The sequence below is a fragment of the Astyanax mexicanus genome, chromosome 1 (genome assembly GCF_023375975.1).
Source record: "Astyanax mexicanus isolate ESR-SI-001 chromosome 1, AstMex3_surface, whole genome shotgun sequence".
In the NCBI taxonomy this organism is placed as follows: domain Eukaryota; kingdom Metazoa; phylum Chordata; class Actinopteri; order Characiformes; family Acestrorhamphidae; genus Astyanax; species Astyanax mexicanus.
The window spans coordinates 109,365,158-109,506,209 of record NC_064408.1 but is presented as its reverse complement, the minus strand read 5'-3'; the positions used below and the strand labels follow the sequence as shown (position 1 = coordinate 109,506,209).

The following is a 141,052-nucleotide window of genomic DNA, read 5'->3' as shown; positions in this document are numbered from 1 at the left end:
ATCTAGCTTCTCTTACTCCAGTTTAAACAATGGCTGAATGACAGGCTGTAGCATTATTTTAATAAATGAAGGAAAAGCAGTAACTATTGTTTAGCATCTCCAGGAACTCCTTTAAGAAAAAAAAATATTTCAGGTGACTCTACCTCATGAAGACACTGAGATTAAAATACCAAGAGTATGCAGATCTGTTCTCAAAGCTAAATGTGCTATTTAGTAGAATCTAAAGTATAAAATATATTCTGTTTTTTGTTTCTGTATAGGTTTAATGCCTTCAGTAATAAATTTACAATGTACAAGATCATAAAAAAGACATTGAACGAGAAGAGGTGTCTCTAAACTTATGACTGCTACTGTTAATAATACCAACATACAGCTCTAGAAAAAAATAAGAGATCACTTAAACACTTTAATATTACCAAATTGAAAACCTCTGGAATTTAAATCAAGAAGAAGATGGATGCTCACAAGCCATCAAACCAAGCTGAACGGCTTGAATTTTTGCACCAGGAGTGGCATAAAGTTATCCAAAAGCAGTGTGTAAGACTGATGGAGGAGTAAATGCCAAAATGTATGAAACTGTGACTAAAAAGCAGGGTTATTCAACTTGTACTTGTTTTGTTTTTTGCATCTTTTTTTGTTATTTCAGCCATTTCTCATTTCTACTAATAAATCCTGTAAATGACAATATTTTTCTTTGGGATTTGGGAGCAATGTTGTCAGTATTTTATAGAATAAAACAACAGTGTTCATTTTACTCAAATATATACCTATCAGAGAAACTGATTTAGAAACTGATATGGTCTCTTATTTTTTTGTTAGAGCTTTATGTTAATCAGGTCACACTGGATGGTTAGGCCTTCTCAGTTTTTTTCTCGCTTTCTCGTTACAATAAACGGTGAGCCAGAGCGAGGAGTGTCCGTACACTGTGTCCGCGGGGACGCGCACAGGTGCGCGTGCCCGAGCACAGCAGTCAGGGCGCTGCCTCCCTTGAGTCAATAAAAATACACCCCCGCGTTCCTGGAGATAAGCACGACCAGCAGCAACAACAGCAGCAGCATGACCTGCGTTACTCAGCCCAGCGAAACGAGTCCTTCCTTTATGTTGAAACAGCTACCAGCAAGGAATGTGTTTTCCCAGCTTTACTGGCTTATTTGATGGCTTAGGAGACAGTCATCAGCACGAATGTTGAGGGCAAGTATTATAGATAGTTTCTATGTGTTATTTGTTTGTTTGTTTTAGCTAAAAATACGTTTTTGTGTTAAACATATAACATTGTGCAACTGACCAGTTTACGTTTATGTGGTGTTTAGACATGGCTTAATAGCGCCTCTGTAGGTCAGATGTGCTACTGCAGCACTACTAATGCTAAATCAGTGTTTCCTAAACTTTTACATGTCATGCCCCCTCTGGAGGAAGAACCTTATAAAAAAGCTCACACACTAATAATTCATTGGATCACCTTTATGTTTGTATTGTTTTGATAAGCTTCTGCAATGTCACAAGATTTATTTAATCCAGTGTTGCATCAATTTTAACCAAGATCTTGCAGCATTGATGATGGTAGAGTCTGACCGCTGCACAAAACCTTCTCCAGCACATCCCAAAGATTCTCAATGAGGTTAAGGTCTGGACTCTATGGTGAACAATTCATGTGTGAAAATGATGATCTCATGCTCCCTAAACCAATCTTCCACAATTCCGAGCCATGAATCCTGGCATTGTCATCTTGGAATATGTCCGTGTCATCAGGGAAGAAAAAAATACATTGATGGAATAACCTGGTCTATATTCAGTATATTCAGGTAGTCAGCTGACCTCATTCTTTCAGTAGATACTGTTGCTGAACCTAGACCTGACCAACTGCAGAATCAACCCCACATCATTTACTTCCAGGTAGTGATTTTTTTTATCTGCCCACAAAATGACAAGCAATGAAGTGTCAAGTAATGAAGTACAAATACTTTGTTACCTTACTTTTCAGACGGCTTTTTCACGTCTACTCCTTACATTTTAAAAAATAGCCTTGTTACTCCTATTTCATTTCAGCTTGTTTTCATTGAGATAAAACTTTCCATCTAGATAGAGTGTATCTGATTGTGGTTGGATGTAGAGAAGTATAAACATAACCATACTGACCCCCTATTGGTTTGTATACGATCCATCACACCTCCACATCATGTCAGTTCATATTTCAGCAAGAACGTAGCAAATGTATGTAGTCTAGTATGAAGATGATCTGTGGCGGAGACTCAGCTTCTTTAATATATTTGCATTGTATTAAAATATATTCATTTTCAATGAGTACATATGCAGCTGAACCAGGGAGACATCCCAAATTTAACAACATTAACATTTTAGTATAACATTATGGTCATTATGGCTTTTATAAAATGTGTTTTGGGGAGGGGGGGATAGTGCACTATAGGCTCCTGTGGCGCAACCTAAGCTTTTGTCCTTAATGGCTTTTTTTTGGCTTACATTACTTTTACTTTCGTACTTTAAGTAGTTTTAAAAGCAGTACTTTTACACTTTTGCTGGAATAAAATACAGAAGTATTTTTAAACCCTACTGTCTATACTTCTACGTGAGTAATGAAAGTAAATACTTTTGACACCTTTGCTTATCTCCTACAAAAAAATCGAGCTTCAAAACATTAATTCCAAATGACTAATTAATTAATGGTCACAATAATTTTATGTTGTCTCTATATGAATTTTTAACAGCAGTTTTAGCCAGCAGTTGAAAAATATATGCATTCATCATGTTCATTAATGTCATGACAATGTTGGACATTTAGTGATTTCTTTGTTCTGTTCTTTTTCTGGGACAGAATGATTCTACAACTTATAGCGGTAAAAAAACTAAGACATTGCATCAGGTTGTATAATGTATTAGACGTTGTGTCAGATGTATCAAGTGTGTTCCAAGTGGTTGCTAGGTGTTTAGTATGATCAGTATTTAAGTTTTTTTCTGGTTCTTTATAGTTTTAAAAAGCAGAGTTTGAAATAATATAACTACAAAACTATATAACTAGAAAAGTGCACAAGGAAACTTCTAAGTGTTACTGTGTGGTTGTTGTGGTAATAGGTTGGTTGATGTTGCTATTTGTAAATAAATTAAATTTCACTGCTAGTTGTACTGTGCAAGACTATGTAAAAAACGATGTCAAAGTGTACTTTCAGTTTGGATTTACATCACTGTGGACTAAGCGGCTGCTGTCCAAAATGGAAACCTCTGCTCCACAATCAACATCTTGAGACATGTTTAATATTCATGTGAGACAACATATGTCTTGTTTTGTTACTTGGAGTAAAGGTGAGGCATTTAAATGCAGGAGCACTGTTTCAGCTGTTAAGCATGGGGGTGGGTGCATCATGTTCTGGGGCTGCTTTTCTGCCAGTAAAACGGGTACATTGCAAAAACTGGATGGAATAATGATGTAGGTGGACTTCCTGCAAAAGAATTAGCCAGAAATTAAAAATGCGTACAAAATTGGATGTTCAGTACAGTGACCCCAAACACATATCAGAAGTGATTGTGGAATTGCTAAAGCAAATTCAGTTAAATTTAGCTAAATATGAGGCCAACGCTTAAAGGGTGGGTTTTTGCCTATAAAACAACTAATGTAATTGAATTTAGTTGTTTAATACCAATAATGAGTTGACTTTAGAAAATCCCACAAACATATGTATATAAGTCTTTTTTTAATGAATGTTGCTATGCAGTATTGCCAGAGCATGATAATTATACATAAACCCCCATCCACAACTGTATGTAGGCCAATGAGGCCAATGGGGCTGTGTAAGTGAGGAGCACTCAATATGGTTAATGGAAAAAAGGGAGGGGCCAAATGACTATGCTTGTATTTTATGTAACACTGATTGGCTGCACAGTCATCCAATGAAAAGACATAGTGTAATTTGATAGATTTTAATGCGAGTGGATGAGTATGTGTGAGTCAGTATAACCCGGTATCGTCTTTCTGATTTAGACACAAATCTGTGCTGACTGTACTTTAACCTCCAGTCAAATATAGACTCTTGTCACCTTGTATCTCACTCTCTCTCTGGCATGGGGACAGATTTGAGTAACAGGTTTCTTGGAAGGTGTAAATAGGGTGTCGTAAGGGTTATATGGGCCAAGTATCCATCATACTGCAGGTACGGTACATTCAAAAAAATGTGTGGTCATTGATTAGTGAACAACTTTTATTTATATTATGTCATATAATAGTGTTAAATGGTCTCGACCTTAAGACCAGTCTTATAACCATAAAAGGGTGGTCTCAGTCTCATCTCAACCTCTTTGGAATTGCTAATGTCTCGGTCTCGGGTGCTTAAAAATGTTTGTAATATCATTAAATAGGTGAATGTACTTTTACCACATGATCCATTGTACAACCCTGAATCAGAAAAGTTGTAACAGTTAGGAAAATGTAAATAAAATAAAAATGCATTAACTACATTTAAATATTTACTTAAAATTTAATTTATTTGCAGACAATATAACCGTGAGATATGTTATGTTTTTTTTTAAACTTCATTTTATTTATTAATAAATATCCATTCCTGCAATATGGGCAGTTTGCAACTACTGACATGACTATAAAGTGACTATAAAAAGTGACTATAAAAAGATTATTTTAGAGACACAGAGTTTCTCAAATCAAATATCGGCACCAAAAACTGTCTACTTTCTAAACTTACAGGAAATTACACAAAAAAATTGTGAAGACTTTGGATATCCCACCATCTACAGTACATTATATCATCAAAAGATAATCTGGGGAAATGTGCAAGGAACAAAGCTAACAGTCACTATTGGATGCTGGTGATCCTTGGCACTGCATTAAAACAGGCTGTACTGATTCTGATTCTGTAATGGAAATTACTGCATGGGCTCAGGAACACTTCCAGAAACCTTTGTAACTATTGGCACAACATTAGCAAAGTCACCGTTGTTTACTGTCTTGATTAGCAGGCGAAATTACCCAAGATACTACATGTTTTGTCTGGTGTACTTTCCAAGAAATAGGATACCATATGGTGAAATATGAACATATCTCAATGTGCTGAAATCCAGAAATGAAAGTTAAAGCTGTATCATGCAAAGATGAAACCATATCTCCATATGATCCTGTGCTCAGATTAATCAAATGCAGCACTGCAGCGCTTCTGGATAATGTTGACAAATGACTTCTTTGTATGATGCATCTTTAACTTGCATTATACAGCAAATGTTGTAGGATGAATTGTGTTCACACACAATAATTTCTGGATGTTTTTTTTTTTTTTTTTTACAAAATACTTGGTTTTGACATGAACTTGACTACTAACAGTCTTGGTTTTGACTCTTATGTAATGACAAATGCATAACAGTCACCCCCCTCCCTTGCACTTGTTGATTACAGGACGCATGTCAACAGCAGGATTTCCTTATTTAAAAGGATGAAAATTACTGTAAACTGCTGGTCCTACCTAAATTACTTTACCTAATGTTTGTCCCTATTTAGCACTGGTTGTCTGTTTTATGCAGGCTACAGGCATGTTTCAACACATTCCATATCTGCACTTATGTTTGCTTATATTTATATGTGTGTATTTGTGTATGTTTACCAATAAAACTTTATTGGTCATCAAGTTCTTCACAGAAACCATGTGTGTCTGAATGCATGTAACAGAAGGTGAGTCTGTGTGTTTATATATGTGTGTGTTTTTCTGCAAACACTTTTTAACGTGTGTAAAAATATGGGGTTGTTGTTTTTGCATTTGTTTCAATATTCCTAACATATTCTTTACTGGAGACAGGACTGTAGGCAGCCCAGTCCAGTACCCGGACCCTCTTCTCCAATAGTCATGCCTTTATAATATGTGCATCATGTGGTTTAGCATTGTCTTGTTGAAGCATGCAGAGATGTCCCTTAAAAGTCTAGGAGGCAGAATATGTTGCTCCAAGATCTTAATGTAAGTTTATGTACATCACGATGTGTATTACCACAACCCCATACTGTGACAGAACTAGAGCTTAGATTGGGCAAACCTGACATTTTTTTAGTAAGTAGAGCGTTAAAACTGAGCTATTTAAAAACATTTTCATGTTGTTTTAATAAGCAAAATCTGTTCAGAATTATGTTAATTAACATTAATTAACTACTTGAGCCCACCTGACCCGGCCCAAGGAAATTGGTGGGAAATCTTGGCCCGTGGCTCCTTTTCACGAGCAAGAAGTCATGGGATAGCAGTAAGTAACATGTTCATAAGGTGTTTCCTTGGGTACACCCACATCTGGTTGTAAGGTGATCTTGTGAGTAAGGTTAAGCACTGGTCAGCATCCTCATGGCTAGGCAACGTGACTTATTGGTGTCGAAGCGAGGTCTGATAGTAGTTGAAGCACGGTCCTCAATACACAGTGGCATATGTGTACCAGGAATATGTCATAGAAGGCATTACCACCCACAGTGCCGTCGGGGGAAACAACAAATCAACTATGGCAGAAATGACATCCACATTCGATGCAGGAGATCCCAGACGCATATTCTGTGATTTCCAGAGCAAAAAGTTAAAACACATCCTCATGTTGTTCTTGTACTATGTGATTTACATGTTATACTTTTTTTCATACCTTTAATAATGTTTTATTTCTATGTATTTTTTTTTCAACTTTAATTGTGAACAAACCTATCATGCCACTTTGTATTGTTGTGTAATCTTGTCGTGCCATTAAGGCAGTGTATCCCTTTAAGCCTACATGATATTGAAGCTTAGTTTAGTGGATTAAATGCTTTAAAGTCATTTGATGATTTATGTGAAAATTCTGACCACAGTGTCTGACCTTATCTCTTCGTGGTGGTGTTTTGGAATTGGCAAGAAGTGACTCAGTGGCAGTGAGTAGTTTGTAAGTCTGATTTAGGCTGATTTATGTCCTGTAAGGCTACTGGTCTGGACCTGTTCCCATTCACTCCTTGTGGTGCCAAACTATGCCCCACCTGAAAGTGGAGGGCTGGTGGTTATCACCTTCTTGCTCGAGGGAAACCACCTCAGAGCCATGCCGTATAATATGATCGTGTCCTGGATACTTTCTGTGATACTGGGGGTACATGTGTCAGAGTGCTCTTAAACAGGCCTGAGAGAGAGGGGACTCGGCTATTCATTCTTGGCGATGGCCATGAAACTGAGAAGCTAAAAGCTTGCCATAGTCTTGAGCAATACACCATAATGCCTCAGCGTGAACAGCAAATGAAAAAGGGAGCTGAAAGTGCACCCCTACCTTAGCTGTTAAAGGTCTAGAATATCATCTGTGTGTTTGCACTTCACCGTCAGGCAGTGCAGATTAAATCCAAGTGCCTCCTTGGGAGCCCTCCAGGCACTAACAATCCCATTCTATCCATGCCGCTTGCTCTGCCTGAAAAAACGAACTCAAAGGCATCAGAAAGCCCCTTCACGTAATCCCTGCAAGCTGGGGTAGCTTCTGGGGTCTCAAGATCATGGCGGGAAAACAGAGTTGGGGTGACCAATGGTTTACAAGACAAAGACAGTCATCCCATGCGCTACAAAAGTCCTATATCTAAAATATAAGTAAGTTGCAGCCATACAGAAAGCATCACGCTCTAGGGAAAAAGGAAGAGCCAGAACCTGTATATGGTGATTAATTGGAACTTGCTTGATGTTGATGTGCAAATCAGCCATCATACACCGCAATGACGTGGAGGAGTGCTAAGCCTTTTTTTAGATCTAGATCGCCAGTTTGAACCCCAAAACATGCTGCTTACCATAAGCAAACGAAGTCTGACACAGTAAAATTGATGTGTGTGTGCGTGTGCACATGTGTGCTTATTTAAGTAAGAGCAATAAGAGCAGTAATTCAGAGTTAAAATGCAATTTAAATAGTCTGTCACATTTTCTAAAATACAGCCATTACAGGACTAAGAGAACCATCTTCCACCATTATGTGTTAGAACCTTCACTGTTACCTAAATTGTTAATTGTCTCCCAGAGGTGGACAGTTTTTAAAATAATTTTTCCATTTTCTCCAATTTACGCAGCCAATTACCCAACCCACACATTAGAACTCCCCATATCGCTTCTGATACCTCAACACCAGGAGGGTGAAGACTAGCAAATGCCTCCTCTGATACATGTAAAGTCAATCACCACCTCTTTTCAAACTGCTGCTAATGCAGCATTGCCGAGTAGCATCATAGCGTGCTCAGAGGAAAGCGCAGCAACTCAGTTCTGATACATCAGCTCACAGACGCCCTGGGCTGCAGACATCACCCTTAAAGGGGTTGTGGGGAGAGAGCACCATCTATCCACCCAGAGAGAGCAAGACTCCGCTAACCAATGGCAAGCTACATGAACAGGATTCGAACTGGCAATGAGCAGGACAATTTTGATGAGAAACCTTTGTTTACTGTACATAAAACCGGTGTGATATACATGTTGGTGTGCCTTATAAGCGCAATAATACAAGCAGATCTCAATAAGTCATACTGGTGACACAGTTTAATGACTAGTCTAAACAAATCCAGTCAAAGTACAGTATATCCAGATACTGTCCAAATTCAAAATGCATGATTATGTCATATGTAAACAGACCTTTATAGCCACTATTGGCAGCATCACAGAAAAAAAAGTTTTTAGGTAACAAGCAGTACTGCTCAGCTTCTATATTAAGGTGCAGAAGTCAACAGGGAATTCCACAGAGGTGAAGTTTGGTGTTGCATCCAACACTAGTGAAGTAGGGGCACCCATTTTTGTTTTTATTGCAGTGGCCAGACATATGCTGCCTCTCATGACAGGGACTCCAACGGGCATTTTTAAGCAGGACAATGCTCGTCCACACACAGAAGGAGTTTACCAAGAATGTTGCTGCCAGACTGTAATACTTCCTTGACTCTTCCAATCGACAGAATAATAGGACCAGCTGGGACGCCAGCTTCAGCAACCTACAATTTTGCAGGGTCTACAGACCCAGCTTGAACATCTTTGGGTAAATGTGCAACGGGATTCTGTACGGAACCTGTTTACCTCCATGCTCCACTGTGTCTCATCTTGTATCCATATCATCTTGTATAGAGGTGCCTAACAGGGTAGTAGAGCATGTCCTCTAATATTGTAATCACTTACATATACCATCACATTACATTCAAACATAGACATATATATAATGTCTATGGGGTGGAGCTTCTTTGAGCCTGGATAACGGTGTAAAAAATGATTAATCGGGGCAAATTATGCCCAGTGTCACCCAGTCTGAAGTGTGTTTGGACAAACTGTTAAAATTTCAAAATCTTGGAACGCTGTGGGAAAGTGGAGGTGTGCTATTCATCAGAGGTAAATACTTTTTATGTCATGTTTTACTACAGGTGTTTTACTGCAGGTGTTTTGCATTCAGATTCATACACATTTCCTATGGAAATACAGAAACTTCAAATGTCGAGACAGGTCTTAGCTCAACACCACTGATTGCAATACTACAGAAAGTGTGTTTTAGTGTGGTCTTGCACATAGTTTATTCTGGTACAATCTTTGGGACAGCCTGTCCCGATTTAGACTGACCCTCACTATGTTCTGTACTTCCTCTATTAGTCATTAGAACCAAAAATAACCAAAGATGAAGTAATAAGTTACTACACCTCCTGTAGTACCACTTGCAGTTCCGCCTGAGATCCCAGGGCCTTTGGGAAGGTGGTGAGGACAGCAGAACTCCCAATATTACAGGAAAGGCTGGAGTTTTTGAACACTATGCTCACTCACTGTCTGTTTTATTAGAGACTTCTGTCTAGCACATTGTAGATAGGAAGTCAAAGACAGTAGTTTTGAATCTGTTGTTGAACAGTTTATCTTGGTCATCTTCTAGTCCTTTATCAGTGCTCACAGGAAGCTGCCCACAGGACACAGGACTGCTAGTGAACTATTCTCAGTCCAGCAGTGACACCTAGGTATTTAAAAACTGTAAAATTCTAAAACCCTAAAAGAGCACTGTTGTGTCTAATCTATTTGTAATTGGAATAATTTACAATCACTAGAGCTTAGATTCTCTGCCCGAACCCAACCTGAGGCCAAGATTTACCACCATTTTCTTTGGGTCGGTTTCAGGCTCTGTTTTTTAACGCTATTTTTATTTTATATAAAGTTATGGCATGATAATCACAATATAGTAAAGTATAAAATCAAACTGCGCATATGTGAGCTCCTCTGCTTGTCCACACATAGCCTTATTGCCTATGTTTAAAAATAAAAAAATGTTTGTTCAAAAAGTGTTTTATTTTCTTAGAAATTGTTATTTATATTAGAGCAGACAGGGAGATCGGTTCTTAATAAATATTTTTCTTAGTTTATGCTTCTTCAGTGTCGCAATGTTAATTAACATTATTTTGAGCAGATTTTGCTCATTCAAACAAAATTGTCTTGTTTAAATTGGACTCAGGCATCGATTTAAGCTCTAACACTAACACAGCAACTAACAATGCAGTGCTGAAATTACCCCCCACCCAAAGAATAGTAACTCTGCCGTGGTCCTGTGGGGTCCTGACTATTGAAGAACAGTGTGAAAGGAGTATGTAGAGAAATAGAAGAACTACGGTCTGTAATTATAGAACTACAAAGTGCTCCTATATGGGTGGTGGAGCTGAAAAAATGGATAATAGAAAAAAAAATGGACAAGCAAGCTTCATTTTGGAATAAGGTGCTGTGGACTGGTGAAACTAAAATTGAGATATTTAAAGGGCAATACGCATGGTGGAAAAAGAACACAGCATTCCAAGACAAACACTTGCTACCCACAGTAAAATTTGGTGGTTGTTCCATCATGCTTTGGGGATATATGATCAGTGCAGGTACTGGGAATCTTGTTAAAGTTGAGGGTTACATGATTACAATCAATATCAGCAGATACTTGAGAACAATGTTTAAGAATCAGTAAGAAAGTTAAAATTGCGCCGGGGCTGGATACTTCAAGATGACAAAGACCCTAAACACTGCTCAAAATCTACTAAAGCATTCATGCAGAGGAACAAGTACAACGTTCTGGAATGATCATTTCAGTCCCCAGACCTGAATATTATTGATAATCTGTGGTGTGATTTAAAGCGGGCTGTTCATGATCAGAAACCATTAAGCCTGACTGAATTGGAGATGTTTTGTAAAGAAGAATTAACCAAAATACCTTCAACTGGAAGACAGACTCTCATTGGAAGCTACAGGACACATTTAGAGGCTGTTATTTCTGCAAAAGGAGGATCTAATAAATATTAATATAATATTTATGTTAAGGTGCCCAAATTTGTACACCTGCCTAATTTTGTTTAAAGAATAATCACTGCACGCTTTCTGTAAATCCTATAAATTTAATAAAATTTCACTTCTCAAATATCACTGTGTTCGTCTGCTATATGATATATGTAACTGAAATTGCTGATCCAACCAACCAATGATTTCTAAATGAAAATCATGAAAACTTTTTCATGCCACTGTATCTATATTCTGTCTATACTTGTTCATGTTTTGATTTTCTGTATACTCTGTAACTCTGTATCCATGCAAAATCAATAAAAGAAAAAGAAAAATGTGACTAATTTAAGTTAATTTATTTTTACTTTTTATTTACTTTTTATGCACTCATAAACCAAAGGGAATGTCTTTTAAATTTTTGGTTATATTCTGCATAATATAGTGGAGTAAAAAGTAAAATATTTGACTTTAAAATGTAGTTAAGGTAAAAATTTCACCCAAAACTTAAGTTACAACTTGACTTACAAAAAGCTACTTAACCCTTTCAGACCTGAATTATGTGCCAGAGTTGAAAAAATATGAATAATAATAATGCTGTTTTCTGTCTGCAATGCACACAAAAGACTAAAATCTATATTAGCTTTAAATCCAATGAACTAAAATACCATAAGGAACTTTTTTATGTCTATCAGATTTGAAGCCTGTGCTTAACTTACTTTTTATTTTTACTTTGATATTGACCTTTAGGCCATCCCTAAACACTAACATAAACATAAACAAGTGTTTTAAATTCGCCTACATATAATTAGAAAAATGAGCACTATTAATTTGCCTCTTTGGCTCTATTGCTGTTTTTTCCAGTGCAGTGGGCGGGGCTGAGCTTTTGTGTCATTGACTTATAAACTTTTTATTTGGCTTGCTTGATTAACCCTCCTATTATGTTCATTTGTCAGGAACAGCAATGGTGTTCCGGAGTTAATTTGACCCGGTGCATATTTAATTATCCAAAAGATGTCTAAAACCCAAAAAATCCTTGCAAGCAGTGTAAATAATTTTTACTAACTCCATTACTAATTATTCTATCAATATTTAGTGCAATAGTGTTCCTTACTTCTAACAGGTAATGGTTCAATTAGGATAATTCACTCCTTACTTTAAAATGTCCAACTTTTTTTAATGTTTCATTACATTATTACTTTTAAAAGACCAACATATAAAACTGTAGTTTTACATAGCATTGCAATTTTGTTTTAGCTATTGTTTTTGCAGGGGGTGGTTGCAAATCTGTGAGATGAACCATTTTCATATTATACTATGTTGATCACACTAATTTAGGCAAGCAAAAGATGTTTCATACTGAAAACAACTACTTTTAACTATTTTTCTAAGATCTTCAAACTTTAAAACGGGTCAAACTTTACCCGGAACATAGCAGGAGGGCTAAAAACAGGTCTTAATAAGTGTTTTGGAATTTGAAAAAATAAGAAAATACATGATGTCTATTGTAATGGACGCAGGGCCTGAAAAGGTTCAGTTCAGTCACAAACTGTAGTAAAACATTTACTTGCTTTAGTTGTTGTATTCTGTTTTTCCTCACTTCCCTCACTTCAGGGGTACTCAGTTCTCTGTATGAGTGGCTGTGTGAGAGTTAGAGCAGCGCAGGGGGTATATGAGGGGGGTATCAGTGGGGTAGAAGGGGGGTATCAGGCCTATGGAGGAGCTGAGGTGGGCAAGTATGCGGTATCTAGGCGACAGGCGTGATGTCATGGGTCCTCGGAAGGACCACGTGCTCTGCAGAAAATAGCCGGTCACGGCCTCCCCCCAACCAGAACTGACCGGTGCAGCGCGAGCCTCACACCCACCCATTTACCCCTCACTCAGTCACTCAGTTACTTATACTCAGTCAGTCAGTTTAGAACAGTCTGTGCTGAGATTAAACATGGTGAAGAACAGGCGGGGGCCCGTGACTTACGCTAAAATGAAGGGGATAGTGTCCTACTTCGCTGGTAAGTAAATATAAAATCATATGTAAATTCTTTTTTTTATTGTAACTGGGACAATTCGTATTCAACCTTTTTATGACTCAGTTTTGTTCATGATAAAAAAAATATTTATGACGAAAAATAAAATATTTTCTTGTTTGAATGAATTTACAGCTTTAATTAAAGAGAAGAAGTTTGGATCTACAGACCTGCTGCAGAAGTTTGGGACCAGTCATCCAGTCTATGAGCAGTGAGTTTCAGCTGAATGGCCATTTTCCGTCGACACTGCTAAATGTGTCTTTAACTCTTAATTTTTAAATGTGAATTCAATGACTTAAAAAATTTTAAGCACTAAGCTATATAAACTTTAAATATTTAAATATAAAAACATATAAAAAAAACATATTGTTTTTTTTTTTGTAATTATCTAATTTTTTGTTGATAATTTGAACACATAAACTGTCCCTTACACTTTGTCAAATGTTTTTCAAAATACCTATAGAAATCCTCCAAATTGTCCTGAAATAATATCTTTTTACATTGCATTGAATTTCATTGAAAGTTCTAAAGTTGCTGTTTTAAAGATACTTGTTTTTCATTGGATTGTGACTAAATATGGTAAAAATGAGTAAATATGTTTGTGAATATATGTGTTTTTTTAATCATATATCACTTACTATCTCAGCTTCTCCATAAGCCTTAATATCTGTGAGCCCATGCAATGGTATACCTCTCAGAGTTACACATAGGTCTGAGAATAGGGGTCCTCTGTACCATTCTAGGTCAAGGAAATTAGGACAAGGCAATTATAAAACAGACTAAATTGATAATATCTACTAAAGTTAAAGGGTTATTTGGCATTAGCACAACAAAGTCAGGACAATAATTGGCTATGTCAGAAAGTGATATCCAGTAAAAGTTTTTTTGTATAATTAAGTGTATGGGTAACTGTTTTTTAAAGATGTAACTACACAAAATTCTATCACATTAAATTACTAATCAAAAATGTTAAACATTTCATCATCTATAGAATGTGAGTATGGAAGCATGCCTTTACCCTAACAGGCCGTTTGAGGTCAGACATTCCTCTTCAGGTAACCTTACCTGGTTAGGAATATAGCTGGGCATTGCTTTATAGATTAAAATCCAAAGTAATGATCCAATTGTTGGTTAAAGCATTTAATTTCTGGAGGGAGTTACTTAGACTTGTGCATTAACTTACACTAGTTTAAACATACTGGGTTTCTTGATTACCCTAATGGTATCTCTGCACGTCTGCCTCTCTTTCTCTCTCTCAGTTCCAGTATGGACTCTGAGTGTTTTCTGAGGCCAGAGGGCAGTGTCTGTGACGAGGCCGGAGCAGCTGCTGTAAGTGAGCTCATAAGATCTGCTCAGCAAGTATGTAATGCAAGTCTGAATGGCAAGTGTGAATAAAAAGGGCTGTAGTTGAACTTTTAGGGTATAGTTACATTTAGTACTGTTTAGTGAGTGTGTGGTGTCCTGTTGCACACTCTGAGCTCTGCTAACATTGTCTATTCTTTTTCTAATAGCTGTGTTTCACCAATTCAGCACAGGAGCTGGAAAGGGGGCGGTAAGTAGGACATACAGACATATTTAGGCTACACGTACTGCATATAGCAGGCCCACTAGGTCAAACAAACACAAAGGCCAAAAGACAGACCAACAGACTGTTATATATTTGTTTCTGTGTTAACAGGGCTTCAGCAGCGGATTTCGATTACTTGAAGGTGATTGGGACAGGCAGTTTTGGAAAGGTAAAATCTTCCTTTGTGCCATTATTCAGTATAGTTTAGTATGTGAAATTAAGTATATGCATATTATTGTTTTATGGCAATTCTTAAGAAAACCATTTGGATTTCAGCTAAATCTATAACTCAATATAGTTCAGCCAAATGTTTTTTTGTAACTCACATTTTTTTATTTTTGAAACTCATTCTTTTCAACAATACATATTGATTTGAGTCTCAAAAAACATTAGCACATGTACAAAACATTAGTCCTCCCTCTCAATTTGTTTATGGTTAGTTCTCACCTGCAGGTTAAAACTCCCCCATAACATAGGGGGAGGCCTTCCTATTCTCAGACACCTGACCATGGAAGGTCATGGTGTTGACAGGATTCAAGCTCAGGATTTATATTTATATTTATTTGCACCAATAAAAACAATAAACACAAAATGGAAATAGCAATAAACAAAATAGTGCAGGTAGAGCCAAAAACCTAACATGGGCTTAAAAAATGTCTCTACCTAAATAATATCAAAATCTATTATAACAAATATAACATCAAAACAAACAAACAAAACAAAAAAAAATATCACAATTTAAACATGTAACAAAAAAAAAATATATATTCACAATACATTCATCAGATGATCTTTTAAACATCTTTTATAATGTTTTACAGATGTACATTTTTTTGCCAAATGATTAAAATTATTCCACAGTTTTGTCCCCCTATATCTGATTGAATACTGACCTCTACAAGAAAGAAATTTAGGAAGATGGAGATCTAAAGAATGACGGGTTGAATACTTATGTATTTCTGCATTTGTAATAAAATAATTTATAAATTGTTCTGGGAAATTTTCCTGATTCGAATAAATTTTAAAAATAAAGATACATATTTGGAATATATTAATATTATAAATAGAGAGAATTTGAAGTTTCTGAAATAAAGGAGCAGATGAAGTATTTAGATGTGATCGTGTTGCAATACGGACAAATCGTTTCTGAAGAACCAGAATTTTACTAAGACTAGTAGAATATGTACTCCCCCAAACTATATTACAATATGAAAGATATGGATAAATAAGACTATAATAAAGAGTAAGAAGACATTTTGTGTTAACCAGATAACTAACCCTCCTTATTATACCAATAGATTTATTTATTTTTCTACTAACCCAGTCTATTTGCTCTTTCCAACTTAAGTTTTCATCAATAATGATTCCCAAAAACTTAGAACTTGACACTTTAGGCAATGCCATAGATTCAATTGTAATTTTTGATAAGCTTTTAGAATACATTTTTCGTCCACTAAAAATTATATAATTTGACTTTTTTATATTTAAAACAAGTTTATTTAATTTAAACCAGGTTACATAAGCAGCTAAACCAGTATTTGCATCCTTAATCAATGTATCAAAATTTGAATGGCTATTTATTAGAGTTACATCATCTGCAAACATTATTGGGGAAAAATATGAAACATTAGACAAGTCATTAATATAAATAAGAAATAACAATGGTCCTAGAATAGAACCCTGTGGGACACCACAAAGCAATTCAGCTCTACTAGAATAACAACCATTTACACAAACAAACTGCCTTCTATCTGAGATATAGCTTTTTAAAAGATTATATGTAGTATCCTGAAAACCATATTTATGTAACTTTTCTAATAATATATGATGATTAACTGATGATTAACTGTATCAAATGACAGGATCTACTGTCTTCTGACAAGCAGGCAGTTAACATTGAGATATTTGCTCTTTAGAGCTGTGAAACCATTTACATTTCTGTGAAAGATAAATTTACTCAGAACTGTGTTCGTCTGTAGTGTAATTCCAAAGATCTTGACCGGCCCTACAGTCTAACTGCTGCTCATACAATGAGAGGAGATCATAAGTTCAAATAAAGCAAGGCCTTAGTGCTTCATTGCTATAAACCACTGACAAATGTGAGTTAGGAGAACTTTTGAATAAAACTAAGTTGAGTTACCTTAAAATATACTTTTAACAAAGCTGAAATTGACCAGTTTTGCAGTTAGTGATTATGCTTATGCTATCTGTCTCCACCCATGCTCAGGTCCTACTGGCCAAGCACAGGGACAACAATAGGTACTATGCAGTCAAAGTTTTACAGAAGCACATCGTCTTTAGAAAAAAAGCGGTGAGTATTTTTTGCATTCTGTATCTGTAGTGTGTTGCAGATGGCTGTGTGTATTCGTGTGTTCTGACTGTATTGTATTTAATAGGAAGAACACATTATGTGTGAACGGAGTGTGTTACTGAAGACTGTCAATCATCCATTCCTGGTGAGACTTCACTTCAGCTTTCAGACCAAAGAAAGGCTGTACCTAGTGATGGACTACGCTGGTGGTGGAGAGGTATGTGCACACACTGTTTATGAAAGGACACACATATTTGTTGAAAGCAGATGTTGATGCATTATATTACATTGCCAATGTGTGTGTGTGCATCTGTGTTGGCAGCTCTTCTACCACTTGCAGAGAGAGCGTGCATTTCTGGAGCCTAGAGCCAGATTCTATGCTGCGGAAATTGCCAGTGCTCTTGGATACCTGCATTCTCTGCATATTGTCTACAGGTACACACACACAGCCAGTACGAACAATGTGGATATATGCATAATGAATGAATTAAACAGATATTCAAACAGCTTTGTCGTGCTTGTACTTACCTTACACAGGGACCTTAAACCAGAGAACATCTTGCTGGATAATGAAGGCCATGTAGTCCTAACAGACTTTGGCTTGTGTAAAGAGGGCATAGCCGGACGTGCAACCACCAGAACCTTTTGTGGAACCCCTGAATATCTGGCCCCTGAGGTTCTCCAGCAGCGGGAGTATGATCGGACCGTGGACTGGTGGGGGCTGGGAGCCGTGCTGCATGAAATGCTGTATGGTCTGGTGAGTGAACCCACCTGAAACATAATAGGGCAGTTTCATGAAGAGGGATCTAGACTACTCATAAACTACATTTTTTACTTTCAATGGAAAATCTCAGTTCAAATGCACTGCAGTGCTTGAAATAGACCTAATCCATTTTTGTAAATTTGTCCTATTATTGCTTAAAGAAAAATGAGTATGAGCATATTACTAGGCCCTGTATTTATAAAGTAATTGTAAGACGGAGAATAATGTGAGCTAAGATCCCCACTCCGACTGTTAGATGCTTTATAATTATGAGACCTGGGCACCTCAGCAAAAATCAAGTTTCGCAACTTTCCATAAGTACTCATCAACCAAGACATTAGATTTCTGCTGTTTTCTCTTCAGTATTGCACTGGTGGAGGGAAAATGTAGTTAACATGTAATGGACATTTTCCATCAGTTTAGTATTAACTACATGCTTCATTACACTAAAGTATTACCTTTGAGCTAACTGAGGTATATGGTCTCTGACACTCTGTAACAAACTGTGTTATTTGTCTTCAAACTAACAGTAGCTCTTTTTGAAATTAAATCAAATTTCTTTAAATAGCATACATTGAATGGCCCCACTCCTGCCCCATTACTGAACAGGCAGTTAGTGTTCTCCTCCAAGTGTGTACAGCTGTCCAGTGATGTGTTACTGGTAGTTCCAAAATAAGCAGTGGCTGGCTTCATGTAACCTTCACCCTTCTGGTACTGATGACATTGAGTGATGGGGTAGTCCTAGCATTCCTTCCTCATGGAAATTAGAATGAGTTTAAAATGGGTGAAAACTGGGTTTAAACAAATATAAAACACGTTCTTAAAGTAATAATGGGATTATTTACACATAAAGAGGTTATTACTAACAGTTAGACATCAAACATGTATTGGCTGTTCACTTGTGAAAATTGTGACTTTGCACATTTTTAATATGGCTACATAGCTTTAAGATCAAACTAAAAAAGAAACTCGGCTAGTAAAATAAAGGACTAATGGACTTCTCTTTCTCTGTCTTTTCTTAGCCACCTTTCTACAGTGCTGACCGCATGTTGATGTTAAGCAACATCATGTTTCAGCCGCTGGTTCTTAAGGATGGAGTTTCCAAAGCTGGAAGAGACCTTCTCAAGAGGCTGCTGAACAGAGACAGAGCTAAGAGACTTGGAGCAAAACATGATGTGGTAAATTTGTGAACATTCCCACGAGCACTGAACAATATATGCACTTCAAATTTAATAAAATGTTATTTGATTAGTTAAACAACTTATTTTCTGCTTGTTGTGAAAAACAGAAAAGATTATATTCATCCAATATAATTTATTTTACTTCAACATTGGGGACACAGAGTGCATTATTCATTATTTAATTATTTAATATGATACATTTATTTTCAATATCATGCAGCCCTAAGACACAGATACACCGGACGAATTTATGAGCTAAATTACATTTCCCTTTGACCCTTTTTTTAGGCAGAGCTGCAGCATCACTCATTCTTCTCATCTATCCAGTGGGATGACCTTGTGGCAAAGAAACTCCGGCCTCCCTTCATCCCCTTACTGGTGAGTTTAATGAGAACTTTACATAAATCTGCAAACTGGCAGCTTCTTATTTATACAATGCCTAACATCCTGATTTCCTCATTACATCTCATTCCTGGAGCTATATAATAAAAAACATATAAAACTACTTGAGGCCATTCCTCTGTGTTTTCATAACTAGATACTGCCAGATTATTTCTTTTTAGCCTTAAATCTGTAGTTTTTCACCATCCAGCACTAAAGCAATTGCGCAAGTAGTTACTTTTAATGATGTTTGGCTTTCACAAGGACAGATTGTACACTACATATACACACATGTGGCTGTAAACAGGGTGTTTACATTTTGGCAGAGTGCAGTATTCACAGTCATTTATAATGATAGGTGTGTAGCGTGTGGAGTCATGTAAACTATTTTTATTGGAAGCTCGTGGAAGTATGTTCGTGTTTGAACAAGCCAATGTTGTTGAATAATTTAACATGCAGAGTCCTATATGTTTATTATAGTGGTATTAATATGTATGCAAAATGTATGAATTATACAACAAAAAAAAATCAGGATTTTCATGGGCCCCTCTTCCTACGCCCATGGGTAGTCTGGTCCACTGTTCCCCCACTACCACGCCCATGCGTCCAAGCCTAGCATTTCTGCTATATTCTGCGTCATTATACGCTGTACAAGCATGCCAAGTAGAAGGGGGTTCCTGCATAACTCACTCATAACTTTAACATCTGACATTATCTAACCTGTGAACCTAATCTCCATTTCGTTTACAGTCTGGCCCTGATGACCTGACAAACATTGACCCTGCCTTCACAAATCTTCCTGTACCACCGTCACTGGGTGTATCTGAGGAGGCCGGGACAACGTTCCCTGGTTTCAGTTACATGAGTTAAATGTCTCTTCACTGACCACGCAGACCAGTGGACGCTGAGCTGAGACACTTTAAACCCTACAAACAAACCAGCAGACATTTCACCAGAATGTGAAGCAAATCTTACTGTACTGAAAGTGCCTAATGGAATGTGATGATTGTTCCTCAGATTGGATATTGATTCTCATGTTTGAATGTTTATTTAAACACACATTTACTGAGTTTTTTATTTATTTTATTATTTTTGGACCACTGTGCTTGCACACCAGTACTGTTTTCACTGTCTTCCTAGTACTTCTTAGATCAATCCAACATTTATAACAGTTTGATTTGTACTTTATATTCTTTATACTTTCGTATTTTTCATGTTTCAACGAGGAAAAATAATGCAAAAGGATGTTAACTATAAAATGTAATTGCATATATATGATATGTAAGTGTACGTTTGGTTTAGAGGGTATATTACAGTGTTAGAATATACATGAAAAAGTAAAGCAGTGATAACATGCTGGATGTAAATTGATTGAAGATAATTATATTACCTTAAGTTTTTTAAATCTTGAAGATGTATTTTTTTTTTGCCTGTATCACAAACAGAACTTTTGTTTTATAATATTTGTAAGAGTTTCCGTTTACACAATTGATTATATAATGTATTGTCTGTAATTTGTTTTTAAATATAATTTGATGTCACAAAGTTCTAATTTCTAAAATGATCTTCTTAAAATCCTAGATAAATACTGCTTTTTAGAGTTAAATGTATGTTGGGGTGTGGCTGTTAGGGGCCCAGCCACTATGAGTGGGCATAGGAGATTAAGTGTTCAGCTCAGGTAACAGGACATGAGTAAATAACATATTTGTCAAAGTTTGATGCACCTTAAAGAGCAAATATTGTTGATCTCTTAACCCTGATTGTTACTGAGTAATGTACATTTAAATGATTAGCTACTGTTCCATGCTTTTTATTCGTGTGCAGAACCTACCTATCTGTGTGTACCTGCATTTTACCACTTAGCAGAAAAAAATGCATACTGAATATGCTGCTGTAATTTTCATATTATACAAATGCTGAATTAGACCAGGGTTGGGGAACAGGGGCTAGATGTCAAACACAGTTCAAGCGGGTAAATCTCCAAGGTGTAGCAATCTAACTCTCCAGGACCAGAGTTCCCCACTCATGGATTAGACTTTTTGGCCTTCAGGCCCTCCTCAGAAGTTCATATTTACATCAAGGCCCTTGTAAGCAGGATGTGATTTGTATTGAAGTTTGGTTCACTCTGGGAAAAATGGGTTTTTGTTTACTTTATTCTGTCACTAAAGATTGGTTTAGATTTTTATTTTTCATTACTGCAACACAATAAAGAGCAGATGATAAACATTTTAAATTGGTAATGATTTTGATTTGTCTACATAGAAACATTACATATCATGCTCATTAGGGGTGGGCAATATTATATCGTATACAATATATTGTGACACAGGAATATCATGATATTAAAAATCCATATTGTTATAATAGAGATGTTCTGTCTTAAAAGTAGTCTATTATTTACTGTGAAGCTTTAGGTGTATTTATTGTATATTTGTTTTAGTTTGCAGTTTATATGCATGCACTAAATATTCTGCAATATTTTTTGCTGCATTATATTATTTTATGATATATTATTTATTTTGCCACATTATGATTATGCTGTTATACTAATATACTACATTCCTGAAATGAATTAATTATTTTTGTTTTCCTATATCTTCAAGTATATCGTTATCGCAAAAATACCCTGAAATATTGTGATATTATTTTAGAACCATATCGCACACCCCTAATGCTCATATACTAAGCTTTTATGACATCCTAGTGGAAATCCATAATATTTTGTCAGTCACTCTTCGCATCTTTAATGCACTATAGAAATAAATTCAAATTGAATCAAATTTAAAGAATATGTATCAGTACTTGACCCTACATTAACTAACCCTAAGTAATTAAAACTACTGGTATCATCCATCAGAAAAGTAGAAGAGTGGTGTGGTGTTGTTGACCACTGAACCAAACCCATGTGCTAGTTATGAACGATGCCTGAAGTCTGGGAATCGACTCCTTGAATCAATGCATTTGAGCATCGACAATCAAAAGCTTTTAACTCGGCTAAAGACTGACACGTTCTTTCACAACAAATATGAGTTATCTGACAACTCAGAAAACAAAGAGAAATGTATAAGAAACGTGTCTTACCAGTGCTGAAACTTCTATCCACATAAAGCTGCTGAACGGAGGTGGATAGGACAGTTTGACTAACTAGACCCTGTTCAGTTTATCTGACTGCGCTGTAGTTAGATAGCAAGGTAGCTCCACACTTGCTTTGCTAGCTATCTAACTAAATTCAGAGGTTAACTATTAAACGTGTTTATATCTAATGTTTAGGGGTTTCCATTAGAAAATGGATAGTAGAGCTCCAATAAATACATTCTCCTGATTTAATATTATTATTTTTTTACGTTTTATTTATTACAGTTCGAATAAAATAATATAATAATAATATAATATAATATAATTATAAATTATATTTTGTTTGTAGAACTTACCTTAACCATTTCAGACCCCGCATTTATTGCAAAAGACATTGTGTATTTTATTCTTTTTTGTATATTCCTTAACTTCACATAGATTAAGACCTATTATTAATCAGAATAGATTTTTATTAGCCAAACCGCAGATTAGCCCCGCCCACTGCACTCGAAAAAAAAAAATCTGCACACCCAAGTAAAGCATAGTTGCTATCATCTCAGATAATGTGGGAGAGAAAACACCTTTTACCATCATGTTATAGGTTTTTTACTGGTTAGAAATACTGAACGTACTGAATACTAAAACTAAAATACTAAAAATAAAATAATTATATTATGTTATTACGATAACAGTATTAAATAAATTAATCCACTGCAATAAACAGACAAATTACAAATTTTATGTTTGATTTTTATCTATTAATTTATTAATTAATGTATTATTGTATTTTCAGTTATAATGTTCCAGGTACCAGGCACGTAACTTTCTAACTATAAAAAAGAAACATATCCTTAACAATAAATAAATACATTCAGGCAGAAATACTGTACTTTTCATTATCCAGAGTAACATTATTCTCTATTGTTTTATTATTATTATTTTTTATGATTCAAGAAACCAGTGCAATCGACTCTTGGAATCGACTCCCACGAGTCATCCATATTTGTGCGCTCACGGCGCCATCTAGTGGTGGAGCAATGGAACCACGCTTTGCTCCATCTTCACTACATACCGACTGCAGCTGTCAAATCCGTAAAAAACGCCACTGCGTTTGCGCACACTTCCTTCTGCCGATTGCGTAAAATCCATAAAATCCAGTTTAACGTTTCGTAATAAATGTAACAAGGCAAACTTTGAAGATATGATGTGTTAATGCTGTGTTAATGGCGCAGTGAGGGCCTTGTTTACCTTGTTCGTCTTTAGTGAAAAGCTAAACACGTGATGAGTTACAGGAAACACCAAATCAGCGGATTCCCCTACCCAGCCGCAAACAACTCATTGTTTACTACGAAATCCTCAAATTACAGAACTCTGTAATATATTTTTACTAGAAGAAATTCTAATTTCAGATATTCGCCATGAAATTAGTATAATCAGATATCTGTACAGACATTCTGACAAGTCACATTACCAAAACCACATATCATTAATGTCATTCTGACTACCCTGCTAAAAAAAAAATCCAGCTGGTCACCCAGAGAATACATACCCTGTGCTGGTCAAGAGCTAGTTAACAAGCTATCCTACCAGCACAGGGTATGTCTTTCTGGGTGACCAGCTGGTCTTGAGCTGATTTTTTTTAGAAGGGCAGTCATATGCTACTATTGATTTACATGGAATTTACCTCTCTGTTTTCTCTCTTATCTAAGTGCAGCTATAACAGCTCCAACTCTTCTGGGAAGGCTTTCCACAAGGTTTAGGAGTGTATTTATTGGAATTTTGCACCATTCTTCCATAAGCACATTTGTTGATCAGATACTGATGTTGGAAGAGAAGGCCTGGCTCACAGTCTCTGCTGTAATTCATCCAAAAATTCTCTATCTGGATGAGGTCAGGCAAAGATCTTCCGCACTAAACTCACTCATCCACGTCTCTATGGACCATGCATTGTGCACTGGTACGCAGTCATGTGGGGACAGAAAGGGGATGTTGTGTCCCCAAATTGTTCCTGCAAATGTATTGGTATAATGAAGCAATCAGAGTTATTTTCACTGGAACAAAGGAGCCGAGACAAACTCCTAAAAAACAACCTAATACCATAATCCCTCCTCCACCAAAGTTTACACTTGGCACAATGTTTCATTCTTCTGGCAACTGCCAAACCTAGATGTGTCCACTCGACAGATTGCCAGACAGAGAAGCATCATTCTTTTCTTCAGAATCTTTAAAGTACTGCATCTTTTGCATTATGTTTGTTATGAAAACCCATTTCATGAAGCTCTCTGTGCTTTACTGGTTTTGAGCTAATCAGAAGACCACATGAAGTTTGGGTGTCTGTAGCGATTGAAACTTTGTGGTTGAGTCGCTGTCATTCCCAGTCGATTCCACTTTGTTATAATAGCACTGACAGTTGACTCTGGAATATTTAGGCATCTTATCGCGGTACCACGCTGGAATTTACCAAGCTATTGAGAGCAACTCATTCTTTAGTAGAATGAATAATGTTTGTAGAAGCAGTCTGTGTGCCTAGATGTTTGTACCTGGACAGACAGTTCAGTAAAGCCTGTAAGGCTTCTACAATCACTCAGTTAGTTAGTAAATAGGCTTTATACACCTGTGGCCATGGAAGTGATTAAAACACCTTAATTAAATTATTTGGATGGGTGAGTGAATACTTTTGGCAATATAATGCATCTTGTAAGAATTAGCATTTGTACTATATTGTATGTGGACCTGACTTCTTACTACTTATACTAAATATATGTGATATGTAGTGAAGGTATCTGTAATTGATATTTCTACTTGCAATGTAATTTAGATAAGAGAGAGTGAAATAAAATGGTAAATAGACAATGCTGACATGTGACTAGTCAACATTTCACCCAGAATTAGATCCCTGGTAACAAGACTAGTCAGAATGGCTTTATAGATCAGTGGATCTGATATTAATACTAGTAGATATTTAATAGCTGGAAGTGCACTGCTGATGTCAGGCTGAGCGGCCTGCATCTGTCTGCCTGGGCTCAGAAGGACGCATGTGTCTCCATCACTCTGCTCTGAACAACAGCAGACGTGTTTCTGTTTCTGGAGCAAACACGCACAAAGGGAGAGACAGGTTTAGGGCGGATATAGAGCTGTTAGGAGGGGTAAAACTTATTTAGCTAGATCATCGAAGCCCCCAGTCCCATCTTATTCAGCGTTATCAGTCTAAAACTGATTGTGTTGAAGTTTAGCTATCGAGCTCCGAAGTTGGCAAGAGGTAGGACACCTTGCGCATGCGCGCTGCGGCCAAACCATCCAGCTCAAAATAAGAGTTAAAAGAGAAACGAGGTGAGTTGCACAATTTTTCTTTAAAATACAGCAGTAATGCCGGGGCAAATGGGCAAAACAGCGGTACGGGTGCGCAGGGAAGCGTTTGTTTAACAGTTTGCAGCCATCGTAAGTGTCCGCGGCGGCGTTTAAAGCGATAAAGATTAATAGAAGTGAGAAGTTTGTGGAGAAGAAATTAAAAGCGAGCGTTTCTCTGTTTTTCCACGGGTTCGGGCGCGCCTGAGCCCGTCCTGCTGTTCAGGTGTGATTGGCAAGTCCGTTTAATATCAGTTGCGTGTGTTTTCTCGCTTAAAGAAGCGACACGAAACTGTTAGCCAGCTATTTCGCATTTAAGTAACTGCGGTCCGCCGGCTAGCTAACCTTTCTAGCTGAAGCTAGTTGCACTCCTCGCTAGCCGGTGTTCCGTCCATTTGTGCTACTCCGCCAAAGCGTGTTACCTCAGTGTTGCTATGTTCGTAGGTAAATCTATAGGTTAGCTAGCTGTCTTAACAAAACAGCAGGTAGATAACCTACATAGCTTAAAACATACTATCAGTACTTTTAAATATTCCCAGCCAAAATATAACAAGTTAGCTAACTAGGTTGGATTAGTAGCTAAACTGTCTGGATGGCCTAGCTACACTTACTGTATTATGTTAAGGTATCAAGATATGGTAGCGTAACTAAGCTAGCTAGTTAGCTATAAGTAATGTGAAACGAAATTAGGCTTTCTTTTTTTAAATATTTGAATTTGTTACTATTTACATTGTGTTACATATAACTAAACAGATATTTACAGCAAACTCCTTGTCACGAGAACTCGCGATGTCAGGATAAAGAAGAGGTAACTTAGTTAGGTTAGCTAATTAATGTGATAATAAATACATTTTATAGCTAACTATATATTTTTAGGGTAATCATATCTACATGTTTTATGTATTTGAGTTGCCATTTACAGTTGTTAATTATTTTGTGTGATACAAAATGTTTTTGAATTAGTCTATAGTAAGATAAGGTAAGGTAGCTAGGTGAGAGGTTAGTTCATTTGTGTGATTGAAATTGAGATGAGATTTTTTTTGTGTTGTATTTTGTATTTATCTGACACTTTTTAGTAACATTTAAACAGATAATAACAGCAAGTTCAGAATTTAGGTAGGTTAAAATACACCTGAACACAACATAAATATAATTCAACATTACAGTGTCAGAATCAAGATAATGTACCTAGTTAGTTGGCTATTTAATGTGAAAAAAGTTATATAAGGGATCTGTGTTCTGTTAATGCATTTGTATCGTTAGAAATTAATTTATTTTTTTTGTATTAATTGAACTAACAATTAACAAGTAACTTAGCACAAGCAAATAACAGTAGGCTCGGATTGTAGTTAACATATACATATAACTGGAGAAAACAAATAAATTAAAAAATGAACGAAAAAAATAACTAAGCCTGTATCTAAAACCATATTTTCTCTCTCATGTGGGTCAGCGCATGCGCAGATCCGCTAACTAGCTCATATGGCTGGGTTGCACAAATCGGCAGGACACCGGCTGCCCGTTTGAATTGGACCACAGTCGGGTTTAACTGGCTAGCCGAGATGCTAACGACATTCCGTGACAAGGGGAAAGTGAGGAGTTTGTCTGCCCAGGGGAAAACACTCACTCGCAGCAGAGCAAGTTATAAACTCGACAATTCTGCGCTGAGTAAAGGCTGTGTTTAACGACTTGGAGCAGAAAAGTGCAGACATTTACATAGTTTAAACGTGTCGCTGGCCCTTTGCTTGCTAGCCCTCCTCCGCCATTTTGTGTCAGCCGAATGCTAATAATGGGCGCTCAGGCATTTACTACACTTTATTTATGGTCGGAATAAAATTCAGTTTAACACTTTAAAACGAGAAACAAACCATTTTAAGCGGAGTTTTAAGCCCATTTTCGGCAGGACGCGGCCACCCTGCGTGCGCGCGAGCTGCTGATTTAATTTGAATTCAAACGGTCGTTTTAGTTCGTTATTACAGCCGTGCCTCACAGCCTTCACTGTACATGAGCTAAAAACGCCCAAACCTGCAGTTTTCCAGCGGAAAACACGGAGATACGTGACATTTCCACTGAAGGACCTCCACAAGTCTGCGGGCATCACCCAGCCTGCACCTTTCACGAGATTCTTTAAAAACAGCGGAAAGCTGAACTTGTTAGTCTAACTTTTATTCCGCCCTTCTGCCCCAGTTTTAAACCCCCAGATTGCGAAAAGGAAAATGGTAGGAGTTTATTTTCAACCGTGTTTTCCACCAAATTTCACCGCAAACATTTATAAATCCGTGTTTTTGCCCGTGTTTAAGTGCTTGGTGCAATCTGTACATACTGTACCAGTCGCCGCCCAGCGGCCACGCGGGGGAACGGCGCAGACACGCGCAGCTCTTTCGTAATTGTGCAGTTGCGGGCGTACCTCCGGCTGCACCCCTGGCGTAGACTCGGGAACATGTTCCGAGGGCTCGGTCCAGCTCTTCCCCTGCGAACTGCGAGCAAGTTCTGGGGTGTGGTGCGGATCTGAGCGCTCCCGAGTCCAGACTGAGGCCAGAAGTAGGCAGGCCTACAGTATGTGGGGCTTTGGGAAGCCAGGAGACACTTTTAAATCTCATGTTCTTATGTTTCTATCGTTTTTTAGAGATTGAGAACATGGCAGAAATAATCATTGGCTAATCGAAAAAATAATCATCAGATTAGTTGACTACCAAAATAATCGTTAGTTGACTAATCTGATGATTATTTTTTTGATTAGTCCGTGATTATTTCTGCCATTTCCTCTGCCATCTCAAAAACGATAGGAACCTGAGAACATGAGATTTAACATGCATTTAATCGTCTAGATGTTGTTAAAACTTGGAAATGACTAATATTTAATGAGTAAATATGTAATCTGTTGTGTTGGAAACCTTTGTGAGTGAGCCATTTAACTGTTACCCAACTCCCATTGTGCTTCTGTCCCTAGCACTTTGTGTAATGCAGAACTGTTACAAATAATGAATAGTCGACAATGAAATGTGTAGTGATGAGTTTATTTGTTATGCTTAAATATTAACACATTTGTATTAATATAGTTTATTTGCAAAACAGATTAGAGTATGTTTATAGTATAGCAGGTAGATAGGTGCTATTCTTTGAACACACCCTTTATTGTTCTTCCAAAGCAACTCTTCAAAGCAGTTTGAATTACAATCTATAATAATATTATAGAACCACTTTTCTAAAATTGTGGGTTATTAAAAGTATTATGGTCCCAGTTGGACATTAATGTTATGATTGAAAGCACCAAATTGTGATATTTTAGCATGTCCCTCTGCTGTATTTTTACCCTTATGTAACACATTTATTTACATACTGAGTGTGCCCTGCTGTTTCTTGATGTTGTAAATTGTTCTACAGATAGTTAACATATTACTGTGTTCTTTGACTATTTAAGCAAGTTAGAATATCATGATAAGCTGCAGAACAGATATAACATGTACAAATACTCTTTCAGGGAAAATGACAGACGCACCTCCCAAGGATGCCTCTGCCCCCGGAACAGACTTTGACATGATGACTGCACTTGATTGGAAGGATGGCATAGCTACATTGCCTGGCAGTGACATCAGGGTACAAGGATTTAATGACATAAACCTTATTATCTGCTATTGTTACAGATTTTTGGAGTAGACTGGAGTATCTAATTTGTTCCACGATGTGATATACAAAATTAAACGAGTATACACAGCTATTCAAACATTTTGGATCACTTGTTCTGTAATTTAAGGCTAGTGTTTATCAAATTGTAATTTTAAATACTATAAGCTAAGGACTAAAAAGGTATTTTAACGTTTTTCGTGAATGTAAAAATATAAAAACTGAAATATGTGTTTATTAGCTATTTATATCACTGTTTAATGATAAGTCTGAAAATTGGTTACAAGTTGGCAAATATGAGGTAATTGTGTATTTTAATTGTGCTTTTATTTATTTTTTTATTTACATTTTACATAATGATCAGAGAATCCTCTATACTCCAATGTTGTGTTTAGCAGCATAATTTTGGATTACATAGCTCTCTGAATGGAGATTCTATATTAAAAGAAACATGTCTCAAATTAGATGAGACTAAACCTGGGCAGGAAAACAACAAGTTGTTTTATACTACTAAAACAATAAATTCAATCTTTTGAGCTGTAGTTGGCATCATATGTGTGGCAGTTACTGTATGAGCATGTGAAATTAATTAATATATATGTTTATATATTTTTTTAAATAGTTCAGAATGACAGAATTTGGCACATTGGAAATTGTAACGGATCCAGAACCTAAAGATAAAGACCAGCCAGCATGCCCACAGACTGAGACTGCAACCTCCAAGAGCAACCCATTATCTGAACTTAACCGACCACCCAACCCCTCAAATCAGACCCATCCAGCACCCATAGGTGCACCAGGAGAGACTGTGGGTGAGTGTACATGTGGGTACTTGTACATGGGAACAATTTGGGGAAATTCTAAATTGCTGTAGTGTTTTAAATATAAATTCAATTTAAATTATTTGCCTTGCAATGAACAAAAAGTCAAACAGGGGAACCATAAGTTATTATATGTGAATGTAGTATTCTGCAGGAGTTTGATAATATTTAATATTTGTTAGAACATATTAGAACAACTCCCTTAATTAAACCCCACAAGCATGTACTTCAATGATATTCAAAATCAGATTTATTCAGGATTCTAACAGTACACAGTAGTCAAGGCATGGTATTTGATGACCCTTGATGTCAATAATTTACATTTAGATGGCCAATATACAAAATAAGTGTCCCAGAAACAAAAAAACACAGACTTTCTAACTACACTGTATAGACACTGTATACCCGATATTGGGACACCTACAGGTTTATGATCCATTCTTAACCCATAGGCCTGAATACGGAGTTGGTCCCCCCTTTGATGGTATGAGATGATGTAGGCTATCTGTGTGTTATGTTGGCCATGACTTCACCTCAGTGTAGGCCAGCTCACTAATTAAAAGCGGGGAATGGATACTTGCGGACATAAAAAGATTAAATCTGGCTTCTTCAGAATTTGTATCATGAGATAAGCTGGTAAGCCAAAGACAACATAAGAAATCATGTTTTAAGGTTCTTCTGTTATTGTGGTGCTGTTGCAGCTCCCTCTGGTCAGCAGGCACAGGCAGTGGGTTCTGTTGCAGTTGGCACTTGCCCCGAGGAAGGCACCAGCACAGAGTTGGGCAGGTGTAAGACCTGTGGACATTCTGGTTCCCTGTCATCTTTTCTCCAGGGAAAATTCTGCAGTCCTGCATGTGTTCAGCCTAGCAGTGGCAGGTAAGCAATTGCACACACCTATGCACACACATAGTGAATTGAATTTATACAGCTGATTGGCCTTGCTGTACTAAACCATTTTTATCACATAACTGACCGTTTTAAGAGAGTATGTGTGTGATTGGGATTTTGCAGGTCAACTCCAGCTGATACCGGAGAAGGTGAGCGTTTAGGTAAACGTGTCCGGAAGAAGAAGAAGATGTTCATGGAGTCTGAGGAAGAGGATGAGGACAACATCGAAGAAGAGGAGGTGATATGCATGCACATGCGTAGACACATGTTCATACAAATGCTATATTTTATTCTTAATAAAATCTTTTATTCTTTATTTACCTTTCAGGAGAGAGTTAAAACTTCAAAAGGCAGAAAAGCAGCTAAAATTGCCAGATTAGGTATGTCTATAAAAGCACATATAAACATTCTCTCAATGTAGTAGATACAGCAGATATCACTGGTAGAGTGTTTTTGCCTAGTTAAATAATCTCAGTATAGTTTGTGTTACAAAAATCATTTTTACTATTACAACATGGGGAAGGGGGGATTGTACTAATGTGCTGGTGTGATGATGCTGTTGCTGTAGTAACGACGGCTCCAGTGAAAAAGAAGGCTTGGAGTTGGCCTGCTTATTTAGAGGAGGAGAAAGCAGTGGCTGCACCCTTGAAACTTTTTAAAGAAGTAAGACCTTCAGATTCAATGTTAAAGGACATTATCATAACAGATTTAAAAAATAACGAATCTTATACTGAGGGTGGCATGTTTCTCTCTCTCTCTCTCTCTCTTTCTCTCTCTCTCTCTGTTTTTGTTATAGCACCAATCCTTTCCACAGAGCAGGAACATGTTTAAAGTGGGAATGAAGCTGGAAGGTCTGGACCCTTGTCATCCTGCCCTCTTCTGTGTGCTTACTGTGGCAGAGGTAACACACGATCAAAGGTCACTGCATGTTGCCACACTAAGAGCACTAAGAGGATTTTAGTAATTGTTTATTTTTATGCTGCATGAGTGCTCCTGTTGTAAGAGTAGTGTTGAGTTTTTTTGAAAAATATATATTTCCTGTAATATTTATTTAAATTAATTTTGTGTTAACAGTATTTTTACATAAAATTGCTGTTGTGTCTGTTATTTTGAAAACAACACAAATGCTGTAATATTGATAATTTTTATGTTATGCAACTTTCTCAGGCATTTTGGAGTACATTTTGGAGTATTCAAAATGCTTTCTTACATTATTTGAAATGGCCTAAAAAAAAAAAAAAAAATTTACAGTTTTGCAGTTTAGTATGGAAAATGAATTTGCTCAGGATAACTAACTGCAGTCACTTTACATATTTGTCTTCTCAGGTCCAAGGTTATAGAATAAGACTTCATTTCGATGGTTACCCTGAGTGCTACGACTTCTGGGTGAATGCAGACTCCTGGGATGTGAAGCCGCCAGGCTGGTGTGAAAAGATGGGCCTCAAGCTGCTGCTACCTAAAGGTGCTTAGTGAAACACACAGGGGCCTGGGGGGAATGAACAGATTTACTTTTTAAGCAACAGTATGAAGCTACAAACCTCCATTATTTTGCCACATTTTGCTGAGCATCGTTTTTTGTTAATGACAAAAGAAGTGTGTAACAATTATCTATTGTATTTGTGTGTGTGTGTGTATATATATATATATGTGTGTATATATATATATATATATATATATATATATATATATATATATATATATATATATATATATAGTACACACACTTAATGCACAAACTTATTTTGATTAAAAGCATTTAATACAAAAATGTGAAATGTGTTTATTCATTTGTGTGTGTGTTTATTTTTTACTGGTAGGTTGCAGAGATGGAGAATTTAACTGGAATACTTATGTTAAAAATTGTAGAGGCCAGCTGGCACCCAAACATCTCTTTAAAAGTCTTAATACAGTAAGTAATGGTGTTGTGTACTCTTCCCTTCTAAATATGTACTCTTTTACACTTGCAAGTGTTTTATGAGTGCACTGCATTGTTTTTTCAGCTGTTCGGTTTATTTTTGTGCTGTAACTTGTATGTTTGATGGTGTGTTACAGTGATGTCTGTAATTTCACCTTTGCAGTCAGTGACCCCCTCAGGTTTCCGTGCTGGGATGAAGTTAGAAGCTGTCGACAGGAAAAATCCATCACTCATCTGCGTAGCAACCATCTCTGCTGTTGTGGATAACCGTCTTCTCATTCACTTTGACAACTGGGATGATACATATGATTACTGGTATGTAGGGGTGTGCCACATCATTCGCCAACATTTTTTAATGTTATCGCAAACATACTCTATAATTTTGTAATAATATTTTAGGGCTATTTGTGTCATCATTTTTTGCTGTTTGTAGCTAAAGAATATTAACACTGTTCTCATTTTCCATTAAATCTACTAGAGACGCATTATAACTTCCCAATATCATTTATTTTATTTTGTATAAATACATATGTTCATGCATGTTTAAATCTTTCAATTTTACTAGGTGTGATGCTAGCAGTCCATATATTCATCCAGTTGGATTCTGTGAAGACACAGAGTTAACACTGACCACACCTGCTGGTGAGGTGTATTTTTATTATAATTTTTTTGTTAGAAAATTTCCCCCTAACCCTAGGATGCTAAATGTACTCCTGAAAGATGCCAAAATAGTTTAAAGGAAGATAAACATTACCAGAACCAATAAGTGATAACATATTTAGATTGATATGGCCAACTCTTGGTCATGTTTATTATCTGCTCATACAGAAGTAGCATGCAACAATATGCAATAACAAAGGTCTTGGCATAGGTTCCTGATGAGTTTCTGCAATAATCTATCCCATGCAGCTTAATAATTCACCTGGCAGATTTTGTGTAGCACATCCAATACACATCCACACATTTTCTTACGAGGATAGGTAGGATTATGTCCTCTTGCATTAACGTATTGAATCATAACCCCTTTATTAGGAGACATATTGTATTGCCAGATTCAGCCTTAGTCATCAGAGAGGCCACACAGGTGCACACTGTTCCTTTCACCAATATTCTATGATTTACCCCATTTTTTATATACAGCTCTTTCTGTTTTATTTCACTCATGAGATTTTGTTAAAAAGTTAACAATGGAGATTTTTGCCAGACAATTGATGATATATACAAACGTGATTTGAAGCTGAGCGTCACACTGCATTGTGGGGCTGAAGTATATCATGTCTGTTTGTGAATGTGTATCTTCAGAATACAAGCAACCAAAAAGTTTCTCGTGGGAGAAATACTTGGAGGAGACTGGATCCCAGGCTGCACCAGCTAGAGCCTTCAAACAGGTGAATCTAATCATCTCATCATTGTACAGAGTCGAATTTACTAAATGATACATACATAGACAATATTTTAATATACCTATGGATTTTTTAATGTTTTATTTTATCTTAATTTTTAACAAATCACTGTTTTAATGCTGTCCCTGTATTCTAAAACTATATTCTAAAACTATGCCATATGTAAAAAAAAAAAAAAAACATTGCAGAGACCCCCACATGGCTTCCAGGTGGGGATGAAGCTGGAGTCAGTGGACAAACGCAACCCCATGCTTATTCGTGTATCTACTATATCTGATTTAGAGGATTTCAGAGTGAAGGTATGGCACTGGTCCTGTCTATACACACTTAGAAAAATTGGCTCTCTATTGGCTTATTCTGTGTAAAGAGTTTAATACCAAATGCAAAAAACATAGCTTTGTACATCAATTTATATTCTTGTGCATTGAGTTAGTCTAGCTATTAAAAAATACATAACTTGTGTGTTACCCAGAACTGGCTTTGCACTTTTTAAATTCAATTAAATTTTGATTTGTTCATCATTTCTGTTAATTTGTACATTTTCAGTAAAAAAAGCAGTTTTTGTACACTTGATCAGGTTGTGACATTGACTTTTATTCACTTTGTATATGTATTTGATTAATTGTATTTATTGCAGATTCATTTTGATGGCTGGACTGAGGAGTATGATTACTGGGCTGATGCTGATAGCCCAGACCTGCATCCTGTGGGTTGGTGCCAAAAGACTGGTCATCCTCTTCAACACTTTAATGGTAGCACAAGTTCTATACATCAGCATATAATCATTATTAACACATTATTGTCATTGTCATTCAAAAACATCACCTTTCTATAGACATCAAGTAACATTTTATTCCAGAGAATTTTGGAACTTGGTCAATTCATCATGATTTTTTTGGCACAATGTAAAGAACAACCACCAGATTCACACTGTAAATAATGATAAGGTTTTTGTTCAACAGGGATATCTTTTCTTGCTTGCATTTGGTGAAAATGTTGTTCATTTCTTCTATATACCTCTAGCTACATTTACAAATTTCATTTGTATTTCTTTCAGGTTCCAGTGAACCCCCAGCACCCCCAGGACAAGGCTGCCCTACTCCAGGATGCAATGGTGTAGGGCACATCAAAGGGCCGCGCTATGGAACACACTACACGTTAGTAATTATTGTAAACACTCAGAGTCAAGAGTATGGATAAGGCCAAATCCTATAAATCTGAAACAGTAAACACCACTTCATGAGGTGGTCTGAGGTGCCCACGTTCTAGCACACTACAATCGGGTTACAATCCAGAGAACACAGTTGTTCTGTACACAGACTGGACAAGCTATGTATGTGCATTTGCACATCTGTGTCAGCAGTAGGTACCATCTAAAGTACCTGAATTCATTTGTTAGAAGGGGTCTTCAAAAAATTGTGGTCAGAGCAGTGTATATTAGCCAATAAACTTTTCAGAATTGCTTATCCTTTGGTAGGTTTTAAATGGCGCCCCCATGTGTTTATTGGGTTTAATTATTTTCTGTGGTCATAAAATGAAATGTCAGAAAATGTAGTGGCACTGATTTAAATCAGAGCTGAATCTATATGCATGTTAATGACATCACTGACATGCATCACTCATATTATTTTTATTTGATTGCTTTTTTAACATGACGATTTAACAATGAAAGGCTGTCTATTTGTTTATGTTAGGGCTGTAAGCTGTCCATACTCAGAACTGAACCTAAATAAAGAAGGGCTTGTACCGGACAGGCTAAGCGGAGAGAGACCGGTCACTCTTAGTGGACCTCCAAGACATCGTCGGACTGAGTCACTTAATCAAACATCTGCTCATACTCCCACTGGGAACAGCCTAGAGCCCACGGAAAGCCCAGACAACCCACTGCCAGCAAGGTAGAGTCCCCATAAATCATAGTGATAGCAAAAGGAGTGAGAATTGGACAGGTACTCCAGTCTGTGTGTGTGGGAAGTGAGCAGTCTTTCACTGTATGTGGTCTATAATTAATTTTTTTCTCTCTCTGTTGTAGAACTACCACCACTGCAGCCAAATGTGTGAAGCCCCATCAGGTGAAGCATGAAGGAAATGGAAAAGGTAGTTCCTAGAATGTCTTTTTGATTTATGTGACACATCTATATAGATATTGTGAAACAGAAGCATTGATCCGCATACTCTATAATCTCTGAATGGTCTTTTTTGTAGACTCTCTGCAGCAGTTCTTGCATGACTCTGTGTTCTGCGGATGGGAACCGCCCAAGTTTCAGCAATGTTGGGAAAAGCACGGCAAACTGCTGCCTGAAGCCTTAGGCCTTAATGCCAAGACTGTGGCCAAGTGGAACACAGAAGAGGTAAAAACCAAATGTATATATAATAACAAACTTACAGAAAAGCAAGACTTGCATACTGATGTATTATTGGCTTAATTGTCTGCACAAATGAAACATAGTGATTTTTCATGTATTTATTTGGTCACTATTTGACATTTTTCATTAGGTTGCCACATTTGTACGGAAGTTACCAGGCTGCAGGGAACATGCTACCATTTTCAGGAATGAGGTAAAAAAAATATGTTTCAGTGAAATATGCTGGATTTTGAGTCCATATAGACTATCTGTTATAAATAAATAACTTCAAAATGCAAAATTTAAATTGATGACTGAACACATTTCTCCTCTTTTTTCGTTCTTCTTTTTTATTGTAGCAAATTGATGGTGAGGCCTTCCTCCTTCTCACCCAGTCGGACATCGTTAAAATTTTAAGCATCAAGTTAGGCCCAGCTCTCAAAATATACAACTGTATTCTAATGCTGAAGAGCGCGGATGAGGAGTAGCCCAGCCCTCAAGTGTCAGCGGATCAGACTGGTGTCCAATCATTTTTCCTGAATCTTGTCCCACCTGTGTCCAATCCGTACACTTAGAAGGATGGCAAGTTGTGGCTGTAAGATAATCTAGCAGAAAGACTTTTACAGTGATTTATCTGGTAAACTGCTGGTGTACACTGATTGATTGATTGTCCTCTCCTAAAACTAAGCAATCAAAATGTTTCAAAAGAGTGGGAGGACCATGTTGCTGCTGCACAGATACAGATCTAACTTTGTCTTTATCCACATTTTTGCTCCTAACTTGCTTCACATTGCCATTAGCAATGCCATTACTTTAACTTAATTTATTTCCTCTTGTTTGATAGACTGGTTGCTTTGTGAGCTTTTTTGGGCTGGAGAGTGCATAGTCCTGAGGTACCATAACGTCAGTTAATTATTAATAGTATTTATGATTTTATGGTTATCAAATTTCTGCTTAAATGGTGTTGGAAGTGTGAATAAATTCCACATTAGTGGATCTTTTTACTTGAAATGTACAAAGTAATTTTTAGAAAGATGCAAAAACCACATCTTTGTAAATGAGCACACACTTCCCAAAATGGTCAGAATGAGTATGTATATGTAAGACCATTATGATGTGTGTGCATGTGTGTGTTTGTGTGAGTGTGACCACTTATGTAAAATTATGAAAGACTATGCATGAAAGAGAGTGTGCTTTTTTTCCTCTCTATTGCGTTGAGGAATCTCTTGGTTTGGGGAAAATCTTTCAATGAATGTTTCAGTTGGTGTGTATTATTAGTATGAAATTTGTGCTTTGTGAAATTCATTTAGAAACTGTAAATTTGCTGTACAGTAAATTCCTCCATGTGATCTACAGATATGTGTTTTGATCCTCAGAGGACCTGACGGAATGTGTGTGAGTGTACAGAACAAAACTTGCTGAAAGGTTTAACTGAAAATTTACAGACCTAATGTAAGCTATAGTGCTCAATGGAGTCTGATGAAATAAAATGAAGCTCTGATTTAAAGTCTAGGACAGTCATTTGTTTATTTGTGTTACAGTTGCATGCAAAAGTTGGTGTACCTATCGATAAATGATGATTTAATAGTATTTGAACTTGGTCTAGACCAAAAAATAAATGTTAAGAAAATTCTGTCTGAGACAATGTACAAATGCTACAGAGTCCAGCATGTCTAACCACACTGCACTACATTTTATGTGTAGGCTGAGTGTTTGTAAATGCTACCAACAGCCTGAATAAACCGCATAACCAATAATAGTATAATTGACTAGCTTTCTGCCTCACTAAAACTCAGCTACTTCATGTAATGAACATAAAGGTCCTGTAGACAATGCTGTCAATCAGATTATTTCTAAGTATAATGCTGCCTTCTTATGATGGAAAATGTGTCATTATTTGCACATAAAAGCTGGAGATGAAATATAGTTTAGAGGAGAAAAATGAGATGGGGAAATGGGCTGTTTTTTTAATCACTGAAACCTATGGGAAGGGGTGGATATAAGCAGAATATTACAACCAGCCAGCAGAAGTGCAGGACCTGCGTTGATTCACTTTTGAGAAACACCATTGTGTCCATGCTTGTCTACAGTCAGTGGCTAAGGATCAGAAAACTTTTTAGGATAAACCAGAATGTTTCAAGCATTCCTACATTTTAAGTGTTTAAATTGTAAACAAATGCAGTTAAGGGGAAGTGTGGAACTTAGGGTAACGTCTAGAAAACTAAAAATATTCAGAACTACTCTTAGCCTGGACAGCTGTAAAGCAAAATCTTAAAAAAAAAGTCAGGTCAGTGTTTTTAATCTGATCTTCAGTACTGATACTGTCATATTTAAGACAAAAACAGAGCCGCACTAAAACCTCAAAACACCATCATACAAATGATGCCCCTCTATGTGACACAAGAGACCATAAGTTGAAGATTAATTTAGCAGACTCCGTAACTCGACACTAAAGCTGCATCCTAAAGACTTTATTCCTCAGCCAATACGTCATAGAAGGCAATTCCAGACTAAACGACACTTTGATAGAACTAAGAAATGCAGCTGATATTCAGACTGATATGAAGGACGCAGCTGATGTATCATTCCTTGCCCCTGGTTACCGACAATACTTTGCATCAATACAACACAAAGGGAAAATAAAAAGTGGTAGAAATGAAAGTTCATTGTAAAATGGTTTTAGAGTTTTTAGAGTTTTGAGATGCAAATGCAAGATGTTTTTCAGGGACATCAACATGAAGCCTGACCAAAGCCTACTAAAAGGCTGCTAAGAAGGAGTGTTCTTCGTAGTACAGTCCTACCAAGGACTGGCTCTACCTCGACTGCAGCCAGGCTTTAAAACACAGCTTCTGTCTTCACTCTGAAGGTGGTAATAAAGGTATTATGTGATGTCAACTACTATATTTGCTGGTATTTCCCCACGCCCTTGGCTGAAAGAGAAGGAAAATGGAAGGGGGGCGAACTCAGATGATTGGGCAGGAGTTCGGGGCAGCTTTGCTGGAAAACTGTGAAGCTGAAGCCACCCCCCCCCCCCCCCCCCCCCCCCACACACACACACAAAGAGATACGAAAAAAGAAATACGGAAAATAAATTAAGGAGGAAGATTGGCAGGTGGTGGGTGCGAGGTTGTTCGACACACAGGTAGAGAGGAAGTGATGGTTTATATAGGTTGGAGAGTGGGAGGAGTAAGGGCGTGGATCAAACTCCCAAATTTGCGTTATAAAACTCCACTTATGGGAGGAAGCTATGAAAGTGGAAAACAAACCAGGTACCAGATTTGAGAAACCAAATTGTGAAAACGAGTAATGTAGTAAGTTGAGTAAAGTAGCTACAATACAGTGGAAAAATCACCATTAGTGCCCCTCAAATAGGATGTCACTAATCAGGGATAGGCAGTGGTGGTCAGATTCTTGCACAGTTTTGTGGATTTCCCTGCTATAGCCCTGACGGGATTAGTTTCTCAGGGGGATGTCTGTGAAAAATATTTTACACTTCTACTCAGTGATAAAGCTATTTTATTAAATGTGACGAAACAGCAGAGAAAATAACAGCCTGTTATTTTCTCAGAGGATGTCTGAGAAAAACACATACATGGTAGTTCCGGACGGGATTAAAATCACAGAGGACCTCCCAAAAAAGAGAAAATTACCCCAGGACCCCCTGAGAAACTAATCCCATCCAAATAGGGCTTATTACACACCTACTAAACCTGGCAGTTATCAGGTGAGTTAAATCAAGTGTATTTTCGGAACAGAAATGCTATCCCTTTTATTTAGGGCCTCCTTTTATACAGTAATCATACAGTCCTCACCAAATGCCAGTGTTTTTAAGCTGATCTTCAGTACTGATACAGTCATATTTAAGACAAAACAGAACCACACTAAACCTCAAAACACTATCAATCAAACGCTGCCATGTTCTAATGAAATTCCAGTAATGCTTTCCTGGAATTGGCTCTTCTTTTAACGTACAGCAGTGCTGTGACCTCAGAGCTGAGGACATTTCACTGAGTCTCAGCTGAGATTTGAATGGTATGATTTCAGATTTGAAAAGCACTTTCTTTGCTGGAGGAATAAAGATTAATCTGACGTCTGGAGAAGAATAATAAACAGTGACCACAAAGAGCCGGTGTGTAAAATAAGCCTGAATCCCAGGCGGCTCTAAGAATAGGTCAGCATGCCCACCGTGGGACCAGGCAGGCCTGTACAAATCTTCCCATGACCCTTACCCAGTCATCTCTCCCTCTCTCTCTCTCTCTCTCTCTCTCTCTCTCTCTCTCTCTTTCCCTCCCTCCCCCTCCCTCTCTCTCTATTTTCTACGTCACCGGGGTTAAACTCACTCCCTGTGTGCACATCTGTCGCTCTTGTCAGTTAGAGGAGCAGAAGGATGGAAGCTCATCCACAGTGCAGAGTGTGAAGCAGCTCAGTAATCAGACTGATGTAATGGAGCTCTGCTGTGCTCTGCAGCCTGACTCTACCTGGGATGGACCAAACTGAGCCTGGATTTACCTTTACCTGGACTGGACTGAGTGCGGAAACAGAGAATTATTATTACAAGTCATATATTCTCTAAAGGTAGGGATTATTTTGACATTTTACCTAAATTTATTTAACAGTCTGTCTGAATCTCAAACCTGCAGAGAATCTCAGATCTGCAGGGATCTCTGATTGTAGTATTTATATGTTTATGTAAGTTATCCACTATATCACTGCTGCTGTCCAATGAAAAACCTGTATTTCAGTTTTTTTCCATTTTTACTTAAGGATGCACTAAAATGAAAAATTTGAGTCGAAACAAAACAACAAATAAATTGAAAATTTGTTGGAAGGCCAAAATACCAAATAATGAACACAAAGTATTTTTGAAAGTTTAGTGCATCCCTAGTTTTATTAGTTTTCTTCCTATTTTAGGAGATACATTTTTTTTTACTGTACAGCGATGATATGTTTTTTTATTTCATCAAAGTTTTATCAATGTTCATTTAATGCAGATTAACATTTGACAGTTTAATGAGTTTTTATTGAATAGTCTACATTTATTCACATATCTACAAATAATCTGCAGGGATCTTTAATTGTAGTATTAATATGTTATATGTATGCTAGCCATTATATGAAAACATACATCCATGTATCTTAATTTTTTGTCAATTTTACTAGGTATGCACTAAAAGAAGAAATGATGGCCAAAATGAAATCAGACAGTATGATACATATGGCTGAAGGCTGACTGCCAAATACTGAATTAATAAAATCACAAGATTTAAATAAATAACCTTTAAAGAAATAACCGTTTTTTTCTTGCCTTTCAAAGAAATTAAAAATATGTATTGGACACATGTTTAACACCCCAGCAAACAAATCAACAAAGGACAGTATTATTTAGTATATTAGCATATAATCCTTTACTCTTTTTACTTACATTTTTGGCTAAATAATTTTGGTTGAATATTCAGTGTATCACTAGTTTTTAGTTTTCTTTATCATTTGAACATTGTAGCTGTTCTCTACACTATGTAAATAAGGTAACACAATGATCACACATAACAGTTCTTACAACAGTAATGAACATTGTTAAATGCTTACATAATGTCTCAAATAATTGGTAATTGTCATTATTTAATTCATTATTTAACGTTGCTCAATTGTAATGCTTAAGAATGTTGGAATCAACAATAATTTTAGACATAACTGTACAAATAAAATATGTATTCTTCTTCTTCTTCTTCTTCTTTTTATTATAGAATATTTGTATAGCAAACATTATGTGTCCAAATGTTTGTGGACACCCCTTCTATAATGAATGCATTAAGCTACTTTAAGTAGCATCCATTGCTGACACAGATGTGCAGAGGTACACAGATGTGCAGTATTTCCAGTAGAATAGGACTATCTGGAGTTGGGAGGGGTATAAAGATCCCCAGCATTGAGCTGTGGGCTCTTTCCAATACATTTGATGAGCTGGAAAGGTGGGTATGATAAACTCAGGATAAACTCTTTTTAATACATTTGATTTTGGCAGAAACAATGACTGCACATCTCTCTCTCTCTCTCTCTCTCTCTCTTTCTAGAGATAGATAGATATATAGATAGATAGGTTTATATAAGGGAAAAGGGGGGAGACATAGGTCAATAATTCCATATTAATAGGAATACAGGGAAGACTCTGCCTCTATTCCTTTTTGATCCATGGAAAATCCCTAATCCATTATGAAAGTCTTAGTTGTGTAAGGGAGGATTGCTATTGATGAAGGTTTTGTCCAGAACTAGACTTTTAATCTGCACATGCATGTTTATGCAGAAATAATAAAGAGGTCATGTGATGCTTTTTTGAATTCAGCTTTATTTATTCACATATTGAACATACCACAGCCCACCATATCTAGCGTAAATCTGATCTACAGGACTGTCCTTTAAGCAGTGAACAGACGTGTGTAAAAGAATGAGAAATCTGAAGAAGGGTTCTTTTCTTTTCTTCTCACTCTTATTCTCCCAACAAGGCATTTCCAGATCTGGCCTGTGTTTATTGTGCTGGAATTCTCAGATTAAATTTGTTGTTCTTGTTCTCTTTTCCCGGCCTGGGTTGTGTTTAGATAAGGCCTCATGTTAGTGTTTGAGCTAAACTCTGCGCCATGATAGATCTCCGGCTACAGAGTTAGTGACCACTTTAGACCAGCTGAGAGGGCACTCAATAGGCTTATTAGGCTGCCCTAATTCTCAGCTGTTTTCTGCTAGTGTTTGAAATGTAACACATTGATTATATAGAGTAGTCCAGGGAGTGAGTACACACTAATGCAAACTCAATTTTTCATTGAGGAGGAACACATATTTTTCTGTAGATTGAATAAACTCACTATACTGTTATTGTTTTATACATATACAGTTCTGGAAAAAAATAAGAGACCACTTAAAATTATGAGTTTCTTTGATTTAACCAAATTGAAAACCTCTGGAATATAATCAAGAGGAAGATGGATGATAACAAGCCATCAAACCAAGCTGAACTGCTTGAATTTCTGCACCAGGAGTGGCATAAAGTTACCCAAAAGCAGTGTGTAAGACTGGTGGAGGAGAACATGCCAAGATGCATTAAAACTGTGATTAAAAACCAGGGTTATTCCACCAAATATTGATTTCTGAACTCTTAAAGCTTTATGAATATGAACTTGTATTCTTGGCATTATTTGAGGTCTGAAGGGAGAATGTTGTTACAGACAAGAGATGTTGCCTGTAATTTATAGAATAAATCAACAATGTTAATTTTACTTAAATATAAACCTATAAATAGTAAAAAAAAAGCTTTATGAATATGAACTTGTTCTCTTTGCTCTGCATCTTTTTTAGCCATCTGTTATGCATCTTTTATTTTAGCCATTTCTAATTTTCTGCAAATAAATGCTTTTAATAAAAATACTTTTCTTTAGAATTGGAGGAATGTTGTTCGTAGTTTATAGAATAAAACAACAATGTTCATTTTAGTCAAACATATACCTATAAATAGCAAAATCAGAGAAACTGATTCAGAAACTGAAGTGGTCTCCTCATTTTTTGCAGAGCTGTATGTATCAGTTAAAATGCAGTGTAGAAATAAAGGTTTCTGAATCCAAATGAAAACAGTATAAACAGCTGACTGTTAGATATGAGATATAGATATACACCTATTAGATATATGTTGTCATTAGCTGTTAGCATTGTTGCTAAATAAAACAGAAGGCTAGTTACTAAACTTCGATTCAGCCATGCCTCAGAATCCTGTCTAAGACTGTCTGAGAAGGGCGCCGAGTGGTCCAGCAGTCTAAAGTGCTGCCACTATGAGCAGGAGGTCGCAGGTTCGAACCCCAGCTCATGCAGCTTTGCCATCAAGCTGCCGGCGCTCAGAGGGAGCAAAATTGGCCCTGCTCTCTCCCCACATCACTCCTAGGGTGATGTCTGCAGCACAGGGCGTCTGTGAGCTGATGTACCGGAGCCGAGCTGCTGTGCTTTCCTCCAAGCGCGCTGGCTGCTCGGCAATGCTGCATCAGCAGCAGCTCGAAAAGAAGCGGTGGCTGACTTCACATGTATCGGAGGAACCATGTGCTAGTCTTCACCCTCCTGGTGTGTTGAGGTATCACTAGTGATAGGGGGAGTCCTAATGGGTGGGTTGGGTAATTGGCCGTGTAAATTGGGGAGAAAATGGGAAAAATTAGAAATAAAATTATAAAAAAAAAAGACTGTCTGAGAGAGCTATCATTATTTGTCAACTATGTATTGTGGTGCATTGTGGGAAAAATTGCCACCATATTTTTGGAAACCACTGAAAATGGTTTTCCTACTGACTTACTTATACACTCACTGTTTGAGTATAGAGATTGGTATGTAATTTAAGGGCACTACTTGGAATAGATGACAAATTATTCTGAATGATAGCTCTCCTTGTTTGTGCTAGCTGGCTGCTGGCTGTACAAAATCCTGGTGTGGATTTTTATGTTCTGGACCTGAATTTGCCACCCCTGTCTCTTGGGTAATGTTGAAGTTTTTATAGGCAGGTTAGTTAACTCAATGGCCATCTCTGCGATGCCTATGGGCAGCAACAGTATATCCACTCATATCTACAAGACCAGAGTCCTATATGTTTGAATGAGTATCAGTTTGCATTTTTTACAACATTATTTTAAATAAATCATGATAAAACCTTTGTGAGAAGTTTGAAGTATTTGGCTCCATAATGCACAAAAACGTTTGATTATTCAGGGTGTTATAGCTACTGCGCTTGCGCACATCTCCACACCACGGAGGTGGTGACACAACCCCTACAGCAAGCTGATTGGCTCTCTTTGCTGAGGGATAGAATTTTTAACGAACGCTGGGATGAGCATTGCAAGAGCACCTAGACATATTTAAACCAGTGCTTGTTTGTTCCTCATTACTAATGTCTCTGGTAATAGGCAATTACTCTGAGTTAACCTCATGGTTGTATTTATTACTTTTGTCTGTGTGACTTGACTGAAGCAACCTTAGTCATTCTCAAAACATCTATGACATCAACATGATCATACTTGCACCATTTCTTGTCATCTTTCTCACAGGCAGAATGTCTGAGATGGATGAGTCTACGGTAAAAGGCGTGTCAGACCTGGAGTTGGTCACTTCAGTCCCTCAGAAGAATCCAGGGCCTATGATTGGTGGGCTGCGTCTGCGTTCGGCTCCTGGAGCTTGCGTGCTTTTCGCTGGTGTGCTGTTGCTTGTAGGAATAGGTGTGGCTGTGGGCGGCTACTGGCCTCATCGTACCCGGAGACCACCGTCACACCACACCCCGACTGGCCGAACAGCTGCTGAGAAACTCAGACTGGTTGGTCCCATCATCATGGGAGTGGGCTTGTTCATTTTCATCTGTGCCAACACACTCCTGTATGAGAACAGAGACCGGGACTGGGATCGGGACCGGAACCAGGACCAGAACCAGGACCAGAACCAAAGGCTGAATGCAGAAAACCAAGACATTCCTTTATCTATTGAGTGGGAAAGGCCTCTAGACACCAACTCAACGACATACCCAGAGATAGAACCAACTATCAGCAGGGACGCACTGACGCTGTCAGAGCTCAACATCCACTGCTTGCAGGAACAGATGGCCATTCCTACTCTAAAGTGCTCTTCCCCCTCCGACTCGTCCAACTCCAGCCAGGATAACTTTGACCTGGACAGGGCGTCTCCTCCCCCAGATAGCAGAGCCATAGTTACACTGACCCTTCCGGTCATCAAGCTCAACAACTGCCTTATAAGCTGCCCAGAAGCTCCACCCCTTCCAGAGAGAACTTACCGCACAAGTGTTACAGTGGCCACAGTGACAAAAGTGGGACTGGCACAAATAGAGCATTCCACTTCCGCTCTAATGAAGGAATCTAGTTACAGAGAGGTTGAGGATCGGTAGGCACCAAAAAAAGGAATGGTGAAATATCTGACCACGCCTGAAAGTTCTCCTCCACCTTCTTTTAAACTTTCTGTTTCCTGTTATAAAGCTTTCACATTTCACCACAATTTCCTGCCTATTCTTTGTGGCTTCACATCTTCTGCTTAGTACCTTCAGAAGAAGGCTGCTGGCCTTCAGAACTTTCATTTAACTGAGATGAGAACATCATGGCCTGATCAGAAACATGCAAAAAGATGGAATGACCAGTAATTACCAGTAATGCTAACATTGCCTTCTGTGTGAGTGTGTCTGTATATTACATGCAATGAATATAGAACACAATGTAGACACCTACATTGTCTATGAACATCTTTGCAGCAAAATACAGTAGGTGTAATATTTCCAGTGCCAAAAGAAATATCATATTTCATAAGGCCTAAGCTGGTATTTGATCAAGGTCAAGGTCATTGAAAAGCTGGTTACCCAGGCAAAAACATAGTCTATACTAACCAGCTCCTGAGAGCATAATGTATGTTTCATTTGATTCTGGGCTTCTTGGTCACGCTGGTCGACCACCTTGGTCTTGCAGAATCATCAAATTTAACCCAAAAAGCATGCCCTGTGCTAATCAAGCTGTTAAACTAGCAATATATGTTTTTTCAGAAGAGTTAAAACATTTACAACAATAATCGTAAAATTGCATTTTCATGGGACAAACCAAAAACTATGTTCTAAACTTCCTATGTAGGCTAATGTTAAAGACATTTAATTCCATAACGAGAGTCTAAAGCCCTATTTGGATGGGATTAGTTTCTCAGGGGGACGTCTGTGAAAAATGTTTCACACTTCTACTCAGTGATAAAACTCTTGCATCCGGACTGCAATTGAAAAAACAGGAGGACCAGTTTTTCTAAACCTAATTAACTGAGACTGGTAATTTTTATATATATATATATATTTTGGCTTTCTTGGTCACGTGACATCTCTTTCAGTAGCTCCTCCATTTCCACTTGCTGTTGTGTTTACGTGGATCTCCATGGAAACGCGCGCCTAAAGTGTAATGACAGTGCATGGCAGTGGACAAATAGCTATTTAATTAAACAGGAGATGACGAAACTCAGAGATGTGCGTCCGGATGGGACTTAAAATACCGGAGGACCACGGAGTTCAGCGAAAAACTGTAGTGGACGTCTGAGAAAAACACGTACATGGTCATTCTGTATGTAAATAAAATCACAGAGGACCCTCCATAAAAGAGAAAATTACCCCAGGAACCCCTGAGAAACGAATCCCATCCGGATAGGGCTTTAGATAACTAAGATAAAAAATTATATGTAAGTTATTTTTTTTGTTTTTGCTTTTCTATGTACACAGAATATACTTTCTGTTTTGGACAACCAAGAAAAATAAATGTATTGTATTTTTTTGTATTAAAACAAATAAATCATTAAAAATTAAATGATTTAAAAGTCTTACAAGTTTTATTGTATTTACATTCATGCCTGCAACACATTTAGAAAAAGGAGAGGAAAAGATTTGATGTGGTCTTCTGCAGTTAGTAGACACTAACGTATCCACTGCTGCCTTTAGAAGAGTGGTTCTGATCATCAGTCAGTCAGATGTACAGGGTTCATTCTTCATTATAGTGAGAACTTATATGTCATCAGCTGTAAGATGACTTCCTTGACCTACCAGTACCAGGGAGGCCAAGATTATACACGCCCCTTTTTGTTAAGTCTTAGCTTCCTTGACGTCTTTAATGCCATAAATGTGAAGCCTTATGTTTCAAATATTATAGTACACTAAAGCTTTTTAAAATTGGTTGTGTCTAGCACCAAAAAGTTCCTTACTTTAGAGCCCATACTGTCTCTCTCTCTTTAAAAGCAAACCTACAGTGGGTTATTGGGTTATTGCTTGTGTGTTCTCAAGCACATTTGTTCTTTGAACTTCACAGAAATGTCAGAGGGTGTATAAATGTGTACCTCCCCTTCACACGCGCACACACACACACACACACACACACACCAGCTGTGATCAAACCTCCCAGAGCAGGACTGGCCTGCACCTTCACTCTATTATCTGTATTTCATTCACAGTGTTATTGCTCTGTTTACTGGTGACATGTCCTGCAGTTAATTGCTATTTGGGGATTAAAAGTTTATTCAGTTCAGTTCAGTACGTTGCCTGGTCCGAGATCAGCACTGTGTGTGTACTGAGCGTGTAAAGTCCACGCTTTATGACAGTCCAGAAAGTGGCGATTAATCCAGTGTTTCATTACTTTCAGATAATCCTGAACAGCAGCCGCGCAGTCCGGGAATGCACAGCCCAGTCCGGCAGGCTGGTGACCAGCAGACCAGCAATCACTGCAGCAGCTTAGCGTGTCTTATTAAACCCTGTAACCTTTACAGCAACTCATTCCTCTTATAGTGTGAATGTGCCATTATGACAGATGGACTTCCGATTATGGTACTGAACCAAACAGCAGCTGATTTCCTGTCCTAAACATCTGTGCTCAGGTGCTAAAGGGGAAATCCACTCATCTTCCAAAATGTCTACATTAATTCTGCAGGTTGTAATGTGTAGAAACATTTTCAGTTCCCACCCGTAATTCACTCCAAACATGTGGATTGTTCTTTATATAAAATCATTTTCTACAAAATAGATTGTTAAAGATTAAAACAGTTAAGGGACACATATGGAATTACATAGTTAAGCGTTTGTCCGCAATCCCCGGATCTAAACCTAATTAACTGAGACTGGTAATTTTTATATATGTAGCCAGGTGGTGAATTGAGAATACACCTTTAAAATGTGTGTCTGTAACTTTAAGAAACACAATCAGAAGTGTTGTCACCCTGAGAGAGGAAAGGGAGAAGCTAAGAGCATGGTAGAGAAGGAGGCTCAAGCTGCAGTGAATGGTGGTGCTCCATTTTAGGATCCATCCAGAGCCATCCTAATGAAATAAGAGAAGCTGTTTGTCCAAGTTCTCTTGATGAAATGCTCAAATCTTGTTGAGTAAAGCTGAGTAAATCGAGGTGAGTTTAAAAACAAATATAAAAAGAGCTCTGTTAATGGTATTAATGTGGTATTAATGTTATTTATCTATTTTCTGTAATTAGTACCACTACCAAATACTGTACTGTTTTCTAAGTTAGGGTTTTACAGTGTATCATTTTTATTTTTGTTATTTTAAATACAATTTAATCAGAATAAAATACCCGGAAAATATGTTCTTTTGTCATTTGGTGTGCGTCCTTTCCCCGGTGACATATATATTTACAGCTCTGGACAAAAACAAGAGACCACTTCAAAATGATCACTTTCTCTGATTTCGCTATTTATAGGTACATGTTGAAAATTGTTGTTTATTCTATAAACCACAGACAACATTTCTCCCAAATTTCAAATACAAATATTGTAATTTAGGGCATTTATTTGAAGAAAATGAGAAATGGCTAAAACAATGAAAAGGGTAGTTACAGAGCTTGCAAACCTTAAATAATACAAAAAAAAACAAGTTCATATTCTTTTAAAAACAATGCTAACGCCATTAAATACCTATGGAAAGTAATCAAGAGGAAGATGGATGTTTACAAGCCATCAAACCAAGATGAACTGCTTGAATTTTTGCACCAGGAGTGGCATAAAGTTATCCAAAAGCAGTGTGTAAAACTGGTGAAGAGCATGCTGAGACACATGAAAGCTGTGATTAAAAATTTGGGTTAATCTGTCAATTATTGATTCTGAACTTAGATATACTTAGATCCTTAGATAAAACTTTAGTATTGTTGTTTTTTCTAAATAAATATGAATTTGTTTTCATTGCATTATATTAGGTTTAAAAGCTCTGCATCTTTTTTGTTAATTTGACAATTTCTCATTTTGTGCAAATAAATGTATATATAAATAAATAAATATATATGGGATTGAACTCAAAACAACTTTCAGTAAAAAATAATAGAATCTCTAATAATGATTGGGATGTCACGGCTGATGTGGGAAAATATAATTATAAAAATAATTTTCTCAAAGGTTTAAATAATAAGATTTCTACCCTTCCCCCTCACTGCCCACATTACACTTACACATCTTTACACTTTCTTTATGTAATGGTAAGTCTACAAAAGTTTTTTGTGCTTATTTTGCCCTAATGTGTACCTGTTTCTTTGTACCTTGCAGAGTTTAAACAAAGAAATCTCTGTATGTATTCACAATGTATTCAGAAACATCTGTTTTGTCTTTGGTCCACTGTCAGAGACTCTGACTTGATTTCTTTAGGATAAGGCATTTAACATGCAACCTTAAAACTTTGGCAACTGCATTTTATTTATGTAGATTTTTTAATAAATAGGTCCTTTTATAAATAGGTGACTAGTTCAAAGTTCCTGAATCATGGCAGAAGCAATTAATGTAAAATGGCAAAAACAGCAAGCTCCAAATAATCAATGGCTATTATTTGAAATTTAACTTATCATTTTTTTCAGAAACAAAAGCAAGTTTTGTCTGGCAAGTTCTGTTGGCACAGGTATAAAACATAATGTAACAATCTAAAATAAAAATAATAAAATTCCCTTTATATAAACATTAAGTGACAAAATTAAACAGACAGTACTCAAACCTTTTTTCAGATGTAATCTTTATTAGCAAGACTAATATCTCTCAAACAAAACTGCACTGATGTTTCATACATTATATTAATTAGTTTACATTGGAATGAAGTGAATTTAGTGCATTCATTTTTCAGTACACAGGAACATTCATCTGCAATTCAAAAGAACTTTATTCTGTAACAATCCAGGTTTTATATAGTTTTGTATAACATACACTATATTGCCAAATGTACCGCTCGTCTGCATTACATTTGGTGATGTAATGCTTGGATGGAGCTGCTCTGCTATGCACATTCCCAATTCCATGAAGTTCTCTATGCTCTACTGTTCTTAAGCTTACCTGGGGCTACAGGAAGTTTGAAGGTCTGTAGGGATTGATTAATGGACTCTGCAGAAAGTTGGTATTCTCTGTGCACTATGCTCCTCAGCATCTGCTGACCCCGCTCTGTTGTTTTTACTCTGACAGAGCGAGTTGCTGTTGTTCCCAGTCGCTTCCACTTTGTTATAATATTGGCAGTATGATATCACTGACAGTTGGCTGTGGAATATTTAGTAGTGAAAAAATGTCATGACTTGTACAGGTGCTCTTTTCACAGTATCACATTGGAGTTTACTGAGCTCCTGAGAGCAACCTGTTCTTTCACTAATATTTGTAGAAACAGTCTGCAACATGCATAGGTACTTGGTTTTATACACCTGTGGCCATGGTAGTGATTGGAACCTGAGTTGGATTGGTGAGTGAATACTTTTGGCAATATAATTACCATATACTGTTTTATATTTTCCAAAAACAGCTTTGGATTTAGTGTTGTGGTCAATATTTTGCTAGAGTTTTCTAAGAGTCATTATAAACTGGTCTCTTTATGATTTATATGAGTTCTATGGGATCAGTAATGCTAAATTAATGAAGTGATAGATTACTCTCAGATGTTTTTTTACACTTTAGTCAAAGTCATCACTATTATCAGGTTTCTTCTAAAAACATGAAAAACATTTTTCTCTTATTTTTGACTCACTAAAAAGCTTCTCGCAAAGATTATATGAATCAAAGCTTGTTTTGGTTGGAAGTTTACATACAGTCTTCATAAACATGAATGTCAGGACAAAATTGGGCTTTTAGTGATTTTTTTACACTGTTTTTTGTTTCATGAGTTTTATGAGTTTACATCATTTATAGTAGAAAAAAAAAACAATAATGTGGTGATGTTTTGTTTTTTTAAATCATCAAAAAGACAAAATTATACATACAAGTCTTGGGTTCCTCCTAAGGTTTCTTCCTCTTGATTTAAGGTAGTTTTTCCTTGCCACTGTGTCACCACAATAATTGGCATCTCTGTGGTGCTGCTCATAAGAGGCGTGGACCTGTTTTTCTCGGTAAAGCTGCTTTATGACAACTTTTGTTGTAAAAAGCAATATATAAATACATTTGAATTAAATTGAATTGAACACACAGAGTCGAAAAATATTTATACATGAAATATTTGAATTGCACCTTGACCAGACACTATTGGTAGCTATTAACAAGCTTTTGGTACAATTACAGTTCGATATTTGATAATCCTGGTAGAACTGCTAAAGTTTAGTTCAATGTGATGGTTTTCTGGCACGGACCTGACTTTTAAGCTTAAGCCACATATTTGTGAGTTGTGAAGTTTAGCACCATTCCAAAAGCGCAATGCTGGCTTGTTTCATGTATTCCACAACCATTTTTGATATGTTTGTAGCTGCCCTGAAGGAAAACTCAGCTGTGTTCAGGTTTCAACTATCTAGCTGATGGTTTGAGGTGATGCTGAAGAATTCTGAGCTAAACCTCCTTCTTTATTATTCCGTCCACTGAGTGAGATGTGTCAGTTCTACTGGTAGCTAACCAGCCACAGAGCATGATGCTCCCACCCCCATGCTTAACAGATGGTACAGAGTTCTTGTTGTTAAATCCCTCACCTTACACTTGTCTAAAGTGTTTTTAAAATCTGTATTTTGTAACTTATTCCGCACAAATGAAAACTAAACACATTCATGTCAATGAAGAAATATGTAAACTTCTAAACAACTCTTTGTAGACTGGTATTAAATTTTGGCTCTTAAATATACGCTATTAAAAAAAAGCAAAAATTATTGTGGTACAAAAGCAGTAATTGCAGTGCATCTCAGATTAATGCTTTGATGAGATAAAAGAGGTTTCAGTGACGGTTGTCGTACCCTCTTCTTCCACCTGAAAAGTAAAATCCTCTGTTAGTGATGGATTCTCTACATTTTCTTTCTCACTCTTACTATCTCATCTACATCACTGTTACAAGGCTCTTAGAACTCAGTGAATCTAAAAAATACAAATTTGACAAATAGGGATTTCTGACACTGTGTGACAAAACTTAATAATCTTAATATATAACATTTTATATTATTTAGTCAGAGGTAGCTAAAAGCAGCAGTTAAAGAAACTTTCAAACCTGTCTGTAGTTATACTGTATAAAGAAAATATGATAAAATGACTTACAATATGAGAAATGACATGAGCAACTACAGAGGGTGTGCAAATTATAAAAAAACTAATTAAATGTATTGTAAGGTACTGTAAAGTACGATAGATTATTAGTGAGCAGATGGAATGGTAAAAAGAGCGATTAAGTGTCTAACCTGTCTGATGATGACTGTCTCTGTCTCTTCCAGCTGTAGAAGGAAATAGAGACATAAAGAAGTTAAAAGGATAATTACAGATAAAAAAATGAAATAAGCAATAATACATGAGAGGGAGTGCTATAATGTGTAATATTGGCACTGCTGTGTTGCGGTCGTAGTTCTTTAAAAGATTTTGGGTTAAAGAGGACGACAAAATACAGTCTGTTTGGTTATAAAAACTCTGTGAGTTAAAATAGTTCCATTGCTGCTCTGTTTGGATTGGCTGATAACGGCACTCATAGAATGCCTCTCGGCCAATCACATTGCAGGGTCTGAACTAACTTAGGTATAATTACAAATAATTGTCTATATATAACCAAACATACTTCCTTTTTGTCTCATGAAAACTGCATAAAAAACAATGGATAAAAACACATAAATACTTTAAAGCCTTCTGAAGTGTGTGTGTAGGTGTGTGCATGTGAGACTCACTGTGTCCATGCTAATAAGGACTGGGTCACTGGTTGTCTGGGGGATGCGGACGGGGCTGTGAGTGGAGAGGCGCTTCTCCCAGTCAGTGGGACCAAACTCCGGCATATCCTCCATATACACCCGCTTCAGCTGACTGGTGCTGGCATGCTGCTTTAGCACCACCTGATGAGTTATATCACTGCCCTGGAGGAGAAAGAGACAGATAAAGAGAGAGAGGTTATAATATTATATAAGCTGAAGCTGGTGAATACTTAATTTTTTATTTATCTCCTTAAATAAATCTATTTCTTACATACAGTAAATATGTCTACTTACCTCCAACATTCGCTTACTGTGGCGGACATAAATGCTTTCATTCTGCATTCTCTTTATCATTCTCTGTGAAAGATTGAAAAACAAGACATAAAGATCAGCAATGCAAAAGCTATGTGTAGTTTTCTTACATACTCATAAAGTGTATATTTTATTAATTGTTCCTATCCAGTAGACTAGAATTAGGGCAAATCCAGACATATTTCATAATTTTCTTTCTAATTTTTAGAAATACCCACTTTGAAACAGTTATTTACCATCACTAGGCATCAAATAACAACAGATTTCAGTCCACTATACTACCATATACTACTACACACACAAAGTGACTTGACTGCATCGTTTTAAACGAACTGGGAGCTAAGTGGTCAGGCAGGTCAGTGAGACTGGATTATAAGGTACTATAAAACAGTAATTTATAAAGACACCAAAAAAAATATTATATCTCTATTAAATCTTAGTACATAAACTGTTTCTAAAATGAAAATCTATCTATTATCTATTCATACAAAAACAAATATGGCATTGGTGCTAGACAGGGGTAAAATATCCTTATGAACATTTATCTCAAAAAAGCAGATTGGAAAAATGCCATACTTTCAAGTCAATGTAAAACAAAGTATATTCCAAGTACTTTTGGAGCATGTCTATTGGTCCCTCATGGAAATTTAATGCAATGTAAAGAACAACTGCCAGATTCACATTACATCCAGATTTACATGTATGAATGAATTTCTGGGATAAACACTTATGTCAATGATAATTCACCAATAATGATGTTTTAATTCTAGTTTAGTGATGATTAATAGTGAAGATAAATTGAGAGATAAAATGAGAGAAAGCTAAAATTGGGTCCCTTACCTGTATAATTAGGCTTGACTCTGATTCCATCTGTAAAGGCAAAGAAAGGAATTAAAAGATACTCCTTAGGGGAACCGCTGGATTTACACTGTTAATCCAAAAATAGCACTATATAAATAATGTTTTGGAAGCACAGCAGCTGTAGGATATGGTATATTCTGTTTATATACAGGTTTATATAGAATCCCATTTAAAAATTAGGACCCCTATGTAAACCTTTGTCTTACTGTAAACATACAGGCATTTGATCTTCATTTGAAGAGTACTGAGAGATGGAGGTAATACAGTTTTTTTCATGGGGTGACTTTATTTTCATTTACATGGCTGTATACTGTATGAGATAGTTCTGTACTTGTGTTTTCTATGTGGGATGCAAACCTCAGTCTCCTGTGTCTCATCCAGGCTCCTCAGTGTCTCGTCCTGAAACGAGGGTCTGGTGAAGGGGGCAGGCTGTGTTGTGGGAGTGGAGGTCATCGGACGATCAGCTGGAAGCACTATACGGGGTTTAAACTCAGGACGAGGTGTAGGCTCTGGACTTGGTTTAAACTCTGGACGGGGTTTAATCTCTGGGCGGGGTTTAATCTCCGGGCGGGGTTTAATCTCTTGCCTTGGCTTAACCTCTGGGCGGGGAGTAGGTTCAAGACGGGGTTTAAGCTCTGGGCGGGGTTTAGGCTCTGGGCGGGGTTTAGGCTCTGGGCGGGATTTAGGCACAACCACTGGAACGGAGATGGAGGGAGGAAGTTCACGCTCTAGAAACAAAGAAATATTTAGAGATAAAGAATTTCTCAGTATCAGTAGTCCTGATTTTCCACAGTGGTCCTTGAAGAGCTTGTGCATTGTATTATTAGTTGTTAAACAGTCATACTAGATAAAATAGACAACTGTAGATCTAATGTATACACACACATTGACATAAAAACACACAAGAAGGAGATGATGGAATCCAATGAAACGTATAAATGTGTGAATATACTAATTAAATATATAAGTGATTAACAGAACAACAGAAAGTAGGCTCTAGTATCCTGTTTTGTTGTGTCTAGCATGGAAACAAGATGAGATGTGGTAAGGCATGGAGGCATACCAGTTCCGTATATAGCACCCTGCAGAACCCTTTCCAAACAAGTTACAGCTGGGCCTTCAGATCCTGCACAGTTGTAGGTTGCAAAAGCTCTGATATCCGATATATCTCATTACTGCACGATTCGCGATATATATATATATATATATATATATATATATAGCTTCCATCAAACCAAAGACCAAAGCGATGTTGCAATCATGGCTTTCCTGGAAAACCATTGCTGTATGTTGGTGATGTAAGTGTCTCTCGCATTACTACTACTAGGGGTGACCAACTGTTGTATGCATTAAATAGCTTCCCAGATTATCACATCATCTCCACAGCAAAGGCAGGATTGAAGCGCTCACCAAACCTGAGGCCTCCGTTCTCAAACAGAACATGGATTAATTGTAAATAAAGAATATATGTCCTTTAGTCCTTAGCATTCCAGGGTTCTAGTTCATGACACCACTGTAAAAGGGGTTGTTTCAGTTTCATGCTGACAGGTGACCAGGATGGTGGACAAAATGTTTTTAAGTGCTTAACAGAGGCATGTCTAGCAGTCAGTGATCTTTCACCAAGAGGTACACTTCCAAAAGAAGCCTTTGTAAACCATTTTATATGTGAATGTGTCAAGCACTTTTACAGGTGTAATGATTTAATATCTGCTTGAGCCACATAATTGCATAACGAGTTTTGCAACATTACAGGATATGTTATTCATAGATTTTTTGTCAATGATTTATATATAAAGCTCTGAAAAAAATTAAGGGACCACTTCAGTTTCTCTTATTTTACCATTTATAGGTATATATTTGAGTAAAGTGAACATTGTTGTTTTATTCTATAAACTACGGACAACATTTCTCACAAATTCCAAATAAAAATATTGTCATTTAGAGCATTTATTTGCAGAAAATTAGAACTGGCTGAAATAACAAAAAGGATGCAGAGCTTCTAGACCTCAAAGAAAACAGGTTAATATTTATAAAGTTTTAAGAGTTTAGAAATCAATATTTTCAATTGCAGTTTTCATGCATCTTGGCATGAATGGCAACAATTCTCATCATGAATGAAGAAACTCATTTTTCAAGTGGTCTCGTTTTTTTTTTTCCATAGCTGTATGTGTGTGTGTTTGTGTGTGTGTGTGTGTGTGCGATTGTGTGTTTACCTGAGACTAGGTAAGAAAGTTCCCAAATTAGGTACCACTCGTCCTTCACATCTCTCTGAGCTAGAACCATACGATCTTGTATTATTGATGCTTTTCTCCTTTCCTCTGCCATGACTTGCTTCTCCCACTCCTCCTGTTTCCTATGTCTCTCCACCTCGGCTTTCCTGTCCGCTGTGTTTATGTCCAGAAATAAGAAAGAGAACGAAATAAAAGAAACGGAAATAGACAAAGAGAAAGAACAGGTTAAAAAATAGAACTCCAGAAACTAGATATGGCAACACCAAAAGCCATGAACTAGGTTTATCTTCGTATACCTAATGTTCGCAGGAGGATGAACCACTCATCACCCTCCTCTATCTCAAACTCCTCTTCTTCCTCCACCTCCATGTGAGCAAATCTTTCCTCCGCCATACGTTTTCTCCTCTGCTCATCTTGAAGCCTCTTCTCCTTGATTTCTCTTAATATCTTCTCCTCATCATACCACGAGTCTGTAGCCTCTGCAGCAGTCAAAAAGAGATCAATTAATAAAAAAGAAAAATATAAATAAATAAGAAAAGCAACTAATGCTGAGGTCTTCTCTTTTACATTGGGTGGGCTGCAATAATACTTTCTCTGGAATAATTTTTGGTCTGGGCTGCCTTTAGAAATGTTTGACTGGGATTTGACTGGGACACAAGGTCTCAAGAGGTTACCTCCCACTATCAATAGCAATGCCCCCAACACTAGGAGGGTGAAGACTAGCACATGTCTCCTCCAAAACATGTGAAATCAGCCACCACCTCTCTTTACCTGCTGCTTCTCAGAGAAAAGCACAGCTCCCTTGTTCCAATACATCAGCTAATATGGCGCCTGTGCCTACCCACCCAGATAGAGAGCATAGCCAAGCAGCATGACCCAGGACTTTATCTGGTTTCCAATCCTTGGAAATTGTAATATAATAATATTGTAATATAATGAATAATTAATAAAATTCCTTTATCATTACCTACGGGAACACTCCTTTGTGCTATCAGATCTTTGTCAAAAAGCACAAACCAGCTGTTAGCATCAACAACCAGCACAACAGGACCCTTCTCCACTTCTTCATCTGTGACTTCTCTCCTCTCGTCGATGATCACAATCCTTTCCCTGATGCTCACCAGCTCAGAGACTATGGAGACTCTTTGCTGGATCCTCAGGCCTGCAGTGTCTTCATAAAGCTCACCCACTACAACAGACAACAAATGTACCTTATGCAGTATGAAGTAACTTTCTGTTGCAATTTGTATTAGCATGGATGTGTGTGTTCATTTTTACCTGTAGGATATTTATCTAGTAAAATAAACCAGTCATCATAAAAATCTCTCTGGATTTTTGCTTCTCTCTCTGGTAGAAGCTGCATGTCTTTCTTCTCCAGAATTATGACTTGCTTCTGTTCCTTCCTCACTTCCTCCACTCTGATCTTCTGTTCATCTATCTTCTCTTCAATCACTGTAATATCCATACTGACAACTGATGAGAAAAGAATAGAACATTAATTACATTAAATACAACAATTACGATATAATACAACAATACAATAATAATGTGCACATGCAGAAAGCAATTTACTTTTTGTTTCTTCAAAAAGGCCAAACATACTGTCAGGGATCCTGCATCTTTCTTGCATCTTTTTAAAAGTCAAATTTAAAGCTTTTTAAGACCTTTTTTAGATTGCAATAAATATAATGTAAGACCCAAAAATGTAGTCATATTTTCTTCGGTAGAAAATAATTGTTGTATTGGCAATCAAAACTTAACTTGACTTAACTTACCGCTAACCTTACTTGTCTCCCCGGTAACATAGCTAACTTGCCACTAGCGTTACTATGTTAGCTAGCCCTCCGTTAACCTTAGTTCTCTCCCTGGTAATGTAGCTAACTTGCCGCTAATGTTACTATGTTATCAAGCCCTCCGTTAACCATAGTTCTCTTCCTGGTAACATAGCTAACTCACCACTAATGTTTCTATGTTAGCTAGCCCTCCACTAACCTTAGTTGTCACCCTGGTAACGTAGCTAACTCACCGCTAACGTTTCTATGTTAGCTAGCCCTCCGCTAACCTTAGTTCTCGCCCTGGTAACATAGCTAACTCGCCGCTTACGTTTCTATGTTAGCTAGCCCTCGGTTAACCTTAGTTCTCTCCCCAGTAACATAGCTAACTTGCCGCTAATGTTACTATGTAAGCTAGACCTCCGCTAACCTTACTTGTCTCCCCGGTAACGTAGCTAACTCGCCACTAGCGTTACTATGTAGCTGTCCCTCCGCTAACCTTAGTTCTCACCCTGGTAACATAGCTAACTCACCGCTAACTTTACTATGTTAGCTAGCCTCGGTAACGTAGCTACATAACTTGCCGGTAACATAGCCAACTTGTTGTTGATGTTTTTTTATGTTAGCATTTTAGATAGCTCGCTGGTAATTTTACTATGTTAGCTAGCTCTCTGCTAACCATAGTTCTCTCTCCAGTAATGTAGCTAAATAACTCACTGCTTACATTACTATGTTAGCTAGCCCTTCGCTAACCTTAGTTCTTTCACCGGTAAAATAGCTAACACGTTGCTAACTTTACTATGTTAGTTAGCCCCGGTAACGTAGACAACTTGTCATTGATGTTTTTTTATGTTAGCATGTTAGATAGCTTGCTGGTAATGTTACTATGTTATCTAGCCCTCTGTTAACCTTAGTTCTCTCCCTGGTAACGTAGCTAACTTGCCGCTAATGTTACTATGTTAGCTAGCCCTCCGCTAACCTTACTTCTCTCCTCGGTAACGTAGCTAACTCGCCACGAGCGTTACTATGTAGCTAGCCCTGCGCTAACCTTAGTTCTCACCCAGGTAACATGGCTAACTCACCACTAACTTTACCATGTAGTAAAATAGCTACGTTATCAGGGCTAGCTAACATAACTTGCCGGTAACGTAGCCAACTTGTCATTGATGTTTTTTTTAGCATGTTAGATAGCTTGCTGGTAATGTTACTATGTTAGCTAGCTCTCTGCTAACCTTAGTTCTCTCTCCAGTAATGTAGCTAAATAACTCACTGCTTACGCTACTATGTTAGCTAGCCCTCCGCTAACCTTAGTTCTCTCCCCGGTAACATAGCTAACACGTTGCTAGCGTTACTATGTTAGCTAGCCCCAGTAACGCAGCTACATAACTTGCCGGTAAAGTAGCCAACTTGTCTTTAATGTTTTTTATGTTAGCATGTTAGATAGCTCGCTGGTAATGTTACTATGTTAGCTAGCTCTCTGCTAACCTTAGTTCTCTCTCCGGTAACATAGCTAAATCGCCGGTAACGTTACTATGTTAGCTAGGTCTTTACTAACCTTAGTTCTCTCTCCAGTAATGTAGCTAGTTAACTCGCTGCTAACGGTACTATGTTAGCTAGCTCACTGCTAACATTAGCTAGCTCTTCGTTAATCTTAGTGCTCTTTCTGGTAACGTTAGCTAACTCACCGCTTAAGTTAGCATGTGCTTTCCCATCGGCATTAAACACACGTATGAAAATGTAATACAGCAAATTTACAGTAAATTTAAGACAATTTAAGATCTTAATTACCCAGATTTTTATTTAATACATTTATGACTTTTTAAGGACCTGTAGTAACCCTGACTGTACACGGTGAGGACATCCCTGGACATCCTGAGTTAAATTTATGTGTGTGTATCTGTACCTCCTTCTTCAGCAATCTTCTTCTTCTGCTCCAGCTGCCTTTTCCTCTGTAGCTCTTTTATTCTCAGTGCTTCCTCCTCTTTCTTCTTTCTTTCCAGAGGATCTGTGGTTGCATACGTAGAGATAAAATAAATGAAGGAAACAATTAAGCATCAGCTCAAAATAAGCTGCTTACAAAATAATAAATGCCCAGAGCTGCAACAATTACAAAAAAATAACAATCAACAACATTTGATTTAATGTTTATAAAAAAGAAACTATGTTCTAAAATGCTCTTTAATGCTCACATGTTATACACACACTAGACCTCTCAAACTTAGTGATAACTGTGTCTGGCAAACAAATAAGCAAAAGAGAAGAATCCAATTTATAAAGGTAAAGGGGATTTTACATGTGAATTTAGTCTGTCATGTGAACTGTAATATTTTTACTTATCACTACTCTTAATCGTTGCTAAATGCAAAATCAGCAGTTGAAGCTATATTCATGGCTAAAACTAGATTAATTAATAGAGACATTTACAAAAACATCAGTCAGCAAGAATTTTCTTAGGAGTGTCAAGCAATCAAGTAGGATATGTTTAACAGTCTCATGCCTATGACAGCACAGCAGTGCCAATATTACATGTTATAGCACACACTTTGAGTGTATTATTGTGATTATACAGTACCACAATTCCATTATTGCTGTTTTTTTGAAAGATTTTGAGTTAAAGAGGACGAGAATATACAATATGTTTGGCTTGTAAGCGCTGCATCATTGCTAGTTTACCTGTATGTGGCAAAGTAATACATGGAGAGCTTCGGTTACAGTGCATTACCGGCTGATAACAGCACTCAAATAATGCCTCTCAGCCAATCACATTGCAGGGTCGGAACTAACTGTGGTATAATCAATCGTAAGAGATGTTGTACACTTGTACATCTCTGTGCTTCATCTCCCTTAAGATGATATAAGTAAGGATTTTGGTGAAGGTCAATTAATACTGACTTGTTGATTATCTATCTATTTGTTGATTATGTTAATAATCAACACTCATTTAATACAAATAAAAAATCAGAGCTATGGATTCTAACAAATATAGAAATATAAAAATATAAAAAAAAAAATCAGCTTCTATTATCAGTGTGAAAAAGGAGATTTGTTAGGAAAGGAGAGTTTTTTGGATGCTAGTAGGGATGTAACACAGATATGCAGATTTTTTACCTGTAAGAATAATCCTCTTTTCAAAAGGTATTTGGTCCAAAAGCAGAAACCAGCGGTCACTCTCCTGCATGTCCTCCGGTCTCCTCTGGATCAATTCAAAAGGCATTTCCATCTTTATGAAACTCATCTGCTCCTCCACCAGCCTGACCTTCTCCTCTGTGGTCTCCACGTAAAGTTCCATAACTCTGGCAAGCACTGGAACAAAACAGATCAACAGTGAATTACAGACAGGCTGAGCTGCGTGTTTATGTCCTGATCGGCTGATTCATGTTAGAGGACATAATAACTGAACCCATAAAGCTGTGATGAAAAAGCGAAAAAATTCTTGTAAATATCGAAGACATCACTGTTATACTGTAGGGCTGGGGAGGTATGTATACATTTTAACATCACAATATTTTCTGAACAAATTCCAGTATCACTGTATTAGATGATAAATGATAATGATGATGCTAAAAGAACATCAAACCTGACACAGTTTGTTTTGACTAGTTTTTTGAAAATGGGAATATATATGGAGCTGAATGCCATCTATTAATACAGCTGTTAAAAGCATGCAAAAAGAAAATATATAATAGACGTTATCTATTATTACTGATAACACAAATGATTAATTAAAATTATTAATAAAAAACTATACAGTTTTCAGATACAGCATCTCAAAAATTTGAATATCATTAAAAAAGTTACTTTATTTCAGTAATTCAGTTTAAAATGTGAAACTCATATATTATATAGATGTGTTACACACAGAGTGGTCTATTGTAAGCGTTTATTTCTTTTATTGTTGATGAATTTGGCTTTCAGCCTTTTGGCAGTGTGGGCAGTGTGCCAAATCCTGCTGGAAAATGAAATCCGCATCTCCATAAAAGTTGTCAGCAGAGAGAAGCATAAAGTGCTGTAAGATTTTCTGGGAAAGCTCTGAACTGACTTTAGATCCATGTGATCTGCTGGTGTTGGTTCACTGTGTTATATCCAGTCTAAAGTCAGTGCCATGTTTTCCTGGAAAATCTTACAGCACTTCATGCTTTCCATTGCTGATAACTTTTATGGAGATGCGGATTTAATTTTCCAGCAGGATTTGGCACACTGCCCACACTGCCAAAAGTACCAAATGGTCTTATATTATATTCTAGTTTTCAGATTTTTAGGTTTTTATTGGCTGTAAACCATAATCATCAACAATAAAAGAAATAAACGCTTAAAATAGATCACACTGTGTGTAATACATCTAAACAATATTTGAGTTTCACATTTTAAACTGAAAATGAACTTTTTAATATGCACCGGTACTAATTAAAAATAGTTTTTTTTTTCTGGTGAATTTTGATCGCAATGCAGATTGTTTGTTAATGTTATTGAGTTGGTTTGTGGTTATGTACTTGATTCTTTAGGAGAAGGATCCAGCAGGTGGAACCAGTCGTCTCTTTCGTCGGTCTCTGGTTTTCTCTCAGCTGGGAAAACATACTGGCTCGATCTCCTCCTCTCCTCTCGTAGTTTCATCTCCTCCTGCCATCTCTTCTCCTCTACTGCCTGATAGGACACAGGCTCCTCGACGAGATCCTCCACTAATGAAGGAAGGAGATACATATATTTATTTAATTATTTAAGTTTATTTTGTTTTGTTTCATTAACCTTAACATCAACACACTTAGAGGAGATGACCTAACCCTATAAACATCAGCAAAATGTTAAATCATGTATAGAAACAAAATCTAATAAATTAACTATGAATGGTACAGTATTTGTCTGACAGCTTTTGTAATAAGTGATGAAGTAGCATATACATAAATATATAAAATATATATAAATATATATAAAACCTGGAGGAGTTTAAGATGTACCTGAAGGAGCTCGTGGAAGATGGGTGGCCCATTGTGATCTTGGCAGCAGTTCCAGCAGAATATGCCAGATACCTCTGATCCGAAGTGGTGCGACCTTTTGTATTGGCTCCTCCTCCATCTTTTTAATGACTTCTTCATGCTTAATTATCTCAATGAGTTCTGACAGAATACAGATTATTAACACATACAATTAAACCAAAGTTTTCACACTGCTAAAATTTATTGACAGAATTTAGAAAAAAATAATAAAAATTGAGATGTAAATGCTTATATTACGCAAACAAATCTGCCAATAGGGTAAGCATTTTTTTACTGATATTTCTTAAAATAAGCTTAAAATCCTAAAGTCTTAAATCAAGTACAAAATACAACAATCTGAATAACATGACTGATGACTTTTGAGTTCAAATTATTTAAAATAATATTACACTTACAGTGTTTGGTAAGAAAAACTAAGGACAAATATATTTACTTGAAATTAGATGATTCACCTGCTAGGATTAAGAGTGAAATTACAGGAATTTTAAAGGTAAAAATGGTACATAGTGTTGTTTTAACAGCAAAGCAGCCTATTAAATTTAAGTTTGTAGGGATGTACAATGATATCAAAATTCTATCGAGATTGTCTTTTTTAGAAACATAGGCATCAAACAGATTTGGCCAATATTACAAACTGATATTTTCTGACAAATTTATTTTATGCCAGAAACAGACCGAGTGATACTGGCTGCAATACTATAATTGGCCAGCACCGGCCACGCTATATTAAAATGTATTGACTTAAGCTAATGTTTATTTATGTTTATTAGTTTAAAATTTTAAAGATATGTTGGGGTATTTAGTCTCACTGTAATTTATAAAACTGTATATTGGCAGATATTGGATATCAGTATCAGGCAGGAATTCCTACATTGGTGCATCCCAACAATGTTAGAAAATGGTCAGGCATTTTTCTCTGTAAAAAACAAGAAAATGTCTCATATAGGCACTATAACAACTGTATGAATGATGTACAGTGCTAAGTGGAGGATATAAGCCTCCAGGCAAATGTAGGCTACACTTTCCTCAGAGCTCCACTGAAAAACTAAACAGGGGGAACCAAATATATATCTTGACTGAGGGATGTCACTTTTGGAAGAATAAAAATATGAGAAAATGTATTTAAATATTGTTTGTCACATGACCATACATACCTGAGACTAATGGTCTTCGGTCCAGCAGGACGAACCAGGCTTCTCGTTGATCTCGCAGATGGTTCTGTCGTTCTTGCTCCAGTTTCTTCTCCAGCATCTCTACCTGCTGTAGTCTGACTTTCAGATCCTCCACATCCTGCAGTCTCTTCTCAATAGTCTCCACTTCTTGAATTTTTTTCTGTAATCCTTTTATCTTTTCACCAGGAGACTTCAGACCTTCCTCCTCTATCATCACTTGCTTTCTTGTCTCCACTATCACCACCTTTCTTACTCTTTTCTCAACAAAACCCTCTCCAGGTTCCCCCTCAATCATTTCTACTTGCTGTGAGATCTGTTGTTTAGTGAAGACTCTCTGTACTCCCTCTCCGTCCTCCTCTGCCTCCAGCTGCTCCTCAGTAAACTCCTGCAGTTCACCAGCTTTAGTTACTTTAAAAATCTTAATGCTCTCCTCTGTGGTTTTCTCCACCCATTGTTTCTTTTCATACTTTTCTTCTCGCTCTTCAGCTTGAATTAAAACAAAAAGCATAAATTAGGCAAGGAGGGTTTCTATTTCACATTTCAAATGCAAAGGTAATTCACAATATGAATTAAAACGTGCTTTGCCCAAATCAATGAAAAATAAATTAATAAATATATGTATATGTGAGTTACAATTTGGTACAATCAAAGAAACGTACATGCCAAGATTGTATACAATTTATGTAAACAGCATTATTAATATTAAAGAATATAGAAAGTAACTTACAGGGTGTCTCCAGTTCCCAAAGAGAGGATTCAGAAGGCTTGGGGTAGAGAAGGACCAGCCAGTCATTAGAATTGTGCTTCCAGAACTGAGGGTGTGCACGTTCCAGTTTTGCAGTATCTGTAAAACAGTTCAAAATACTTGTTAAACATGCTTAGATTTAACTCAATCAAACTCTGTTGAAATCCGAAAATCTGGATGAGCAGAGCCATATAAGATTGTAAAAGCTGTAACTGTAAAAATGCCCAAGATTCACCAAGATAGAACTCTAAAAATCTATTTCCTTACATCACTTTATATTAAATAAGTGATCTGAGACACAACTGAGCCAAATTATGGCAGTGTAAACACATTTTACAACAAAACCAGAACTAAACACCAAAACTGCTGCACTACTGCAGTGCAATTAAGTAATTTTAATATTTTTAACCATACATCAATCAAATTTCAGTATGCAATATCAAGTAATGTTAGTACATGTGGATGTGGGTTTAAACAGCCTTTTATCATGCAAAGAACCTGGAGTTCAGTATAGTTAGGAACATTTATTACTCATTTACAATTTGCTATAGAGTGGTAATAAAACTAAAACGAGAACGTAGAGCATAGAAATGGAGGACTGGAGAACTATCAGTAAAAGATAGGAAAGACTGCTGCAGTTTACCTGAAGACAGAGTGACCTGTTTGAGTACTGAACGTCCACCCAGCAGCTGAAACCACTCCTGTTCTTCCTCTGGCACCTCGTCCTCATCATCCTCCTCCTCCTCAGTTGTCACTTTGTGTCTATGAGTCTTTTTAACTGCTTGTGCGGGGGGCTCTTGATAAGTATAGGTGGGCTCTGTAGATAAAAAGCAATTGTTACAATAATATATAGTATCTGTGTGCATATTGTATATACAGTACATCCAGGTCTCATTATATACTGCTGCCACACAAAAACATGTATCTCCATTTTTGGCTTTTTTTTTCATTTCTGACATGATGTAAATCTGGCAGTTGTTTATTACATTGTGTAAACTGCAGTAGACTAATAGAAACACTCCAAAATGACTTAATAAATATTTAAAGGTTTGATCAGCAGAACAATGTGACAGTTAAAACAATGCATTCTGGATGAATAGTCACAAATACTTTCATTATGTTTTATAGGATCTTTACCTGGGACAGATGTTGGCCGAGAACGGTCCAACTTGAACACCTGGGACCAATCGTCAAGCAGGATTCGAGTTGGGCTCTTCAAAGCACGAAGCATGCCCTCCTTTGCTGTAAAATTAATTTGCATTGGCAGATAACACATGAAATTAAGCTCACACCGTATAAAAGATCACTGTACACTCAGCACCAAATACACACACACACACACACCTTTTTTCTTGATGGCAGAGTGGGTGACTGGTGGACCGGGGCGTTTGATGTTGGAGCTGACCTCCATAGTTTCGGTATGAGTGTTTCTGCGAAAGCGGAACCTGGATCCTAGCTGCAGAATTCCCTCATACTTATCCGGACGGTGGTTCCTTAAATACAAACGCGTACATAATTAGTTACATAATTAATAATAATAGAAAGCAGTGTATTAGATTAAAACACACTTACCTAAAGAAGGCATGGTGCTCCACAGCAACTTTCCACAGGCGTTTGCAGGCACGGTAGCTGGGCAGAATGTAGCTGATGGTACTTTCAGTGGTATCCTGTTTAAGAAGCAGAAACAATAATCAGTAAATAAAACGCTGTGTTAAAGTCAGAGCACCAAACAAAAGTTTAACAACTGAGAACAATACAAATATTTTCCTCAGCACAGCTTCTATTTAATTTCAGGAGAAATGCTTTAGTTTTAGGGTGAGAAATCTTCTTAAACATGGATCCAAGTCATCTCACACATGTTTAGCTATGTTGGGGTCCAGGTTTCAGATCAAACTCCAGTTTGTACCAACTTCCTAGTATATTTATAATATTTATTATGATTAATTATTATTAATATTAATATAATATTTAATATTTATTCCTCTGTTTATACTTCTATTTCATTGACTTTCATCCTCCATCTTATCTTAAAACACAAATAATTAAATAAATTGATACATTAGAAAGATTTCTGCCTTATATTTGTCCTGAACTCAGGTCATATTAGGATTGGTTACCTGTGTGTTGCGGATCCTTAAATGGAATTTGTTGCGGATGTAAGAAATCTTCAGCACCTCTGGCCAGGAGTAACTATGTGTTGTTGCCTTGCCCTCGTACACTGTCACTCCATCAGCACTCACACCCAGCTTCACATCCCTTTCACTCAAATCCTACATAAATACACACAAGTTGTTTTTTCAATAATCTGTTGGATAAGGTCTGGATAACGCATAATACATATTTGAATTTTAGCATAATCCAAAGGCTATATGTATTACATATATATTAATATATAAATATTAATAGAAATTCTAAATTCTGTTATCTGCGTTGGTGTTTTATCAGGAGCATGACAGCCAGCTGCGTCCTATTGCTTTTATTAACAGAAGCCTGTCACCATCAGAGAAGAGGTATCCAGCTCAAAAACTTGAATGTTTTGCTTTAAAATGGGCTGTGGTGGACAACCTGCATGATTACCTCTATGGAGTCTTATTTGAGGTCAGAACTTACAACAACCACTTGACCTACATAATGACATCAGCAAAGCTTGACACTACAGGCCACAGGTGGTTGTCAGCCTTGTCCACATACAATTCTTGTCTAAAATATAGACCAGGCCAGAATGTAGAAGCAGACTCTTTGTCCAGGCGGCCGCATGCAGGTCTTTCTCCAGATGATGAGTGGCAAGATAGTCCAGCACCAGAGTGTTAGAATGTTAGTAATTATAAAAACTGGTGATATTACACCTGTAACACCAAAACTCACTCTTTACATTTACATCTTTACCTTAGCAGGATGCAGGTCTACTCCATACAAGGGGAGTGTTATAGCATTCTGAAGAAAATTCTCATCTGCCTGAGCAGGAGTCATCGATCTGCATCAACATACACACACACACACACACAATGCATATTAACAAATTTCTCAACTAAATGCTTGAAACATCCAAAAGTATCAGATTGCGACATTTATTTATTCATGATAAATAGAAAAAAGGCATAGAAAAAAGGCATTTAACTCCCTATTGTTATTAACTTTTCTAATGTGATTCACTGGTACATAATCTAAAAAAAACATTTGATAAACCCGGAAAAAATGGTCAAATAAAGGTAAATAAGGTGTGAGAGCACTGTATTTGTGACTGTGTGTGTATGTGTGACTGTGTGTGTATGTTATGTATGTGTGTGTATGTGTAAGTGGAAAGGTAACATACTGGTATGTGCGGTGCAGCTCAGTCACGCTGTCCTCCAGCTCTGGGCTCTGATTGGGTGCGAGGGGGATGGTCAGGAGGTATCCCGGCACGTGCAACGCGGGGTCATAGTCCCCCAACTCAGACTGCACAATATACGACCCCAACACTGCCAGCATGTCTGACGGACAGGGCAGACGATTGGTCATGATGTCTGCTCTCACCTGCTGACAGAGTAAATATCTACACACACACACACAAACAGAGTAAATTAATCAAATACTATTAAAAGGGGTTTTAGTACCGTATAGATCTGTATAAATAGGCTTACAGTGGACATACACAATAGTGCTGCACAAAATATCATTTCATCATTGTTCCATGTACATTTTTTTTCAATCAGTTTGAAACAAAAATAAAATGTACACTGTTCAAATTTCTGATTCTGTATTTTTTCAATTTTGAAATATATTTTGCATAAATAAAAAACGAAATATTAGTATTTTCCAATAATGTGTAGCCCTGAAAAAACACATTAAATATTAATTTACACAAATGTAGAGTGAAATGTGCTTACAGTGGTTGAACTTATGTCATTATGCTTGTATATACATTTTGAGTATTTTTGTTATGTTTATTGTGCATATAAGATTTTTGCAATTTGCCTGCTTATGTTAATATGCATATTATATTACATATAACTCAGAGGTCCTTTGTTTTTTTGTTTGTTCATGTGTGAGTTTAGTTAAATGTAGAGGAATATCAATGATAATATCCCAAAGAATACAGTCATAATAATCAAATAAGCCCTAAAATGCCCTGTATCTTTGAAATAGGGCATAAAAATTGCAAACGATATTTGCTATTTGATATTAAACACATTCTTTTTACACACTGTAATATACAAGTACATTTATATATAGTACACCTGAGACAGTGTGTGTGTGTTTTGAACGTGTGAATTTGTGTACCTGGTGAGGTCCTCTGCCAGTAGTGAAGGATCAGGTGGGTAAAACTTGACACTAAAGGTGAAGGTAGCATCATGACCTAAAACCAGACCCAGACAAGAAGCACTTTAACATAACTGAACATGATAAAACACAAATACAGGATGCTCCAAACATCACAGGGGAAAATATACACACCTATTATCTGCTTGTGAACTTCTCTAGAAAAGTCCAGCCACACCTGGAGAAGAAAAATGAAAACTAGTTGAGAAACTGTGATGGTGGTAATGATCGTGACCAGCAGTATCTGGCTAGAACTGTCCTAATACTAATATACTATACTAATTCCCATCCCATAACTTTTGGAACTTAGCAGATTAAACCTGCCGATTCACTCTCATTGAGTTTTTATTAGTGTATGCTGTATAATAATATTAAATTATTACCCTGTTGTTGGAGGCATCAAATGTTGCCAGGCCAAAGTAACCCCTCTCCAGCAGGTTGAGATGATCACAAACCTCATCAAACAGCACCTGGCCCACTGCATTTTTCTAGAAACACACACACACACACAATATAAAGTGTGTTTTTTGAAAGTGTTTACACACACACATATATATATATATATATAGTCCCTTGAAAATAAAACAGCAGGAAAGTTGTGATGTCACTGATATTAAAAGTTACTTTCTTTAAAGTGGCGAGGTTATTCCAAATTTTAATATAAACAGTTTTAATAGTTTAATATTTTAGAAAATTACAAAAAAACATCACTTTACAAAAAAAAAGCGCTTTACAATGAAGGTTAACATTCCTCTACATTTCTAATAATGTGTTAATTCAGAGTAATGTTGAAAAATGTCTAGTACACAGTGTATATATTGGATTTGTATGTATTAAAACTATACACAAAAGCCACATTATATTGATATTGATCCAACAAAGACTGACCTCCAGGTCCCGCTCAATGCGGGTGTCATCCAGAAGATTTACACGGCAACGGAACATCTCTCCTCCGTTGTTTCCGGCTTTCTGGAAGGCTTACACTTGCCTCCACCTCATTTGCAACCTGCCGCTTATGTTATGGCTGACAAAAGAATTGAGAATTTAATTAAAATACAAAGCTTCTAAAACTTTGTCCCCAAGTTTAGCAGCCATGGGCCTCTCTAAAAGTAATATATGGAGATGCTTTTCTTTGTATTACTGTAAAACCAAAGCAAAAAAAAAAAAAACCAGATGCCCACAAACATAAAACGGCAATTGGAGTTTAATGCAGACGTTTAGTGCATAATTAAAATCAGAGAACAATAACAGCAATCAAGGGTCAAAAACCAGAGACAACAATAAAAGAAGAGGCCGCTGAGTATGCAACAGGAGATACTGGCAATACGTAACAATACTTCACAAACAACTGGCGTTATGTAACGTAGGTCTAATAAGAAACAGGTGAGAGTGATTAATATTCTGGTGAGGAGGAGCAGAATTGTTTGAGGTTGATGGTATGACACCAACATCAGGTAGCAGTGGATTATCAGGAATGAAGTGTGACATTTACAGCGATTCAAGCGTAACAATAATTTTAGAGCTGTTATTTTAAAGCAAAAAAAATCAATAAATCTAATAAATATATTTATCAGATATTTTTACTTATCAATATGTTTTACATACTGATAAATGATGAGTTCTGTGTTTTTATCAGTAAACAAATCGAACAAAAAGAAATTATGTGCAGCAAATATATTTTTTTAGGTTCTCCTTCAGTACAGTAAGAAACAGATCCTGATGTGCAGTCAAATTTATATTGTTAACATTTTACACAAATAAATCTTTAAAAAGCCAAGACTAAACTTAGCCATACATGTGTATTATTGATTATTTAACACAATTTAAATGTTTATCCCGATTTTTAAATCCTAATAGCAACTGGTAAAATATCTAATTACTGATATAACTGACAGTAAATTACAATAAATTACATACCGCTCTGCTGTTGTGATAAAAATAATATTTACTGGGGTTACAGTATGTGAGCCAGTGTGAGAATGTGTTTGCTTCTACGTAAGAGTTTGAGGGGCGGTAGTTTCCCTGCCTCCCCCACCCGAAACAGTCCTGCTGCAAGATAAGACTGAGTGTTTTACACAGATAAACAAGTTCTCCCCACTGAGATGCGCGCGCAAACACACTCTCTCACACACACACACACACACACACACACACACACACACACACACACACACACACACACACACACACACACACACACACATTCTCATGTGAGCAAACGTGAGCTACACACTGACCATACATGTAGAATTCATATAGATTTACTGTTAAGTCCATCACGCCAGAGGCTATAATACATTCAAATAGGATTTAAAGCTCGATTTATTTCTGCGTGAGAAAATATCATTTTTTTCTTCAACCAGTACAGAGCGATTAGTCTACAGAACAGCTTACAGATAAGAATAGGCGCGGCTGCAAAAACAACATGCTTTATAACTCCCCCACTGAGCCTCTTCTACAGTATAAAACACTGAAAAGTCTGAAAGTGCAATACACTATTTAAATAGTGCATGGCTAACAGTTCTGCTACCTTATATTACAGAATATTAATATTAGGATTATGATACAATAAGCTACAATCCATCAGTAATTAACAAAGTAATGCAACTGTTTGAAGAGACAGTTTAGTTTTTTTATTATTGTAAATATTAAAACATGATTATACAGCAACAATTATCAGCTGTTTAGACAAACAAGTGGACAGAAACATGTTTTATATATGTGTGATTAGATAAGAAAGTTTAATTTAGAAAATTTTAGATTTCTGATGATGGTCAAAAGAAGGCCTGACATGATAACTTCTTATGTTTGGACAATATATATATACAATTGCAATAAACAATAGTATCTTCATTGTAAGACATTTTAATGCCATTTTTATATTTTGAAACAACATAAATGCCAAATAATGCAATTAAGGATAAAGATTATTAAGGCAGCTTTCATTCAAACAGATGAAGTATGAAAATTTTAAAAGAAATATTCTAAACAAATAAAAATATTAATAAAAACGTATATTCTACAATACATTTTGTACGATAACAGAATTATAACGACAGGCCTCGTCAAAAGTTGGTAAAGGTGATATTTAGAAAAAATTAAAAAATTTATATAGATTAGGCCTGCATCTTAACTGACAATCAAATGTAGCCTCAAGCATTGCATTAAACAACTTTACTATAGTATAGTATAGGGTACATTTTTAACTGGACATTAGAAAATGATTGTATTACACAATGAACATCTCTCCGAAAGGAATAAATGATATAATGACCCTTGGTGTGCCTGATATTTAAAACACTGGTCAGATCACCAGTATAACACCAGTGTAAAATAGATACTTACTTTCATGATAATACTTTAATTTACCTAAAAAATTGGACTGGGTGTATACAGTATAAAAAGCATTATATTTTTCCACATAAAATCACATCAACACGATTATTAATATAAAATAATTGTGTTATTTTTAATGTAAAATGTACTGTAACCAAATTACCTAAGCAGCAATTTAGAATTAGATTAAGAACTGCAAGCAACTATTGTACAGTAACGTTTTAAAAACTGAAAACACCTGACAACTTAAGACCCAGTACAAGCACTTGTGTTGCACTCTATTTGTAACAGAAAAGACATTAATTACCATTAAAAAAACATTTAAATGAGCTTACCTGATCATGCAAAGTCTTCATTAGTACTCCATAACCAAATGCAGGACGAGCCGATGTGGGCGGTGACCCAACTGAAGCTTCAGTGACGCTCAGGACTAAGATAAGTGAAAAAGGGAGCCCCAGCAGCAACAGCAGTATCTTTAAACATACACAGCTCAATGACCAACATTCATCTTTATACGCCGAAAGTATTGGGACACCTACTCCTTCATTCTTTTTTCCAAAATCAAGGGTATTAAACAAGAGTTTATGCTGCTTTTATTGGAACAACTGGATGATCACCACCCCCCTCTTATCTTATCCCAAAAGATATGATGGAGCTCCATCATTCCAGACAACACAGCTTTTTACCTCTCTAACCCACACCTGACATGAGGTACGGTGCCCAAAGATTCATAATTATCATAATTATATAATTGACAGCACTTCTCCACAGGGACTAGATAAGCTGTAAGACATAATGCAGCTGAATGCATGCATTATTACAATGTGTCCACAAACATTTGGCCACATAGTTTATACTGTCAACACTACATACCACAACACTTTATTACACCACTGCAGACAAAGGCCATGGTGGCTGCCTGATGGAAAGCCTACAGCTCTAGAAAAAAAAGAGACCACTTAAAAATGATGAGTTTCTTTGATTTTACCAAATTTAAAACCTCTGGAATATAATCAAGAGGAAGATGGATGATCACAAGCCATCAAACCAAGCTGAACTACTTGATTTTTTTTTGTACCAGTAGTGGCATAAAGTTATCCAAAAGCAGTGTGTAAGACTGGTGGAGGAGAGCATGCCAAGATGCATGAAACCTGTGACTAAAAAAACAGGATTATTCCACCAGATTTTGAACTCTCAAAACTTTATAAATATGAACTTGTTTTCTTTGCATTATTTGAGGTCTGAAAGCTCTGCATCTTTTTTGTTATGTCAGCCATGTCTAATTGTCTGCAAATAAATGCTCTAAATGACAATATTCTTATTTGGAATTTGGGAGAAATGTTGTCTGTAGTTTATAGAATAAAACAACAATGTTCATTTTACTCAAACATAAACCTATAAATAGCAAAATCAGAGAAACTGATTCAGAAACTGAAGTGGTCTCTTAATTTTTTCCAGAGCTGTAGATGGCCAGCAGGTTGCAAAAATGACCATTCTACTTCTCTCAATTTTTATGGATCATTTCTATTAGTCCACTCATTCAATTAAAGCACATTTCAATGCGCCATAATAATCTTTTTATGTACACTGCCTGGCAAAAAAAAAAAATCACCATAAAAAAAAAAGTCACACACTCTAATATTTAGTTGTACCCCCTTTAACCTTGATTGCTGCACGCATTCACTGTGGCATTGTTTCAATAAGCTTCTGCAATGTAACAAGATTTATTTCAATCCAGTTTTGCATACATTTTTCACCAAGATCTTGCAGCAGCATTAATCATGGTAGAGTCTGACCGCTTCACAAAGTCTTCTCCATCCAGCACATCCCAAAGATTCTCAATGAGGTTACGATCTGGACTCTATGGTGAACAATCCATGTGTGAAAATGATGATCTCATGCTCCCTGAATCACTCTTTCATAATTCCAGTCCCATGAATCCTGGCAATACAGGCATACCTCAAATACATTATTAATATTTGTCTTATCTGTCCACAACAATTTTTTTTTCTGTAATCAGGTAATCCTGTTTTTTTTAAGATAAAACTGGCGATTACTTAAAGAGGTAGTCCTTATTATTTTGTTTCTAAACTGAAAGCAGAAGTAAAAACACTAGTAGCAGAATAGCAGAATAGTAAAAACAAAGAAACGAAAGAGTGAAGTTTCTGACTGAGAACACTCTCTCTCTCTCTCTGACTGAACATAACCTGGAATCGGATTAATCAGTTCTGAAAGGAGACCCCCGCCCAGTTTAAAATGATTCTTCCGCATGCTCAGTGCAATTACCAATTCCTACCAGAGAGGGGCCAGCTTTAAGCAAATAAATAAATAAATAAATAAATAAATAAATAGATTTTTTTGAGATCTTGATTAATGATTAAAAAAAAAAACTCAAGAAAGAGAACTCCAGTACCCAGAACCTTTTTATTTATTTTGAATACAGGTTTTAAAATAATTAACAGCATAAAATAAAACCAACATGTCAAATTAATCGTGTATGTGTAATTAAAAAATTGTTAATATATATTAGATATAAGCTAATTGACTTGGCTTATAAGAGAGTGATTTGTATCCGTGATTTATGCAGGGCAGGGATGTCCTAGATTCTTCACAAAGGGTCGGCATGGCTGCAGGTTTTCATTCTAAACAACCAGCAGAACACTGTCTACAAGCAACCCCTGATTTAGGGGGACTTTTTGTTCAATTTTGTCCAAGACTGATGAGTGATGTCTTGTGCTGTCAATCACAGTAATTCTTCTCATCACATTAGTTTCACTTGTTTCTGATAAAGCTAGTTAACCCCTTAACAGGCCAGGATTTTTGTCAATTGTGTACCTGACATTAATCCACTAAATCTTGAAGATTTTTATGCAAGCATTACAAAAAAAGCTTCTGTCTCTTTCCTGAACTTCATTTTAAAATCAATATTTTCCTGAATACAACAGTTTATGCCTTCCACTCCTTTAGTTTCGTTATGTTTGTCTAGTTTTATGTCTATTTACAAACCTGCAAAATTGGGGTTGATTCCTGTTACTGATCTGAAATTTTAAATTAAGTGGAGCAGAGAGAAAGTGAACAGGCAGCTCCTCCAAATGTACTGTAGGAGATTTCAAAGCCCTCATAGTTTTCAGAATGTAAATACGATATTTTACTGCAGAAAAGAAGGGTTTTGTATCACCTACACCTGTAGCCTGTATACAGGACAAGGCATTGTATGGGGCTAACTAGCTAATCACGTTTTGACCATTAAAACCAGTTTTAACAATCTCAAACCAGGTCTAGTCTTTGCTGGATTCTTCAGCTGGGCTTTTTTTTTTACTTTACTGTGTGCTTGCTGATCATTACACCACTACTTTACATGAGATAATTCACATAAAGAACCATTAGTGTGAAGAAGGTGGAGCCAAAGGAACTGCAGCACTTTTTTGGGTACAGTAGCGTGCAAGATAATACATTAAGCATAATCTTATGAATGATTATCATTAAGTTTTATCATAAATCAGATACAGAGGTTCATTTCTACCCACGCTTGCAGACTTGAAATAGTAATGTTGCAGTAAACAGTAGATCTGCAGGATTCCTGTGGATCAGTGATCTTACACTACAGAGGTTTACAACTGCCACCCTGTTTAATTTATTACACCCATGGTTAAAAACTGCATTCTTAACTAATCATTATTGTTTAGCTTGATACAATAAAATAAACCTGAAGTGTATTACATACAGGAAGTTTGCAATAATTAATGTCCAGGATAAATGTCCACATGCTACATGCGCAGCTAACTGATACTCATTTTAGAATTAGATAAAAACAATGATAGGAAGTGCTAGGAGGGTGTAAGGATATAAGTAAACCTGTGCAGTGTAATGGACTCCCAGGACTGCAGTAAAAGACTGCAAAGGCACTCAACTCAGCTAAAAAAAGGCATTACCAATAAAGTCATGTAAAACAAACTGAAGACATCCCATCAACACGTTTTGCTTTTTAAACATATTTACACACACGGACCATTGAATCTTCATTTGAATTGTATTAAGAGATGGAGATGATATAGCTTAACCCATAAAACTGAAGTAATGTACATTATAAATGATCTGTAAAAATATAATTAACAGAAAACCTAAGCAGCAGCAATGCTTAACCAGGCCATGGCTTTTCTATTTTCAATGTTTAACAGTAGGTATGGGTTCTTGTGCTCAAATAGTGTGCTTAGATTGTGCCAAGAAATCTTCTATATCTGTTATTGCTACCTACAGCATATAGGCAATTCTGCACTATACACCTAACTTATCTGTACACTGCAACTCAGCTGTTAAAATTCTTTATTTCTGTAGTGTATATTTAGTGCCATTTTCTTTTATTATTATTTTTATATTATTATTATTATACGATATATATATATATATATAACATCAACATATATATATATATATATATATATATTTTTTTTTTTTTTTTCTGTTATTTGACATCTTGTTTATTTAAATTTTTTATTATAATTATCTCTGTACAGAAAGTACAGAGTAATAGATTTTAGAGTAATTGATTTTTTGGTTTTGGTCATGGTGAAACCACTACCATCAGCAACAATGTGTCCTCTCTAAGCGTGTTTTGATCATCTGCAGCTTATGTGCTGCACCTCTTTCTAATTTTACATTTTAAGTGTTAGTACAAGTGGGGGTGTACCAAACTCCAAATTGTTACTCACAAAAAATAGCATGTATATTCATTACATTTTGCAATTTATTTTTAAAAGCCTTAATTTGAGGACTGTAACTATTTTTGTTTGGATGACACATTTCACCGATATATGTATTTTACAAAGATAATGTCTGCAAGCTCACTCTCGTTAATAAAATCTACTGGCAAAGAAAACCATAATGGTCAACATCAAGCAAAAAAGAATTTATGTTATGTTCATATATTAAACAATAAATCAATATTGTAATTATTGTGACAGGTTTACTTCAGTTTTATGTGTTTATTAAAACAGGCCAGCATTTTTGTTAATTTTCTGCCTGATAATACACATGTAAATCTTGAGGATTTCTATTCAAGCATTACATAAAAAGCTTTCATGTTTGATAATTAACATTACTACAAATTTTCATTGTTATTGTAATAGAAATTATAAACAATAATTAAGTAAATCTGCAACTTTAAAAATATAATGAAAAACATTATAAAATTGGCTCTTTCCTGAACTACATTTTTAAAATGTGTATTTTCCTGAATACAAATCAAACATTTAATGTCCTTCAAACCTTTTGTTTCATAACAGTTGCCTAGTTTTTATGTCTATTTTCAAAGGTAAAGCAGAATTTGGGTAGATTCCTGTTACTGATCTGGAATTATTAGGTGGAGTAGAGAGAAAGTGAACAGGCAGCTTCTCCAGGTGTCCTGTATGAGATTTCAAATCCCTCACAGTTTTCAGAATGTAAATAACTTATTTTACTGCAGAGAAAAAGGGTTTATATCATCTACACCTGTGGCCTGTATACGGGCAAGGCCTGTAAAGGGGCTTTAATATTGTCCCCATCACTCAATATTGTTCAAATGAAGATCAGATCTAAAGTATTGATGTTTTCATATGTTCAAAAAGAAAGTTTTTCATGGGGAGTCCCATATTATTTACATGTCTATCTTTTTAAAAATATTTATAGCTTTGATTTAGAAGTTTAGGTTTAAGGTTTGTAAGTATAAGAAACAGTGACAGATCAGTGAGATTTACGCAGGGTTGGCAGAGCAGTTCTTTGGTTAAACAGCATGCAGCTTTACTGCTTGTGGATGGTTAGCCTGGAAGGCAGGATGGCCATGGGTGTGCTGTGGAGCCCGGGGCCGAACAGTGGGAAGAGCTTGGAAGGGAACTTGTCGGTGTAGGTGACGAGATGCCTTCCATTGCCTGCATCCCAGAAGGACACCTCGCCCTTATCCATATTGAGCTTCACCCTGATGGTCTCCGGCCTCCTTTCCACGGTCAGCACGGTGCGGGGCGTGGTCAGGGCGTTGTACACTCCTTTGCTCAGGCCGATGCTCCACACTCCTCCGGACGTGGTCACTGTGAACTTCCTTTTACGAGCCACGGACTCTTTGCACACCCCGACGATCCACTTGGGGTTGTCACCCACTTGCACCTCCCACCGGTGACGACCAGAGGTGAAGCCCTCCGAGCCCAGGACAAACACACAGGGGTCGAAGCGCTCGGGGTTATCAGGGAAGGACTGTCTCTCCGGACTGTCCCTCACACTCGCGTAATCAGGAGACATGGAGAGCCAGGGGGAGACAGTGTTCGGATCCATGATCACAGGAACTGTGAAAAAAACAGAAATCATGTTTTACAGTGTACCTGCCTCTCTCACTGGATTTTTACTACAAAGCAGAAGATGCCAGCATTTTAGAACCAAATAATATTAGAAAAAACAGTAATTTACACTAGATTTCACCTAAAGTCAACATAAAATTCTGCATATTCTGTGTGTTTGCAAGAATCTGATAGTATGCTACATTTTACAATAAACATCACAGCCATCAAACCAAGATGTACTGCTTGAATTTTTGCACCAGGAGTGGCATAAAGTTACCCAAAAGCAGTGTGTAAGACTGGAGGAGGAGAACATGCCAAGATGCATGACAACTGTGATTAAAACTAGGTTTATTCCACCAAATATTGATTTCTGAACTCTTAAAACTTTATCAATATGAACTTGTTTTCTTTGCATTATTTGAGGTCTAAAAGCTCTGCATTTTTGTTTTGTTATTTCAGCCAATTCTCATCAGTCATTTCTCATCAAATAAACGCTCTAAATGACAATATTTTTATTTGTAATTTGGGAGAAATGTTGTCCACACTTATACAATAAAACAACAATGTTCATTTTACTCAAACATATACCTATAAATAGCAAAATCAGAGAATCAGAAACTGACGTGGTCGCTTACTTCCAGACCTGTACATATTGATTGTTTAAAATCTGTGCCAGCATAAAACAAATCAGATTATGTAGAAGACTGCATTTTGATGCCTTTGGCAAATCTTCTTCAATAGAAAAATGTGCTCAACAACCTGTAAGACCTGCTTGGTTTAGGGCTGTTCTGCAGGTTACACTTGTTTTCACTTTGGTAGACATGGATGACAGAGCTAAATATCAATTTAAACAACTCCATACATGAGAAAATCCCTATAAAACCCCTTTTCCACAAGCTCTGATGGAATATTTACTGACATACCAACTCAGACATTGATATTCATATAAGCTGAAGTAATTCCTGACAGGTGAAAAGTGCTGAAATCTGTGGGAGAAGCTTAAATCAAGGAACCACAACCAAACCGGGAATTCTTACCCTGTGTGAATCAGTCCAGAGCATTACATATGCCTTGGGATTAAATTACATTAGCCCACCTCCCTATTTTTTAACACCCATTTGAACAGGGTTTTACATTACCACAGTGAAACTATTTTAAGGAACAGGTCCACAGACAGGTTTTTCAGAAACTGCATATTACAATGCCACAATACCAAAAAAACAGCCACTTACGACATTTAACATGAGATTGCATGCTATACCAGACTTTGTACCCCAGTGCTCCAACATGCACAGCCATGTTAATCAGAGCTTTCTGAATCTTTGAAGGGTCTTCATTAGTCCACTGGGCCCTGGAGGCAAAAGATTTGAACAATATGAAAAAAGCTACTATGATACATGGATTTATTATTTTATAAATATGTATATTTTGTCACTTTTCTAAATATAAATTCTAAAAATTTGGGATGCTGTGTAAATTGTAAATGCATGTAATTAAAAACAGAATGCATCGGTTTGCATTTCTCATAGACCCATAGGCACTAATGCAACCCCATACCATTAGAGAAGCAGGCTTTTGAAATGTGAGTTATTATCAAAGTGATAAGACCCTTTACTCTTAAATCCCCAGGACAAGGTGGCCAGATTCTAGATCTTTTGATGATATTATGTACTGTAGGTGAATGAATATTCAAAGTCTTCGCAATTTTACAGAGGAACATTTTCTACTTCTTTCCAGACTGGTAAACCTCTAACCATTTTCGCTTCAGAGAGTCTATGCCTCTGTAAAATGCTGTATTCATACCCAGTCTTGTGATTTAGGTCCATTTTGCTCCTCCAGCTGTTTTTTTTATTTAGTACAATTTTTTTTTTTTAGCCTTTTGCCCTGTTCCAAATTTTAAAGATGTGTTACTACCATAAAGTCCTAAATAAATTAATGCATTTTATGAAATGGTAAAATGTCTCACTTTTATCATCTGAAGTGTATATTTTGTATAGTGAATCAAATGTATTTTATTTTTATCTTTTACAGTTATTTACATTTTACACAGCAACCCAACATTTTTTAAATGTAAATTTAATGAAGGAACTCATGCAGTAGCTTACCTTCGTTTAAGAGTCTGGAAGTTCTGTAAAAAACAAAAAAAGTTAAAAAAGTTAGTTTAAAAAAAAAAAAAACACAGCTTTATTGAAAGGTAATAAAACACAGTTAGTCTCATACTTGTAAGAAAGTCAAATCCTCTGCCCCCATTTCCCTCTTCACTGACTGAATCAGCTCTGAGAGAGAATTGATCTCACGAGCTATGCTGTCAATCTTCTCCTTCACGACCTGCTTCTTCTCATCTTCTTCTTTTTTTAGGGCTTTTATTCTGCTTGCCTCTTCATCTCTCAGGACCTGATGAAGTCTTTCAAACTCCTGCTTGATTTGCTTTTCTGCTTCCTCAGACTGGCTCTGAGAGTTTTGATGAAAACAGAAGTTAGTATACAATCCTATTGAATTATACTTATTTATTTCCTCTGTTAGCAGAAATATTATTAACAGTAATACAATTTGCCTGGAAGCCACAGTGAGTGAGCCATGACTGAACAGGATTACCTGTATAAAAGTAACTGTGTCACCATATCTTTTCTTCATCCTCTTAAAAGAGTCCAGCTTTTGAGTTAGGATGCTGATTTTCATGTCGAGCTCCCCCTGCAACAAAACATGTGCATATCTGTTGTGCATAAATCCAACGATTGATTCTACTATGCAAACATTCACAGTTATCATACATAGATTGTTATCCCAGAAGTCATGGGACTTTTGCCTTGTTGCACATAAGCTAAATAATACTGTCTGCCAAAGTCAACTGATTGACCACATTGACAACACTAGCCAGACACAGCAGGTCACAATCATTACCACCCACTGGGATGTCCACTGTCCACTTTGACACTGAAAGAAATTAAATGTTCCATCCATCTGGTAACCAATTAGAACATATTTGCTGCTTGATGCAATAAAACACTATGTTCTTATATATATTTTTTAAATACATTTATTGTACTCCAAATACAGCTGCAAATAATGCACTATTAGTATTATGGCATGTTGAAACTTTGATTTTAAAAAATCGTCTGTTTATAATATACATTGCAGAAACAAATATTTCAATGTTTATCAAAAATATATATATATTGCTGCTTAAACATCTGACAGTTGACTTTTGTATGGGTTCATTTCAGCTTGTTGTATTAAGGTTGTATTGCTTATTTCTGTTTCTCCAGTTTTCTCCAGTTTCTTTTACTTCAGTATTTCGGTTTTCTCCAATTCACCACAGATTATACACTGCCTGGTCAAAAAAGTCATCTCCTGTATTTAAGTAAGTAAATAATGTGGGGTTGATGCTGCAGTTGGTCAGGTTTAGGTTCAGCAACAGTATGTGCTGGAAGAATGAGGTCAGCTGACTACCTGTATATACTGAATATAGACCAGGTTATTCCATCAATGGATTTTTTTCTCTCCTAATGGCACAGGCATATTCCAAGATGGCAATGCCAGGATTTATGAGGCTGGAATTGTGAAGGAGTGGTTCAGGGAGCATGAGATCATCATTTACACACATGGATTTTTCACCACAGAGTCCAGACCTTAGCCTCATTGAGAATCTTTGGGATGTGCTGGAGAAGACTGCAGAGGTCAGACTCTACCATCATCAATGCTGCAAGATCTTAGAGAAAAATGAATGCAACATCGGATTGTCAGTCACACTAGATTAGCAATCAAAGCTAAATGCGGTGACCTTTTGTTTTTTAAGACCAGACAGTGTAGAATGAAGTTTTTTTAGCACCTGTACTGCAGGGCTCACAGTGATTATACCTCAAACATGGCGATTGGTTGACGCATGGTAAACACACGTGACTGTCCATGACAGAGAGCAGAACAGAAGTTGCTCAGAAACCCATCAAAAACAAGCTAAACTAGATAAACCCCCTGAAAACAGATTATTACTGCAGGTCTCAGACTCGTTAGCTGAAGCTAGGTGAGCTAGTTTACCTTACAGAAGGGAACTCCCTGGTCTAGGGGAAGGAAGTCGTGTCCGCTGTGCAGAGTCACGCAGTCCACGCAGATGGGCACCTCGTCTTTAATGCAGAAGAGCTGCAGGTCTCTCTGGTGGAGTCCGCAGAGCACGTCTAGAGCTCCGGGCACTCTCCAGCCTTTCTCCTTCTGGAAGGACTCGCAGGTGTTCTTCAGCGCGCGGTTCGGGATCGGCTGCTCCCCGTCGCAGCACTTCCGGCACACGGGGCACTCCTTCGAGTGCCTGTGCTTCCAGCTGGACTCCAGACAGGCCCGGCAGAAGCTGTGGCTGCAGGACAGCAGCACGGGGTCCCGGAACAGCTCCTTACACACCGGGCAGGTCAGGTCCGACTCCAGCAGCGACGGTCTCTCCTGGACATCTTCCTCCTCCGCGGCCGCCGCCATGTTTCCGTCCGACGGGTTACTTTCGCTTTCCCACGCCCGCTCCCTCTCCCTGCCCGGCGGTAAACACCGCTCGCAGAGACGCGGTCTTTTCCGCTGACTCAGGGTCGCTCTGTTCGGAGCTGAGGGAGGAATCGGACGGGTACGGGTCCGGTTTCTCTCCTCGGCTCTCCGTATTTAAGAGATTTAAAGTAGTTTTTCCGGTTCGGCCTTCTTCCTGAAATTCTGCCCTGCTGCTTACCCAACTTCTGACGAGCTGATCTCTGAAGATGGGGCGGAGCTTCGTAATGTGGGCGGAGCTTTGTCAGCTGGTTTCAGTATGACAAGTTTTATTTATTTTTATTTTTTTGCACAACGTACAGTCCAAAACAAATAAGAAAACACAAAATTAGGTCACGAACAAAGTTCAAACAACCATCATTACAAAAATATAAAAAGCAAAAACACACACAAAAAATCTTCAAAATATCTATGGATTCATTATTTAAGCCTGAATAAGCAAATGTTTGGAATAAGGGTATATTTTTTGTGAATTTCGTTTTGTGTGTATAAAATTGACCCATAATTACAATTAAATTTACTATAAATCTCTCCTTGTAGTCAAATAAAGGGTCATCAAAAATATACAATATATATTGCACTTTAAGGGTAATTTCCATAACCAACCTCCTCTTCAGGTGTAAAAAAAAATTCCAAAAAGAGCAAGAAAATACACAATAAAAAATAAGTGTTTAATGGACTCTGTGGCTCCAAATCTAAAATCTTAAAAAAGAAAAAATGAACACTCAAACTTCACTTTGCCCAGCATTTTCCTTAATAACTGAAGTGTCAAAATGAAAATTAAAATGCACTATGCTCTTAGTTTTTCAACTGTGATGAGCTACAGATGTGATGAAGTGCAAAAGAGATTTTTCAGCTGATATTTCAGTTTTCAGCCCTCAACATACTTTCAGTGCCAACATAAAATTTAAAGTGAAAAGCGCCACCTAGTGCTGATATAAACATATGGTATATATTGGTAGGCAGGGCTTAATGGAGTTCAGGGAGTAATGAGGGATGTGTTATCAGTGATCTACCCTCACCGGCCAATTTATCAGCTTCGGCCTATAGTACATCTGATAAGTTAACAGTGGATCTGATAAGTTAAGCAGTGAGTGTGTAGCATTTGTACCCGTCAAAATTAATTTACGGATTTGTGGACCTGGAGTTTTTACTAGTCAAAATGATAGATTAAAGCATTCTTTAGGGCCAAACCATTTAGAGCTTAATATGTTCAGAGGAGGATTTTGTAATCCATGAAGAATTATCTTGTAGCCAGTGCATGGGTGGATAAAAGAAATTCATTTTTATTTGACATGGATTTCCATAGACTTTAATCCTCATGCCTATAACCTGCATTCACAGGTTCATTTAGCAGTTTTTGCATTATTGCACACCATGTGTCCAAAAACGTAGGCCAAACAAGGTCAACAGAGCCAGTAATGAATCTCTGTCAGCTGCAGCATTGTCAAACATACAGAACGCTCAAAAATAGAACACAAAATATGAAAGAACAGATCCACTGTTCAAGTCAATAGCAAGACAAGTACTAATACCAGTTTTTTTTCGTTACATGAATTAAAAAAATGGAAAACAGAGAAAATATTAACTTATTGTACATTCATTATCATTAATTATAAGTCAGTATTAAAAACACTTAATATATCATGGATTCTTTATTATCTTTAAACAGATAAAGATCTCCCAAAAGAAATGCTCTCTCAAACTAATTATAAAGACTGTGGACTGACCAGACCTGCTCTTCAGCTATGTTAGCCTTGTCAGCTTCGTCCGTTCTTTGCTCTTTGTCCGTATTTAGTACAACACATTTTTAATTATACAATTCAGATTTTTAGAGACCAACCAGTTCAGATGTTTGCTTGAACTGAAACAAATCTTCACACTAGGGATTACATTAATGACTGTTTTAGTAGTTGACTAATCTGCAGATTTTTTGTTCGCTTAGTTGATTATTCATGATTATTTTGTGTCATGCCCTCCATTTGTACTTCCTACTGGTGAGAATAGCTAAACATTTAGGTCCCAAGACCAATATTTGCAGTACATTTTCATAGTTTGAGGCACATATGTTAAATAAAAAATTAAAAAGTATATTATTATTCTTTTTTACTGGTTTATAAATCTGTTAATGGGTTAGTACCTACATACATTTTAGACTGCCTGACAGAATATGTTCCAAATCGTGCATTAAGATCTTCAGGAGCTGCTTTACTGAATATTCCCAGGATGAAGCACAAAAAGACTGGTGAAGAAGCTTTCTGTTTTTATGCTCCAAAAATCAAAAACTTGTTATCAGTTAATATTTGTCAGGTATCAAGTGTTACCAGCTTTTAAAACATCTTAGCTTTTTATTAGCTTTTTTGTGTTCTTTGTTTACATAAAAAATGATTTGAATGACTTGACGTTGTTCTTATTTTTATTATGTTTATTTTATTCAATATTTTATTTCACTATTTCATGTTTTTTTATTTAAATAATTTTATTGCATTAAACCTTTACTTTTAACTGTTTTATTTGTTTAATATTACTTATTGTTTTTACATTTTTTCTGTTTTATTTAATTTTATTTTTTTAGCACTTTGAGCTGCATTATATGGTATGAAAGGTGCTATATAAATAAAGTTTGTGTAAGGTGTAAGATATAACCCAACTTAATAACTTCTTTATAATCCTAAAACTTGGTTAAGAAACATTACAATGATACTAGTTTCTGTCTTATGGCATCCAATGACAATTCATTGTACTTGAATATTTGTTAAATATATTATGAAGCTAAATTTAAGAACTCCTGATTATTTGGTGATATTTGTAGTTTTTCTAAATTAAACATCTGATTTAAACATGTAAAATTGTCATGTCTGTAGTATATGAAATGCTGTTTGGCATTGCAGTGTTGATGAACAGGCACAGCTTTATTATGCTTTGTAATGAACACTAGTGATCCACATTAGTGATTCAGTTCACCAAACTGATTCATTTCGGTGTCAGATAATGAATCCTAACATCCGATTCATTTTGTGTTTTCTTTTTGTATAGTGTAAATCCGTTTAATAAATATAGGGATACAGATACAGGGAGGTACTGGGTGCCCGTGTCTCACAAACGCGTAACAAACAATGCGCTTCTCGAGAATCGGTTCCATTTACGGGAAAGAATCGGTTCACTAGACTGATTCGTTAACACCGCTAGCTGCTGCTAATGGATACAGATGCTGGTGAGGGTCTGTGACACAAACAGCGGAGCTAGCTCACATCCCTCCGGTAAATACGGTCCTGTTAGGGGGTCGTGTAGCGTGTAGAGAAGCCCATGGTCACGGGAGATGATATTTGTGCGTGTGACAGAATCTTCCGTGCCATTTAAAGTGGATTTTGGCCGCGGTGGATGTGGAATCGTGCAGCGGGAAGGCTGCTAGCGTTAGCCCGCTAGTGGAGTGTTTAAAGGCCGCCGTCCTGCGCTGCCTGCCTGCCTGCCTGGAGACGCTTTGCTGAAATCAACCGCTATCACAACAAAAACAGTTAGCTAGCTAGTTGGGTTAGCTCTGGTTAGCTAGATTAGTATCACCAGCACAGCTTCCAGAATGTAATCTATCAGCAAATATGTGTATATAAACAATGAAGACACGGACTCGGAAACTGGTGAGTTAACGGTTTTGTTGATCTTAATGCAGATGTGACTCGCTTGCTAAGCGGTTATATTATCCTGGGTTAGCTGGACCTCGCTTATCTAACCTAGCCGCTGGTCAGTGTATTTATCAGGCTTATAAACTGGCTGGACGTTTCAGAAATTGTAATTGTTTTCTTTGCTCTGATGTTGACGGAATTGTATCTATCAGTATATGGTTTATTCTGGCTGCATATTAGCTAGTTAGCGTTAGCTAGTTAGCTTAGCACTGCTAGGAGCAGGACTTTATTATTTACCCATCTACCCATCTGACCGCTATACTGCAAAAATGACAATTATATAAGCAAGTTAAATTCTTTTACAGAATATTATAATTTCAACTTATTACTAACTTTTTTTTACTTTTTAGAGTGAGTCTACACTTTTTTTAAGTAAGTCTACATAATAAAAGTGTTGCATACCATTTAAAAAATATTATTTTCCCTTAGCTCTTATTTCTTGAACATTTTGAAAATGTTATACCAACGCTATAACCCACTTTTAGTTGATAAAATCACTTAAACAAGAACAATGTGGGTAAGAAATAAGTTCATGGGACATATTAAATATGACCTGGCTAGCTACTGGTTTGTGTATCTTTCTATCAGGCTGATAAACTGACTAGAAATTAGGATTGTTTTCTTTGCTCTGGTGTTCACTGAATTATAGTTGTCAACATATGTTATATTCTGGCTGCATATTGCAGATAGCAACAATACAAAACATAGTTTGCAGGTTTAATTGCACTATTTACAAAATATTGCAATGTTCTTAACTTATTATTAACGTATGTAATAATATAATATGTACTCTATGCCTTTTAAATTGCCCTTTGGGACAGCTGTTCCTTAGAGCTTGCTAATATAAGTTTTAGCAGTTTAATACATTTACATTTTATTTAGTTTAGGTGGCCAAGATCTAAAGATTCACCAATTTTGCCAGTTAGGTCTGTGTTTTCTTGTTTACCTGCTGGATAGCTGCCATTTATTCCCATTATTTGACCATAAAACCTTTTACTTTAGTCAGTAACGTTGATTAGGTAGCTTGGTTCATATGCCAGGAGTGGGTGGTGCAGTAAGTAGCAAGGGTGTCCCCCAATCCCTTAAAATATTTTTTGTTTTGCTGCCAGAACTTGCTTAAAAATATTTATTTTTTCAATGTTAGAAACCTATCTGTTTCTCATATTGAATGGGACACGTCCCGCTAACCCCCTCGGTTCATACTCAAATGTTATCTAGTATGTTGTTTATTACATACACATACACATACACTCATTTACTCCTATTTAGCTGATCCACCTTGTAGATGTAATGTCAGAAAAAAAAGCTCTGAAGCTGTTGCTGAACAGTTATTTTGGTCACTCTCTAGTCCTTCATCAGTTATTATTGGATGTGGACCATATGATGATGTTAGCTGGATATTTCTGACTGTTCTGTGTGTTCTCAGATCAGAAGTGGCAGTGAGGTGTTTAAAAACTCCAGCAGCACTGCTGTCTCCAATTCATTTGTTGCAGAACAATGCACACTAACACACCACCACCATGTTAATGTTACTGCAGTGCTGAAAAAGACCCACCACCTAAATAATACCTGCTCTGTGGTGGTCCAGTGGGGTCCTGACCACGTAAAAAGAGGATACAAAAGTATTCAGAGAAATTGATGGACTACTGTTTATAATTATATAACTACAAAGTGCCATGTAGAAGCAAGGTGGCTGGTCAGTTTATTTACACTTTTGTAAATATAGTATATTATCTGAGCATAAGTTTTATTTGCTCAGTAAACCATTATTATAAGAACAAATACAATCCAAGCATATTTATATAGTATTTTTTATGCCCCGTGTTAATTGAAGTGTTTCCCTTTGCTCTTCTTGTGAAGTCCATTATTACGGTATTTTAAGTTACATTTTGTTGTATTTGTGTTTATTTGTATGTGATCTGAGATATGACATTTCAATGCTAAAATAAATAGTTTTAAAAATGTATTTAGATGTCTATATACAGTGTTGTGTATGCGTGTGTGTTCATGTGTTGTATAGACTGTAATATTTTTCATTTCTCTAACAAGGTCTCCAGGCTGTGAGCAAGCAAGACCTCCAGCTCTCACTGCTTCTCTCCAACTCATCCAGCTGGAGGACAGAATGGATTCCCTTGTTCCTGTACTGTTCCTGTCTTTTTTGATGGCCCCTGTCTGCTGGGCAGGGGACTGTAAAGGCCAAAGGCAGATTCTGAGAGGACCCCCAGGATATGTGACAGATGGGCCAGGAAACTATTCAGTGAATGGCAACTGTGAATGGCTTATCACAGGTGAGTGTCAACAGAAAGAAACTGACAGCAATTGTTCATACGTGTTTTTGCATTGTGCTTTGATGTGTCATCTTTGTGGCACATTTGGGACCATACACTCTTCACCCATTACGTAGTACAGACAGTGCTATATGTGAAACTCCTGTGTGCAAGTTGTTTACTCCAAAGAGTGAGTGTTTTGGAATTAAATGGTGCATTGTAGAGAATGTTTATGCTTTGGATTTGTTTTACAGCAGTTATCATGGGAATCACTATGTATGGTGATGTCTAAAATGCAAATATAGACATTTTAATCACCGTCCAAAACAACTATTTATATACTAAATATATTGACTCCTAGTGTTGGCTCACTCACTGCTGAATGTTAAACAGTTACCTAAACAGATGGTCTGTATTAAGGTCCAGTGTTAAGTACAACAATAGCTTTAAGTTAATAGAAATGAAATTGTTAGAGTAGTTTCTTCTTGACATGACATAAACTAAGAATTTGATTGTAATATTAAACCCTGTAATAATACTCTTATTATCACTAGGAATAACTAACACCAACATCTCTTGAAAAAGTTAGTCAGACCAGCTTCTTCTGTCAGCATTGTTTGAGTGTTATATTAGTTATGTCGTTACTAGTTCAATTGTACCTCTTTGATTAAATAATGTCTTGAATAAAGCAGCCTAGTATTACCTAATCCTACTGTCATCATGTGATATTAACATGTGGTTCCTGATGTTATCATGTGGTTTACCCAGCTGTACATTTTGCAGCACTGCGAGCACTTCTGCATTGTTCTCAGACTAGATTAGAGCGTATTCGATATCTGATGCAGCATTTATTGTCACTACAATATTGATACTTGGTATCAGATCAGTGCCATCTCTACTTAAAAACTTCCTAACCTATAAATAAAAAAAAGTGGGATTAGGCCTAGTTTTGGATTATACAGCGATTTGAATGGAGAATTTTCATTGAAGGGAAAACATAGTTTACTACAAAGCTTGATTTCTGTCTGGGAATCTGCCCCATACTGTATTCTACTGTAGGTATTCACAATTTTGGAGCTTGTGGAGGCATTGAACTTTTATAGTTGTCTGACTCTGCAACAGAGCATTTTAAACCTTTAGTGGGCCTATATTAGCCATTTTACATATTTCTAACCCTTGAATGTGCTGAATTGCAATATAAATCCACATATATTTTATAACTTTTTAGCATTTATTGTTGCAATACAGGATTGTTCCAGAAGGATGTATATTTCATAATTTAAGACATTCAATACAGGATATTCTGCTCATGAACAAATTATTTTTTATTCCTTCTTCTCTTTCTCTCTCTCTCTCTCTCTCTCTCTTTTCTCTCTCTCTCTCTCTCTCTCTCTCTCTCTCTCTCTCTCTCTCAGCTCCTGGTAACAATTATCGTATTGTGCTCAACTTCACCTTTATGGAGACAGAGTGCACTTATGATTACCTGTTCATCTACGATGGAGACTCCTATCAAAGCCCACTTTTAGCAAGTCTCAGTGGCACTACCCTTCCCCAACCAATAGAAGCAAAGTCTGGCAAGGTGAGCGGAGAGAGTTCTTACTGTATTACTTCATGTTTCTGTGGGTTCTGAGAAATCAGAGAAAATGCTTGGTTAAAACTCCACTACCTATTGTGAGACAATTGTGTATTTATTCTTTAATTGTTCATTTATGTTATCTAATGAGGAGAATGGATGTACTGTACCATCAAAATGACCTGGTGTGGTACAGTGGCTGATCAGTTTTGCATAGCGGGCCAAGAGCCAACAGGTTACAGGTAAATTAGGAGGGTACTGGCACTTACTGGGAGCTGAAAGAGTCTGGCTCAGGTGGTTAGATTACTGGTTGCTTGCAGAAGTGAGGGTGGAGCATGTGCATACTGAGCCAATATATCACTGGAAATTAGCAGCATTTTGTGTTTGTATTTAATACTTTAATAACTTTAATAACTTTGCAGAACAGGTAAAAACAGGTAAAGACATCAGTTAGGTGAACCTGTAGCAGCATTACAGTTGAAATTCCCAACTAGGAATTACGACATCAGAGGATAAATGGAATGCAGCCCAGGTGTTGCACCATTAGATAAGGCTTTGCACAGTTTGTGTAATAAGCAGCATCAGCGGACATTACTTTTAGATGCACTGTGAGTGCATAAGCACATGTATCTACCTGCACATTCTACTATTCCTACTCATCTGTACCTCTGATCATTTTTTTGCAGATGCTGCTCCACCTCTTCAGTGACGCTAACTACAACCTACTGGGCTTTAATGCTACCTACACCTTCTCACTATGCCCCGGGGACTGTGGAGGTCATGGGTGCTGTGATGCAGCCTCAGCCCGATGTCAGTGCCATCAGGGCTGGGGAGGGGTGGACTGCACTAAACGACTTTGCTCTGCAGAGTGTACCCAACAAGACCACGGCCACTGTGATAAGGTAGTCTGCTTCTTCAGGTTTATCTGTGCATATATAGTATATCTTTTTTTGGCCACAAACTGAAAGTATGTTAATTTATATCGGGATGTCTAAACCTTTTTAAAGTGGGTCAGATTGGATCATATAAAGTATGGGCCCGTCTTATTCATAAGTTTAAAACACTGTATTAAGAGTCACTGTATTGAAAGATTTATTCTCTGTGTATAAAATGTAAGTATAATTGTGGTGTCTGTTTCTTTTGTGCTTTCTTTCCTATAGAAGGGAGAACGTTGTCTATGTAACTTGGGCTTTGTTGGGCAGAACTGTCAGCTGGGTCTCCGCAACAACAGTGGTGTGGGACAGTGGTGGGATGTTAACACTGGTGAGACCAAGGCTCCTCCTCGGACTGCATCAGCTGGGGTCTACCTGTCCTCCAGCAGATCCTTCTACATGTTTGGAGGTATTTTTTTTTTTACATCATATTCATCCAGTGAATGATGTCATGTTTAGCATGAAGTAAAAATATAGTAAAGCTGGTGTGCTTTTATTTATTTCATGAGAATGATAAAACAATAAACAAATAATTATAACAGAGGCTTGGCCAATCATATTAGCTTAGACAAATGATTGTCTTCTGCAGAATTTTAAGGATTATGATGATTATGATGTCATGTAGTCATGTAACCTTTTATGAGCAGGAGCCAGCTGTCTGCTCAGTTGAATTTTAGTGGTGGATTCATAGAGATTTAAAAGAGGATAATAATTGTTAAAATGTTTTTGATTTGTGTTCATGTAATAAAATGGTATTAACCTGATATCAGGTGAAGCTTTCGTTGTGGAGAAGCTGAATGCTGTTGGTTTCTTTTTTTCTGAGGCTGAACTCAGCTTCTTCATTTTTAGCATATTTGCCAAATACAGCACTGGGAAAAAATGTTTTTTTGTGATTTTTTTTTTTAAAACCTCTGGAATATAATCAAGAGGAAGATGGATGATCACAAGCCATCGAACCAAGCCGAACTGCTTGAATTATTGCACCAGGAGTGGCATAAAGTAATCATTAAGCAGTATGTAAGACTGGTAGAGGAGAACATGATGCCAAGATGCATGAGAACTGTGATTAAAAACCAGGGTTATTTCTCCGATTTCTGAACTCTTAAAACTTCATGAATATGAACTTGTTTTCTTTGCATTATTTGAGGTCTGAAAGCTCTGCATCTTTATTCTTATTGCTGCCATTTCTCATTTTCTGCTAAAAAGCTTTAAATTACAATATTTTTATTTGAAATTTGGAAGAAATGTTGTCTGTAGTTTATAGAATAAAACAACTACGTTCATTTTGTTTAAACATATACCTATAAATAGCAAAATCAGAGAAACTGATTCAGAAACTGATCTGGTCTCTTATTTTTTGTTCAAGAGCTGTATGTTATTAGTCACTTTTTGCATATTTGAGGCAGCATTATTGTGTTGGTTTTGTGTTACAGGTTTTGACCTAAACAGAGCACTGGGTGACCTTGTGGAGTATGATTTTTCAACCAATAAATGGGAGAAGAAGCTGCACGTGGTTGCCCCTGTAAGATCCTTAATTGCTTTCCCCCTCTTTTGTTATTTCACACACTTAAAATCTTATAACTTATAACTTTTCTATTCTTTCTCACTTTTGTTTTTCCTTTAAAAGAGTCCACGGCATTCTCACACGGCAGTGGAATGGCAGGGTAACATGGTGATCTATGGTGGTGAGCTTTCTAACCACTCATTGGCTAGTGATGTCTGGATTTACCGCCCACAACAAGATAAATGGGAACAGCTTGGCCAGTCTTTTGCCCCAGGGGCTCCTAGGCTGGCGAATCACGCAGCTGCTGTTGTGGATAACTATCTTTACGTGTTTGGGGGTAAGTGACAGAACATATCCTCTAAATCAGATAAGAGAGTTCCAGAACGCACAGTCACGTCAAAAAGAACAGCTTGTTTAACAACATAATGATCCATTATTAAGACCTCTACCTGCAAAGCCAGCTTTTTACATTCTTACACAGTGAATTGTTTAGTTGGAACTGTAAATCACAGCTTCCTGTGATCCAGCTGTTAATGTCAGCCGGTGCACTTTGCTCAAATCTTTCTAGTGCCTTATTCATAAGCTGTAATCATGTTTGGAACTGACGTAATGACATTTCTTTAAAAAGAAAAACCCCCCAAAAATTATTTTTTTTGTTTCTCATTTGTGTCTCCGTCCACAGGGCGCACAGAAGAGGACATGTTCTCCTCCTCTCTGTATCGTTTTCAGCTGTGGAGCAAAGTCTGGGAGACCGTGCAGCCATACGGTGGAAAGCCTCCTGCAACTGCAGGCCACAGCATGGTTTTTCATGCTCTGTCCAGAACTCTGATAGTGTATGGAGGACACAGACCTACTACAGCCAGGTATGGCTTTTACACAGTGTCCCCAAAATTTATTTTAAACAGACCAAAAACAAATCAGTTCTGGAGAGCTGGAAAAACAGTGTGCTTTTTTATCGCTGATCTCCATGAGCAGCTCAGACTAGATTGTAAGCTAAAGATTTATTTTTGTAATGTCTTTCCTGATACAGTTTTTGGATAAAGGAGGAATGTTTTACCGTATTTTTCACACTATAAGGCACACCGGATTATAAAGCTCACCGGATAATAAAGCGCACCGGATTATAAAGTGCACAATCAGTGAACGTCAATTTTTCTGGTCTATTTTCATACATAAGGCACTAAGAGACACTATAAGGAACTTTTAATTCAGCAGGTCTCGCCGCTGGGGGGTGGTGGGGAATAGCGTACAAAGTTAAGTAAAGATAAGCTAAGCAAACAAAACTGTAATAAAAAAGACGTTGGTCTGGATGTTACTCTCCTGAAAACTGTTTATTTGGATGAGTGAAGCGCTTCTGTTTATTTACAGTAAGCCTAGATAACCAAATTTCTCCAGCACTGGAGGCTGGAGCATTAGCATTAGTGGCTAATGCTGCTCGACAGCGCTACACTATGGAACCCTGACTGGTGGAATTCATACATAAGGCGTGCTAGATTAAAAGGTTCACTGACAATTTTGGGAAAATTAAAGGATTTTAAGTGCACCTCCATAGTGCAAAAAAATATGCTTGTTTTTTCTTAAGCTTGTTCCTTAAACATTTTGGGGATTAAAGATTAGACATACACTGATAAAAGCACTGATAATGGTAAGAATAAGATTATTGTTTTACTGAACTTTGTAAGTGTAAGATTATTTAGATTAGTTTAATTTTAACTCAGAACAAGCACAGAAAGCCACCAGTCAAGTTAGTCTGATTCACGTGTCCAAAGCAAGGTAAATCAATGATTTTTGCTTGATTTAAGTCTCATTTTGCTTATTTTAAGAAATCTTACAAAGACAAATTTGCTTACCCAATTGCCAGATTTTTTGTGTAATATATTTTCTTTTTGATGGAAAATCTGTCTGGGAAAATGCGTCTTTAAGCATTTATTAGGATGTTTTGCACAAAGTGTAGACTTGGTATTTGTAGAAGGCATCTTTGAACTGACTGATCTTTCTCTTTCTTTCTCAGGTTCAGTGTGCGGGTAAATTCCACAGATATTTTCCAGGTGGATAAGCGTTACTGGACCTCCCTGCGTTCACGCTTTCCTGCTAACGGACCTCGAGAGAGAGCCTTCCATTCAGCCTCCATTATTGGCAATTACATGGTCGTGTATGGTTAGTGATGGTCTTTCTGCTTTACACGCAGTAAATGTCATTGCACAGCAACTAAGTTACTTACTTTGTATGTAATTCCACAATTAGTGTTTCTTTGGTGAAGCATGTTTTGCATTGTATTAAAACGTGATTATAATGGCCGGTCTTTTTTCACTTTAGGTGGCAATGTGCACATCCATTACATGGAGGAAAAGTGCTATGATAAAGAGATCTTCTTCTACCACCTTGGATGCCACCAGTGGGTTTCTGGTGGAGAGAGTCTGCGGCACCGTAAGTGTGTGTTTGGCAATAGAATGAAAAGTGAAGAACTAGTTATAAGTGGACAGAGGGTAAAAATATTGGAAGTAAGCATGTGATTTTTTTATTTTTTTTGTACAATAGGAAGCCAGTCTTCAAGAGGCCGTTACTCCCATGTAGCTGCTGTGATGGATGGTCGTGTACTGCTTGTGGCTGGAGGTTACAGCGGGGTTGCACTTGGTGATCTGGTAGCTTACAAAGTCCCACTGTTTGTCATCAGTGATCCTGCAGACAGGGTGAGTTCAATTAGTAGATTAAACACTACAACACTTCTTGGCAGTGTAGCAACAGTCCCAAATTTGTAGTCTCAATTTGTAGACTGTGTGCTTACTGTAAACTGGTGAATTTTAAAGACTGTGAAATCACTTTGAAACCTTTCCAGCTTTATGTAAATTAAGCTCTTTGAAAGCACTTTTTGATGTGGCATGTCTCACATATACACATCCTTTTTGTGTGGAGCAAACTCAAATATTTTAAGGATTTTAAAAAGTAAATTAGTCCTCAACTCCAAACTAGCAATATCCTAGGTATGCTTGACTCTTGGAATTAGCATTTTTGAGGTGGTTGACACAAGGGGTCACATACGTTTTCCACTAGCACTATGAGTCTTTAATGGTTGTTTTCAGTGAAGAAATGCATTATCATAAATGTTTGTGTTAGTATTTTAGGCGCATTATATTTGTCAATACCATTGGTTTTCATGAAGATTAGATGATATTTTATTGCAAATTTATGCAAAAAAACCCATATAAAATCCAAAAGGTTTCCCATGCTTTCTTTTCCAAATCTGAAAACTTTACAGTAGAATGAAATGATGTTCTGTGTTTGTTTAATAGGATGCAGTGTGTGCTGAGGCTCCAGACGAGAGTTTATGTCTTAAAAACCCAGAGTGCAGTTGGTGTGAGGGTCGCTGTCGGGAGTATCAGCCAACTAACCCGGTAACCATCTTCTGTTCCTTTTCTTTAAATATTAAATATAAAATGTATATTCCCCATTTTATTACTGTGTAATTTTGCCTGTTTTTTTTATTTCCCTTTTTTCTTTACTTTTTATCTGCAGTTTTTTGATGTGCAGCTCTTGTGTGTTTGTCTGTGTGTGTGTGTGTCCATAGTGTGGTAGCAATGGCTGTTTGGGTTTGGCCCGTTTCCTCTCTGACTGCCAGTCATGTTTGGTATTCAGTGGGGTGGCCAACTCTCTTCCCCGTGCTCCCGGTAACTTCGGCTGGTGTGTGCAGAATGATTCCTGTTTGCCAGTCTCAGGTAGGAATATGGAAGAAAGTGAGAGCAGAATAGCTAATTATTAAGCAAAGAGTTTCATGATGCTGATGGGTCCTGATGCTAATATGTACCTGCAGAACGTTTTTGGCAAATCAGTATTTCATGACCTAAATCCTTTTCTTAGTCGGTGAAATGGTGATTTGCTCAGTGTTCTGTGGTTGCAGGTTGGTCATCATGGTCTCCTGTGCATTGGGGTACACCAGATTTCCCTGTTTGTGTGATAACGAATGCCATAGACTGCTTATGAGACAATCCTCAGTACTGGATAGACTCTGTGTTGAACTGTGAACTTTAACCCCTGGCAGAGCAAAGTGTGTGCCGCGTGGACCAGATCTCAGGGGCGTACGGCTGGTGGGGGATGCGCACGCGTTTCCTGACCTCCCTCCCCTTCTGTCGCACCGAGAACTATGTCCCGGGACTGCACCTGCTCACCTTCCAGCACCCCCGCAACCAGTCACAGCCTGACAAGGTATGTCAGAAACATCACGACACACTGACCTGCACCATCCCTGTACCCTCAGTCCCTTCTGCAGTATCTCTGGACCTCTGTTTGGGAGTCTTTTCTGTTGCTCTTCATCTATTGTTAGTTTCTTTCTTGCTTCATATTTTCCTTCAGTAACATCAGTACTCCCTCCAAACAGTCTTTGTATGCAGATACATATAGTTTTAAACAAATAAACAGAATTGAAATAGCACAAAAATAGTAGTATATTTTTATTAATTAAACAAAGGCAGAGGCGTATTTGTCAGTATGTTCTTGCATGAGCCATATGTAAAGGTAATGTTGACTGTTAAAGATGAAAGAGTGATTTCCATTGTTCATTTAACTTTATATTAGAAGATACTGACATCAAGTGAATATTGAATTTAGGGCAGAACAAACAGGATATACTGTTTGTTTAAATATTTGTACAAATCTTCTGATAACTTTATGGAGCTAACTTTTGCTGCACCTGTTACTGACACAGATGATGCTCAGAGTGCTCTCGCTCTCTCTCCCTCTGTCTCGCGCTCTCACTCCCTCACTTTCTCTCGCTCTCTCTGTGCTGAGCTGAGCCATGATTTTGGAAGCTACACTATGGGCCCTATTTCACGATCTATAGATGAGCCATCGACCTAGCACTTTGCAGCTTGATTTGTGGTGTGTTGGTGTGTCTTTGCTCACATGAGGACACAAAAAATACGGCTTGCGGGTTTCGAAACGTGTTAAAAGGCATGTACTAATTATCCTAATAAAGCATGTTGTGTTTTTGGCATAATGTGAAATAAACCAGTCCAGGTGTCACTTGTCAAATACTGTAAGAGGCAGGTGCACTCTGACTTTGGTGGATTAGTATTTTAACAGTGCGGTGCTTCTGCGCTTCATCAAAGGTAACTGACCTGCTCATTCACTCTGTGAAGATGCTAGATTTGATAATTTACAGGAACAGCAATGTTTTTTATTTGTATGCTGTTTATCGTTGATGTGTGTGTGTGTGTGTGAGCAATGTACCTGAACACACCTCACTTTCAGACCAACAAACCCATCAGCGTAGATATATTTGGCATATTTAAAGTGCTTGGGTACAATGCGTGAGCATCTGGACGGGCCCTTTGATTTAAGTGCTCTATTTATGCAAATGCTTCTAGTGAATTCACCAGCAGTCACCACTGCCTCAACAGTAGCTACATTTGTTTAACTTTTTTCGTTATCCATATATTTATAACATTTAAAGTCAAGCCTAACCATTACCAGTTTTGTTGCAGTAAATACATCATTTTCTTCATGCATCATAGTGATATTTTTTATGTCACTATCTGATATACCGTCAAAAAACGTCTAAAGCCAGAAAATCTAATCTAATCTCTTTTACTTCTTTCTTCCTTCCTTGTTTTCATTCCTTCATTTATTCCTTTCTCCATGTATATCTTTGTATCTGTTTGTCTGTGTATGTATTTGTTTGTCTATATTTTCTACCTCTGTTTTTTCCTCTTCTCAGGTCTCCATTCTAAGAAGTACCTCAATCACGCTCAACCCCTCCACTGAGATGGATGTCACGCTGCAGTTCCGTGGCTTTATTCACCCCTTGTGGGGTTCCCCGCCTCCCCAGGAGACTGTCGCCATGTGGGCCAGGATCCAGAAGATTCACTTCACTGCTCAGATGGCTGCAGGGCCCAACTCTGTACAGCTGGTGAGAGGACAACACACACACACTGCACGCAGTTTTACTTGTAATGTTCTTCTATTTTGTTAAATAAAACAGGCAATATGCTGCCTATTATAACAGGGATATCATGATACTGTGATTCTGTCGTACTCAATATATTGCAGTATAATTCTTTATGATACTTCACGACATCTGTGTTACTGAAGAGGATAAAATAATACTTAATAAAATAAGAAAATACCAGGAATTATGGATTTATTGATCAATATTCTTTACCTCAGGTTTACCCTATTTATTTGATTAGTTTCACTATGTGGAGTAATGAAGCAGTAAGTTTAGTAAGACAAATTGGTATTTAACGCCATGTATTGATAATGTATCGCAAGTAAAAACAGTACAATATTTTGCAACATTCGTTATTTCCTCCTATCCCTAGTCTGATTAAAGTTACTGCTAATGGCGCCGAGTGGTCCAGCGGTCTAAAGCGCTGCCACTATGAGCAGGAGGTCGCCGGTTCAAACCCCAGCTCATGCAGCTTTGCCATCAAGCTGCCGGCGTTACTCTGGGTGGGTAGATGGCGCTCTTTCCCCACATCACTCCTATGGTGATGTCTGCAGCTGATGTACCAGAGCCGAGCCGCTGTGCTTTCCTCCAAGAGCGCTGGCTGCTCGGCAATGCTGCATCAGCAGCAGCTCGAAAAGAAGCGGTGGCTGACTTCACATGTATCGGAGGAAGCATGTGTTAGTCTTCACCCTCCTGGTGTGTTGAGGTATCACTAGTGATAGGGGGAATCCTAATGAATGGGTTGGGTAATTGGCTGTGTTGTGTAAATTGGGGAGAAAATGGGAAAAATTAGAAATAAAATTATATAAAGATACTGCTAATGAAATAGGATAAGTTCTGCTTTTTAATTTAATATATGTATCCTGTTCTGAGGTTCTGAGTGATAAAATATCAAAAATGTGTTTAAAACCATCTCACCGTTATTGATAAATGATTCAATTAAATTGTCTTGGTTAAATGTCATAATATTGACATCAAATTCTTTTGTGGCTTCAGACGGATGTGCTGGGAAGCTGGTCCGCTCAGGAGGAGAAGGAGAGCCGCCTCCTGACACGGCAGAATGGATCTTGCCTGTTTCAGAACCTGACGCGGGGAAACCGATATCTGGTCCAGGCAGAGGGCTACCTCAACAACTCTGCCTCAGGCCAGACTAGTGAGATGACTCTCATCTGGAATAGAACTGCCCTACCTGGAGGAAGCGTAAGGACATACTTTATTGTATTTTGTTTAAATAATTAATTAATTTTTTTGTGAAAACATTGAACTCATTTTTTCTTATTATGTAAATTTTTTAGGAGATCTCTTTCCTCTTTCTGGAGCCCTACCGCTCTGAGTCCTGTTCCGAATATCGCTCCTGCTCAGCCTGTCTGTCTGATCAGTCCTGCGGCTGGTGTCCCACCACCAATATATGTGCACTGCGTGCCAATGTCAGTCATGAGCCCTGTCTAGAGCCACGAGGAGAAGAGCGCCACCTGCTGCTTAACCCCCAGCACTGTACGCTGTGTGAGGAGTACAGAGACTGTGCAGCATGCACTCAGGTACTACATAATGTCCACCTGCCTAAACAAAACCTCAGCACATAATACAGGATTAAGCCACACAATATTAAGAGATTTGTTGAAATATTTAATTGATATGATTTTCCTAACACATTGAAATGAATATGACGTAGCGGCAAAATCAAATGTACCTATATTCTAAATATACTAAGTATATAATATAATATACCACTGTTACCATTAGACAATTGACACTGTTAAAGGTAGTTCGGTCTAAGCTATTATTGTTTCCTACCCAGGACCCCTATTGTGAGTGGCAAATCAACTCCAGTAAGAAAGGTGATTACCTGTGTAGTCGCCGTGGGAGGCTGGAAGGATCCATCCGTGACCCCAGAGGCTGCCCGAAAGTCTGTAATCAGTAAGTGTAAACTGATTATTATCTAACTTGACCATTTTCCTTTCATTGATTGCTATTGATTTTCATCATCATGCTTTTATTTTTCTGCTTGTAACAGGAGAACAACATGTGCAGAGTGTCTGTCCAACTCCAGCCAGTGTGCATGGTGCGAGTCTGCTCAGTCCTGCTTCTACTTTGCTGCTTATCTCACTAAGTTCCCTTATGGAGAGTGCAGAGACTGGTATGACAGGTAGGACACTGGAAAGACATCTGGAAATCTTAATGGTATTAAATGTACATTGACTCTATGGTTGAAAAACCCACCTTTTATGGGTTGTAAAGTATTATTTTGTGAGTAAGGTTTTACACTGGCCAGCGTGCTTATGGCAAGGTGATGTGAATTATTAGAATTTGTGCAAAAAAAAAATCAAACCTGTTATATGACTTGTGGAATTTCAGTGTATTGCATTACCATATATGAAAAGGTATGCTCTGTGTCACAGGCATATGAATATATGATCTGACTGGAGCTTTTTAATGATCAGATATTTATTTTTTTTTCTCTCTTTTTGTAGTGTTCACTCAGTTCCTCAGTGTAAGCAGTGCTCAGCTTTAGCCACATGTACAGAATGCCTGCAGACATTCCAGTGTGGCTGGTGTGGCGACTACAACAACCCTACTATTGGCAGGTGGGGTATAATAAACACAGCTTTATTAAGTAAAGGCTGTTCATATAATTAAATGTACAGTATAATTCTTTTTGATGTTTTAAATGTTTAAAATTATTTAATGCATCTAATTTCTGACCACCTTCAGACAGCCTAGAAACGAAGTTGAGTTTTTCTTTTACCTCTTATTTATTTTTATTTCTTTTGTCTTTTTACTCATTTTATTTCTGATTTTAGCCTTTTATTTTATCGCTACCATGCTTTTTTTAAGCTACTAATTTTTTTTCTTCTATTATTTTTTATTTGTGTTAATTTTTTAATTATTTATCTGTTTATTTGACTGTCATATTTATGAGCCTGCCCACTTATACTTTTATTCTGAGCTTTTTTTTAATTTCTTTTTAATTAAATCATTAATGTTGTTCTGTCCCTGTTTTTATGTTTAAGGTGTTTGAAAGGTGACTGGGGAGGAATGAATGACCCATCAGTGACTAACTGCTCCATAGCTGTAGCTGAAGTGAAAGCCACCAGGTAAAACTAAGCCCAGTTAACTCCAGATCTAGGCATATCTTATCACATCATATCTTTAACCTTAGTTTTTTTTCAGTACTAAACTTTTTAATAAAGTTTATCCATTTCAAATTAAAATCCCTTTTGTCGCTTTAGTCCTGAGCCACAGACTTTATCCCCCCCACGACCGATGGAGCTTGAGATGGAGCTGGAGCTCCTGGAGGGGGTGGAGGGTGATGGAGATGCTGTATGGTCCTATCCGTCTTGTCCAGATGTGGAGGAGTGCCGGTTGGGGCTCCATACCTGCCACCCCTCTGCCACCTGTGTAAACACTCCCACCTCTTATGAGTGCCATTGTGAGAGGGGCTTCACTGGAGATGGAGAACATTACTGCAATCAAACGTGAGCCATGCATTACGATCTAATGATATTGCAGCATCAATTATTGTTTAGAAAAGTGCCTGATTCTCTTATCTTTTCTTATAGATGCTACAACGAGTGTCGTGAGGGCCAGTGCAGTGGCAGTCCGTTATTTGAATGCGAGTGTTCCCTGGGATGGACCTCAGACCCGGCTACTCTAGTGCTGAGTGGGGTGGAGTGTGACGTTGACTGTGGGTGTAACTTCCACAGCACCTGCATCACAGCACCAGGAATTTGTGACCACTGCCAGGGTAAAATACTCAACTTTATCTAACTCGCTTTATTTTAACTCTCTTTAACTGGGATACAAAACTCTGGTTGGTTCCTGTCATCTTTGGTCATGCACTATTTATCTTTATTTGTCTCAGTGTAATTTCTAGAGTTTACAGTTTCATACTCCGATGGCATTAAAGTCTCCTACCTAGGCCCAATCCTATTTCTTTTTCATTCACCTACCCAGAGTTACAAGGAGAAGGGGGGCATACCTCCCCCTAAGAATTGGAACCCTTCAAGCACCCTGTATACCGCTCTGGGAAAACAAATAAGAGACTATTTTAAAATGAGTTTCTTTGATTTTACCAAATTGAAAACCTCTGGAATATAATCAAAAGGGAGATGCATGATCACAAGCCATCAAACCAAACTGAACTGCTTGAATTTTTGCACCAGGAGTGGCATAAAATTATCCAAAATCAGTGTGCAAGACTGGTGGAGGAGAACATGCCAATAGTGTGATTAAAAACCAGGGTTATTCCACCAAATTTTGATTTTTGAACTTTTGAATTGCATTATTTAGGTCTGAAAGCTCTGTATCTTTTTTGTTATTTCAGCAATTTCTCATTTTCTGCAAATAAATGCTCTAAATTACAATATTTTTATTTGGAATTTGGGAGAAATGTTGTCTGTAGTTTATAGAATAAAACAACAATGTTCATTTTACTCAAATATATACCTATAAATAGCAAAATCAGAGAAACTGATTTAGAAACTTTCTAGCTGTGGAGCACTAAAGCTCAGTAACCTAGTTTCTCCTGGTTAAGTAGTGTACTTGTATGGGCGTTGTATGTCTTTAGAAAAGGAGCAGGTGATGCAGCAATTAATTATTTTTGTCCATACCTTAAATCCTCTGAAATTAGATTTTATTAACTTTTATTTTCTCAGATTTTTTTCATTCCATTCCTGAAATGCTGCAGCCTCTGCCTTCTGTTGAACCATTTAAGCTGGAACAGGAAAGTTAGCTAGCTACTTAGATAGACTACTCGGGTTTATTTTATGCTTGTTATGAAGAAAATGCCCATAAAACATTGAAACTACACATTTAACTATGGCAATAAAAATGCTGAAATTTGTGAAGTTCTCATGCTGCTATCTTGCCAGTTAGTCTCATCACCCCTTTGTTTTGAGTGTGCTCCTGAAAAATCTCAGGGTTATGTAGCTCTAACACCTCAACCTCCCATCCAGCCTATCATAAATTGGGACACATTCCCCCTAGATGTACACACAGAAAACAGAGGGATAGGGAAAAGTGGTATGGCCAAGCTGTGAAATGGGATTGAGCATAAGTGTACTGATTCATGTCCTTTCTCCTTTAGACTGGACCACAGGGCCCCACTGTGAGCACTGTCGGCCAGGTAGCTTTGGTTCTGCTCTGGCTGATGGGGAGGGATGTGTTCCTTGTCAGTGTAATGGGCATGGAGACCCGCTACAAGGCTACTGCCACAACCAGACAGGCCAGTGCTACTGTACTCACCACACCCATGGACCACATTGTGAATTCTGTCTGCCTGGCTACTATGGAGACCCCAGGTAAGACTTCATTTGAATGAAGGACTGTTTGTTCTTACTGTGAGCTTGCTTAGCGTCATCCGAAAGACATTTAATAAAAGGTTAATCATATTATGATGAATACACCATGTGCATTGTTACCAATTGCTCTAGGAGGAATAGTTGTAAAATCGATAATTAACATTTAATGTGCAAGTAGACTCTTTTTGTCTCTGTACAGGCTGGAGCAATATGGTACATTTATGAATATGAACTACTTTTGTTGAAGATGTATAAATATAAGATTAGGATTTTTGGTTTCGAGACACTTTTAACTGTCTTTTTGTCCTCTCTTTCTCAGGAACAATGGCACATGTTTTCGGCAGTGTCAGGGTCGTTCTGTTTTACTGTCATCTTCAGCTACCTCAACTCTACCCGTCTCCTCCTCTCTTGGCTGGCGTGGGGCAGCAGGGGGTCAGGGTGGTCTCTCGCACTGTCTGTGGGTCCTGTCTGTCTCTGAGGATCTCGCACCTTGTGTGCCAGGCCAGCTTTGCCCACCTGTTGCACTGACCCTGCATCCAGACTCTTACACAGAATGCACAGTATGTATTTTATGAGATGATTTGCAAAAAATGTAATGAAAATGTTTGTCATTTTTAAAAGCATAGATACTCATGCACATTTAAAAAAAAAATATATATATATATATATATATTATAATACTAAACAAACGGAATTCATCTAGTGTTTTTTTTAATCTAGGTTGTAGATTTTCATCTATTTTTTGTTTTTATACATCAATTGCATATGATTAGAGAGTGTTGCTGTCACACGAACAGATTTACGACTCAAGGTCTGTCCATAGGGCACATTGTTCCAAAACTCCTGGTTTTTGTGCAGCAAGGGTTTCTTTCTTTCGTACCTACCATAAAAAATACCCACTCAAAATCCATTCTAACCATGTAATGTGCTGCATCTATTTTTTTGCATTTTTTATGTAGTATTAAAAGTACAGGTTTCTAACCATTTGCATTTTTATAATTTACATTTTTACAAATGGTTCTTAAAGACATTTTCTTGAGCTTTATTTGTTTTTCTCTCTCGCTTGCAATATTGTAAAAATAAAGAAATGTCCATGTTTTAAGTAAAAAAAAAAAGACAAGGTTTTAATTTGCAGTGTCCTAATTGTTTTATCTGAGTGTTTGCAGTGAAGTCATGTTTTTTTTCTCTTGCAGAACTCGTATGTGTATATTTTTGATGGGCTGCCACATTTTCTGGATAATGGTGTGATGCACTCTGACCACAATCTAATTGGAGCCTTTTGTGGCAAAACTCGAAATCAACCTATCACAGTTGAAGCCACATCTGGTAATCGGTTCTGCTCTCTGCATTTCGTGCTTAACTTGTCTTCCCACATCTAGAAATAAATAATGATGTATTTAAAACGTTATTTTCTGATGCTGACCTCTTTTTCGTGCTGCAGGTGTTATCTCTGTCTACTTCGAGGCCAATGTGTCCTTGGCTCATCCTCAGGGTTTTAATGCCTCGTTCTGGGTGCGGCGCTGTGCTGAGGGAGGCTCTGGGGCAGACAGTGATGGCTCATCAGAATGCCAGGGCATGGCTGAGTGCCATGATGGAATCTGCCAGTGTCCCAGTGGTTATGGTGGGCCACTCTGTGACAGACTCATCTGCCCAGAGAATTGTGGAGCTGATGAGGGACGAGGAATCTGCAACATGGTGAGAGAGAATGCTAATCAGTGTCGGATAACTGACTAAAACTATTCATAAAAGCATTCTTCTGAAATAGCAGTCATGTTTTACTGCATTGCAGCTTTAGGGGTAGAATGAAATTGCTCAAAGACCACTGCAAAACTTTTAGCACTTTTATTGCTCATACAGCAGAACCACCTTAAACTCTTAGACCCCCTTTTATACCTGATCACTTTGTGTGAGTTGTATCTTTATTGTATCCTAATAAGATTTTAACCACATGCATTTACGCTTGGTAGTCAAATACATCTTATGTTAATTGGGACATCTTATTCGTGTGTGGTTCAGTTTAATGTAAAACTGATTCCTTTCTTCTGCTCTAAAGATTGTAGCTGCCTTGAAATTTACATTCATTCTTCAAAACTGCGCACATTGATACATGTATAAACATCTCCTTCTTCTCCAACAACAAAAAATGTCATATTTGAGAGACGACTCTTAGCTTTATAAAGGGCAATAAATGTGTTAGCAGCTCATATGTGGATCATCTTTTGCTTGAGTGCAGAGTAGTAAAATGGATTTGGATTTGGAATGTTCACACAGCCATTAAAAATAAATCTGTCACAATGAGCAGAAAAAAATCAGGTTTGAGTCACTTAAACATAGTTTCAGATGTGTCTGTTTAGATTTATATCTGTTTTAAATGTGTCTTGGGTGTGTCTACACTGTGTTTCTATGTGGTCTTGCCTTATCCGGTTATAATCCTAATATTTAAAATTAATTTATTGACCAGGTATGAATGGAGTCTTAATGAGGTTGTCCCTAGCACTGATGTTCGAGGCCCACTACTCTGCACATTTTTGTCTTTTTTTTTTTTAGTGTTTCCCCTGTTAAGACACTCTCACAGTTCAATGAATGCTTGTTAATTAGTTGATTAAGGCGAGCTGTGCAGCAGTGAAAACAATAAAATTTACAAGATAATGGGCCTCCTGATCCAGAGTCCTGGTGGACTGATCTATAGTAGGTTTTGTAGTCAGATATTGGACTAAAAATAATACTTAAATGCTTTATTTTTGCAGACTCTTGGAGTGTGTGTTTGCACGGTTGGCTGGGCTGGATCTGACTGCTCCTCCATCTCAGACCCAAACAGCCTGATCTGGGAGACTCTGCTGGATACACAGGTCACAGCGGTGAGAGACATTACTACTGATATGTGTCCTACCTAATGAGAACCAGAGCATGAGAGAGGAGTACTGGGTTTTACGTTTGTAAACTTTATCCTGTATTGTCTCAGGAATCTGATATTTCTGATGTGTTTTTTATTTAATTAGGAAAAAAAATCTCTTTATTATATTACAGCCCAGTGATGGAAATGTGCATGTAGTCAAATTAACTTTTTTTCACCTCCTTTTCCACCTACAGAATCCATCACACAGGTTCCTCCACAGAATGGGCCACTCACTCGTCCCTGGACCACAAGGCACTCTGTGGATGTATGGAGGACTCTCTCTCTCAGAAGGCATTCTGGGAAATGTTTACAGGTCTGTCTGTACTTCACGATAAAAGAAGATCTTACAATTTATTGTTTAATTTAATAAAACAAAAATAAGTGATGGATAGAGATAATGGGTTTCCAAAGAGAAATTAAGCCTAGTCTTCACTACACAGCATTTTGAATGGAAATGTTCCATTGAAAAGGAAATTTAGTCCAGTACTAGGCTTAATCCTTGTCTGAGAAACTGACTCAAGAAATAGAACAGAAAATAGTATTAAAAATACAATTTACACCTGAATGTTCATATTGTTTCAGGTATTTTGTGGGTGAGCATCGTTGGACTCAAATGCTTACCAGTACAGTAGAAGTCTCCACCCCCATGCCACGTTACCACCATGCCTCTGCTGTGGTGCCCGTCCATGACCATCTGTCTGGTACTCAGCCAATCACTCATCACTTGATGCTCGTGGTGGGTGGGGTCACTCAGAAGGGCGTTGCTAATGACACATGGAGCCTCAATCTCAGCAGTCTCGTGTGGAGCAAATATGAGGTGAAAAACTCTATGATCTCTTTACATATTTTTTTTTATTTTAAATCACATATGTGTTATTTATTGATTTATCATATTTTTCACACTATATGGCGCACCTTATTATAATGGACATTTTCATCACTTATTATAAGGTCTATTTTCATACAAAACGCGCACTGGATTATAAGTCACATTTGAAGAGACACTATAAGGAACTTCTAATTCAGCAGGTCTTGTCGCTGGGGGGTGGATGGGGCGGGTAACTAACTAAGTTAAGTAAAGCTAAGCTAAATAAACAAAACTGTAATAAAAAAAAGACTTTCTTTAATAGTAAAACGAGCGCTGGATGTTAATCTGCATAGATTTCTCTCTTGAAAACTGTTTATTCGGGTGAGTAAAGCGCTTCTGTTTATTCACAGTAAGCTTAGATTCCCAAATTTCTCCAGCACTATGGTTGGAGCATTAGCGATTAGCGGCTAATGACGCCCGACAGGGATACACTGAGGAACCCTGTAGGGCTGGACCCGAATATTCGGGTATTCGGATATTCGTTCGTTGAGTAGGTATTCGGTTTTTAATTTTGGTATTCGGATATTCGTTTTTTTTCTCCTTTCCATAGTTCCACCTCACTCTAACCACTTCTGTTTTCGCGGGTCCCGTCAGAATATCTTGCGCGCGGGACAGAACTGAACTGTTATTGGCTGGAGCGGGAGTTTAATCCAGACGATGCGGGAGCAAATTAATAAATAGTTAAGAAAACTGTAATAATTGTAAAAAAAAAAAAACCTAAAGAAAACTCTCAACGCGCAGGATGGACCGACACACACACGCACACACCGATGGTGTTTGGACTGGGGTAAGGAACGGGACCGCACTATTCAGCGCTGCTGTTTTAATAAATATATAAGTAAATTTGAAGCATTAAATGTAGTTTATTTAATTTATATTAGGAACGTGGGGCGGGAGCGGCAGAAATGTGTATGTGGCGGGCGGGCGCGGGATTAAAAGAAGCAATTTTTTTGCGGAGCGGTAACGAGACAGAAACGCGGGAGCGTGGAAGAGTGGGTTTAAAAATCAGTCTCGCGCAGACCTCTATTATACATGATAAAAAAAAATGCAGGCTCTTCGAAACTGATTTATATAATAAAACGTAAGGGGTAATGTGGCAACAGTAGGGGCTAAATCGGTTACAAAAGCCTGGCCTACAAAAATGATGTCTGAACGAATTTCCTCTTATCTAATATAATTTAAAATGGTTTAAAAATATAAAATAATTTCTAAGCAAACGAAATATTTAATATTGAGCTTATAGCCCAAGTGCAAAAATACAAAATCAGTCATACGGCTATGCCCTGCACAATCCTTAAACCGAAATAGACCAAGTACAATAACGTCATTAACAATGACTTTCCTCTACTCTAATATAATTTAACATGGTTTAAAAATATAAAATAATTTCTAAACAAACGAAATATTTAATATTGAGCTTATAGCCCAAGTGCAAAAATACAAAATCAGTAATATGCCCTGCACAATCCTTTAACCGAAATAGACCAAGTACAGTTTACAATGACTGTCCTCTAATATAATTAACAATGTTTAAGAATATAAAATACTTCCTGAACAAACGTTTTTTTGTTTGTTTTTTTAAGCAAATAGCCTAAGTGTGAAAACACAAACAGCAATTTACTGGGCTGGCTTGCGCAGCGGAGAAACCGTGCAGCAGCCTCCTAGCCTGCTTACGCAGCGGATAAGCCGCGGTGTGGGGCAGCAGAAATTCCGGGATGAAAACACAAAGAAATCTGGGCTAAAAACACAGAAAAAATATGGGGTGAAAACACAAAAATATGGGGGATAAAAACACCAAAAATCCGGGGTGAATATGTCTGAGCAAATTGAACATTTTTCAGTGGATTAAAGGGGCCGTGATTTGCTTTTTTTTATTTATTTTTTTTACCTCTTTTTTTAAAAACGAATATTCGAATATTCGCTTCGAATCAGTGCCGAATATCCGGAGCTCAAAAAACGCTATTCGGGCCAGCCCTAGAACCCTGAGTATTCTGGTAAGCCCTGGTTATCGGTTTGTTCCTCGTCACTTGGTTTAACATTGTAACCACACAGAGTACAATCCGATAATACTGACCTCTAAATGCCGAAAGAGCTAGCATGGTTAGCGGGTAATGCTAATGCTTCTCCAGCAGTGCTAGCTGGCTACAAGCCAATAATACTCACCTCTGAACGGGGAAATAGCGGTTAGTGGCTAATGCTAATGCTACTCTAGTTCCAGTGCTGGAGAGCTAAACTGAAACTCCTGTATAATGCTGGACTTCACTGGAGTGGCTTTACTGCTCCTTACAACCTGACTGGTAGAATTCATACGTAAGGCACACCAGATTATAAGGCGTAATGATGATTTTGGGGGAAATTAAAGTGCACCTTAAAGTGTGAAAAATACAGTATTTATTATATTATCTTGTTTGGGGAAAAAAGCTTATGACTCATTTTTACCTCCAGAGCTCCGTGCTGCCCCCTGTGGCTGGGCACACTCTGACAGTGCGGAGGGGCTTGTCTGTGCTGCTGATTGGAGGATACTCCCCAGAGAATGGGTTTAACCACCACTTACTTGAGTTTAACCCAGAGATGGGCAACTGGGCCATTGCTCCACACACTGGAACTCCACCTACAGGTAAAAGCTTCACGCATATTCATGTTCAGTTTAAATTACAGTTTTGATAGCTGAATGACTGAAAAGCTCAAACATATACAATCACTTTCTAGCAGACTCTATAACTGTTCTTTAATTGGTTGTCTGTTAATCCTGTATGCACTTAATTGTGCATGTATGCAGTTCTTTATTCCTGTGCCACACATTGTTTTTTTTATTTCCTCTCATATACTGGTATTTTATTTGACACAACTAATTATAAATATAATAGTATTTGATTTTTTTTTTAACAATCATTCTTTTTTATAATTAAATATCATTTAAATTTTGACTATAAAAACTCGTATCTAAGGGAGAACAAGTGGGATTAATCGCAGTTAGTCACAGAATATTATTGTGAGTAATCTGATAAAATGTTAAATCAACTGACACCACTAATTTAAATGTGATGTAGTAGTGTATTTTTTTTATATGATGTAGTACTTATTTTTCTTTCCTTCTTTCTACTCTTTTTCGTAGGTCTATATGGACATTCTGCAGTCTATCATGAGCAGACTGATGCTGTCTATGTGTTTGGCGGTTATCGTTTTCATGTAGAAGCTGTGGAACCTTCTGGAGAACTGTACAGTCTTTATTACCCAAACCTCACCTGGTCCTTGCTGGTGCCTTCTAAGGGAAACAAGGTAGCCAAACACTGAACAGAGCTGACAGTTTTAATTAGGCCTGTAAAAGAAGGAAAGCTTCAGTCTAATCGAGTCTGTTTTCTTTCCCCAGCCTCTCTCACGTTTCTTCCATGCTGCAGCCCTGCTGAAAGACACCATGGTGATAGTCGGAGGCCGAACAGGAGCAGAAGACTACAGCAACAGTGTGTATCTGTATCAGATCAACTGCAACACTTGGATTCAGCCAGGTACTGCTCCCACATCATAGAGTGATGTTTACTGAATATGAGGCTGTAAGAAAAATCCTGTTTGTTATTGTTATTGTGATACGAATTCTCATGATAAACAATGAAAAACCCGTAGTAACTTTGTAAATAACTGCATTAACTGCAATAAACTGCATTACTCGTGTGCGGCAACAGAGGTAGCTCTTCACACTGCAGACTGTGCTGATAAGATGTAATTATGCTGAAGTTGGAGTGAGGTTGAGCTCCACAGTGAACACCCAATCCAAGCTAAATCTTAGCCTAGGAAAATTCAGTGTAGTCAAGTGCTAAATAACCTTTGAGCTCTTTAAACTAATTTAGCTTCTTAACTTCTCATGTTTTACATCGATATGGGGATATCTATCAATGTTATCACACATCACATTTTTTTTTGTTTATATCATACACACCTATTTTAGGCCAATAAACATCTAAACAAACAAGTTCTGTGGGGGCAATGAAGTATTTATCAAAATTCTGCAGCTAAACAATATGCTGTTGGCCACTTAATATGTTAAAGCAGCATTATGTAACATTTATATAACATTATGTAGCAAGCTTTAATGTCAGTTATACCACAATTAGTTTCAACCCTGCAATATGATTGGCTGAGAGGCACTTTGTGAGTGACATTATCAGCCGGTAATGCACTGTAAACGAAGCTCTCCATGTATTACTTCGCCACATACAGGTAACCTAGCAGCATTTACAAGCCAAACAGTGCAGCTACAAACAGAGCAGCAATGGAACTAATTTTAGTTTTTATAACCAAACGGATCATATATTTTTTTTTATCTTCTTAAACTCAAAATCTTTCAATAAACAGCAATAATGGTGCTGTGTGCTGTGCCAATATTACACATTATAGCAAGAACCTCAAGGGTGTTATTGCTTAAATAATAAATAGAATGTTGTCTCTATTGTTGATATGGTGTGCTTAGCATGCCAGAAACTGCACTATGTAGCTTTGATGAAGAAGGCAGGAGAATGCTCATGTGAACTGCTTAACCCTCCTTTTATGTTCATTTGTCAGGAACAGCAATGGTGTTCCCAGGTCATTTGACCCGGTGCAAAACCAACATATAAAACATAATAGTTTTACATAACATTGAAGCATAACATTGCAGATGCAGTTTTGTATTAGTTTTTGTTATTGCAGGGGGTGGTTGCAAATATGTGAGTTGAACCATTTTCATATTATATCTTGATTAAACTAATTAAGGCAAGAAAAGCTCTATACCTAAAAATACTTTTAACTGTTTTTTTCTAGATCTTCAAACTTTAAAACGAGTCAATTCATCCCGTAACATAACAGGAGGGTTATTGTTGCTTAACACAAGTCATATTTGTTTATACTCTGTGAAATGTTTCTCTACCAATTCAGCCCACATGATTCTTTTACTTCTGATTAATATTATGAAAGGGTTCCAACATGCAGCGTTTATTCTGATGTAATGTGGGCTTTACCGATTTGGATCTTTATGTTCATTACACATTGTAGGGAAGATTTGTCATAAGTAACATATGAATCACGATTAAGTTGGCAGGTTTTTTTTTTTTTTTAGTTTGATTCTACTAATGCACTGCTGTTGACTTTTGTCACCTCTGGTAATATGACGAGGACAAAAAGCAGACATTTGGTAGGAATAACCAATTGTTCTCTTATGGAACAGCTGAGAAACAGTTCTTTCATAGAACACAAAAAGTCACATCATTGCAAGGTTTCTAATGTTCAGGACCAAATTTGAAGCTGCAGTATTGACTTTTGACAAGTGGCAAGGATTTAATAGCGCAGTGCAGTCTATTATTTAGCTTGAATGGTTTGGCTTTGAAAACAAAATACCAGTGTTTCTTGGTGCTTTTATCACACTCTGCAAGAGGCAAACTCAAACTTAGATGAAGTTTTCATTCACTGTGATTGAACAGAGAACTACTTTTAACAGTTTAAACTTTAGCAGGTAGCAGTATATCAGTGATAGAATGTTTATCACAGGTAAGATATATCGTGTTTGCACTTTAATCTTTAATTTTTTTTTCTTTTTTGCGTGCCCTCCTTACTCTATATGCTGAACAAAGACGAGCAAATTATAGTCAGTGAATGTCACTGATTGTCACAGCTAAAGATTTTTTTTTTTTTCTTTCCCCAGTATCTTCAGTGGGTGAAGCAGTAAACCGCTCCATCTCCTTGGCTATGGCGGGCTGGGGAGGACGTCTGTTTTTGACAGGTGGCTTTAATGGAGTCATGCTGGGGCGACTCCTGACTCTATCTCTGCCCTCTGACCCCTGTGTCCTGCTGCCCACTCCTGAGGCCTGTAACAGCAGCACTGGCAGCTGTGTGTGGTGCCGAGGCACCTGTGCTTCATCAGATACAGCAGAGAGGTAGGGCTACTCATTTATGTTTATCTCAAAGGATCTAAAAACTCAAAGACCTTATGTTCTCCTCTCTACCCCTTTAAAAACACACAAAATCTTAATGTGTAACCAAAGGAATATTTGTTAGGGCTGTCAGCGGTAAAGCATTATTGCAAGCGATTAATTTAGAATCAGTAGCGCTTTATTATTTTTTCATGCATTTATTATGACAACAAGTTTGACCCCTGCTTCGGCCATTATCTGCCCCGCCCCACCGCTCAACATGCAGACTTTTTTTTTTTTTTTTTTTTTGGAGCGGTTTGCTTGTGGTGAGAATGTGATCTGTTCTCGATATGACCTAAGAAGTTTACTTCTTTAATTGAGCTAAACTGCTGATAAGGCGCAGTTTAACCTTATATGTTAGCCGGATAATACACTGCTACTAATAAATGCCGTCTCTGCTGCTCCCTGCTGTTTACACACTCAGTGCACAGTCTGTGCCGCGATCGCTGCTCATGGCCGCTACACTCCGTTTAATACATTTAAGCTGCATGTCTAACGCTTCAGCCCGGATAGGGAGCTTTTGGGCAGGTGAATTTATTTTTAACTATTTTCGTTATATTAATATTATATTCTTTGGATCTTAATTTCTTATCTGTAAAAATTATTATTACTATTATTATTATTATTACTATTATTATTATTATTATTATTATTATTATTATCTATTTTGATCTTTTTTTTTTTATCTTTTATTCAGTTAGTTATTTTGACACAACCAATAAATGAACAAGTGTCCCAATACTTTTGTCCATAAAGGATATGTCATGTAACATTGGCTTCTTTCTGTTTTATTTTTGTGTATGAGTGTCTCACCTTCTTTTTTCCTGTATCTATGTCATAGGTTGGGTTGTTCTATTGGTCAGTCCCCCTGCTCCCCCACTCCCCTCTTACCTGACCAGTGTCGCCGTCTGAAGACCTGCAGCGAGTGCCTGGCACGACACCCCAGAACCTTCTCCAGCCCTGCACAAGTAAGGCAGACGTGACTGTAAATTTTGCAAACGAAGACTTATAATAATAATATAATTAATAATGTTTGGCTGTTTCCTTTTTAAGCTGTTAAGTGTGGAATATGGAGCTACACTAGCATTTATTTCCTCTATTAAAGCTGTCAGTTAAACTCAGTAATTTATAAAGTTTCACATTACAATATTCTAGATTAAAAAGCATCAAAACTACTGAGATATTATGTTATAGTAAAAAAAGGATCTAGTCTACAAGGTTTAAAACACACTACACTATTATTGCTGTCCCTGTCCCAAAAATACAGTTCAGTACCAGCATTTTAAAAAATGAGTGATTTTTTTCACAAACAAATTTTGTTGTGATTTAATACAATTATTTCTAAAGGGATTGGGACCAATAATACAAATATATGTTTTACTATCACTGTTTATTTAAAATTTTTAAATACCTATTTTCAAAAGCTTAGTCTTACGAAAGAAAAAGTGTGTTTAATTGTAATTATTAAAAAAAATCTTTTGTGATTTATTTAGATTTTTTTTTTTCTTGAAATCTTTTGAAATATATAAAAGTTTATAATGTGTTACACCACAATTCAAGATCTCAGCATTAGCCATGTTAAATCTTAAAGAGTAAGGGATTTAAAAAATCAGAACAGATCCTCATTCTCTTGCTGTTTTTCCACTCATTCTGTCCATCTGTCTCTCTCCCTTACGTATACAGCCTGCTCTGCACTGTAAGTGGTGCACTAACTGTCCAGAAGGAGCATGCATCAGCAGCTCTGTGAGCTGCACATCTGAGCACGACTGTAGAATCAATCAAAGGGAGATTTTCCTGTCCAGCAACTGCACTGAAACCAGCTGTGAGGCTTCAGACTGCCCCAAGTGTTCAGCCTCAGGGAAGTGCATGTGGACAAGGCAGTTTAAGCGCACCGGTGTGTATGAGTACTCTCTGCTATTATATTAAATGCCTTTTCCCACATCTCTGTACAAGTATCTTAATATTTCATGTGTTTATTCTAAAACACTATCAGAAGTATGTTTAAAATTATTATTGTGCTGTTGTTGTTGTTTCCAGGAGAAACCAGGCGCATTCTGAGTGTGAATCCCACGTATGACTGGACGTGTTTTAGCTACGCTCTGCTGAATGTGTCGCCTATGCAGGTGGAGTCGTCTCCCCCTATGCCCTGCCCTGAGCCCTGCAACCAGATTAAAACCTGCAGTCAGTGTCTGAGCTCCCGGGGCTCTGACGGGGGCTGGCAGCACTGTGTGTGGAGTATGGCTCTTCAGCAGGTGGGAACAAACAGTGGTGAACAGCAAACAGTGTATTTAAAGCTGTGTTTTTTATGTTCTCTGAAGACACCAGCTCTGTACATCTGTAAATGTACATAAATACTGTTGTATTATTTGTGTATTAAATATTTTGTCCCTCCCGGTCTTTCTCACAGTGTATGAGTCCCTCCTTTGTGCCGTTGCGTTGTGAGGCTGGGCAGTGTGGTCGTCTACTGTCTGGTGGAGATTCCTGCTCTCCTCACTGCTCCCAGCTCACCCAGTGCTCCCAGTGCATTGTTAGGCCACAGTGTGGCTGGTGCGCGACCCGTGGTGCAAATGGGGCAGGACTTTGCCTGCAAGGAGGGCTGGACGGTATGCTAAACCCTGTTCCATTTCTATTTATTGTATTTTTTATTTTTATTGTATTTTTATATGTATCGTTATATTTTATCCTTTATCTTATCCTTGTCCTTTATCCATCCATGAATGAATGAATGAATGAATAATATGGCTGTAAAATAAATTTGTGCCTAAATTATTAAAGGCAGCATGTGCTTTAAGAGTTAAGTTAATTTTATTGTAATGGAAGTAAAAAAAAATAAAATAAATCAATTAAAATATGAGCTTTTATTTATTTTCTATTATTTATTATTTATTTTTACATATATAGGTGTGAGCGAGGCTCTTTGCCCTCAGCACAACAGCAGCTGGTCATTCCTGCACTGTCCAGAGGAGGATGAATGTGCCAATGATCATCATCGCTGCAATGTTACCCAGGACTGCCATGACCTGCTTGATGGCTATCACTGCACTTGTAGACAGGGTTATATACTAAGCAGGTAAGCTCAGCAGACAATTTATTTACATATATTTTGTTCATATTTGCAAGAAACTAAAAAAAAAGCCTAATAGGTCCTAATAGTAACATCATAAAAGTCTTATCTTTTAGAATGCAGTGTTACACAGTGCTTAATTTTATACAAGCTCAATGAAGTGAAATCTCATCTCATGCATGTAAAGTGGAATGCATGGTCTACTCTTTGGGACTTTAATATGACCGGATATTAAAGCAGTCTTAGTTGATCCTTCAGTGTTTAGTTGTTGTCTTTAGAATCATCTTTTATTAATAATCAAAGTGCTTAATTACAGTATTTGTAAAATTAAATGCATTTTTCCCTCCTTGTCCTTCCTTCTTTCTCTTTATTCAGTGTGTCCGGGCAGTGTGAGCCAGTGTGTGCACAGGGCTGTGTTAATGGCACGTGTGTGTCACCGGGTGTGTGTCAGTGTCACTTTGGCTTTGTCGGGGAGAACTGCTCCTCTCAGTGCCGCTGTAACAAACACAGCAACTGCAAGAGTGTTACTCAGCTGGACACCTGCCTAGAGTGCCACAACGACACTAAGGTACCGTACATTTTACACTTCAGCCACTGGCTGGAAAACATTCACTAGTGTAGTTCCATTTAATATGTGCCAAATATACTAGAACCTGCATATTAAGCATTTTGAATTCACCAGCAAGCAATCACCTGATTAATTTTCATGATGATATGATTTCAAGTTTTAATATTAATAAATATGCTCTTAAAGGGATAGTTCGGTATTTTTGACATGAGTCTGTATGGCATCATCATAACCAGTGTCGTGCATCCACACTGACTTACCCCCCACAGCGTCCTGTGAGCCGAGTTCTTGTCCAGTTTAGGTCAAAGCGAAAGTAGTCCGGCATGTTTGCTGGGGTCAGGAAAATAACTCCTTTTTCTTCCCAAAGCAGTACGTGTTCAAAAGAGTGATTTATTTACATCACAAAAAACTAACCCTGCAAAAGTCACGCCTCGTAAATCACTTGGGTCCTACTTTCTCTCGTTCCATATCAATGCGCGCAGCGCTGCAACCTGACAGCTAGCCTACGTGTTTGGGTCGCTTTGTTTACTTCTCGCTTGTTGACGCGTGCGCAGCTCGCTGTCAGAATGACGCGCACTGATACGAAATGAGAGAAAGTAGGACCCAAGTGATTTACGAGGCGTGACTTTTGCAGGGTTAGTTTTTTGTGATGTAAATAAATCACTCTTTTGAACACGTACTGCTTTGGGAAGAAAAAGGAGTTATTTTCCTGACCCCAGCAAACATGCCGGACTACTTTCGCTTTGACCTAAACTGGACAAGAACTCGGCTCACAGGACGCTGTGGGGGGTAAGTCAGTGTGGATGCACGACACTGATTATGATGATGCCATACAGACTCATGTCAAAAATACCGAACTATCCCTTTAAGGATTGAGTTATCATGTCAGAATAAATAATTATTATTAAAATACTAATTATCTCTCTCTCTGTCTCTCTCTCTCTCTCTCTGTCTCTCAGGGTCAGCACTGTGAGAAGTGTAAGCCGCTGTATGTAGGCTCAGCAGTAGGTGGTGGAATGTGTCGACCCTGTCGAGAGTTTTGCAGGGGGAACAGTGATGTATGTCTGTCCAAAGGAGAGCTTAAGCTGGCCCTTGAACACCTAAAAGACTATCCACTAGACCGTGAGAGTGTAAGTATTTCTCTCTTTCTTGCTCTCTCTCTCTCTCGCAAAAAAATATAAAGATAAGATAAGATGAGAGAAATTTATTGTCCATTGAATTTACATTGAATGGAACATTGTCTTTGTCAGTCTGGCAGACAAATACATGAAATTGTATAAACACAGACAAACAAACAAACAAATCAATAAATAAACAAATAAATACATAAAAAGGATACAAAAATACAGATTATGAATTATGTTGGGATATTGTGTAATACATCCCTATTCAGAATACCCACAACAGATGGAACAAATACATTTTTGTACCCATTCTTCTTAGCTAGTGGAACCTGTAGTCTCCTGACTGATAGCAGCAACTGAAATGATGAGTAAAGGTGATGAGTGGGATCACTGTAGGCCTGCATTGCTTTTTTTTTAATAATTAAAGAAAAGGTAAATTTACAAAAAGGATTTAAATAAAATGTCTACATATCATTTATACACATACTTACATCTAAACACACAATTATTGACTGAAAACTAACCTTGAAAGTAAAAGAACAGCAGTAATTCTTAGTGTAAATATTATAATTATTGCTCAAGTGAACAGTGGGGTTGAGTGAGGTAGGTGTTATCCACTGTCTCAGGTGGTGACACGTTGATATATAGTAGACGGCAGGGGGAGGTGTGAATATGTATTAGAATATGTAGCTGTTTAAACCTGTCTGTGAAATTTTCTCGTAATGTGTTGAATTCTAAGCAGTGGAGGAGGAAGTGCATCTCAGTCTCCACTTCCCACTTTCTCTCTCACTCTTTCTCGCTCACACTCACACTCTTTGTCTTTCTCTTTCTCTTGTTTAACTCTAACTTGATCTGCTATCTCTTTCAGATCATGCAGTGGGTTACAGAAGGCCCTACTGAGGATAACGCTGTGTGTGTGAACTGTCAGAACAACAGTGTTGGGGATAAGTGTGAAAGCTGCCTCATTGGCTACTTCCTGCTGCAGGGCAAGTGTGAAAAGTGAGTCTACTGAAGTAATGAGAAATAAAACTCTGAGAACAAGTTTCTTGTTAAGAATTTAATTTAACCAATTGGCATCATATATTAATATATAGATATGAATGCAGGTGTTCTTGAGTGTGTAGCACATACTATTTAAGTTTTATAGAATTATACAGTAAAAGTTGTTTTATTGTGCTGACTTTTCCCCCTTTTTTTAAGGTGTCAATGTAACGGTCATGCAGATACCTGTAATGAGCATGATGGTACAGGCTGCCCCTGCCAAAACCATACAGAAACATCATCCTGTCTTAGCAGCCCACAGAATGACCGCAAGGAGTGTTACAAGCAACAGGTATCACTACTTATTTATTTATTTGGCACTTTTTCTTTTTTTTTTTTTTGCACTTTTTTTTTTTTTTAGCACTATTACGTAAACCAATTTTTCTACTGTGAGATAAAATACATTAATGGTAAATACATTAGTGGATTCAAGAAAATGTAGGTCATATTTTTTTTGCCTAACACTAAAAGGTCTGTATAGAACCCTCAAGGGGGGATGCCAGTTGCATACAGAACCCTCACTGGCAGGATTCTGACAATAATTCTATGGTCTGAAGAGACTTGTGAGGTCATGCAGGAGAGTGGTTGTTGGGTTTAAGTTGAAATGGTCTGCAATACTTGCATACTGTTCTGTCTCTTACTGTATATGGTGAATCATTTATACTTTATTGTCAGAGTAAAAATGTATTGACACACATTACAAGATGATTACTTACAAAATATATATAAAAATGGGTTGGTTGAGTAATGAGTGGGTTGAGTAATTGATTTGGAAAGATTAATTTTAGATTCCTTCATCATTCTCTTTCTTTATGCTTTTCTTTTTATAGTGTGCCAAATGCAAGGACTTGTTCACCGGCACGCCTGTAAATGGACGTCAATGCTACAGGCAGTTTAATGTGGACAACGAGTGCTGCTTTGACCCAACATCACAGAACAACTGCTTCCACGAGCCCAACATCCGCAACTTGCCGAAGGGACGCACTGTGTTTTTTGCAGCCCAGCCCAAATTTACCAACGTGGACATCCGTGTCACTATTGACGTTACCTTCGGGGAGGTAGAAGTATTTGTGTCCAACTCCCATGACACCTTCATTGTGGACGTGGATCGTCAGACAGGCGTACACACCATTAATATCGAAGATGAGCTCACCTCTACCGCCTTGGCTCGGGGAGACAAAGACGTGCCTCTGGCACTGTCTCCACTGAAGGTGAATGCTAACTCCTCGTCCTCAGCCTTGCTTAGTCTGCATACAAAACCACACGGTCCGGAGCGGGAGGTGCGGAGGGAGCGGGCTGAAGGCCTCATCACGTATATTACTGTGTGGAAGCCACAGACTGTGCTGCGTGTTAGCAGAGTACGTGATCGTGTTGTCATCACCTTTCCCCACGAGGTGCACTCTCTTAAGTCCAGCCGGTTCTACATTGTGCTGCTTGGCGTGGGCACAGACAGCCATGATGGAGAGTCTCAAGGGCTGCTGTTCTTGCGGCAGGACCAAGCACACATTGATCTTTTTGTGTTTTTCTCCGTCTTCTTCTCGTGCTTCTTTCTATTCCTGTCTGTGTGTGTCCTGCTCTGGAAGGTCAAGCAGTTCCTGGACTTCCGCCGCGAACAGCGACGCCACATCCAAGAAATGACCAAGATGGCTTCCCGTCCTTTTGCCAAACTCACTGTCTATCTGGAGCCCGAGGAGCCACAGCTTGTCTACTTGCCATCAGCTGGTGGAGGAGGGGCAGTCTCCCTGGCTCATGTTAGAACAGGCAAGCTGGGTGGAATGGTCGTCGGGCAGCGAGGGCGACCTGGAGCTCCCTCCTATAAGCACGATCCCAACACGGGTACAGCAACCCACCATCATCACCACCACCTTGCCCTGAATGGAAGCAACAGCGGGCAGCACCTTCCTTTGCACTACTTGAATGCGCATCACTACAATGCCAGCTCCACCACCAACCAGACGTCGCACCACCACCACCATCCAGCCTCACACGGCAGCTATCAGCACTTCTGCCGCTCTGACCCTTTCCTCTCCCAGCTCCTGGGCTTCTCCTACTCCTCCTTCAAAGTGGGGCCTATTACTCTGGAGCCCACAGACGACGGCATGGCAGGAGTAGCCACTGTCCTCATCCAGCTGCCCGGCGGCATCCTCGCACCCAACCGGGCCTGCCTGGGTTCTGCTTTGGTCACCTTGAGGCAGAACCTGCAGGAGTACTGCGGCCATGGTGGGGCAGGAACCCATCCTGGAGCTGGCGGTGGGCGCAAGGGTCTCTTAGGCCACCAGCATCTGACCACCATGGCTATGTGAAGAGCAGAAAGAGAGCTGGATGAGCACGGGAGATGTGGACAGCTTGACAGATGGAAAGATGGAAATAGTTAAGATTATCAGACAGTATAAAAAAAAAGCAGAGAAAGGACAAGATGTTCAAAAAGGTGCGTTAAGCATTAACAAGAAGACTAAAATTCAGAAGAACGGTTAGATAAGTAGGACCTGGAGATATTTCTACTCCTGTGACCGATTCATAAGGGATATATATGTATAATGCAGCAGTGCAACAGATGATGTGGACTATAGCATACTTGTACATACACAGTGTTGTTAATTACTAAGTGTCTTTTATTTATCGCTATTCATGAGAAGCTTTGCGTGACCATTGCAGCAACGTTTTACGAAGTGCACTACATGTTTTGTTTGCTGCATCCTGCCTTTGTCCTATACACACTACTGAAGTTGAAGTGAGCACTGTGCCTGTCACAGCAACTTGGCTTAACCTCGACAGAGAAATGCAGCGAGAATGGTGACTTTGTTACTGAACCAAAATGTGCTTTATTACGTCTAGTGACAATCTGAACTGCCGTTTTACAAGAAGAGACTTTGCAGCATTTTCAAAATGAATGTGAAAACCCTGACCATCTGTATTAGAAGGCTCAAAAGTGTCTAACTTGGTTGTACCATATTCATTAATTAGTATCATACTGTAAACATAATAATGGGGCGTGCATCTTACAGAAACATTGCTTTTGCAGCACTTGGTCTGTTGAATGATGAGCCATTCGATTATTTTTATACATATTTATCTTGTCAGATATGACTTTTGTCTTGTTGAATGGTTCCTGGTTTTCCCATTGTATTTTCCAAGTTTCTCTCCCTCCGTAACTTGCCTTTAGTATTTTTGCCTTGAGTAGAAATGAAGCAGATTTTGTGATGGATTTTGGACTTTATTGCATCAGTAGGACTGAAGGGATTCACTATCACTGGAGGTGCTCAAGGGTCCATGTTAAACTGTACATTAATCACCACCGAATACATTTTGCCTAAGAAGTGCATGACACAAGTATGTATTTTCCTCAGACTACATTTTACTCCCTCCAATGGTAATCCTTTAATTACCTTTGTTCTGTATGCTAGCATGCTAGCCTACAAGTTACATTGTACACGTAATGTAATCTTGTATGTGTTTGGCTTACATTTACTGAGCAGTATTTTATTTTCCCTTAATGGTTTAGCGTGACCGTGTCCGACAAGGGCTTCTGAAAAGTATTGAATTAATTTAAATCTTGTACTGTCCAGCCAGCGTGGAGTGTGTGGAACAAAAATCTGCAATGAAAAGTGTACTGTACAAATTGTATCATTTTAATAAGATAAATTATACAGAAGGATGTAAAGAGAAACAGCCTTTATCAGTATTTTTTCTCATATGGAGTTTGTGTTACATTTTATAGAAGAGTAGACCTAATCAAAAGTGTCTTATTTAAATAACTATTTTGGAAAAAAGACCCCTGTTATGGTTTTAAAAGAACATCAGATGCCATACAAAAAACAATTATAAATTATTATTTGTATATATTTTTGCCTCTTTTTGTTGGGTAATGGTTCTTCTGGAATGTGTCAATAAAAAAAAAAGAAGAAAAAGTGTGCATTCAAACAAAAGTCTTGTATGTCATATCGCTGATAGAAAAGAAGGAACACTTTGGGTGAATAAGCTACTTCTATGCTACTACTTCTAAAAACATTTATTTTGGACTTGTTTTGTTTGTTTTTTTTTGTGACAATTTGCTTTAAAACAGAACAAAGAACTCAAAAGATTTGTGTTGAAGACCAAAATATGTACAGGGGTGTGAGAATCTTTGGAATCAGTGCATTCTGTTCAGTTCTGCACGAATGCTTTTATATCTGTGTGATTCATGTTCATGCCTTCTCTGTACAGCACTGTCTCCCCAATTAAACCTGATCTTATAGTGGTTCATGCTGTTGTGTTTTTAGTTTTCACGTATTTGTTTATAATTATTTTTTAAATGCACTTTACCACTTTTTATTAGCCTATTGAGAACACGGTTGTTTTGCCTCGGAACGAAACATCCACATTTTATTTTTACAGGAGTTTGGGCGGGGAAATGCTGCCTTTCATTTACCTCAGAAGTCTAAAATCTGGGGTGTTGGGTCGCTTTTCGCGGGAGTTCTTCTGGCCACATTACGCATCTTTACATACCTATGTCATGTACAGTCTTGAAAAGAGGATCCGGATTAGTTTTACTGAACACGAGCAGCTGGTGGAGCAATGGAGACTTCAGAAGGGGAAACTCAGTTTAGTAGCTCATTCACTCATAGCAAAACCAAAGAAACTAAGTGGCTCTCTCTCACTGAACATAACCTGGAATCGGATTCATCCACTCTGAAAGGAGACCGCATCACACCCGCCCAGTTTGAAATAATTATTCCGCATGCTCTGTGGAATTACCTATACCATAGAGGGCCCTAAATCCCAAAACTTACACGTACTCTGAAAGTTAACAACTTGTTTATCAATCATTTATTAGTGTTCTATGGTGAATCCAACCAAGTTATATTCCACTTTTTGTGTCCCAGGTTTTCATTTGTAGTAGTGTCCCAGATTAGCATTGTTAGCAATACCAGTAGTTAACAATGCATTATGCAGTATTCAGTAAGACGTTGCTTGTGATTCCAAACAACTAAAACCTGCAGTGGGCTAACTTACAGCCTCCTGACCTAAACATAATAAATATCCACTGGATAGACCTCAGTAGAGCAGTGCATGCAAGACTTTCCAATGTTCAAAACTAGAAGCCTTTGCCTGGAGGAAATGGAAAAGAATCCCTTAAACTAAGTTTGAGATACCCTTAGCAGCAGAAAGTGTTCACAGGTCAGATATGATGGTAAGTATGAAGCATGCAGGAAGCCCACTATTTTGTTACAGGCCTATGATTATTGTTTAAAAAAATGTTATAAACCTAAACATATACTGTTGCATTCTGTGAGAAACAAAAGAAAAAAATGGGTAAGTGTGGGAGGTGGAAGCATCAACAGATGTTTTGTGACTTAATGTAAGGTGATTGTCATTCTGTTATAGTCTCTTTTGTTACATTTTATTTCATTTTTTAAATGTGCTTAATCATTTTATTAGCCTAATTACAACATTTACAATTCATCAGAAGGAAACATAATTTGTTTCCTTTTACAGTGGCCTTCTTATATCTCAGAAGTCATTCTTAGATATTTTTTTACCATTTTTATGTGAGGAGCAGAAAGAAAAGTGGATAAGAATAAAAGGTGGATAAATGAAATTTTTTGCATCTTTTTCACAATGTAAAAACTACAGAGAACACAGAACAGGATTATTGAAAAAAGATGCATTAATAAGGACTGAAATATTAAATGGGGGGTCTTTTAGAGTGACCATAGACAACATAAAGGACCAGGTATGACAGACCTTTGTTTCTTTTGTTTAGCTGATTTATTACTGATACATAGTATTTGCCCCTACAGATATCTTTTTCCTTTTTTTAACCATACTTAAATTTTTTATCTGCCCATTTTAATGACATATAACCTGAGTAAGTATGAAAAGCAGTTTTTAAATTACCATTTTTAATTATTAAGGAAAAAAAATGTTTAAACCAACCTGGCCCTGTTTGAAAAATGTTTGTCCCCTAAACCTAATAACTGGTTGTGCCAACCTTGGTGACAACAACTGTAATCAAGCGTTTGCAATAACTGGCTTGGGGTTTGAACGGCCTGTTTATGCATCTCTATATTGCTATTTTAAACCCCTAATTATTTTTGAGCCAGAGATGAAACTGCTCATCATCAAGATGTTTGTTGGAAACTGTGAAATTGGCCTTTGTGTCCTTTTTGGTCAGCAGTGATTTTTGCCTAGGAACTCTCTTAAGGATATTATTTTCACCCAGTCTCTTTCTTATTGTTGCATCAAGAATACCGACCGTAACTTCTTTAGATGTTGTTCTGGGTTCTTTGGGACCTCCTGGATGAGTTGTCCATGAAAAAAATGTGGTTAATCACAGTTAATTTATTTACTTTTTCCCACACAAGGCCAGATTTATTTATTTATATATATATATAGGTTTCCCCTAAATAAAAGAAACTATCATTTCAAGCAGTTTTTTATATTTACTCAGCTTATATTTGTCTGATATTAAAGTTTGTTTGATAATCTGAAAAATGTAAATATGACAAAAAAAGCAAAAATTTGTAAGGGGCAAATACTTTTTTCACTGCACTGTACATATATACAGCATAGCATTATGACCTAAGTAAACAAAAAAGATGAATCTAAATATATATATATATATATATATATATATATATATATATATATATATATATATATATATATATATATATATATTCATTAAGACAGTTGTAGGTTATATTTATAGCAAAATTAGCTTTTCCCTTTACATTCTAAATTTTGAAGAAAAAAACACCAATGGATAATACAAAGGTTGTAAATGAATAATTGATTACATAGTCTTGTTCTAGTATGCTGCATACATTTTTACAAATAGCACAGATCAAGAGAACCAAACTTGAAAATAATAATTTATAAAAGTGGTGTTATTTATTGCTTATAGTGGACCAACACCAGCAGATGACATGTCTCTCCAAACCATCGCTGACCATCAGTAAATTTTACATTTCATTTGTAAATTAAGGGAGCAGAGTCTGGAGGAAGAGTGGAGAGACACACAAACTGCTTGAGGTCTAGTGTGAAGTTTCCACAATCAGTGATGGTTTGGAGAGACATGTCATCTGCTGGTGTTGATCCACTGTGTTTTATTATCAAGTATAAATTCAATGCAGTGTTTTCCTACAAAATCTTACAGCACTTCATGCTTGCCTCTGCTGACAACTTTAATGGAGATGCACATTTCATTTTCCAGCAGGACTTGGCACACTGCCCACACTGTCAAAATATCAACTGGTCTTACATAATATTCAGATATTCTAAGACACTGATTTTTGAGTTTTAATTGGCTGTAAGCTTCTTAAATCATCAAAAATAAAAGAAATAAACTCTTAAAATAGATCACTCTGTGTGTAATTTATCTATATAATATATTGATTTCACATTTTGAACTGAATTACTGAAATAAAGTAACTTTTTCTTAAATGATATTCTATTTTCTATAATATATATTTCTATAAATAATGTTTATAATGTATAATTTGTAAGAATGACTGAATGCTCCACTCACTGTAGCTACTATTATTTTGAAGAGCAGACTGGGGGTGGCCATGTTTCTGAGGCACTGTGTTTTTCTCGCTTCACGCAGTTTTTTAACTAGTTGCAGCAGTTTTAGGGACTTTATTACAGGACGCTGGTGATTCGGGGCGGTTCTGTAGGCTGGGGAAGCAGCTGAGCGGTTCCTGCAGTCTGACCTGCGGATAGAGGGACAGCGGCTGTGCGGCGGCGCGGCTGCCCGCTGTCGGCGCTCCTCCTCCCGCTGGACGCTCAGCCCGCAGCTCGGTACCTGCATGGCTCTGGAGGAGCTGACCGAGGGGAAGCTGGGCAGGAAGGTGACCCTCAGTCTGGCTCCTTACAGCCGTGCAGTGAGGACACCTGCACCGCAAGAATGTAACGGATTTCTTTGTTTTATTAAAGCTAATGGATGTGCCTCCTTTCCTGTAAATGGGATGCTGTGTTGTGCATGCAGCAGGTTTACCATTTCTGGAGCTAATATCCTCCTCAGATCCAGAAATAAAGGCTGTAATGTTCAGATTTTATTTAGATCATTCATTTAGATCAATGTGGTTGATGTTCTTTGTTATTATTTTCCTGTAGTTGATACTGGGATTTGCTTGGTGTCAGGATTTGTGAGGGTGTTGTACTCTGCTGAAAAAAAAACTGCATGGTCAGCTCAAGATGGGTCATGTTGGTCCACCAGCATGGTCAAATAACAGCTCATGACCCACAGCATGGTCAACCAGCTTGGTCATGTTGGTCATTATGGTCAACTAGTTTAGTTTTGTTTGGTCATGCTGGTTGACCAGTTTAGCTCTTGATCAGAATAGGGTATGGTTTGTTTGATGGTTTAACTGGTTAAGCTTTTCAATGAAATGTGATCAACCTGACTAGGCTTAACATCCAGTAAGACAAAGTTTGACAATGTTGCGTGACAGGAATTATCCAGTATGACCAGGTGAGTCGGCTGGTTGTCAAGCAAAACTTGGCTGGTTGACCAACATAACCAAACAAGACCAATCTTGTTGGCCATAATGACCAGCATGACTGAACTGATTAACCAGCAAGACCAAGCAGATTGACCATAATGACCAGCGTTACCAAGCAGGACCGATTTGGTTGACCCTAATAACTAAAATGACTAAGCTGGCTTACCAGCATGACCTTGCTGGTTGACCACAATGACCAACATGACCAAGCTGGTTGACCATCATGAAACATCACCGGAAATTCATCATGCACTGTGTTGGACAAAAAGCTTATTTAACAGCTAGCTTTCTATAATAGGGTATGTTTTTACCTGAATGACCAGCATTTTAACCACCTTAACCATCAAAACTCCTTAAATCATCGGAAACCTGCTGAAAAAAGCTGGTTATGAGCTGGATTTTTTAGAAGGATGTTAATTTCCATTTTTTTGTGTTAAAGTTTGGACTTTCAGTAAAAATGTATTTATTAATTTTATAAATGTTTATGAAATCTTACAGAATTTGCAAGTTCTTAAATAGTGTAAATACTGTAACGTCATAATTATTCTCTCTTTTTCTCTCTCTCTCTTTTTTCTCTCTCTCCCTCCAGCATGTGCAATTTAAAGAGGTGGTTTTAATCATAATGAAAACCAGCTCAGCCAATAGAGGAAGACCTCCTCATATCAACACTAAGACTACCAATACTACATGTGGAAAAGAAGATACACTAAATAGGAGAGAACTACTGCCTACAGAATGTGATTTGATCATCTCAGAGGCTGATAAGCCTCCACCACACTATGCCCACAATGGAATAAAAGACTTCAAAGAAGGTACCTCTTCAAAAACAAACCAAATAATGCAAGAACCAGGTCACTTGGCGGTAATGCAGGGTAGCAGCAGTCTGCAGCCCCGGGCTTCTGGTTCCAAAACCCAGTTTCCAAAGACAGAACCAGACTCTGTTCCAGTACACTGGGATGGTGTGTTAAAAAATGATCCAGACATTCGTAAGGTGGTGTTCAATGGAGAGACAGTTGTATGCTTGAAGGAGGAGCAGGAAGAAGATTGGCCAGTGGTTAAGATTGAGGCACCAGAGGGGGTCTTTGACAGTGAACATAGACAAGGTGAAGGACCAGGTATGGCAGACCTTTCTTTTCTTTTGTGTAGCTGACACATTTGTTGGTGATACAATAGATACAAACATACATACATACATACAGCATAACATAAAATAACAGTGTCCTGTGAGCATTGGCTTTTGCTGAGTGTTCTGTGATAACTAATGCAGGACTAGAGGATGAACAACATAAACTGTGCAGCAACATATTCAGAGCTTCTGTCTCTCACTTTACATCTACAATGTGGAGCAGATGGGTAGAAGTGTTTAATAGAGTGGACAGTTAGTGGACACAGTCTTTAAAAACTCCATTAATACCAACGCAACACAAACTAATACACCACCACAGAAAATGTTCCACCACATGTGTGTATGTACATTATCATTGTATAAACATACAGCTCTGGGAAAACAATAAGATACCACTTAAAAATTATATGTTTTTGTATTATTTTTTTATTTTATCAAATTGAAAACCTCTGAAATATAATCAAGAGGAAGATGCATGATCACAAGCCATCAAAACAAACTGCTTGAATTTTTGCACCAGGAGTTATCCAAAAGCAGTGTATAAGACTGGTGGAGTAGAACATGCCAAGATGCATGAAAACTGTGATTAAAACCAGGGCTATTCCACCAAATATTGATTTCTGAACTGATTTCTGAACTTTATGAATATGAACTTGTTTTCTTTGCATTATTTGAGGTCTGAAAGCTCTGCATCTTTTTTGTTATTTCAGCCATTTCTTATTTTCCGCAAATGTAAGAGTGTAAATGTACAACATCAGCGTGTGATCAAATAATTATTTTCTCCAGTTTATATACATACATACTTTATTGATTTTTAAGGAAATTTTACAGCTAGTAGCAGCCAGTACAGTACAGCACAGTTAGAATTTACACTGATTCAAGCATATACTTATTCATAAACAATGTTCAGTGTCCTTCTCGCTGCCATCATGACCACAGAATCCAGGTCAGCACCAGTCACTGGTCCAGCTCACCGACAACCTTGTCCAGTCGCATCCCATCTCTTTACTGCTTCCTCCACAGTGCACCACAGGATAAAAAATACTTACAGGCTTTTAACCATAGACTGATAAAACATCTGCAGGATCTTCCTACAGATGTTAAAGGACCCCATCCTCCTCAGGAAATAGAGCCAGCTCTGCCCCTTCCTGTAGAGGATGTTCATATTAGCTGACCAATTAATTCTGTCATAGAGTTGCATTCCAAAATACATGTATTTAGCCTTATGTGGGCAATATTTAGTGAATTACACATATAAAGAAGTGATTAACACTGATGTGTAATACATATGCTACTCATGACGTACTCAGACATCTTGGCATCTTGTAGTTGTAAAGATTCCTAATAGTGTCCTGTGATAGTGAGCGTTGATAGCGCATAAAATAGCATCTTGCACATTTTCAATCTGGGACTGGTCTTGGGAAAACGATGGCCATGGCATAGCATCTGTGTGTTTAAGGGAAGCACTTGAGATAGCACCAGTATGCGGATAAGCATTGCCCTGTTGAAATAGCATGTCTTATGATGACCAAAGATGATATTGCCATTGTTTATGTACATGCTCATATGTCATTATCTTGTCTCTCTCTTTCCATTTCCAGCTCTCAGTTCTTTCTTTCCCTGTCCGTACTGCTCTGTGTCCTTCACTGATTTCAAGTATCTTGAGAAACACCTGAAATGGACGCACCGGAGTAACTACCTCGCCTGGCTTAAAAACCACAAAACAACACCTCAATGTCCCAAGATATCCTCCAGAATGCTAAGCTGCTCCTTCTGCTCCCAGCACTTCTTCACCCAGAGTCAGCTACAGGTGCACATGCAGCGGAGTCATCTACCTCCACCTGTGCCCGTCCCGAAACACTACACCTGTCCGCAGTGCGATCGCAGCTTCAGCTACGTGGGAAACCTGCAGAACCACTGCCGACAGTGCCACGGTTTGGACACGGTGTGTACGGACGGTAAGGTTAGTTGTGCGTTGTGTGGTAAAAGCTTCCTGGGCATGTGGGGGCTTGGACCACATCGCTGTAGAGAGGAAGAAGAAGAAGAGGAGGAGGAGGATGAACAGGAGGAGAGCAAACCAGACGTGCATTCGGACAGACCTCTTTGCACAGACCGTGGTTACCTGTGCCAACACTGCGGCAAGAACTGTCTTACACTTCAAAGTCTCACAATACACATGCGCAGCCATACAGGGGAGAAGCCGTACGCCTGCAAGGACTGCGGCCGGGCCTTCCGAGAGCTGAGCAGCCTGCGGAGGCATATGGTCATCCACACTGGCATCAAGCCCTACGAGTGCCCCGAGTGCGGCAAGCATTTCGCCAGGATGAACCACCTCACTACTCACCTGCGGACGCACACGGGTGAAAGGCCTTTTCCGTGCTCGGAGTGCGGGATGAAGTTCAGCCACAAGGGGACGCTTTTGATCCATCAGCGAGTTCACTCCAGAGAAAAGCCCTTCTCCTGTCCAGACTGCAGCAAAGTCTTCGCAACCCTGAGCAACATGAAGACCCACCAGCTCATGCACAACCAAGACCGCATTCACAAGTGCGAGCAGTGTGGCAAGATGTTTGCACGACCAGATGTCCTCAAAAAGCACTTGCGCATCCATAGCGGAGAAAGGCCTTACCTTTGCACCGTCTGCGGGAAGGGCTTCAAGCGCGTCCAGCACTTGACGAACCATCAGCGCACGCACACCGGCGAGAGGCCGTACGCCTGCGAGGAGTGCGGCACCAGTTTCAGCCAGTCGGGGGATCTGACCAAACACATGCGTGGCCACACTGGGGAAAAGCCCTACGCCTGTGCTGACTGTGACCGACGCTTCAACAACTCCGGGGACTTGAGCAAACACAGACGCAGTCACACCGGCTACAGACCCTACCGCTGCCAGGAGTGCAGCAAGGCCTTCCTCATGCCCCAGCACCTGAAGACACACATGCTCACACACACTGGAGAGAGGCCACATAGCTGTCCACACTGCTGTCGGACCTTTATACGGGCGCACCACCTAACCGAGCACATCAGCAAGCACCACTGATGTTGGGCAGTTTGCTCATACACGTCTCAAATAAACGTCTAGCACTATGATGATTTAGGAGGTTAATGGAGAATTACCTGTTTTTTTTTTTTGTTTCTCTGTTTAAATTAATCAAATAATTTAATATTAACGTGAATATAAACAAAGTGATTCGAAGTTGTTTGTTAATTTGTTCTTTTTAGAGAAAATTTGATAACTTTATTTCTTCATAGTGGTCGGTTCTGATTAGTCTACAGTGCAAAAATAGGCTGTTTAATTTATTTTACAAAAAACACCTATATTTACAGTTATATATACTGTAATAATAAAATACTGGTTCATCTGAAAACAAAAAAAGATTCGCCTGTCTAATCAATACATATTTGTATTGGATTGAGTATTCAGTTCCATTCCTTTGTTTTTAACGCTGTGCTTTTTTTTGGGTCTAAGCCAGCAACAGTTTGCTCTATGAGGAGTAGACTAATGCACACACATTAGAGACTACTTAAAAACTAGTTTACATTTACAATGCTACAAAATATTTCACATTAGCAACCAACAAAAAAAAACATACACTACATGTCCAGATGTTTGTGAACACTTTTTCTAATGGATGCAAGTCACATCCATTGCTGCTTTGGATGTGCAAAGGCACACACACAAACAGCTTGTCTGGTCCTGAATAGAAGTACTGCCAATAGAATAGGAGTTTCTGTTGTGTATCTGTTGTGTATCTGTTATACTGTATTGTATACCACTGTAGTGTTTTAAAACAACTGGGAGAAACGAATGTCTTATTGTCATATTCTATTAATTGTTTACTAAAACCAAAGTGATTTGACTTCAAAATTAAAGTTAGCATTAAGCTAATTTGATTAAATCAGGGGGGCAACTAACCTGAATTAGGACATCCCTATAAACCACTAAGATAAAAGTTTTGGTTGAGTCTATTTTGTCTTATATACCCTCCATGCACTTCTCCACTGTGATTTGATTAAAAAACGCAGATACACAGTGTCATTGATGTGAAGCACCACAAGCTAATATCAGTAGCAACAGTGCCCCCTTGCCTCCTCGAGTGAATTACAATGCTAGGTCAATGAGATGCTTTGTATATTAAAAAATGCTTCAGACTGATAACATTGGTTTAAAAGCCTGCACAAGACATCAGGGAGCGTCAGTTTGCACTTTGGACTTCTGCTTCCATAACCACCACTGTAAAGAAATCTAGATTGATAAGTTTCTCTAAAAAATAAATAATATTATTTCCTTTTCAACCATTATTTATGCTGAAATGTAGAAATTTAGTATCCTTATTTTTAAAAAAAGTTTTCAATAAATAAAAATGAATTGCTTTTCAGTTTATTTTGCAGAGACAACAAATATGGAATTTACTTTAAATTACCGTGAAGCTTTTAAAGTCTTCACCTTTAGAAAATGTTTAAGGCCAATGCCATTCATGCTTTGTCTTAGAAGCTCAGTTTCTTCTATAAATTGACTAATCATAAAATGTTTAGTGAACAACAGTAAGACAATGTTTTATATATTAAAGTCACAGTTTGGCCGACATTGAAATTCCCACATATTACCTCTTGTTCCAAATACAGTTAATCAGTGAAGGCATGGTGGCTTATTTTTTGTTTTGCACTAGAACTAAGATGATAATGTAGCCAACAAGTAATTAATGCTTATAGCTGCTCTTTGTCATTGATTAATAAACTTCATGCCTGAATCATCACAGACTCTCTGGACTCTCTTTCAGCTGCCTTGAGTAATTCTTTATGGCATCACTCAACAAGCATTTTCAGGCATCTTTATTTTAAAAGGAGTGAAATGTGGATATACAGACTAGCATGGTAATAAATGTTATAGAATTACATTATCCTGGATTTCTTTATTTAATTTTTTGTCTGTTTGTTTAGATTCTGGTGTTATGCACTGTCCTAAACAACATAATCAAATGAACGTTAATTTTCAGGAATTTAAGGACGCAAATATTGTTACTGTTAAAATCTTAATAATTAGCATTTAGAGACAACAATATGTTTTCAATAATTGAAAATAAAATAATAAAAAAAACTATTGTACTCTTTATATTCTGAAAAGGTTTACAGCATTTGGCTCACCATAAATTGTTTTTGTTTCTTCACCTGCCAGAGTAGATAATTATTATTTTAGTTTAAAGCTTATGTGGTTGTGCACCTAAAATATTTGTCATGTTTCCCAATAGAGTGGGTTACATCGTGCCATGTTGAGCAAAAAATCTTATGAGTTTCTCACAGCAGTTATATTCTAGGTGATGTTGCCTCTACATAATTATAGAAACTTGTGGTTTCTGCAGCTGATAGTAGGTTAATTAAAATGTTTAAAATTAGCAGTGGCCATTATCCCGCTGACACCATGCTCTGAGAATGTCCTTGAATGTTCAGATTACTCTTGTATCTGAGTGGGTGACTAAATGTAGATAGAGATGAGCAGTTATCTACTTTAGTGTAGGTGGTGTTTGGTATAGAACTGTCACTATCACTTATAATAGTAATTTACAATCCTGTTAATCTTTGACGCTTAATCAAATAAGGAGTTTTTACATTTAAAAGTCCCAGAAACAAAACACTTTAACGGAAGAAAGTAAGCATAGAATTTAAAAAGCATGTTAAATAGGGTTATGATAAGGTCAACATTTTATCTCTTAATAAATATTTTTTTATTTGAATATTGTATTAGCCATATCAATATGATCAATAAAAGAACACCCAAATAAGATACCTACATTTATTTTATTTTAATGCACCCTGTAAAGTGTATATATACACAAACACGTCCTAGCAACATGTGGATATACAGTAAAAGGGTATCAGTATCATTCATGACATTATGATACTCTTCTTGTGAACAATACTGTGCTTTAAACCATATTCTTAATTTAACTCTTTAAACCAAGTGCATAGTCCATGAAATATGTTACACCAAATGGGTGTAAAAGTAATTTCTAGTTGTTCTGCATTAGATTTAATAACATAATTGTTCAGACAGGGATTAAGTCTAGTGTTGGCCTAAGAAGCATTTTGAAAGGAAGTTTTCTATTGAAAGGAGTTTAGTCCAAGACTAAACTTGGATTGGTTGTATTTGTTATATAATATGTCATTTTACCTCATTCCTGTATACTTTGGTCACTCAGGGATTAAGCCCAGACTATATTTTCCCTTTAATGAAAGTTTTTTTTTTCCATTTAAAATGCTGTGTAGGTCAGGACTAGGCTTAATTCCAGTTTGATATACTGTGAACAATCCCTTTGGGTTTGGTGAGGTACTTTTCTGATGTAATGCTGTGTAGATAAATTGCATTAACATTTTGTAAAATGGCTAAAGGTTACAAAAAGTAAAAGTTACACCAACTGCTACTGATATATTACCTCCCTTGATCTAGTTCAGGGGTTCTGCACAGTGTTGTGCTTTTCCTGCTGAAGTTTACCTAATCCAATCTCAGTCATCCATTAATTGCCAGGTTTATTCAGTGTGTACGTGCAGGAAGGTGGACTCTGGCCTCTGGTGCCTCACCCCTGATCTAGTGTATGGTTAACTTGTCAAATGGAAACAGCTGTGGTTCACTGATAATGGTTTAAATGATGGATGTCCTGCTTTGTGTCAATTCCTAAATTTCTAAAATATTTGTTAAAAAATAAAAAGCAAGATCAAAAACGACTGATTTATCTTAGTTTATGTTTGCTTTATAGATTTCAAATTGCTGGCCGCTTTATAGTGTTGCTCATCCTTTCACAAAGATCTAGTAGGTGTAGTTAGGAGCATTAGATCTAAACAGACACTTAGAGTCAATAGATGAATCACTTGGTTGGTCAAAGGCCCAAAACAGGTCCGCCTCAGTCAATGCTGGGGGAATTGCCCTATTATTTTTATGTCTACGATTACTAGGACAGCGGCGTAACTGGCGCACCGACACAGATAACAAAGATGTATTTAGGGCTAAATAATATTGAGTGTACCTTTGTTTAAAGCTGGAATCAATACTTCTTAAAGCACGTCCATTTTTCATTTGGCAAGCGGCTTGTCTGTTAAGGGAGGAGCATGGAGATGAATGGAGGCGGGGGTATTTTAATTCTTTTGCTGCTGCCATAGTCGTAATAATTGTAGGGACAAACTTAAGCATTTAAAGATTGAATGATGGGGAGGCAAAACAAAGGTAATAGTCTGAAAATTGAGAAACCATGTGGAAGATGTTTTTTTTCTTGTAGACAGAAAAGCAGTGTCTGGCCTAAAGAAGCTCTATACTCTATAACAAAGGCTGATTTCTGTCTCAAATACAGCAAACCGGACTCTCTAATTAAGTGTATGTATATTGAACATATGTATAATTTACATACCAGCTAAATATGTAAACAAAGGCCATGCTAATAAGGCTCATTTTCCTTGTAGAAGGAGGTTAAAGCTGGAGCAGTTCCTCTTTTGAGGCACCAGGGGGAAACAGATAGCTGTCGATGGGTGCTTTGGGAATAGTCAAGAGCCAATATGTCCACATAGAGCTCCTGTTCTCACTCCTCTCACTGAGTGAGGGAGCCTTGAGTTCAAACTGCCTGAACTCAGTAAAATGTAGCTGCCATTACAATACAATAATACGTACAGTTACTTATGTTTCTACTCAGTAAAATCGCATATTGTCACTGTCAAATGAAAAATAATTGTCTCCATTTTTGTCAATATCTAGGTTACTACCTACTGTATTTTATGCATCCTTTTGTAAGGCACACTGTCAGTGAATATCTATTTTCCGGTCTATTTTTAAACATAAGGCACACAGGATTATAAGGTGCCTAAAACAAAACTGTAAAAAAAACATTTTCTATCAAAGTCAAACAATCTCTGGATGTTTATCCACAGATTTCTCTCCTGAAAACTCTTTATTTGGGTGAGTCAAGTGCTTCTGTTTATTTACAGTAAGCTTAGATATCCAGTATTTTCAACAGCGAGGTTAGCAGCAGCGCTAGCTGCGGTTAGCAGCGCTTAGCGCTAGTGCCGCCCGACAGCGCTACACTGAGGAACCCTGAGTGTTCCAGTAAGCCAGGGTGCTATCAGCTAGTGTTTCATCCAACGTAGCTTGTTTTAACACGGTAAACATGCAGACTACAGACCGATATATTCAACTTTGAACGGCGATAGAGCTAGCACTGCAGTTAGCAGCTAATGCTAATACTGCTCCAGCCTCTGTGCTGGAGAAACTTCACTAAAACTCCTTTAATAACGCTTTACTTTAGCAGAGTGGCTTTACTGCTCCTTACGGTAAAATTCATACATAAGGTGCACCATAATTGCACCTTATAGTGCAAAAAATACAGTAATTTGGAAACACAAACTGTCCTCTACACTGTGCCAAAATTTCTTAAAGAATGGACCAATAGAAATTTTCCTGAATGTACCTGAAATTAAGTTCCATTGACATTGACTTCCATTTAAAGTTAAGAAGGTTTTATCTCTTTTCTGTAAAGTTGCTCCTTTGGAGATACATGTTTTCTATTAAACAGCAACGATTGGAACCGGGGGATATATTTAAAATATTATATCACAATATTTAAAGGCAAAATTTATTGCAATGTTTTGACAAGCAGAAACAACGCATCAGCAGTGACAAACTGCTTTTCAAATACTCTCTGATGCATAGCACCATAATTTTTAATCAGTTTTTGCTGCACTTCATCCAATTAATAAGGACTAATTACTTAAATATTGTTGATGCAATAAAAAAACTGGCCAAGATACAATAAAATATCATCATATTGCCCATCTCTACATGAAGGTAATGTAAACTGGGGATGAAAATATATACTAGGATAATTTTTAAATTAACTGAGAACAGGCTGACTAAAGCTAGTTAAAAAAAAACTGTTTTGAATGTACGCTAGATGTTCTATACCCTAGATGTTCTATACCCTAGATGTTCTATAAGCTAGATGTTCTATAAGCTAGATGTTCTGTAAGGTAGATGTTTTGCGCACTAGATGTTCTATAAGCTAGATGTTCTATAAGCTAGATGTTCTATACGCTAGATGTTCTATAAGCTAGATGTTTTATACACTAAAGGTTCTATAAGCTAGAGGTTCTATAAATCTGGTGTTCTATAAGCTAGATGTTCTATAAGCTAGATGTTTTATACACTAGATAATCTATAAGCTAGATGTTCTGTACGCTAGATGTTCTATAAGCTAGATGTTTTATACACTAGATGTTTTATACACTAGATGTTTTATACGCTAGAAGTTCTATAAGCTAGATGTTTTATACACTAGATGTTTTATACGCTAGATGTTCTATAAGCTAGATGTTTTATACTCTAGAGGTTATATAAGCTAGATGTTCTATAAGCTTGATGTTTTATAAGATATCTGTTTTATAAGCTAGATGTTTTATACTCTAGAGGTTCTATAAGCTAGAAGTTCTATAAGCTAGAAGTTCTATAAGCTAGGTGTTTTATACACTAGATGTTTTATACCCTAGATGTTCTATACGCTAGATGTCCTTCAAATTAGATGTTCTATAAGCTAGATGTTCTATAAGCTAGATGTTCTATACTCTAGATGTTTTATTACCTAGATGTTCTATAAATTAGATGTTCTATAAGCTAAATGTTCTATACTCTAGATGTTTTATTATCTAGATGTTCTATACCAGGGGTGTCAAACTCAT

The 141,052-nt window shown here is 37.5% G+C and overlaps 7 protein-coding genes across 12 annotated transcripts; 5 read left to right on the top strand and 2 right to left on the bottom strand.

Moving 5' to 3' along the window:
- Window positions 1-13,123: 13,123 nt before the first annotated feature.
- sgk2b (serum/glucocorticoid regulated kinase 2b) lies at window positions 13,124-21,688 on the top strand. The gene is made up of 12 exons (XM_007236515.4): window positions 13,124-13,237; window positions 13,388-13,463; window positions 14,512-14,581; window positions 14,764-14,804; window positions 14,931-14,988; window positions 17,047-17,130; window positions 17,216-17,347; window positions 17,453-17,565; window positions 17,668-17,887; window positions 18,916-19,071; window positions 19,363-19,452; window positions 20,206-21,688. The coding sequence occupies exons 1-12, from the start codon at window positions 13,171-13,173 to the stop codon at window positions 20,323-20,325; spliced, it is 1,227 nt and encodes a 408-aa protein (XP_007236577.3). The 5' UTR covers window positions 13,124-13,170; the 3' UTR covers window positions 20,326-21,688.
- A 3,889-nt stretch (window positions 21,689-25,577) lies between these two features.
- On the top strand, window positions 25,578-38,375 carry l3mbtl1b (L3MBTL histone methyl-lysine binding protein 1b). Of its 5 annotated transcripts, none has more exons than XM_049464200.1 (21): window positions 25,578-25,860; window positions 29,357-29,472; window positions 30,122-30,311; window positions 31,022-31,196; window positions 31,332-31,446; window positions 31,537-31,588; window positions 31,777-31,871; window positions 32,005-32,109; window positions 32,535-32,670; window positions 33,026-33,117; window positions 33,287-33,438; window positions 33,689-33,765; window positions 34,426-34,511; window positions 34,715-34,825; window positions 35,164-35,278; window positions 35,584-35,683; window positions 36,221-36,421; window positions 36,556-36,620; window positions 36,729-36,874; window positions 37,020-37,082; window positions 37,228-38,375. In XM_049464200.1, the coding sequence occupies exons 2-21, from the start codon at window positions 29,362-29,364 to the stop codon at window positions 37,354-37,356; spliced, it is 2,316 nt and encodes a 771-aa protein (XP_049320157.1). In that variant the 5' UTR covers window positions 25,578-25,860; window positions 29,357-29,361; the 3' UTR covers window positions 37,357-38,375. The 5 variants fall into 5 exon arrangements, with proteins under 5 accessions (XP_049320157.1, XP_007236581.3, XP_049320163.1 ...); XM_007236519.4 differs by lacking the exon at window positions 25,578-25,860 and adding an exon at window positions 25,880-25,968; XM_049464206.1 differs by lacking the exon at window positions 25,578-25,860 and adding an exon at window positions 27,482-28,027.
- Window positions 38,376-41,217: 2,842 nt separating this feature from the next.
- Window positions 41,218-48,155, top strand: LOC103023753 (transmembrane protein 200A). The gene is made up of 2 exons (XM_007236521.4): window positions 41,218-41,443; window positions 45,934-48,155. The coding sequence occupies exon 2, from the start codon at window positions 45,939-45,941 to the stop codon at window positions 46,776-46,778; it is 840 nt and encodes a 279-aa protein (XP_007236583.3). The 5' UTR covers window positions 41,218-41,443; window positions 45,934-45,938; the 3' UTR covers window positions 46,779-48,155.
- Window positions 48,156-51,382: 3,227 nt separating this feature from the next.
- Window positions 51,383-74,649, bottom strand: epb41b (erythrocyte membrane protein band 4.1b). The gene is made up of 28 exons (XM_049464192.1): window positions 74,551-74,649; window positions 71,768-71,903; window positions 71,263-71,367; window positions 71,015-71,057; window positions 70,841-70,916; window positions 69,894-70,112; window positions 69,467-69,554; window positions 68,698-68,850; window positions 68,153-68,247; window positions 67,925-68,073; window positions 67,718-67,822; window positions 67,224-67,397; window positions 66,563-66,679; window positions 65,818-66,321; window positions 64,625-64,783; window positions 64,163-64,348; window positions 62,781-62,975; window positions 61,576-61,677; window positions 59,179-59,373; window positions 58,868-59,089; window positions 58,197-58,379; window positions 57,883-58,053; window positions 56,027-56,397; window positions 55,649-55,678; window positions 54,791-54,853; window positions 54,476-54,658; window positions 54,002-54,034; window positions 51,383-53,579 (listed from the first exon to the last, which is right to left on the bottom strand). Exons 2-28 carry the CDS (start codon window positions 71,822-71,824, stop codon window positions 53,520-53,522), a joined length of 4,038 nt encoding a protein of 1,345 aa, XP_049320149.1. The 5' UTR covers window positions 71,825-71,903; window positions 74,551-74,649; the 3' UTR covers window positions 51,383-53,519.
- Window positions 74,650-79,942: 5,293 nt separating this feature from the next.
- On the bottom strand, window positions 79,943-85,256 carry trim35-28 (tripartite motif containing 35-28). Its single transcript, XM_007236524.4, has 6 exons — window positions 84,556-85,256; window positions 83,116-83,211; window positions 82,741-82,971; window positions 82,626-82,648; window positions 81,753-81,871; window positions 79,943-80,526 (listed from the first exon to the last, which is right to left on the bottom strand). Exons 1-6 carry the CDS (start codon window positions 84,979-84,981, stop codon window positions 79,991-79,993), a joined length of 1,431 nt encoding a protein of 476 aa, XP_007236586.1. The 5' UTR covers window positions 84,982-85,256; the 3' UTR covers window positions 79,943-79,990.
- Window positions 85,257-88,216: 2,960 nt separating this feature from the next.
- Window positions 88,217-125,972, top strand: megf8 (multiple EGF-like-domains 8). Of its 2 annotated transcripts, none has more exons than XM_049464118.1 (44): window positions 88,217-88,673; window positions 90,768-91,006; window positions 92,401-92,564; window positions 93,245-93,460; window positions 93,719-93,821; window positions 94,924-95,012; window positions 95,118-95,331; window positions 95,677-95,857; window positions 97,006-97,151; window positions 97,311-97,421; window positions 97,533-97,684; window positions 98,285-98,386; window positions 98,560-98,707; window positions 99,031-99,194; window positions 100,705-100,896; window positions 101,932-102,135; window positions 102,231-102,473; window positions 102,734-102,852; window positions 102,950-103,081; window positions 103,407-103,520; window positions 103,947-104,030; window positions 104,166-104,411; window positions 104,496-104,680; window positions 106,022-106,235; window positions 106,555-106,795; window positions 107,429-107,561; window positions 107,677-107,930; window positions 108,983-109,093; window positions 109,326-109,444; window positions 109,714-109,948; window positions 112,445-112,616; window positions 113,115-113,278; window positions 113,370-113,505; window positions 115,671-115,902; window positions 116,780-116,906; window positions 117,622-117,832; window positions 117,976-118,190; window positions 118,346-118,541; window positions 118,840-119,008; window positions 119,378-119,570; window positions 120,530-120,700; window positions 121,563-121,693; window positions 121,895-122,027; window positions 122,566-125,972. In XM_049464118.1, exons 2-44 carry the CDS (start codon window positions 90,841-90,843, stop codon window positions 124,036-124,038), a joined length of 8,505 nt encoding a protein of 2,834 aa, XP_049320075.1. In that variant the 5' UTR covers window positions 88,217-88,673; window positions 90,768-90,840; the 3' UTR covers window positions 124,039-125,972. The 2 variants fall into 2 exon arrangements, with proteins under 2 accessions (XP_049320075.1, XP_049320071.1); XM_049464114.1 differs by having other exon boundaries at window positions 93,719-93,899.
- A 3,302-nt stretch (window positions 125,973-129,274) lies between these two features.
- On the top strand, window positions 129,275-136,095 carry LOC103032995 (zinc finger protein 883). The gene is made up of 3 exons (XM_007232449.4): window positions 129,275-129,625; window positions 130,811-131,336; window positions 132,949-136,095. The coding sequence occupies exons 2-3, from the start codon at window positions 130,844-130,846 to the stop codon at window positions 134,379-134,381; spliced, it is 1,926 nt and encodes a 641-aa protein (XP_007232511.3). The 5' UTR covers window positions 129,275-129,625; window positions 130,811-130,843; the 3' UTR covers window positions 134,382-136,095.
- The last annotated feature ends 4,957 nt before the right edge of the window (window positions 136,096-141,052 follow it).

Coding starts and splice junctions, on each gene's coding strand:
- sgk2b (XM_007236515.4), top strand. CDS start 13,171: ATGGTGAAGAACAGGCGGGGGCCCGTGACTTACGCTAAAATGAAGGGG. Junction 14,989..17,046: donor GGACAGGCAGTTTTGGAAAG/GTAAAATCTTCC, acceptor ACCCATGCTCAG/GTCCTACTGGCCAAGCACAG. Junction 17,566..17,667: donor TCTCTGCATATTGTCTACAG/GTACACACACAC, acceptor TACCTTACACAG/GGACCTTAAACCAGAGAACA.
- l3mbtl1b (XM_049464200.1), top strand. CDS start 29,362: ATGACAGACGCACCTCCCAAGGATGCCTCTGCCCCCGGAACAGACTTT. Junction 34,826..35,163: donor TAGAGGATTTCAGAGTGAAG/GTATGGCACTGG, acceptor TATTTATTGCAG/ATTCATTTTGATGGCTGGAC. Junction 35,684..36,220: donor CGCTATGGAACACACTACAC/GTTAGTAATTAT, acceptor TGTTTATGTTAG/GGCTGTAAGCTGTCCATACT.
- LOC103023753 (XM_007236521.4), top strand. CDS start 45,939: ATGTCTGAGATGGATGAGTCTACGGTAAAAGGCGTGTCAGACCTGGAG.
- epb41b (XM_049464192.1), bottom strand. CDS start 71,824: ATGTTCCGTTGCCGTGTAAATCTTCTGGATGACACCCGCATTGAGCGG. Junction 70,917..71,014: donor AGTTCACAAGCAGATAATAG/GTGTGTATATTT, acceptor GTCTGGTTTTAG/GTCATGATGCTACCTTCACC. Junction 56,398..57,882: donor ACTTTCTTACCTAGTCTCAG/GTAAACACACAA, acceptor CTTTGTTTCTAG/AGCGTGAACTTCCTCCCTCC.
- trim35-28 (XM_007236524.4), bottom strand. CDS start 84,981: ATGGCGGCGGCCGCGGAGGAGGAAGATGTCCAGGAGAGACCGTCGCTG. Junction 82,649..82,740: donor AGGATTTGACTTTCTTACAA/GTATGAGACTAA, acceptor TGTTTTTTACAG/AACTTCCAGACTCTTAAACG. Junction 80,527..81,752: donor GCAATCTCATGTTAAATGTC/GTAAGTGGCTGT, acceptor TTTTTTTCACAG/TTCCTGTGATCATGGATCCG.
- megf8 (XM_049464114.1), top strand. CDS start 90,841: ATGGATTCCCTTGTTCCTGTACTGTTCCTGTCTTTTTTGATGGCCCCT. Junction 97,152..97,310: donor CAATTACATGGTCGTGTATG/GTTAGTGATGGT, acceptor TTTTCACTTTAG/GTGGCAATGTGCACATCCAT. Junction 106,236..106,554: donor GGCTACTATGGAGACCCCAG/GTAAGACTTCAT, acceptor TCTCTTTCTCAG/GAACAATGGCACATGTTTTC.
- LOC103032995 (XM_007232449.4), top strand. CDS start 130,844: ATGAAAACCAGCTCAGCCAATAGAGGAAGACCTCCTCATATCAACACT. Junction 131,337..132,948: donor TAGACAAGGTGAAGGACCAG/GTATGGCAGACC, acceptor TTCCATTTCCAG/CTCTCAGTTCTTTCTTTCCC.